This window comes from Schistocerca cancellata, chromosome 4 (genome assembly GCF_023864275.1).
Source record: "Schistocerca cancellata isolate TAMUIC-IGC-003103 chromosome 4, iqSchCanc2.1, whole genome shotgun sequence".
Classification (NCBI taxonomy): Eukaryota; Metazoa; Arthropoda; class Insecta; order Orthoptera; family Acrididae; genus Schistocerca; species Schistocerca cancellata.
The window spans coordinates 733639737-733770286 of record NC_064629.1 but is presented as its reverse complement, the minus strand read 5'-3'; the positions used below and the strand labels follow the sequence as shown (position 1 = coordinate 733770286).

At 40.4% G+C, this 130550-nt stretch overlaps 1 protein-coding gene across 1 annotated transcript; it reads right to left on the bottom strand.

Annotated features, from left to right (window-relative positions):
* Positions 1-9722: 9722 nt before the first annotated feature.
* Positions 9723-91355, bottom strand: LOC126183834 (serine/threonine-protein phosphatase 6 catalytic subunit). The gene is made up of 7 exons (XM_049926093.1): positions 90789-91355; positions 90613-90708; positions 72452-72659; positions 50580-50659; positions 29396-29501; positions 24904-25065; positions 9723-13183 (listed from the first exon to the last, which is right to left on the bottom strand). The coding sequence occupies exons 1-7, from the start codon at positions 90855-90857 to the stop codon at positions 12993-12995; spliced, it is 912 nt and encodes a 303-aa protein (XP_049782050.1). The 5' UTR covers positions 90858-91355; the 3' UTR covers positions 9723-12992.
* Between the last annotated feature and the right edge of the window lie 39195 nt (positions 91356-130550).

Genomic DNA, 130550 nt, shown 5'->3' with positions numbered 1-130550 from the left:
GATTAGATGGGTAGATCAACATAACTAAAGAGGAGGTATTGAATAGAATTGGAGAGAAGAGAAATTTGTGTCACAACTTGGCTAGAAGAAGGATCGGTTGGTAGGGCATATTCTAAGGCATCAAGGGATCACCAATTTAGTACTGGAGGGCAGCCTGGAGGGTAAAAATCGCAGAGGGAGACCAAGAGATGAATACACTAAACAGATTCAGAAGGATGTAGGTTGCAGTAGGTACTGGGAGATAAAGAACCCTGCACAGGATAGAGAAGCATGGAGAGCTGCATCAAACCAGTCTCTGGACAGAAGACCACAACAACAACAACAACAACAACAACAACAACATCATAGAGGCAGCATGACTCTTAATGCCAATTTCTCAAAATATTTTAAAACCTGTGCCAAAACCATCCAACAGCCACTTAAAATAGAGAGCATACTTGTTCCAACCATTTCATGCCATCTTATTAGTATACAAACACCACTCGATTAAAATATGGTACACTTATGATGTGTTGCTTTCTGGAGGCTCACTATGCCAAAAGAAAAAGGCGTGGTTTAAATTAGCACCCTGTTGGTTGGTTTAAAAGGGGGGGGGGGGGGGGAGAGGAGGGACCAAACTGCTATGTCATCGGTTCCTTGTTCCAAATAAAACAATGCCACTATGGTGAGAATAAAACAAGCGAAACTGGCAACACAAAACAGAGAGAAAGGAAAAATCACAAGAACAATGGAAGGGCAACAAACACTTAAATAGACAAAATAGGAGAAGAAAACCGCACAAACAGGTAGAAGAGATTAAAATGACAAAATAGATCACCATGGCTGGCTGACCATAAGAATAAATAGGAGAAGCCAGCCACTCTGCAACACATTAAAACCTCCACCCTAAAAGCACTAGGGTGGAGGACACAGAGGGACAAAGGACGTGAACTTAAACTTAGATCAAATGATAAAACCCAACCTCATGAATAAAACTTAAAACTATATCAGCCGATGAGGCATTGTCAGATAAAATTAGCAGCAACGAGTCCGGTAACTGAAGATTTCGTCGCAGGGCAATCAAAGTGGGACAGTGCACCAGAATATGGGCCACTGTCTACTGAGCACCGCATCGACACTGAGGCGGGTCTTCACGGTGCAGGAGGTAGCCATAGGTCGCACAAGTGTGGCCAATGCGGAGCTGGCAGAGAACCACAGAGTCTCTGCAAGAGGCCTGCATTGAGGATTACCACACATTCGTAGTCTCCTTAATGGCACATAGTTTGTTGTGTGTACTGAGACTATGCCATTCCGTCTCCCCTAGTCAAAAAACCTGGCAGCATAAAAACAAATGCAGGTAGTTATTGGAATGCTGATCTCCATAAGCGGTTTCCGTGTAGCCTGTTTGGCATGCCTGTCAGCAAGTTTGTTGCTTGGGATTCCCACATGACCTAGGGCCCAAACAAACACCACTGAATGACTGGACCCTTCCAGGACATAGATGGACTCCTGGACGATCACTACCAAAGGATGACGAGGGTAGCACTGGTCAATAGCTTGTGGCTGCTCAAGGAATCAGTACACAGAAGAGACAACTCCCCAGGGCATGAACGAATGTGCTCAAGAGCATGAGATATGGCTGCCAGCTCTGCAGTGAATACACAGCAGCCATGGAGGACACATTGAATGAGACCATCCTAACCAACAGTACTCAAGTAGCTAATGTATTTAACTACAATTTCTTAAGTGTAGGAGAAAAAATTGGTGAGAATAATTCAAAAGAAAAAATCCAGGCTGTACATGGAAGAGTCAGCTTTGAAAAATTTTAGTCAGATTAAGTTTCACCTAACAACCTCTTGTGAAATAAGTAAAATTACTAAATCTTTGAAAAATAAATGTTCTCTTGGAGTAGAAGACATCTCTAATAAGATATTAAAACAATGTGGAGCAATTACAGCTGATGATCTGAGACACACATGTAATGCATCACTAACTCAAGGTATTTTCCCAGACAGGTTAAAATATGCCATTGTCAGGTCTCTCTGCAAAAAGGGGGATACCACAGATGTCAATTATTATTGGCCAGTATCCTTGCTTACAGCATTTACAAAAACCTTCAAGAAAGTAACGTACTCAAGAGCGATTAGCCATCTCAACAGTAATGGGATACTTCGTAAATCAGAGTTCGGATTTAAAAAATGCTGTTCCACTGATACAGCAATACACAACTTAACTGTCCACATAATATAGTCTTTAAATAGTAAAAAGTCACCAATAGGAATTTTCTGTGACTTGTCCAAAGTATTTGATTGTGTGAACCATTACATTATCTTACAGAAATTACAATTCTATGGTATAAATGGAATAGTATATGAGTGGTTTAAGTCATACCTACAGAACAGGAAACAAAAAGTTTCTTTATATGGGTCAAGTGATAAGTTTGCCACTTCATCTAACTGGGATGTAATTACGTTAGGTGTTCCACAGGGTTCAATCACGGGTCCCCAGTTCCTTCAATAAACATAAGACGTCAACCGAAGTCAGTAGACAGGGTACAGCATACTAAGTTTTTGGGTGTACAGATAGATGAGAATCTTAATTGGAAAATTCATATTTTGGATCTTCTAAAGCGACTAGGTTCAGCAACATTTGCAATCAGAATAATTGCCATTTTTGAGGATATAGAAATTATTAAGCTAACATACTTTCACTCTCTGATGTCATATGGAATAATATTTTGGGGTAACTCAACACTTAGACAAAAAGTATTCACTGCTCAGAAGAAAGTGGTTAGAATAATGTATGGGTTTCATAGTCGCACATCTTGTAGGCATCTTTTTAACCCTTTAACTGCTCTGGACGTGTTAACGCACGCACCTTTGTACCTGTCCTGTGTGCTCTGAATGTGTGTTTACACACGCCACCAGTCCTTCCACCTGGTACTTTGAAAGTGTCTACGTGTAGACATGTTCAGAGTACCAGGTAGAAGGACTGGTGGCATGTGTAAACACGTTCAGGGCACACAGGGACAGGTACAAAGGCAAGGTGCGCGTGTTAACACGTCCAGAGCAGTTAAAGGGTTAAAAGATCGGGAATTCTTACAACAGCCCCACACTACATTTACTCACTAATGAAATGTGTTCTCAACAACATGGACCAGTTTAAAAACAACTGACATTCATGATTATAATACCAGAAAAAAGGAAGACTTACACTATCCTTTACACAACCTATCTTTGGTGCAGAAAGGGGTAAAATATGCTGCTATAAAAATTTTTGACAAATTACCAGAGGAAATAAAATGTCTGACAGACAGCAGTAATAGCTTCAAAAATAAATTGAAATCATATCTCCTTGACAACTCCTTCTATACCATAGATGAATTCACGAATAGGAATAAATAAATCTAAAAATATAGTATATGTATGTTGTGGCATTTAAAGGAATGGGGTACATTTCTTGTGCACTTGACACGTTCCACATCATAACGGCTACCGTACCATGCAATTGATCAATGGAACATCCATCCAACCAACCAACCAACCACCTCGGCACATGTCAAGAATCGTGATGAAGTGACAGCGAATAGCTGCGATGTGAACTGAGTCCTTTGGGCCATGTGAAAGGTACAGGCGAAGCCGCGGCATGGGTGTACACCTATAGGTGTGCAGACCACCTAACTCCAGGACTCAACCTAACCGCTGACACACCATGCATTCCAGCAGCTTACAAAGAACGTTGGTGAGGCTGATGGGCCGATAGCTATCCACATTTGCCGTGTTTGAGTACTGGTATGATGGTGGTCTCCCATCAGTGCAATGGAAAGACACGATAGCACCAGATCCGGTTAAAGATCACGAGGAGATGTTTCATCAGCTGACTGTGGATCCGATCTGGCACAGGAGCTGTGTCAGGGCAATCTGCAAGGACACTGAGGAGCTCCCACTCTGTAAATGGGGCGCTATAGGGTTCATTGTGGCATGTAGTGTATGAGAGGACTTTCCCTCCCATCCACCGTTGGAGAGTGAAAAGTGCTGGGGGTAATCTTCCGATGCAGAGGCGTGAGCATAGTGCTTGGCAGTAGAATTTGCATCGGTAGATAATACGCCATTGATGTTAATGCCAGTAACACCTGTCGGGGTCTGATACCTACAAACACGGCTGATCTTCATCCAGTCTTGGAAAGGTGACGTATGGCACCCAATGGTCAAGATGTACCTCGACCAACACTCCTATTTCCGTTGTTTTATAAGCTGGCAAACGTGGGGACAGAGCCGTTTAAAAGATATTAGGTGCTCTATGGAAGGATGCCGCTTATGTCGCTGTAAAGCTCGCCAACTCTCTTTAATGGCATCAACGATTTCCGGCGACTACCGAGGTACTGACTTTCGCGAGGGGCACCCTGAAGAACAAGGGATCGTGTTTTCCGTCGCAGAAACAATTGTTCTAGCAACATGCTCAACTACCATATTGTTGGTACCTTGTGGGGGAGATTCAGCGCTTACAGCAGAGGTGAAAGCTTCCCAGTCTACCTTGTTTAAAGCCCATCTTGGTAGATGTCCAGGAAATGGCATTGAGGGAGTGACAGGAAGATGGGAAAGTGGTCACCACCACACAAGTCATCATAGGCTCTCCAGTGGTCAGATGGAAGAAGTGTTGGGCTGCAGAAGGATAAATCAATGGCTGAGTAAGTGCCATGAGCCACACTGAAATGTGTGGAGCCCCAGTATTCAAGAGGCAGAGGTCCAGTTGAAACCAGAAAGTTTCGACATCTCTACCTCAGCCAGTAAGCACGGTGCCACCCCACAAGGGGTTATGGGTGTTAAAATCTCCCAAAAGTAGGAAGGGTTTAGGGAGTTGATGAATCAGTGCAGCCAATGTGTTCAGGGGTACTGCACCATCTGGAGGAAGATATACATTGCAGACATTTATTTCTTATGTCGTCCTTATCCTGACAGCCACAGCTTCAAGGTGTGTTTGAAGGGGGCACAGGTTCACTGCATACAGAGTTCACGACATAGACACCAACTCCATCTGATACACTATTATAGTTGCTACGGTTCTTGTTGTATCCCCTATAGCCGCGGATGGCAGGGGTCCGCATTGCCAGGAACCACGTTTCCTGGAGGGCAATGCAGAAAGCATTGTCCCCTCTGTTTGGGGGGGGGGGGGGGCTTGTTCCCGAAGTAGGTACTTTGGGAGCAATGGAAGGAGATTTTCCCCGTACCACCAAGGAGGCGGATGTATTCAGGAGGCCCAGAGGGCCCACTGTTCGTTGCACATATTGTGGTACAACTGATACTTGTGATGGTGATGGTAATGTAGTTGCAGCGTATGTGGATGTCAACCGAACAGGATGTAATAAGCAGCTATACAGTTAGAATTTCTAAAATAAAATGGAGAACACGATGCTACATACAAATAAAATTAGTTAATCATCTGTCATCTTCCCCCAATGCTGTCATAGGACAAAACTTCCATGTCAATAGAGTAAAAAGTGGGACTTAAAAAACACTGAATGTCACCAGAATCATAAAACATGTAAGATTCAGTAAAGATGAGAGCAAAAAACACAGTGTGTAAAAGTGCTTACATAGATTCCATAAAAGCTTGTCTCCCATGCCACCTGCATGGGAAAACACTGAGAAGACAGAACCACCACAACATTAGGAGGTAAGATAACCTGTTCAACTAAAAACAAAGAAAAATATTAAGTCACATATACACCTCAATTTGCCTGAATAATGTCATAGTTACCGAAAATATTTGTGTGTACAGGTCAGTGCATTCATTAATGGCATCAAGATTTCAATTTGTTCCAGGACACTGAGGATTGTAACTTACTCTGCTGTGTGTAACACAGTAATGTTATCATTACCCTGCTGAAGTTGAAGCTGGTTGTCAGTCAAATGCTTTGTCAAAGCTGTCTTGGAATTGGCCAGGTCTAAAATACTAGTGAAGGGTGTATACATATTGGAGAGGATGGGAAAGAAACTTGTCAGCCAACATAGTTCCAGCATTTTTTCGTACTAGAAGATTTGTACAGTAGGTTAAAGAATGATATAGTTTTCAGAAAGGATACTTTCACCTATCCTTGCATGTATTGTATTGAGTAAGCCAGATGTGAAAGAGCAAATATATTGACCAGACAGGTAGCAATTTTGATACTAGATTCAAACACCAAGATCTCCCCAATTCCATGACAGCTTTCACAAAGCATTTTATTAGCAATCAATATCACCTTTAGCAGGTTAGTGACAACTTAACTGTCTTACACGCTGCAGAGACATGTTGGATACTTAGTGTCCTGGAAGAAATTGAAATCTTAAGGAAGTATGTATTCCTATCCTCTCAGTACTATTAATGAACACACTGACCTGCATGAAACCAATATTTTAAGTGTTTACTAATCACATATCTGATTCATACTGTGCCTGTGTTATGTGTCGCATGCCTCTCAATACTCAGGCTAGCAAGTACCTACTATTACATAGTTTTTGTGGTGGTGTTCCCAGTTGGGCAGCACACGGAACAGTTTTCATGGAATTTATGTGAGCAATTCCACACAATTTGAGTTTTTCCATCTAGTCTTCATGTTTCCATCTAGTCATCATGTTTTATAATTATGGTGAGTTCTGGTGTGCACTTGTGATGTCTTTATTATTATTATTATTATTATTATTATTATTGACTTTTTTTCTCAGACTTAAGTCTGGTTAAAAATGGAACGTGACACGGACCTCAGTCAAGCGTGACTTCCTTGTAACTGTATGGTATATGTTATATTGCATTTAGGAACTTCTGGGTAATTGAACATGTATCAATAATTACAGATTTTTGTAGTTGTATATATATGTTTGGATATAGCTGTATTGCATTGATGTACTGGTGAATATTGTGAGGTATGACTCCTGTAGTTGATAGTATAATTGGGATAATGTCGACTTTATCCTGATGCCACATGTCCTTGACTTCCTCAGCCAGTTGGATGTATTTTTCAATTTTTTCTCCTGTTTTCTTCTTTGTATTTGTTGTGTTGGGTATGGATATTTCAATTAGTTGTGTTAATTTCTTCTTTTTATTGGTGAGTATGATGTCAGGTTTGTTATGTGGTGTTGTTTTATCTGTTATAATTGTTCTGTTCCAGTATAATTTGTATTCATCATTCTCCAGTACATTTTGTGGTGCATACTTTTATGTGGGAACGTGTTGTTTTATTAGTTTATGTTTTATGGCAAGTTGTTGATGTATTATTTTTGCTACATTGTCATGTCTTCTGGGGTATTCTGTATTTGCTAGTATTGTACATCCGCTTGTGATGTGATCTACTGTTTCTATTTGTTGTTTGCAAAGTCTGCATTTATCTGTTGTGGTATTGGGATCTTTAATAATATGCTTGCTGTAATATCTGGTGTTTATTGTTTGATCCTGTATTGCGATCATGAATCCTTCCGTCTCACTGTATATATTGCCGTTTCTTAGCCATGTGTTGGATGCGTCTTGATCTATGTGTGGCTGTGTTAGATGATACGGGTGCTTGCCGTGTAGTGTTTTCTTTTTCCAATTTACTTTCTTTGTATCTGTTGATGTTATGTGATCTAAAGGGTTGTAGAAGTGGTTATGAAATTGCAATGGTGTAGCTGATGTATTTATATGAGTGATTGCTTTGTGTATTTTGCTAGTTTCTGCTCGTTCTAGAAAGAATTTTCTTAAATTGTCTACCTGTCCATAATGTAGGTTTTTTATATCTATAAATCCCCTTCCACCTTCCTTTCTGCTTAATGTGAATCTTTCTGTTGCTGAATGTATGTGATGTATTCTATATTTGTGGCATTGTGATCGTGTAAGTGTATTGAGTGCTTCTAGGTCTGTGTCACTCCATTTCACTACTCCAAATGAGTAGGTCAATACTGGTATAGCATAAGTATTTATAGCTTTTGTCTTGTTTCTTGCTGTCAATTCTGTTTTCAGTATTTTTGTTAGTCTTTGTCTATATTTTTCTTTTAGTTCTTCTTTAATATTTGTATTATCTATTCCTATTGTTTGTCTGTATCCTAGGTATTTATAGGCATCTGTTTTTTCCATCGCTTCTATGCAGTCGCTGTGGTTATCCAATATGTAATCTTCTTGTTTAGTGTGTTTGCCCTTGACTATGCTATTTTTCTTACATTTGTCTGTTCCAAAAGACATATTTATATCATTGCTGAATACTTCTGTTATCTTTAGTAATTGGTTGAGTTGTTGATTTGTTGCTGCCAGTAGTTTTAGATTATCCATGTATAGCAAATGTGTGATTTTGTGTGGGTATGTTCCAGTAATATTGTATCCATAATTTGTATAATTTAGCATGTTGGATAGTGGGATTATTATTATTATTATTATTATTATTATTATTATTATTATTATTATTATTTTATGTCCCCTTCTTACTCTCCTGATACAGAACTTTTGTTCCATGACAACATTGGGAGGAGGATGACCTCAGATTGTCAGATTGTTAAGTGATTTTATTTGTAAATAATGTCCTGTTCTCTCTTATTTTATTTTAGTAATTCTAAGTGCATAGTTCCTCATCTGACATTTTTATGAAAACACTTGAGAAGCCCCTCCCTTTGTCTTTTAACCCAAAATTTCTATTATTATTACAGTTCACACCAGGTGATGGAACTTTTAGTGTCCTGAAATTAGTTGTGTATGCAATAAAAGATTTATTCAACTGTTATGCAGTTTCTTGATGTTACAAAATTATATGCTTTAGATTGAGAGAATGAAGTGATTTAAAAAGGTTCCAGGCATAGGGATTCAAGTGAGACTGTTATGAATGTCTTTCCTGAAACTTACTATTAGATGCGGAACTGAATTTTGACGACAAAGTCCTATTACTGTTTTGGAGAATGAATCTGTTCACTGTACACCCTGTTTGACCTTGAGGCACAGAATTCTGTAAATAAATGGACTCCGCAATTGATATTGTCTTCCTTGACTTCTGGAAGGGATTTGATACTATCAGCTAGAATAAAAATTAGCTTATAAAATACTGGCTCAGCTTTGTGACTGGATTCCAGCAAAATGCGTGATATTCCCAACAGACAAAAAAAGTAATTTTGGGCCCATCCCACAAAAGTGTTATAGTGCCATTACTATTCAAAACATACATACCTGAACTGGTGGACACCTCTAGCATTCTGAGGCTGTATGTGGCTGTCACTATATACAGGAAAGTTGGAATGCTAGAAACCTGTAGTGAATGCAGGAAGACCTTTGTGAGGGACTGACAGACAGGAGGAAGGATGATCAGAGGGGGACTACAGACACAGGTATCTGTAACAGGAAGGGTGGAGGGTGAGGCTAGGTGTGAGTGCGCTTATCAGGAAGGCCAGTGCATGTGCATGTTTGGCAGGTAAAGAGTGAATATGGACATACCCCACAATGAAAAAGACATTCCAAGGGATGAAGAGGCTTCAAAACAATGCTTGCACTTGGCAGAGGGTAGAAGGTCTGAGAGAAGACCTTTCATTTAAATGACTTTAAAGAAAGTAGTCACATAGGCTCTAGACCCACATTACAAGTAAACTGTGTGGTTTTCTCAGTTTCAGTTTTGGGCGCCATAAAAAATACGTATGAAAAACATGCAGATGCATACAAGCAGATGTGTCATCTGACTCTTGTTTTACAAAAATTAATAAACAATGAAATAAATTACACACTGGTATAAAGAGTTATATGCAGGGGCAGAAACAAAGTTTAAGAACAAAAATTGACAAACACTTTTATTTTAATATAAAACATGAAATTTTTCAACATAAGAAATCTTCAACAAACTTTAAATATCATATACAAATTAATGTCTGTCACATATCTGACAGCTGCTACCTGCCAGATTCATACTTTACTATTCTCTCAATTGAGCAGCACACAAATAGATCTGCAACTTTTTTCCCCAAAATCAAAGTATTTACCTGTTTGCTAGTTATTCTACAAACATAGTAGTTCATAGTAAGGAAGCAATATGACATTACTATCGATGTTTAGTATTCATTCTGAACTGTCAAAAGTAGTAAATGATATGACATTGTCTTCATCAAGGCAACAACAAATTTCTTCCCCTATCACAGCTCACAAAAATTGATCTGAACTGATTACTAATACTGTCATTCAGAACAACATTATTTCTGCCTACACACTACAGATCATAATAGTTATTTTCATTTCTGTTTTCAAATTAGCAGCAGGTCTTCAAAGTACCTGACAATCTCCTTATTGCTCATCTGGATTTGCTATGCTTCAACTTTTGAGATGTTTGTTCATATCTAAAAATTTAACCTTGTCTTTTTTTTACAAACTTTCCTTGTACTATCTCTTAGACTAAATTCATGTGTGTTTAATGGTAACAACTGACGTTGCCACAACTACTGACAGACACTAAATGTGGTGGATGTTTCTAAATATGCAGACTCCAAGGATGTAGCAAAATGAAAGACATAAATATGGCAATCAGTCAATCACTGGAGGAAACAAAACATCTTTTATGAACTTCTCTGTAATAGCTGCTTGTAATGATGTACAAATAAAATAGCTAAAATGAAGAAAGAATGTGCATTGTGATGTTTTAGACTTAGAATGATTGCTCAAGTTGTCTGAGCTGCAAAACTTCAAAACTTCACTGTTGACTTTATTATGCAGGCATACTACGGAACTGCACTACATGGTGAGTGAACAATCATAGGTTTTTGACAAACTGAAGACTACCTGAGACTTGGAGTTTACAGCCAAGAATACTGACTACATTGATTGGTTTAAATCCTGTTACCCACGGGATTGCACATCTTATGAAGGAATCTGCATTGACAGCAATACAGAGTATAATTCCTACATGCTGTGACATCAGGCAACAGACCAACAAATACAGAATCAATCACAAGATGATACAGTCATCAAGTTATTGTCCAACAATACATCTTTCCACACCATGGCAAATTTTATCTCCAGAACATTTGGACTGCAAGCCACTTCTAAACAACTTTTACACCCATAAAAAGGAAATAGGCACTAATCACTGCCCAGACTAATAACTATTGTTCTTTCCCCCCCTCCTTTTGTTATAATTACTGTGGCCATCTATTTCTACCTGTATTTGGTGGTTGAATTTTTATGTAACCTCAGGAGCTTGACTCTCCACATTCCTCAATGAATGGAAACCAATGAAGAGGTTAGTCAAACTCAAAGAAAAATCCAAACATGTTTCTATGTACAGTATGTCCACTAGAATTAAAAAATTAAAATTCTTTAGGAGATTGCACAAGAGTCTCAACAAATGTGTACTCAGCCACATTATTTTGAATAAGCTGGAAGAAAAACAGACTTTAATTGCCCACCAATGGTTCAAATGGCTCTGAGCACTATGGGACTTAACATCTATGGTCATCAGTCCCCTAGAACTTAGAACTACTTAAACCTAACTAACCTAAGGACAGCACACAACACCCAGCCATCACGAGGCAGAGAAAATCCCTGACCCCGCCGGGAATCGAACCCGGGCGTGGGAAGCGAGAACGCTACCGCACGACCACGAGATGTGGGCTGCCCACCAATGACAATGTCATTACAGACAGAGCAAAAGCTCAGACTCGAAAAGGAAATAGAGTGGGTTCTTTCAAACAAACCATTCTGGCATTCACTTTAAACAACTAATGGAAATAACTGGAAACCTAAATGTGGATGCCCACACAGGGACCTGAAATGCCACCCTCTCTAATACCAGTTCAGTGTCTTTACCACTGTGAAATGTCACTCAATCATAAGCTGCAATCACATCATCACAGAAACTGACATGGGACCTTATATGCGAAATTTTCAGTCCAGCTTGGAATATATTCTTTAATACTTGAGGTATCCAAATTTTACTTGGGCATTACATATGGATTTTTATTCATAAATTTTATCTGGGCACTCATATTTGCTTTATCACTTCTCAACAATATTGTCCAATGAAACCATCCACAGCTCACTAACATGAATGGAGGCACTGATCCATTATTTAATTTTCTGTGTGAACAATGATGCAAACAGAATTATACTGAATTAAACAGCTCCAAAAAAAGTTACATTTTCTACTTTTTTCAACAGTACAATTATACCGACAACTCAGTTAGCCTTACAGTTAAATACCTGTTTTAAAACCACATCTGAATTTAGAAACTTTCATTACCCATTTTTAAGCTCATTCACTAAATAAATTAACTATTTTCATCTCAAAAGACCTCAGATAGCACTCCATTAGATCAATTCTACCATGAAAACAACAGAAGAAACACTCCCTGCACCATGTCTCAGCTGTATACAAATCGTTGTTTGCAGCTACTGAAGAAATGTTACTGTTCCCATCAGCTATACTTCCAACAGAGTCTGAAGTTTTTGTACTTTCCACATGTGTTATTGTTTTTCCAAATCCTTTTCCACTTTGTCAGTCCTTTGCACTTTACTCCAAAACAGTTACATTTTCTACACTTTTTCTTAATCTTACAATTTTATGGGCAGCTCACTGCACGTATTTGTTATATTGTTTTTGGGTAACAATTGGATTTCATGACTATTATTAACTGGTTGTATGACTAAACACACCTTAAAAATGCCAAAATTTGCTCTCACCAGTGATCTTTCCTGATACACATCCAAATTAACTTCAAACAATACCACTGAAATTATTGAAACATGAATTAACAATATAAGAATTTAAAAGCTTCAATTAAAACATTTTGGAGATTTCTTTTCCTCACAGGTTAGCCAGACAGCCCTTCAGGCATAGCTTGGCTTCTGCATGCCCTTTTCCCTGCCCACAAGCAAACAAACATGCACACATACACACTTTACATGTATATGATAACAAATTTTGAAATATCTGCACCATACAAAAATACATTTTCAGAGATAGTACTACTGTCTTTGGAAGTGGAAAGTGACTGAGTATTCTCTCAGATTTGGTGTTCACACAATTTCAGGTGTCACATGAACCATCACAAAAAATATGGTGTCGTCGTCCGAGGTGGTATAACTCGCTCAGAATCTGGAACAGCTTGGAAGAGTTTTGGTTCTTTGTTATCAATTGTGGTGAATTCAAGGATTGAAGCAATATTACCACATCGATAACAGTAATTTGGTGCTGACCAGACTGTGACCAACTTATCATCAAACATGTACTTGTAACCTGGAAGAACAACAAAAATCAAAATTAAGATTCATACAATATTAAGTTATAGCACTTAGCACTATTTCTAGCAGTTTATTCTCACAAAGTCAATATAATGATAACCACCTAGAAAATTTGTCCTACATAAATCTGGAAAGCAATTGTTTTGATTCAACCTGAATAAAAGATTTCACAACTTTCCTCCATCATGTGATGCCCTAATTCCATTCTAACTTTGAATTTCATTTCCTTACAATTCTGTATCAATTGCCATAGCCTGTATGTCCACCTTTATTTTCATTTTTACAGATCTTAAAAGAAAAATTTACAATGTCTGTTGAGGAAACTGAAAGTAGTATGAAAAGTTAATCCTTCTTAACATTTTTCACTCTTTTAGAAATGCTCTATATAGAAGAACTAATAACTTTGCTAAGATGCTTCCAATTACCTTAGAGATACTTTAAAAGATAAAAAGTAGACACTACCAAAACACTGTAAAAGTTGTTGCCACAGTTCCACTTCCTGCACACAAAATACAACTTCTGCAAAAAGTTGGAACACACCACCACCTTAAAGCTAAACCATACTTCAGTGAGACATTTTTTTTCTAACTATACAGAGATTTAGCAGACAGAAAAACTTCCTAATGACTGAAAATGTGCCCTTGTTTGCCAACCACACAAAATCGTGACAAAAAGGATTTAAATGGCTTTCAAGGAATCGCCCTTCTTCAAGTTATATACAAAATTTGATCAAAATGCCTCCTCCAAAACATCCAGGAACAAATCTTATAACAAAACTGGTGAATACCAAGCCAGCTTCTGCATTGGTCAAAATTGCATAGATCAAACATTCAAGTTAAAAACAATGCCTTCCGGAAAAAACCAATCATATGCTTCTGTGCGACTTCAAGAATACATATCATTCAATCAACTGCTAATCCCTCTTTATTATCCCCTAGGAACAAGGACTTGATCTGAATCTAAATCTCATCACACACATACACTTACCAGAATAACCTCTTAAGTAAAATTCATAGGTGAGGTGCAACTACAATTTATGATGAAAACTGGTATTCAGTAGGGTCATCTTCCTCCTAGCCTCTTTAATCTTGTTATGAATAAAGACATCAGAGATGGGAAAAAATTACTGGAAACCCATCTAACATGGAAGACCTAAAACAAGCATCAATAATTTTTGCCTATCTTTTGCAGATGATCTGGCAATACTAATTGAGGAGAAGACAGCAATCAAAAGATAAAAACTCCCAACAAATGTGCTGAAAGAGCTGGTCTCCAAATATCCTCCCAAAAAATCTAGTACACCTGCTGTGATGTTACCTTCTCGTCTACTTTCCAACAATCACTAGTGTATAGGACAGCCTTCACATTTGTATTAAAACTTCAAATTTCTGTTTCGCCATAAGGGATTCAATTGGTTCTTTATATAATCTCCAGCTACACCACCTTATGTCATCACACCACCCCCAGATACCACATGAATGGACAGTCTTGACTTTCTTCTTCACCATAAACAAAGGCATTTCCACATTCTCATAATTTACTCGAATTTACTTTGCTTGGTTGGTTTCCATTAATCCGGAGGTAGTGACGTCCATCGAAAATATGATCAGATAAGGAAGCCCACCTGCATCCAACTCCCGCCAACCTAATTAAGGGCAAAGACAGCTTAATAGTAAAGAATACCTTCTAGTTGAGAGATCTAAAGTAGTAAACGGGAAAAGGCTACAAATGTAATCAACAGTAGTTGGACTGTCAATAATAAAACAAGGTGAGAGAAATAGTTCGGGTAGCAGTTGGGTCTCCCTATGGCTCTGGAAGCGGATGGAGCAGACCGTTCCACAGCCATAGCCATCCTAGCCCTGACCCATCAGAGGAAAAGTGTTGAAAGGGGGGGGGGGAATGCACCTATGATTCAAAAGAGAGCTACTCCTAAAACATAAAATGGAGCACGGCAGAAAAAAAGAGGCAAACTGCATCTAAAAGCAACAAGAAAAGATGAAACGAAGGATGACAGAGGCAGCAACCAAAGGAGACAGGATTAAGAGTCACCCCGACCCAGTAAGTGGCGCGAGATACCCCCAACCAAATGCAATTTCACAAAGAGGGGTGAAAGGTAACAGCAGAGGCATACAGCTGCCAGTTGGCTCTTTGTGGTGAAAAGTCCATCAAGCAGCACTATTACAGGAAAATGGTTAGTGTCACAAACATCATCATGTAATGACCAGCATAGTGAAGCCATGAGACTGGAGGAAGAGATCATATGGTCGAGAGCTAAAAAGGTGTTATAGGTGTCACTGAATTGGGTAACAGTACCATCACCTGGGGGAGAGAGAGAGAGTGGGGGGGAGGGAGAGAGAGAGTGGGGGGAGGGAGAGAGAGAGGGGGGGAGGGGGAGAGAGAGGGGGGGGAGGGGGAGAGAGAGGGGGGAGGGGGAGAGAGAGGGGGGAGGGGGAGAGAGAGGGGGAGGGGGAGAGAGAGGGGGGAGGGGGAGAGAGAGGGGGGAGGGGGAGAGAGAGGGGGGAGGGGGAGAGAGAGGGGGGAGGGGGAGAGAGAGGGGGGGAGGGAGAGAGAGGGGGGAGGGAGAGAGAGGGGGAGGGAGAGAGAGGGGGAGGGAGAGAGAGGGGGAGGGAGAGAGAGGGGGGAGGGAGTGAGAGGGGTGAGGGAGAGAGGGGGGAGGGAGAGAGGGAGGGGGGAGGGAGAGTGAGAGGGGTGAGGGAGAGAGGGGGGGAGGGAGAGAGGGAGGGGGGAGGGAGAGAGGGAGGGGGGAGGGAGAGAGGGAGGGGGGAGGGAGAGAGGGAGGGGGGAGGGAGAGAGGGAGGGGGGAGGGAGAGAGGGAGGGGGGAGGGAGAGAGGGAGGGGGGAGGGAGAGAGGGAGGGGGGGAGGGAGAGAGGGAGGGGGGGAGGGAGAGAGGGAGAGAGGGAGGGGGGGAGGGAGAGAGGGAGGGAGGGAGGGGGGAGGGAGAGCGGGAGGGAGAGAGGGAGAGGGGGAGGGAGGGAGGGAGGGAGGGAGGGGAGAGAGAGGGGGTGGAGGAGGGAGAGAGAGGGGGAGAGAGGGGGAGAGGGGGGGAGAGGGGGGGGAGGGGGGAGAGGGGGGGGAGGGGGGGGAGAGGGGGGGAGAGGGGGGGAGAGGGGGGGAGAGGGGGGGAGAGGGGGGGAGAGGGGGGGAGAGGGGGGGAGAGGGGGGGAGAGGGGGGGAGAGGGGGGAGAGGGGGGGAGAGGGGGGAGAGGGGGGAGAGGGGGGAGAGGGGGGAGAGGGGGGAGAGGGGGGGAGAGGGGGGGAGAGGGGGGAGAGGGGGGAGAGGGGGGAGAGGGGGGAGAGGGGGGGAGAGGGGGGGAGAGGGGGGGAGAGGGGGGGAGAGGGGGAGAGGGGGGGAGAGGGGGGGAGAGGGGGGGAGAGAGGGGGGGAGAGGGGGGGAGAGAGGGGGGGAGAGGGGGGGAGAGGGGGGGAGAGAGGGGGAGAGAGAGGGGGAGAGAGAGGGGGAGAGAGGGAAAGGGAGGGAGGGAGAGAGGGGGAGAGGGATATCATGGTAAGAAAACTGTAGTGGGAGCCACAAGGGGAGGGTAGTGTGAATTTGGTTTGCAAAAAAATGAGGTGGGGGAAAGATGGGGGGCATTGGCTGTGACAGTCACGTAATTTGTAATCATATTAACAGGATATTGGCATTCTTATTTCTTCTGCATCTCATTTATATTCTTGTATCTTCTTTTCTTTCTCAAAGTCTAGGTACACTGGTGAATGTGGAGGATGATGATCCACACAACTTACACATTAAGACAGTTGTTCGCAAGAACTACTTTTGTGGATTCATGTGTCTGAAGAGTTTTAGACTCTGCAGCAGAGACAGCTTTAATCAGTAGCTATCCAGTGTTCATTTTTCTCAATGATTCAGCTTCTCCAAATTTATCTTCAATGAGTATCACAAAAAAATAATGATTTCATTGCAGTAAAAGTATCTTCACCTGTCCAAGAACGTACCAGGTGTTGGATATATTGTTTCATTCCCAATTGGCTTGTCTCTTTTCCCATAAGGTAGGCAGGGTAGGAAAAGCAGTAATGTTATAATTTCCTACATTGAAATTTCTACTCTTGTCTGATCAGATGGCATGCTAAGAGTGGCCATTGTTATGGTTTCATTTGACACGTTTCGTGTGTAATGTCTTCCCTGATGCTACCCACTCTGATCAAGGACTCTTTTCACAGGCGCCACCAGCCGTACCAAGGTCACCTGGTATGACGGTCATTGCCAGGAGACCTGATGTCCCAGGACGGTGGGCATCTACTCCTTAGCACACATGGGCACTTAGCAGCTCAGACATAAGCAATGTGATTCCTGTGTTGTCACGAGGATCTACCAAAAGAGTATGTAACGACCGAACCACAGCAGATTAGTTACTGTGTTGGCTTTTAAGCAGATATACGACTCTATGCAGTTATTGTGCAAAGAGTTTTAACACTGTATGCAGGAGGTACTATTTCTGGTGGTGTTCTCCAGTTGGTCTATACTACACAAAAATTTTTGAGAATTAGGGTCAAACAGAAAACAGGGCAAAAAATTACTTCAGCCGAAAGGTGATGTAAAGTGAAGGAATGACAACAGTGAGCAAGGAAAGCAGACCCTAGGGGATAGCTGGCTCATCATCAAAAGTTGCCAACAAGAGAAAGTAAGAAAGGGAAGCAGGATAGTCTGAGGTAAGATTGCAGCACAAGTAGTAGTAGTAGATGCTGCCCCATACTCACCGCGCATGTACTTGTGAAAGAGTTGTGAGGCCCTTGAGGGATCTCATTTCCTTTGTTTTATCTGTATTTACCTTGGGGTCAACAATCTCTGTTAGTTTAATTTAGCTCTCATAGCTGTCAGCCTTCGAGCTAATAAGACTATTAGATTTACCTCCTCAAGCCTGCTATGCCTCTTGTCATAAATGAGTCAAGGACAAGTAAAAAAGTGTCTGTGACACCTGCCAGACTCTGGTTATTATCTCTATTTGCTCTGTGAAATTTCCCTTGTGGAGCACACATTTGTAGCCATCATACAAACCTTTAATGATGTTTAGAATCTTTTACAGTATAACATACTTCTGCAACACCTACCACAGCATTTGGCATCCAAGGGCTTTTCACAATCAATGAATGCCAGGTACGTGGTCACCAGGAGTTCTTTATTCTGTTCAAAGATGATCCATTGTGTATTAATAAGATAAACACAATTATGCTGTTTCTGAAAACTGGCCTGTTCTTACGTAGTCAACTATCAAGTTAATCTTTAATCCTATCTAAAATAATTCTGGTGATGACATTAATGGGCACTAACAGCAATGTAATACCACACCAGTTGTTACAACTCAACAAATTTCCCTTTTTTAGGACCTTTACAACCATTCATTTTCCACTCCTTTGGAGATTTCTCTTCAAACCAAATATGTCTTAACAAGTGATAGTACATTTTAATAGTAATTCTGATATCACTTTTTAAGAGCTCTGGTGCTATGTTGTCTAGGCCTGGAGCCTTTGTATTGTTTAGGTTATCACACAATCCTAATTTTGTCCATTGTGGGGCACTGCACATTTATATCTTTATCTGTTTCAGCGTCCTCTGAAACATCTCTTACACGTTCCTCATCATTATCTTCATGATTTAACAGCTACATGAAATGCTGCTCCCATCCTTATGGCTGTGCCTCCTGGGTCTTAACAACCCCATCCTTGCTCGTAACTGGCCCTTCATGTCTACAGTTCTTCATTGACAGCCATTTGGTAATATTTTACAGCTCCTGTCTTGCTGCCTCTTCTGCTAAGTGTGATTGCTCATCTATGCATTTTCTTTTATTTCTCCTCGTCCATATCTTCACTCTTCAGTTTGCCTCTGTATATTCTTTATGCACTTCAATCTTCTGCACTTTTGTTTTATAAAGATTTAATTTTTGTTTTAGTTCTGTCCTGCAGCTAATTTCATTCCATGTGTCACTGGAGATCCAGTCATTCCTTTGATGTGTCTTACATCCTAAGACATTCTCTCCAACATCTAGGTAACTGTGCCTAAGTTTTTGTCAATCTGTTTGAATTACTTCAGGAATAAAGTTTTATTCAGAGAGGTTGAAAAATATGGAATTTGTTGTGGGACACTGTGGAATATTCCCACTTCAGCCTCTATGGTTTTATGAAGTTCCAATAGGTGGCAGCACTATATGTAGCCTTCAAAATGGCATCTGTAATGGAGGTGCATTCCAAGCAGAGAGCTGTCATCGTGTTTCTTTTGGCACAGCATCACAGATATTCATAAGCACTTGCAGAATGTCTATGGAGACCTAACAGTGAAGAAACACACAGTGAGTCATTAGGCGGGGTGTTTGTAGTCATCGCAACGAGGTCAAGCAAACCTGTCCAATCTCCAGCGTGCTGGCCGGCTGCACTCAGCTGTGACTCCTTCAGTGCTGGAATGTGCAGACACACCCATCTGAGGTGGGTGATCAATGGACTGCAATCAAATGCAACACTGCTCAACTGGACATCTCTGTTGGTAATTTTGACACCCTAGTCCACCAGTTGGTGTACACAAAGGTGTGTGCCCACTGGGTTCCTCTCCACTGCCCAACAGAAGACCATAAATACCAACAAACCATAAATACCAACAAAGAATCGTCTGCACAGAATTGCTTGTGGGTTACAAGGCTGATTGTGACAATTTTTTTGTCGAATGTTGTCAAAGGTGATGAAATATGGCTTTATCACAGAGGTGAAAACAAAATGGCAATCCAAGGAGAGGCACCACACCACCTGTCCCCTGAACAAAATGTTCAACGCTGCACCCTCAGCTGCTTCTGGGACTTTGAAGGGGTTACTCTGATGTCCTCCCTCATGGTGCAGCAATCAACTCTGTAGTGTATTATGCTAGTCTCAGGAAATTGAAGAAATGACTTTAGCATGTTCATTGCCGCAAAACTGTGAAGGGGCTTCTCCTTCTCCATGACAATGCAAGGCCTCACAAGTCTGCGCACCTGAGAGGATCTCAAAAAACTTCACTGGACTGTTCTTCCTCATCCACCCTACAGCCTGGATCTTGCACCTTCCGATTTCGAGCTGTTTGGCCCAATTCAGGATGCACTCCGCAGGATGCAGTATGTAGATGATGGGGATTGATGCAACACAATGACAGCTCTCACATTGACCTGTAGAGTGGTACCTGATAAGGTGTCATAAAACCGTCACATTGAACTGTTTTGTTTTGTAGCCACAAGATTGGGAAATAATATGCTGTTTTAGAGTCCTGAGTAAAACCAACCTGATTGTACATGGCTGTCTTCATCAAGCCAACTACATACTTCCTGCTCTATCACAGGTCACAAAAATGGCTCTGAACTGATTCAGAACATAATTTTTGCCTGCACATTGCAGATCATAGGAGTCCTTTTCATTGCTATCTTTATACTGGGTCTTCTAAATACCTGAAATCTTTTTATTGATCATCTAGATTCACTATTCTAAACATAAAATATGAGCAAATTGTGAGAATTCCATGCTTTTTAGGAATTTTAGCGAAATCCTGGAAAAAAAAAAATGATGCCGAAAATTATCAGGTAAAACCTTAGAATAGCTTACAGTAAAACATATACCATCATCTACAAAAAGTTTATGTCCATACACATGAAAATCAGGCACTTTAACACAGTTATAAAGGCGTGAAGCCTCGTACACTAGCGAAACGCTTACACTCTACAGAAGTGGTGATCTGGAAGATAGCCTAGAAGAAGAACACAAAATTCTAAGAAAAGTACTTGGCCCCAAAAGAACAGAAGATAGACACAAAGTACAGTCCCGAAAAACAGCTGAGGTAGTACCTTATCTTGCAGTAGCCATCAGAGAAAGAAGATTGAAATTTTATGGGCATATCTACTGACTCCCAGCAACAAGACTGACTCACAAAACTGAGATGCACATAGAACAACTCGAGATAATACCCTGGATCCAGAAGGTTAAAAATGATTTTTAAAGGCTCATTTAAGTCCATTAGACATTTTCAACACAAACTTGGAAACAAAAAATTAGCCAGAGAATAACATCACCACTGGACCAGTACACAGTGGACTGAAGACTAGACTCCAAAGATAACCAATGAAAGCTTTGTGGGATACAGCTGAACCTATTAATAATATGTGCATCTGATGATCATATGTTTTAGACTGCCAACACTAATGTCTATGTAAAAATTACATATGTACATAAGGAGTTGTGTGTCCTAGACATCCTCTCTCACAGTAAGCAAGCTAGGCATTGTGTGAAAAGAAGGCGTAATTGACTCCTTTGGAAACAATGCGCTGATGACCAATTCAGCATCCATTGTTTTTGGTGGCTAAAGTAGCTTACAATTTGATGTAAAATTATTTTTTACAAGAGTCGCATGAAATAGTTCTTTGGCATGAAACAAGGGAACATTGTGCACCAAACTGTGTTCATATACACACACAATTTTTGGCAGAATACAACAAAGTTAATATATCTTTATCTGCATACGTACTTTGTTCAAATGGTTCCAATGGCTCTGAGCACTATGGGACTTAACATCTATGGTCATCAGTCCCCTAGAACTTAGAACTACTTAAACCTAACTAACCTAAGGACATCACACACATCCATGCCCGAGGCAGGATTCGAACCTGCGACCGTAGCAGTCACGCGGCTCCGGACTGAGCGCCTAGAACTGCTAGACCACCGCGGCCGGCTACATACTCTGTAACCCACCATACAGTGCATGATGGAGGGAACCTGTCGCACTGTTAGTCATTCCCTTTCCTTTTCCACTTGCAGACTGAGCAAAGGAACAGTGATTGCCTATATACTTCTGCACTAAATCTGATTTATCTTAATTTCATGGTCCTTACAAGAGGTGTAAATTGGTGCAGTGAGATCATTTGGCAATGTATAATGAATGCTAGTTCTCTAAACTTCCTAAAGAGTGTTTTGCAGAAAGATAATCATCTTCCCTCCAAAGATTCCCCATTTGACTTCAAGGAGCATTTTTGTAATAGTGTCACAATGTGCATACCTTCAGAGTAACAGTGACTGGCAATGGTTTATACAAGATGGCTGTAACTTGTGAACATATACTCTTATTTTTGAAATATGGCAGACTTCGATACATCAGACAGAGTGCAAATCATCACAACCTGGAAGAGTGTCTCGCCTTTGGCCACCACCGTGCTCATGCACGTGCACACACTACATGCGGCCTTATTTAAATGAATATGCAGGCTGGTACAGCCAGATCATCTTGCTTTGCTATGTTATGCTGTTGCATATGCCATCGACAGAGTTACGACCACACTCTGAACTCTGGACTAGCATTTTGGTATATTCTACCATTAAATGTCTATGCTTTGTAAACTAACTGGACACTCTTTATCGGAATGGACTTTGGCTTGTGAATTGAACTTGTATTTTTGTGGTGTGTGTGTAAAATAAACATGTATCAATACTGAGTGTGTTCTTTCAGTCATAACAGTTAAAACCATTCTATATCTTTATTCTTCATGTCAACATATTTATTTCTCAACATAGTCACCACGCCGACAAATCCATTTATCCCAACAAGAGATCAGTTTGTTGTAATTGTCACGGTAGAATTTTGGACTTTGTTGACTGAGCCACAACCTCATCTCTGCTTGCACTCCTTAATCACTATCAACATGATGTTCTCTAAGGTGTTCTTTACGTTTTGGAAACAGACAAAATCAGGTGGGGCCAAGCCAGGAGTGCATGGAGGATGATCGAACCCAAGGCATCCGATCGTTGATGATTTTGCAGTACTCGTGTATGGTCTGGCATTGTCAAGCTGAAGGAGATGGTGCTCCATGTGTGGACGAACTCTTTGAATGTAAAACTATTACAGCACACTTTCTCATGCACTAACATAGTTACATTATACTCCATGTTATACACTACAATTAGGAGCCCTTCAGCAGATAAGGGCTGCAAGTATGTGGACATGAAGAATAAAGATTTAGAATGTTAGTAACATTTGTTTTATTTAAAAAGCTTTAAGAGTTTTCACATAAAAAATCTGGAGTCATTACTTTTCAGTGTGCCTTCACATTTTATTTTTAGATGCACTGAGCAGCAAGAAATGTAGGTTTTATGAAGAATAGATGTGCTCTGAGAGGCATGTTTTACAAAATCAGCATCATGAAGCAGTTGTACGAACATTTGTTGTAACAACTATAGGCACACAGAAGAAATGCTGCCGAGCCTGCTCTCACTACAAATACATGGTGGTGGATGTGCATATTCCAAATTGTAACTCCTCCAATCCTTAACCAATGCAGTCATGGCAGTGTATATATGAGACTGTAGTTTGAATTTATTTGATGAAAGAATGGTGTGAAGTATAGCTGAATCCTCTCTTTATAAATTAATAGCAGCACTATGAGAATGGTCTCTCTAATGTAATAAATGACATCCAATTACCATGTCACTTGCTTTTAAACTGCACTAAGCACCTATACTGCAATACCGTTCACACTAATGACTATCTCAAATTCAATCACCACCAATACATAACAAGTATTGTTCATTATCTGTCAAGGTGAAACCTTTCACTAGTTCAAAACAATTCTTCCACTCTTCTCTAAACATCTGATTTTTAACATTTCTTCAAAATTAATCACCACAAATGTTTCCAGTTTGTTGTTCATATGTAATACCTATATATCAGTGTGTTCTCAACTTACCACCTGAGAAGCACTGCTCAAATCTATGGTGAATATCACCATTAAAATACTTTTTCAAAGATTTTTCTTTTTCTTTTATAGGACTGGTTTGTGTCTTTTGATTAATTCAAGTCATATTTTAAACTATAAGAAATATTTTAATCAAAGTGATTTTAAGAACATAGGTTACTAACTTTTAGACTTATTTCCTTCTACAGTGCTGATTCCACTTCCAAACCATTTTATACTTTGTAGCGCTTTCTCAGCCTGTGAATCGTATATAGCATATTCAACACAAACTGTGGTTGTAAATGACTATTTTTATTGTTTTCAACCAAATGGAACTATTTTAAATGAAGTTTACTTACTCTGTAACAAATTGGTTTAGCACTCTCAGATTTAAATACTCATGTAAAATATGGCAACATTTTCTTGGTCACAGAACGATAACTTGACTGTACACTTAAAAACCTAAATCTGATATCTTATATCATCATTTTTTCTAGCGTGAAACTTCAGTATTTTCAGCCTTAAAAGTAGCTTTGGCTCAAATGGTCTCATGGAATAATATGAATTGAACTAAAATTATTCACACCCAGCCACTGCATACTTCATTTGCATGCCTGAAGTATGAAATTTCTCCGTATTATTTCCTCATTTATCCAAGCCTCACTTTCACACACAGCTTGTATTCCCATATATTTGTTGATTTCATCTTTAACCTGCCTTGATTTGTGTCTGTGGAATCCCATGAGAGCTGCTTTTTGACTCCCTGAACAACCCCCCCCCCCCCCCCCCCCTCCTTTTGCAACATCTCCCCTTCCCCTCTGACATTTTCTGTTAGATTAAAGACACATCTAGTAGTGGAATTTAATGTGGTTATTATGTTTTCTACACCTGACTACGTAAGATTTCACTAGCTTTTATCACCGAAATATATGAACTAACATAGCAATGAGTAAAACATTGTTTAAAACAATCATTAGTTATGACGATAAGGTATTTCATTATTTTTACCTTCATGAACAAGCTGATGTGCCCTGCATATCAATTTGAGGCTGTTTATAGACATGAACTCGTGTGTCACTTTTGCTCCAAATAACCATCCCGCTCCTCTTGGACTAGCAGCCCATGTCTCCACATCATCAGGATCAGACCACACCAAATCACAAAAGGCACCTAGAGAAAACACACAGCCTGTATTTAAAGCTTTGCACTACAGACTTATTAACTAAACAATATTAAAATGAATAGTTTTGCAATACTTGCTTTTTAATGTACAATAAAGAAGAGCCATTTCGCTGAATAAATTACTTCTTCAGACACACTGTGGACTTTTTTCTGCCAATTTTCAGTATCCAACATAATGCAATGAAATTTTGAGTACAAAATTCTGGTGGAATATATTAGCATTGTGATTTCCAGATGGTTATATTGATTTCACCAATACTGCATATTTAATGGGCAGCAAATACTGAAATATTTTCACCTGGGTGGTGCAATGGTTCACTAGGGAAGCCAAAAGTAATGAAACATTAGGTTGTACGTGACAACAACACTTTATGAGTCAAGCAATATGTCTTTAAAGAATTTTTTGTGCATGCTACACTTTAAGATACATCACACAAATGTGCCAGTAAAATTTTTAACAGGCATCGGCATGCTTGCACAGCCACGATGACACAGGAATCCTGTACGTTTGTACATGTAAAACATTATAAGATCTTACATTATGTCATAAAAGAAACAAGACATTAGAGGATACTCCAAGAGCATGGGAATTTTGTGAACCATACTAAAATGCATAATTTGGCTTAAAGAGCACATTCGTATGTCCAGATGCAGATGTAAATTTTCTTGGAGGACCAGTACTGTATTATCTCATGTTTGGTTCTTTATTATGGTATAATGCCATACGTACTAGAAGATGAAAACGTGAACTTGAAATGCAGCTAATAGTTGAAACTAGCCAATAGTCTGTAATTAAACACTAAGTTTCAAATAAATTGACTGCCTCAACAGAAAAGATTAATAAGAGTCAAATTTCTTTAACAAATCAACAAAAATAACTTCACTGTTCTGCAAGCCGATTACCGCTTGCAGTCAGAAAGCTGGAAACAAAATAAAATCTGAAACTGATAACATATTTTAGCCTTCTGTAATTATGTGAATGTATTTTAATTCACTCGATAGCACCTGGCCACAGAAATCCATTTTGTTTTCATTTGACGTGAGAGCAATAAACGAAGAGGAAACAGCAAAATCACTTCACGTAAACACGGGTCACTTGGAGACTACCACCTCTCCACTATAACTCAGACTGCTCTGTGCATCAGGTCCAGATCTACAATATTTCCGAACTGGGGCAATATTAGATAGTGGCGCTCCACCTCTCTCGAGTGTTTGAGGTAGGACACCAAATATTTAAAAAAGTTGACTTTTCAAAAACATCATCTATTTTGTAGTGCACATCTTTCTGAAGAATCGGATATATAAAATATATATGTTTGATAGAACGTCAGACACGTTATTTGGTCTTAAGTGTGCCAAAGTGCAGTGCTAGGCCTCTTCACACAGCAATCTTCCATCGCATGTCTCTGTATTTCGCTCTGTGGAATTAAAAGGTGCAATATTTTGTAATGGGTGCCATCAAACTATATTCAGGACAATAGAAATTAAAATGTCCTGTGGTGCCTCTCCTGCTCCCAGTAGGCCAGTTTGACATCCTTCCAAAAAAAAAAAAAAAAAAAAAAAAAAAAAAAAAAAAAAAAAAAAAAAAAACCACCCACACTCACAATTAATACTGGATGGGATTACTTGTAATCGGCAGAACAAGAACTCTTCAGAAAATTTGCAGTCTTTACTGCCTATTAGCTAATAACTTGATGTTTTGTGTGACATAAAATTAAATATGGGATACATAAAACGAGTAAAGACAAGAGACAAGCAAGACAGTACACATTTCTTCAATCCTTAAGTCCTAGGTTTTTTTCCCCCTCTAATCTTGCCACAGCTTTATATGGCATACTTTCCTTTTTGGGAAAGGATCAATTGCCTCATCAAAGTTCATCAACATTTTGCTACATGAAAAAATGAAATGTCGTTGTCTAATACTAGAAAGCTGTTAATGCAAATAGCACCCAGGACTGGTGTGGTTTCTCGATCTGATTACGTGTATTTTGTCACTGTCTGGTAGATAAAACTAAACAGGCCTGCCTAATATTGCAGCAATTGTTACACACACCAAATAAACGAGACTATTTTGGCACAAATGGTCATTTTTATAACACAACAGAGTATAATTCACGCAGTACCAATACCAAATCCCTATTAGGCCTACTAAAAACAAAAAGTTTTATGTTATGAAATGGTTTCACATTTCATTCATACACTCTAGCTTCTGAAGCACGAGATCGAAAAGTGGAATCATCATAGTCTTCCGTAATTTGGGCGAGTCCCTGTTTCTTCTTCCTCGTTTACACAAACAACACTGTCATCACTAATTCTGTAACTATTCCTGCCAGTGTCAATACTTATTCTCCGGTTAACTTCACTAACCCTGCCACAATCACCGGCTAAGTTATCCTGCATTTATTCTCTGGTTAGGCGTTATTACGTGTTCTTACAACGCATTTTCCGCACTTCTCCCAGATTAGAACTTTACAGGCTGCTAGCCGGGGACTGCATAACTAGCCCTCAGTAGTGTAGAGGTCTGGCCAAAAATTTTCTGTCAAAATTTCATTTTCTTGGATACATGGAGAAGACAATACATAATCTTTGTTGCCTGTTATTCCTGTTCATCATTTATTTCCAATCTGGTAGTCTGAATCTGTGTAATTTGCTAGTAATTATAACAAAGCTGGTCATTTGCAAACCCAGTCAACCACAAACAGCAATTGGCATTCCTCTGTTCGGCTTTATTCCGCGCAAGTCGCATAGACCCATCCACTTTTGTCTGCAGGAAAGTTTATTTCTATATGTGACGAGGATTCCCCTGGCGGAGACATAATGTACACTATGCATGTATTCAAAAATCAACTTATGATTCATTCAGAAATCAACTTAGAATTTGTTCAAAAACCAACAGGGATAAAGTCATCATCATATGAGTAATTGATACACCAATGTGCGCTGGATGCTATGCACAAGGTATTTTTCCTCAATAATACGAATCTGATGTCCCTGCCAACATCCCCCCGCCCCTTTCAGAAACTGCCGCCAGGGGCAGATACCCCAGTTTTCCCGCAACCCCTAGTTCCGGCCCTGTTGCGCATACGTGAATCTGGCAGCTTAGGCACACCAGTAAAATTTTTGTGGATAGCATCTGGCAGCTTGTTGCTATTGCTTACACAGCTAACTGCCACACTTCTGTAGCCAGAAGCAGGAGAAGTTACTACTTATACGCGACTCAACTGCACATGCGCATAAGCATGCTCGCAACCGCTCAAACGAATCTAATGTAAACAGTTGGGACATCACGCTCATCGGAGGTAATTTGTTGTTATGAAACATTGCATCGTCTTTCTAAAGCCTTTGACTCATTTTGCTGTTGGCAGACACTTGTTAGAGCACTGTGTTTCGTTGTTTTATTTGGTGCATTTCCTCTGCAACATAAGTTTTATTTTCGTTTCTTTTCCTCTCGTTCATTTTTTATTTTCTCAAAACACATGAGCGACTGATTATGTAGGGAATTAATTCTGTATAGTCGCTTTAAATTCACCCAAGGGGCATAAGACGACATTTCCGAACTCACGATCTCCATATGTTCAGAGACTTGCCTTGCCAGTCTCTGGCATTACTCATTTCAGTGAGAACTTTTTTGCTTGATTCTGTTGTCAGGTACATGTGGACTGTACCAATGTAAAAAAAAAAGAGCAAATACACAAGTTCGCAGGTATAACCAAGGACTCACTGGATTTCCATTACATACACAACTTTTGGGCATGATGACTATTATCTACCAATACAATGATTGATCAGTTTGTGAGCTGAATACTGATGCAAAATTTATTAAAGCTTTTTACAGGCACCACTTTTCCTTTAATGTAGCATATTTGCAACTGTATACACTGAAACACCCAATTTTTTCCTTTCATACTCCAAAGACTCACAAAAAATACTTTCATCAAAAGCCATCATATCCCTAGAGACGGTGCTACAGAGCTACACTACAACAGGAACATTGTGCACCCAACTTCTGTGCTACATCATGGCTTTACACCCCTGCAAGCTTTATTAATGGGGAACCACTGACCAAGTAGGAAACCACTGTAGCGCTATCATTCTCAGACTTTGTCGCAAAACTTCAGTGGGACTGGGGGAAGCCAGTATAACACTCGCATAACAATGTCATGCTGACTTCTATGTATGCAACCCTCAGCATTGGACTCGTATTCACTCAATTTCTGATCTCTAGTACAAATTCAGTAACAGTGTCAACGTAAAAAGATGTTACAACTTAAGAACACTTTTTTTTTTTTTAAATTGCACGTACAAAAATCATATGTACCTTTATGAGGGATTTCTTGATTTCGTTCTATACTTCGAATCTGGTCCAATGTTACAATGTCAGGAGAGAGTCCACCATGAACACACAGAACCTGCTCATCTATGAGCTGCAGGAGAAAACAATAAAATTAAAATTACAGTACTTTTAAATGTGCAAACACATACACACAATTAGTATTAAGTTACATGATTGTTTTACGCAATATCTCCCAGGAAGTTAGGTCAATATTCTGGGAGGTGATAATCATCTGAAGCATGAAGGTTCATGTAGTTAGTGAGTCGGACACGAAAATATTTATCATACTTAAGAAATAGATTTATTTTTATATGTCCATTCTTTCTTTGTTAGACTATAAATGTAAAGCAGCTTGTAGTACATTTTCAAACACAGACAAGATTTCTGCAGAAGTGTGAGGAACATTTGGATATGTAAATAATAGTTGCGTGCTACACAAAACACGACGTGCTACAGGCTCTTAGTGAGTTCCACACCAACATCACAGCAGTCACTATTTACAACTTCAATTATTAACAGTGTGTCTGCAAACATTACATCAGTGATACTTGCAGTACCATACAATACCGAAGTTAAGCACTATTTCATAACAAACTCTTTCAAATGTTACTTCTTATTATGTTACCACATCTTTGTTACAGCGCTGCCCTATCAGACAAGTGTTCAATCATCATAGTGTGCGAACAACCACCAGTAAGGAACTGTTGCAGGGGAACATTTTTCTGGTACCGTGGATGTTTGGACTGAATTAAGAGTAGCATTCCACCACTACATTCATTCACAACGGGTAAATTTTTGAATACATATTCTATGTATGTGTTTCATCATTCAATTTTAAGTTACAAGCAAATTACCTGTGTGAAAGGTCAGTATGAAGCCATAAACCCACTGAAGTGTTCTCTCTTTAATAAAAAAAGGACATCCACATTTTAGTGAGATATTGAAAACATGAACCATTGAACATTATGATAAATAACTTGTTTTATTTTTATTAATGGAAATGCACACAACATGTAAATGCAAAACTGAGTCACATTACTCTAGTTTTAATTCTATTATTTACATTTGTCTTTTCTGCAAAAACAAAAGACTAACTTGTGGGACTGGTTTACTGTCCATTCTCAATGCAGTGAGTGTATGGAAACAGTCACATTCCCTACATGAAGTCAGAAGAAACTTCAAATGTTTTTAAACAAATCCTTCTCTTAACTCCATGAAGCCTCAGGCAATTATCTACAATAATTGGAGTTTCAAGCACTTTGAAATTATGTCTTAAAATTACAATTTGGCATCAGTGTATATTTTAGCCTAGTGTACTGAGTTACTGAATTTGGAATTCATCTAGTCCTCATTTATTTGATAACGTTTATTACGTATCTCCACTGTGATATCATAGCCAATGTCTTACATGAAAATAATACAGGATAAATTTGTAATGTTATAAATCAGATACTGAATTAATTCCATTCTCTACATTTCATTTCACAAATGCTGGAAACTTTTCATACTTTTATTTTCCATTTTATGTAACAATTTAAAAAATTAGAATGGCTTCAAGATTTCTTCTTACTGATCTCTATGGCCTTAAATTTCCAGTTTCAGCTTTAATCATTATTACACTGCTTCTTGGTGGAGCTTCCTTCTGAAGTTCTTGAATATTCTTTAAGGTAAAATTTGGAGAGTGCCGATATGATGCTGTTTATGACTCTGTAGCTTCAAAAATGTTGAGCACAGTTATTTTTTCTTTCGAGTATCTCTAAATGCAAATAAATTCTATTATTTTTAACATTAATTCCAGGAGATGACATCAGGATTTCTCCTCTTTAAATATTTTAATAACTTTTCCTGACATGCTATCGTATTCATTACAGTGATATCAATGGTACACCTCTACTTGTCCTAACCACACAGTAAATTTCCCTTTCATTCCAACATATAATTTCAGAACTGTGTTGTGCGAGTGCCACATGTAATTGTTTCCTTCAGGAAAAGTGAGCTAAGTGAAAAACATGTATCACATTTTTGGTGCACATCACTTGCTGCTACCTTCTTTTTTACTTTCTAGTGTTTCCAGTTGTGAAATTGTTAACTGCTTTTAGTTTTTAAACTGATATTTCATTTGACGAACTGAGATATTAACATTATTATTTGATCAACTTGACCACAGAATTTAAACATTTGTTAAACTCGTTTAAAATGTTTTATTTTTCTGCTCAAACTCAGTACAGATGTGCCAAAAAAATAACAAGTAGTAATACTGTTTCGGTATACAAATACCTTTTATTCTCTTCAAGATATTTTATTCGGAAAATACATACCAAAATTGCCAGAAATTAAGTGGTGAACTGGGCAAATTTCAGTTATTTTAATTATAAGAAAATTAACCAATTTGGATCTGTAGTACTACATTGTATCACTCCAAAGTTGTTATAGACAAAAAATGAGCAGTTTTGTTTAACTTTGATCCTGTAATTATTTTCCACATTAATTTGGTATAGCACAAAGCATCTATTAAAGTAACAACAAATGTCACTTGCAGATATTCTGAAGGTTACTGTCACCAAATAATGCATGAATTGTTTTAAGTCTTTTTGACTAAAAAGACTTTTTAACAATTAAGTCTCTGTATAGAGCTAGCCAACCATAAAGCATAATTACACAGAATTGGTACACAGTGAATGTAAATATCTCAAAGTTCTGTCGTTAAGGTGTAAGTCCATGTTTCAAGGGACCTATGGCCTCTAGTACCTTGCTGGAGATTATGAATTAGGCTGATGAACCCACAAAGAACATGATTACCAATTATCGCTGTCTCTATTTAGAAGCAGTTCAAAACTTCAGTAAATTGCACAAATGAGTATCACGAACTCTTTACGATCCTCTTCGGTGTCTACGTGACGGTTTGACAACATCTGCAGCTAATATGATCTTAGCAAGCAAACTAATGGTAATGTCATAAATGAAACTCTTATTCCCCTAAACTTGTCAAAAGTGATTAAGTTGGACCTCTTAGGCAAACAAAGTGACCAGCCATCCTTGACCAAACTATATGTAAGTCCAGTCTCTAACTGTACCTAAAAATTATGTCACTGTTACTGGTAGCCCATGCAGAACATGTACGAGGGCATGTTCTAGGAATATTTTACAAGTAATTACTTCCCATTTATACATATGGTCAACTGACAGTAGCTATGATTAAGCCATACATTTTAAGACTATTTCAGCTAGAAATCTAGGTGTAGAAATGTGAACTGGATCACTGTACCACTGTACTAGATGTCAGGCTAGCTGGCACCTGAAGTTACTGATTTACCTTCTAATCCACTTAATAGATTGCTATTGCACATATAGCAAATAGTTGCAAATGTGCATATCTACCTCACTTTGATGACTGGAAGCACTTAGCCTTGTTGTACATGAAATACGACACTAATGATTTGGGACTTTTGCCATATTGGAGAGTTACATCAAAACATGACAAGACTCTGTAAATACTTAAAAGCAGTAAACAGAGCTGAATATACTCTCCCTGGCAACTTTCTAGATTGTGTACAATACAGAAGCTGAAATAGTTACTTCTCCACTTGCCAAACACATTTGCTAATTGCATCCAATATGGAAACTTCCACAGCAGTAACATTCGAACCTCCTACTGATGATACAGTTGTAAACTGTGATTGTGTAGACAGAAAAACAGACTAGTAGTTGGCTTACATTTGCATGTATGGCTATTTGCAGGATTGTCAAAACTCAGACAGTAGCAATCTCTCTTCTACATGACAATTCTACAGCTGCATTATGCACAGACATAAGCAGTACAGTCATTTTTATGGCTATAGTTCTGTATAATGTTATCTAACAGCTTACACATGAATTGATAAAAAGAAGAAAAATTATCACTAAAATATCATCAAAATACTCAAGCATTACCCTTGGCTAATTCTTCAAAAAATTTTAGCACATTTTTATATCTGCCTCAATTTTCAGAACATTTCGATATCTGCCTGTACAGTAGTACAACTAACTGTTTGCCATAACTACATCGTCTCTAATCAGCTTGCTAACAGTTAAGTGAAACAGTCTCAATCCTGAGAACCTATGGATCCATTAGGGTTAAAAGTCAAAAGAAACTGAAGAACTAGTTTACAGCCATCTAAGGAAAATAACGTTATCCTGTGTCCCAGTCTGAAGCATATGCTACAAGCCAGATACAAAGGGCAATCCCTACCTGAACTATTCATATTACTTAGAAAACTACAGATACAGTGAAGTAAACTTAAGGGGAGTACGCATGGCGGAATTGGTCAAAAAGTGACAGTTTCAGATTATTATCTCTTATTAATATTTGATCTCTCCTGAATAATTTGATGCATTATTTGTCGAAAAATTCCAACTGGAAGTGTAGTTTTTATCATTTCAAAGTTAGTAGTGCGTGTGTAAAATTATACGATCGTTCTGCACTGACTTTCCTAAGTATCTCTATCTCTTTAACTATTCAATCTAGAAGGCTGTGGTTTTCAGCTATTTATTCCTTGAAATCATGTTAATGTTCGTGTTAAGAGGTTGGATGCACTGTGTAAACAAAAATGGCGGTATACTACATGCATTTTGTTTATTTACTTTGTGGTTGTCGCGTTTCATAAGTTTTGAACTGAAAACATAGTGGTTTGGTGTGTTGTTCTACGCTCTTATACCTCTTTTCAACATGACAAAAAGAATGGGTTGTTTTAAGAAGCGACGTTTCCGTGGAAATCAGCATATCACAAAATCTGAATCCAGTGTTGATCCTGAAATAGATTTTTCACAGACCTGTGATAAGGACACGCCTACTAGTGCTTCAAAGAGGGAACTTTGAGACCATGAGGATTTTTATTGGCAAAGATCAAAATAGTTTAGGTTACGTTCTTTTAGATTTGAGTGTGTTAGGATAAGTTTTGCAAGATGCTGTGTCATGTAAGGTTTGTGGTGGGCAGATTAGCATCTCTGACGACTCGTCTGCAAGGACTGGACTGGCTAACAAACTTGATATTCAGTGCGAAGTTTGCAGGCAATCGACATCATTTTGGACTTCTGAAAAGTGCAAAAATGACTTCTTTGAGAGCAATGTTAGATTCCTGTATGGAATGAGGTGCATTAGGATAGGGTTGACTGCAGCTGAAGTATTATGTGCAATGCTGAACTTGCCAAACCCACCAACCAGATCAAGTAAGTACACAGAAGTAATTGGTGAATGTGTCAAATCTGTTGCTGTTGGTTCTATGAAAGCTGCTGCTAAAGAAGCAGTAGAATTAAACAACACAACAGACTGAACTGTGGCAATTGATGGCACATGGCAGAAGAGAGGTCACACATCAAAAAATGCAGTTGCAACTGTCACTAGTGTTGACACAGGTAAAGTTTTAAACATTGAAGCGCTAACTAAATACTGTCATCAGTGTAAATCAGTTGATGAAACAAGTGAAAGCCATAAAACAAATTGTGCTAAGAATTATGAGGGAACTAGTTGGGGTATGGAGGCTACTGCAGTTGTTTCTATGTTCAGACGTTCACAACAGGAGAGGGGCGAGTGTTACACTGAGTACTTGGGGGATGGTGATTCAAAAGCTTACAGATCAGTAGTGGAAAGCCAACATTATTGTAATAAGCAGATTGTTAAGATTGAATGTGGGCCACATTCAAAAACGGATGGGAACACGTCTTCGAAAATTGAAGCAGACAAAAGGAAAAGAGAAGTTATCAGATGGAAAGACTCTAAATCGTAAAGGAAGACTTGCAGACAAAAACATTGATGAACTCCAGCATTATTATGGAATGGCAATAAGAAACAATACACATGACCTACAAGGGATGAAACAAGCAGTGTGGGCTACATTCTTCCACTGATGATACACCTATACATGGTCTTCGTCCAGCTGGTCCTGATTCATGGTGCAAGTATCACAAAGCTCAGGCAGCGGGTAGCGAGGAACAATTTAGGCACAAAAATAGCATACCATCTGCAGTGATGGAAGCTATTAAACCAATATACAGAGAATTAGCTCATCCTGACCTCCTTTCCAAATGTCTCCATGGTCGAACACAAAACCCGAATGAGTCTTTCAATAATGTAATTTGGACCTGCATATCAAAAAATGTCTTTGTAGGAAGAAAAACTATGCTTGGGTGTTTGTGATGCTGTGGTAATGTTTAATGATGGTATAAAGGGAAGAATTGGGGTACTAGAGGAACTTGGTATCACTCCAGGTGCCAACACACTGCAAACCTTTCAGCAAATGGATCGACTTAGGATCATGAAAGCCCAGCGTGCAGAAGAGGAAATGACTAAAGAAGCAACAGGCAGGAAAAGAAGGAAGCTTCTAGGTTTACAGGATAGTCAAGAACAGGATCCAGATAATGCTGATTATGGGCCAGGCTGTTTCTAGAAGCTGGCACACCTCCATGTGTAAGTTAATATCAAATAAAATGTTTGAACTTGATTTACCGGAAATGACATTTTTAAAATTATTTGACCCATTATCTCAGGAACTATTACAGATACATATATCTAATTTGACACTATGTTACCACTTAGTATACTGCAGCTACTGAACCTCTCAAAAAATCTCTACCTCTAACGGTTTTTTACTTATGGAAGAAAAAGTGGACTTTCAAAAGAAAATATTGAACAACATTTTTTAAAAAAATTATAACTAGCTAATTATTTCTCTGTACATTCTCATTCTGGTTCAGTAATCAGGAAAGGAGTGATACTATATGTTCCAAAAATTTCAGATCTCTATCTGTCACAAGTTCTGAGATAATGGGCCATCAATATTGCAAATTTAACACTGTGGGTATAGGACGTATGTACTCCCTTAACCAAGTTAAAAAAAAATTCCAAGTCCTTGGTAATACGACCTGAAAGGACAGCGAAAAAGAAAGTAGCATGTTAAATTATGGTCGAATGATTTTACACAAGAATGTAAACAAAATTTCATTCAGTCATATGAATTTTTCCACACCCTACTGAAATCTTCATAGAACACTTTCTATTTGTGGAAGTATCTAAACTTCTGAACAGGCAGAAAAATTTAGTTTTGTCTGAACATGAACACACACAAAACTTATGCAAATTAAAAGTAAAATCGGAGAAACTAACATCAAAATAACTATCAAAGCAGGTGCAAACTATACAAAAATTTCTTCTTTATTGACTAACAAAAACAGCAATAAGTTAGCAGAATGGCATTTTATGATTCAGCACCCTGTCGACACAGAAGTCATTAGAGATGATGCACAACTTCAAACTGGGCAAGGAATTTGGCCATCTTCATTTCAGAAGAAAGATTCATCTTCATTTCAGAAGAAAGATTCATCTTCATTTCAGAAGAAAGATTCATCTTCATTTCAGAAGAAAGATTCATCTTCATTTCAGAAGAAAGATTCATCTTCATTTCAGAAGAAAGATTCCAGCATTTGTCTCAAACAATTTTGAGAAACCATCCAAACTTACATATGAATAGTCAGGCAGGAATTTTAACACTTTGAAGATCAAAGCTTAGGCAGTGTTTTTCTCAATGGGTGAGCCATCTAGTGCTTGAAAACTGGACTCATTTTGTACAAGAACAATGTAAGGACATCTCGCTACCTGTCCCTTGACTGATCAATTTATAGGGCTGAAAGAAACATTAGCAAATGTAATGTCATGAATAGCTGAACAAATATGACCACACTGATATAATTCTGTGCATGTACTCACTGGGTTTCGCAGTTTGCTGAAATTCTGCTGCAAATAAATCACATTTGTTGTGATAGCATGAAATTTTGGATGCTCAAGACAAAGAAATTGCTCAATAACTCATCTCCTACTTTTTTCTTGGGGAGGGCGGGGGGAGAGATAATTACATTTATTTATTTTAGCATTTGTAATCTATTATAGAACTAAAGTGAATACGAAAAATAAATCACAGCACTAGGTCCTTTCTTAGTATGTGTTACTCTAAGAAACATCAACTACATATATGCCAATACTGTTTTAAATAACAGCATAAATGTTCAGTCTCCTATGCTCGACATTCTTCTAAGTGATTGCTCTCCAAACTGTTAACCACCATCCTCCCAAATGTGAAACCTGTGTCTTAAGCAATGTGCCCCTTGTCCAGCAGCTACTAGTTTAAGTACATTTACTTCTGTCCCTTTAGAAAACAGTCAGGGTGATGTGAAAGCTCCACTCCACTGAATTTCAGATCGAATCTCACACTGGTATCAGTAACTTGCATTAAGCTCTCCTGCAAATCTTCCACTGGTACTTCATTTGTTGACAGTGATTATGAGTCAAAAGTGTTACACAAAGTGGCATTTCAACACCAACCCTGACAAATCTCAAAGCGAAAGAAATGGATAACATTAAATAAAAACACTAAAACAGAAACAAACACATGTTCTCCCCACTCTCAATCTATTGACTGAAACTAAGGAACCTTAAAATATAGTACAAAACTAAAACTTTAGTGATAATGTCACCCAAATTTCAAAGAAACTTTTTAGGTATCTTATTTCACACATCATTGCAAAACTAACTGAATGGACAGTTAACTGTACTTTTATGTTCACATTTTACACAGTGTGAACTTACATGTGTTTTCCTTCATAATATTCACACAACAAGAACTTTTTTAATTGTTCAATAAAGAATGTAGAGTTAATCATAGTGAAACGTTTTGAGATACCACTCAAGTTACTTTTGGTTTGTTAAGATGCATTAATCTTAAGTAGTGATTGAGAAGTTTCACAAGCTTAGTTAGCAAAAATATTCTAAAAGTGGTTGTGTAATCTGCATGTTTCACCACTTGGCTTCCTAAATTTAATCAGCTATGTGATTATTAGATTGAATTAGTATTATAAAGACTATTTTGATCCCTACTGTTACTCTAATTTGTGTGCAGCTTCTTGTCAATTTGCTGACCTTTGTATCTGACTGCATGTCAATCTGGAAACTGTCATAGGTCAGTACAAACTTGGGTAGGTCACAGTCCTCTCCTAGAACAACAACTTTTGTAGTAGGAAAGATAATAGGATTTTACAGTGCAGTGTGAATGAATAAACTAAGCACAAATATTTGAATTTAAATGCGTATTTCATAGCATCTGTGATTTCATATCAACGGATCACCTGAAGATAACATTCAAAAGAAATGACTACAATAATTGGCATAAACACAATGCACTATCGAGCAGACAGAACCTCCGTAAACCACTTCATGAGGAAGAGAATCCAAGAGCAACAATATCTCTCAGAATGGAAAGAGAGGGCGAAACAGAAGCCCCTGAAGATGAGAACCCAGGTATAATCTCTTAAGAAAACGAGTGTAGCAAAGCACTTGTGAGCTGAAGTCTCACATGTAAAACTATTTCTTTGCAATCTGTTAACAATGGGTGGCACTACTTTGTCAGCATAATGTAGAGATATCCACACTGATGCACCTTTAAGCTTTATGTCAGAAAGTATGGGAAAGAGAAGAAATACTCATTACATATCTCAGTCTGAGTGATACTCTCAGAGTGAAATGATCCAACTGTGTAATCTGCAAAATCTTTAAGTCTGAGTACTGATTCTCAGTTAACAAGTGAAACTTTTAGTATACATGACAGTGGGTGTGTCCTAGACATAGACACTGGTGGTAACAAAGACCTGAGTAGTTGGAACAAAGCCCTAAAAAAAGTGAAGACGACATGACAGACAGTGATGAGGGCAAACATGTTGGGGCAGTGAAATGGCTGCGAAATGAAGTAGACTGGCAATGGGAAAAAGGAGATAGCTGGTACATGCCTTCAGAAACACGTATTTCTTGTAGCAGATGTGTGTAAGCCTTTTTTTTTTGCGGGGGGGTGGGGGGGTGGGGGTGGGGGGGGGGGGTGGTTACACCCCAGAAGCAATTATGAGTAAAAAGTAAAATAACTTGTGTTACAAATTTTAATTACGTGAGGATTGATATAAAAGCACATTCCTGCCTTCATAATTAGAGGAATGTTTCTACAGATGAGTTGTGTGTCTTTTGCACTGCAGATATTGACAGGAATATTTCGCAGTCAGGCCATAAAATCCTATTTCAGCAAAAATTTACTTTTGAACAGACAGATTATGTATCAAGACAGATTGAAATGGCTTTGCAGGCTTCTTCATTTTGGAAACCATGACAAAATAATGCATTTCAGGAGAATAACAGATAGTTTAAACTGGGATCAGACATTCAACACCTTTAATATCTTTAAAAATTCAACCAACCCTTGAAAAAATACTTCTGTGGATGAATCACTTACCGTATTTACTCGAATCTAAGCCACACTTTTTTTCCGGTTTTTGTAATCCAAAAAACCGCCTGCGGCTTAGAATCGAGTACAAAGTACACGGAAGTTCTGAAAAATGTTCGTAGGTGCCGCTACAACTAACTTCTGCCATCGAATATATGTAGCGCTACAACAGGCATGTTTTGCAGGCACAAAGATAAATACTGGCGCCAAAACCTCTTCGTCAGTAAATAAATTTTTAAAAAAGGTGGAAAACGAGCTTTTTTCTCCGCCCCGAGTTTCGACGACTGCACTTTCATATATTATCCAACGAAGTAAATAGAAATTTCGTATTGTTCATCTTCTAGCAGCATTTCAATGTACTACGAAAATCCGACTGGCAAGACTGTTTGGGATGTTTGTCAATACGGGAAACTCTACGTCCTGAATTTTTTCCTACCTGTGAGAAGAGGTGGTTGCTACTAGGAACTTTTATGAATCGTGAATCACATGCAGTATTCTCTTCACAATAAGAATAATACGAATATAAACATTTTGCCATGTATTCTTTCATGTTTGCTGCTGTCTCATTTAAATCCTGTCTGCCTAATAAACTACGAAACTACAGCGAGACAACAGCAAACGCGGAAGAATACACATATCATGTCATGTTCGTCATATTCGTATTATTCTTATGCCTAATAGTGATACATTCAGAAATGAAGCACGGCAATTGACTAGATTTTTAAATCTAAGATGATTCTAATTTCTGTGCAGAATATTATGTACTAAAGAGGCGTCTGCAAAGATTTTCAAATGGTGAAAAATGTTCGCTAAACTCTCATTCAGAACATCTTCCATCATATGCAGTCTATTATTTGGTTCTTGTTGATCATTATCAAATAAAGCAGCAGTGTAAGTAACCTCGCACAAGAGCAAGCCACGCCGCGAGCGGCGACAGGCCGTAAACACTCATTATCAGAATGCGACAAACAATGCAAGACACAGTACAGTAATGCATTTTCAGCTTAGAGTGACGTAAACACATAACGGCACTTATCAGATCAAAGAAAAATAAGCAATCAGTTCAAACCAGACGAAGCACGTGAAAAAGGAAGGGTACCCGTATAAATACGGACGGAGCGCCTGATGCATAGCAATGACTACCTGGTAAAGCATAACTGCTAAGCTTACGACTCGAACCAAACTACTGTAGCTGTATCGTCATTCATTCGACCTAAATTGTGTCTCGTATTATAATGGACCAACATTGTTTCGATTTGGAGGTGCGGCCTAAAACTTTTATCTCCCCTTGAATTTCGAGTCTCAAATTTCGGGTGCGGCTTACATTCGGGAAATTTTTTTTTCCTTTATTTCGAGTCTCATTTTTAAGGTGCGGCTTAGATTCGAGTAAATACGGTACATTATGAAAAGAATGGCTGGCAACAAAAACCTACCTACCTACCTCTAGCAACAGTTAAATTTGGAATAAAGTCCTACAACATATGTGAATCACCCACAAGATAATGTGACACTGTGTGATTTATAAAGGAAGTTCCACAAGATAGAAACAAATTTATTTCTGCTTATACTCTGAAAACCAGCTTGACTGTTGTAATGCTTGTTGAGCCTCTTTTCAATTTAGATCACATCCTCTGGATGGACAATTATAAAAGTGTACATTTGTCTCACTTTTTGAAGAAAAAAATTCTATGAATGCACCTAGGACACTTTGAACACAAACAAAAAATGTACCTGATGTCTTCAAAAATGCTACAGTGAAGAGAAGTGAACTTTTATCCTATTACACTGTGTTACAGTGCTAAAATGGATAGACAAGAGTGCCCTTACTATAAACATTCCATAATGATGCTGTTGCTACAGCAATCAAAAGAGGGCAACAAAATAAGAAAGCCTCAATGTATTAAGACATACAGTTCTATTATGGGCAGTATAAATCTTCAACGATCAGAAACTAAAACTTACTTTCATGCAAACGAGGAAAGTGTTAAGTGGACCATCAGATTTTCAGAAAGACAAATATTTCAGTGTACAATGCATTTATTGTTTATCATGCTAGTGAGAAGGAAAAAGTACATGTAAATTCAGGCCACTTCTCTTAAAAGGACTGCTGGAAACATGGTAAGATGGTATCTTCACCTCAATGAGAATGACCTTAAAAAAAATAGCAACACTAACTGCTTACAGCAATGTACGTCATTGAGAAGGTACCACGTGCAAAGAAGAAGAGTACACTTACAAAGAGATGCTCCATATCCTGCAACACAATGGGGAAATGAAAAAGAGACATTGCTCTTACAGAAACTGTGTGTAGGATTCTGTTTTGAACGTTTCTTTAAGGTACACCACATTGAAAGATCATTTTAATTGGTCATTCATGTTTTAAATGTAATTAAGATCTACTGTTTACAATTTCTGAAAATTTTATTTGGAAATGATTCCTACACTAGTGTAATTTAAACAAGACACAGCATTGTTTTACCAGCTGGCTGTCTGAATAACCCCCAGTGGATTAGACAAGAACAAATAAACCAACTTAAAAGTTTTACTGTTAATTATTTCAGTTTATCAACAGTACTGCTTGGAAGTCTTGAGGAGTCTTTCATTGACACCAGTAGACCCAGGAGGAGGCCGCTGCAACCATGGCCGAAACATTGGTTTTTTTCCTGCAGCAGTAGTTTTATAAATTATGACGCAGTACCACACCCAGAAAACTTTTACGTCAAGACTTTCATCATTGCTGACAGACTGCTTGTGACTCACCATTTGAATACATTGCAATCATCATCTACAGGGTTAAAATCAAGAGACCTCACTGATCAGACCATGCAACTGGACACTAACAGCTGTTATGCCTGTCTCATATGGAGTCAGATTTTCTTACATGCCAGCTCATGCGATGGCTCCCTTGAGGACTCTGTCATCTGCTACCTGACTGCCCTGCCGGGTGCTGTGGGTGTTTTCCGTAATAGGTCTGGTGCTATTTTACTTATGTGCCCTAGTTGGATCCCTGCGTGCTACCGGCACAGGCCAATCACGAGCCCCGTTTGGTGGCTGACATCACAGCCTACAGGGGTGGGAACTCTTGAGACAACACCAGTTAACTCTCGAGACCAAACAGAATGTCACACGCTGTCAGCCGACCTGAAATCTTCCTCAAATGATTGTAAAAAAACTATCTGGTAACAAAATTTGATTCATGCACATCTTATAACTTCATCAGCTTCATGATGAACTGCTTACGTTCTCATTAATGGTCATATTTATTATGATACTTTACGATTAAGTAAACTGCGGCAAGAATTACAGAAAGTTTGCAGTGAAAACAGAAGTTGCTATGGATTAACATTTGGTGCATGTTAGGTCAATATTTTGCTGCATATGAAATGTAGTTAACACATTGAATTTTTCTCTAAACTTTGAAGGATATTGCTACCTGTTATCAATTTTTAAAAAAATGGTTCATATATAAAGCGCTTTGCCCCGAACTCGCATGCCAGCAAAAAAGTCAGAATGAAATATTCACTAAACTTTGTATCTCTTAGACAGTGTATTTTACCATATGATTAAGATCAATATGTGAAACTTCCGTATCAACTGCGATATTCTACCAACTACAGATTTTTTTCAGTGAAATGATATAATATCTAAGTAGCGTCGATAGCTGGTGAAACAAGAATTATTGTGGGTTTGAAACAATACATGTGAAGAAATAACATGTTTATTTGTATACTGAGACTGGGCATTTTCATGAACTATTGATATGGCTTTACATCAATTGCTATTTTATGCTTCTTTCACAATTTCAAACGCATTAGAATGTTAGTGAGATGAATATTTATAGGCTCAGCTGTATTTTGGTGATATAAACTAATTAATATGGCAACAAGGAGTCTTACATATTGCTCAAAACTCACCACTGACAATGTTTCTCTGAAGAAAAATGAAGGTGATGATAACTCAGGGGAAAATAATCACCACTTCTGTTGAAATTTCAGCAAAATCCCATACCACAGTTTATTTTTAACAATGAATGATATGGACTGAAACCAGGGAATGGATCTTATTTCTACATCTCAATAATTTAAGATATAGGTAAACAATTAACAGCACATATGATCCCAGCTTTTCTTTCTGATCCATATACACAGTGAGGGATATTACTTTTTCACCACAAACATATTTGTCAGTCAAAGATATCGGTAACCTGTTTACACTTTGATAGTGTAGCTGACTGGATTTTTGCAAATTTAAACGTTTTCATAATTCTCAGCTTTCTACTTCGGTTTTCAGAAAGCTCTTAGTAGCAAGAATAATCTGAGTGCTACAAATATCCTAGAGCACAGTAGATTTGGTAGTTTTGTTAAGGATTCTACAATAATTTACTGATAAAATTTTGACAGTTGAAGTGTCTTTACTCTTAAAACAGCCCAATTTCGCTATCTGCATGTCAACTGGTGAGTGTTCATCAGTGTACCTCAAACTACTGCCTAGCCTAGAAAACCCTACGTGTACATCACAAGCAGCCTGCTACCTGAGTAGCTGCTTCCTTTGTGTAGCGCACCCACAACCTAGGAAGTGGAGTCCTACAATTCCCCACCCCACAACGCAGGTCCAGAAATCTGTAAGTGAATTTTATCCATAGTGGATGCTGTTGAACTGTTCCTTTATAGGGTGTAGAAAAATTTCCACTACCAGTCACAATAAAATATTATTTATTCGTCACATGACTGGTTTCAGTTTGTGCCCATCCTCAGGTGTTTATAATTCAAGTAGATGTTTATATTGCTAGAGATCACTGTATAGATACAAAGAACATTATTTGCTGGTGACTAAACAGATACAAGTGGAACAGTTTTAAGTGGCAAGGCAGCATTTGTCGAACATATATCTGTACTTTCATAAAGATGAAAGCATCATTCTTATAATTACACTGTGCTGACAGTTCTTGCACTTAGTTGAACATTTGTTATCATTTTCACATCCATGTTTCAGTTTTAGAAAATTTAGCTGCATATTTCACTATTGTGATGTGCACTCGTGACATACCCTGCTTTTACAGAAAAACATGTAGACTATGGACAAAGAACTTAGACATAGGCAGTGAAAAGATGTTGCTCATACAGAAACATGTAGGTTATGGTCAAAGAACTTAGCCATAGGAAGTGCAGGGATGTTACACACAGATACTTAAAAAGCTATTATAAATTTCGAAGTTTCTTGATCCACATTTTTGCCAGAGAACTTAGATATAGGATGTACAATGATGTTATACACATGAATTTTTTAAAGCTATTACAAATTACAAAAATGACAGTTAAAGTTTGTGTTTAGAATATGACTTTTACAAATTACGATAATGATACTTTAGCTATTGTATGATTACTACATCAGATTTCCGTATCATGTAACTTTGTTATTATACACACATCAAAAAATGTTTTTCATCACCTCAGTTCCGAAACCTGTACAGAAAATTGGAATAGAGATCAACATAAACATCATTTCTGCTGTTTTTATTGCTCATGAAAACCACACATTTCATGTTGTACCACCACACAGCGAGACCTTCAGAGGTGGTGGTCCAGATTGCTGTACGCTACAGTACCTCTAATACCCAGTAGCATGTCCTCTTGCATTGATGCATACCTGTATCCGTTGTGGTATACTATCCACAATTTCATCAAGGCACTGTTGGTCCAGATTGACCTACTCCTCAACAGCAATTCGGCGTATATACTCAGAGTGGTTGGTGGGTCACTTCGTCCATAAGCAGCCCTTTTCAATCTATCCCAGGCATTTTCCTGTCTGGAGAACATGCTGGCCATTTTAGTTGAGTGATGTCATTATCCTGAAGGAGTCATTCAAAAGATGTGCACGATGGGGGCATGAATTGTCATCCATGAAAATGGATGCCTTGCCAATTTGCTGCTCATATGGTTGCACTATCGGTCGGAGGATGGCATTCGCATATCGTACAGGCGTTACGGGGCCTTCCATGACCACCAGTGGCATATGTCAGCCCCACATAATGCAACCCCAAAACAGGGAACCTCCATCTTGCTGTACTCACTGGACGGTGTGTGTATGGCATTCGCCCTGACCGGGTTGCCTCCAAACAAGTCTCCAACGATTGTCTGGTTGAAGGCATATGCGATACTCATTGGTGAAGAGAACGTGATGCAATATTGAGTGGTCCATTTGGCAAGTTTTTGGGCTCATCTGTAATGCGCTGCATGGTGTCATGGTTGAGAAGATGGACCTCGCCAAGGATGTCGGGAGTGAAGTTGGGTATGAAGCAGCCTACTGTGCACAGTTTGAGTCTTAACATGATGTCCTGTGGCCGCAAGAAAAGCATTATTCAACATGGTGGCATTGCTGTCATGGTTCTTCAGAGCCGTAATCTGTATGTAGCGGTCATCCACTGCAGTAGTAGCCGTTGGGCGGCCTGAGCAAGGCATGTCATCGACAGTTCCTGTCTCTCTGTATCATCGCTTTGGTTCACTCCAAGACACCTGGACACTTCCCGTGTTGAGAGCCCTTCTTGGCACAAAGTAACAATGCGGACACAATCAAACAGCGGTATTAACCATCTAGGCATGGTTGAACTATAGACAACACAAGCCGTGTACCTCCTTCCTGGTGGAATGACTGGAACTGATCGGCTGTCAGACCCCCTCCGTCTGATAGGCGCTGCTCATGCACGGTTGTTTACATCTTTGGTTGGGCTTAGTGAAATTTCCGAACAGTCAAAGGGATGTCTGTGATACAATATTCACAGTCAATGTCTATCTTCAGGAGTTCTAGGAACTGGAGTGACGCAAAACTTTTTTTGATGTGTGTATCAGAGGATAATGAGCTATTGTTTTCGAATATTTTATGAAATATGTGGAGACTAGATTTGTTTGCAAGCTCCACTTGTTCATTGAGAATAAGGTGTGGCGAGTTAGAGCTGTGGATGTAAATTTCTAGCTCTTCGAGCAGATTCATTTTCTTTCCTTTGTCGACAGTGTGTAGTATTTGTAGGTTATCTGTAATGGCTGTGGCTGAGTGACCGTGGTCTTTTAAATGCATTGCAAAGGAGAATTTATCAAAGTTATTTAGCCGGAAGGCATCCATATGCTCACAGTACCTTGTAGCGAAACTCCTTCCAGTTTGGCCTATGTAGAACTGTGGGCAATTGTCACATAAGAGTTTGTAAGTACCTGATTTGTGGTGGCATTGGTTAGTTGTCTTACTGGATGATGTGCTGTTGTAGCTTGTTGTTAGTGCTGAAAGAAATTTGAAAACCAGTTTTCTGAAAGAGGTTGGCAATTTGGTATGAAATTTTAAATTTTACCTACAAAAGGGTATGCCAGCAAACAAATCTTATCTCCACATATTTCTTGAAATATTCAAAAAGAAAAGCTCATTATCCTCTGATATAATAACAAAGTTATATGATATGGAAATCTCATACAACAGTTCAAGTGTCATCATCATAATTTGTAGAAGTCATATTGTAAACACAAGCTTTAACTGACATTTTTTAAGTTCTCTGATGAAAATGCGGATAAAAAGCTTTGCAATTTATAACAACTTTTTAAGTTTCTGTGTGCAACATCCTTGCACTTCCTATGGCTAAGTTCTTTGTCCATAACCTATATGTTTCTGTATGAGCAACATCTTCACACCTCCTACATCTAAGTTCTTTGAGCATGTTTGTATGTAAACACAGTGTATATTGCGAGTGCATGATGCAACAGTGAAATATGCAGCTAATGTTTGTAAAATTGAAACATGGACGAGAAAATGGTAACAAATGTGCAACTAAGTGGAAGAACTGTCACTACAGCATAATTATAATAATTATGCTTCATCTTTATTTAAGTACAGACATATTTTCAACAAATGCTGCATTGCAACTTACAACTGTTCCACTTGTATCCATTTAGTCACCAACAAATAATTTTCTTTGTATTTATACAGTGATCTCCAGCAATATGAACATGTACATGAATGAATGAACACCTGAGGATGGGCACAAGCCCAAAACTGGTAGTGTGGCGAATAAATAATATTTTATTGTGACTGATAGTGGAAATTTTTCTACAACCCAGAAATCTGCAACCAAAACTGTCACAGTGTTTGGCTGAGACTCTCCACTTGGCTGCAAACCCAAGGATCCCAATCAATTTTGCAATGACGCTGAAATTGCTCTCTGCTTGCACCCTGCTTGTGCCACCAGCAGTCTTCACCACTTCTGCCAGCCACCTGTATGAAGTAAAGATAGCATCACAACCCATGTGACAGGAGTCACTGGTGAGCCACAACTTGCAGACAACTGCACCCTGTATGCTCGACAGTTGCAAGTTGACTGTGACATACCATCATAAAGTGACTCATTTGAACTGTCACCCGGGCCTGTACATTTTCCTGATCTGGAGAATCAGTCGCATCAAAATGACCCTCTTTGAGTAGAAAAAAATCATTTTTTCTGAGTATTTAGCTTCAATTCAATAAAGTTCTGTGTTGTCTCCACTTCTTTCAGCACTCTACTACCACAAGTCAACAATATATCACAAATATTACAGTTTTTTCCACTTGACATTGCACTTCAAATGCCAACATCACACATTATATTCATAAATGGAAAATTCAATATGTAACTTCAAGAACAATTCTAACATTTCAAATGAAAAAATAAAAATTGACAAATGAACTTTTAATAGTCAGAGTATCAAAATAAAAACACTTTGCAGTAGTGCAGCAATCTAATTTTTCCCCATAATACACACTGGAATTTTCTTTGTGCCCCATGCCGGGGAAAAAAAAAAAAAAAAAAAAAAAGGTCACGTTGCTATTGTTACTGTGTTTTGTTCACTCTTTTTACCACAGATACTTTGTATGGGAACTCAAACAGTGACAACTAATAATGTGCTTGCCAAAGTGAGAGCAGCAACATCTACATCTACATTCCACAAGCAACTGTATAGCGTACGGTACCTTGTACTACTGTTAGTCATTCCTTTTACTGTTGCACTCTCAAATAGAGTGAGGAGGGTGGAAGTGACTCTGTATGAGCCCTAATCTCTCTTGGAAATGACTGTCTATATGCCTCTGTATGAGCCCTAATCTCTCTTATCTTCATGGTCCTCACGTGAAATGCACATTGGCAGCAGTAGAATCATTCTGCAGTCAGCTTCAAATGCTGGTTACCTAAATGTTCTCAACAGTGTTCCTCGAAAATAACATTGTCTTCCCTCCATGGACGCCCATTTGAGTTCACGAAGGATCTCCACAATAGTCGCACATTGATCAAACCTATCATTAACGAATCTAATAGCCTACCTCTGAATTGCTTCAACATCTTCCATTAAACTGACCTAGTGGGGTTAATTATTCTATAGCACAACACTTCAAACGCTTTGTTGTTGTTCTTGTTTTACGAAATTATTCATTCCCATACAAATGCTGTACTCTAAACCAAAATTGGAGCTTATGTTTGATACTTTTAGACTTCTTTCAGCCAGGAATGCCCTCCAACTGTGCTACTCAGCTTTTCACGTCATCCTTGCTTTGTCTGTCATGTGTTTCTTGCTTACAAGGCAGAAGAATTCCATCACTTTGCTTACTTCATGGTTTCCAATTTTGATGTCAACATAACTGCTACTCCTCATTACTTTCATCTTTCTTACATTTATATTAAGTATTTGGTGTGTACTTATTAGACTGCTTATTTAGTTCAACAGGTCCTGCAATCCTGCCTCACTTTCAATGAGGATAGCAATATCATCAAGAAAATCTTATCACTGATACCATTTCACCCTAAAAATAAATTGGTTGGTTGGGTGTTAATCTTGAATTAATGACATTAGCAAGAAATTTGATTGAATTATGAAAGCATGTAGGCATTTAATATCTAAGCATTGGAACCAACACTTATTATTTATTAAGAGGAGGCAGTAGTTTACCCATTGTTCTGTCTCTGAGGGAGGATAGGTCTTATTTGCAGCTGCAAATCTGCACCTTGGACGGTCAATGCTGATGTGCAAGTAGTCACTTTTCTAGCCAAATGGTCACCTTGTTCATTCCCTCTGATACCTACATGACTTAGGGACCAAAGACATCTGCTTCACACTTACTTGGCTGTGGTGATCAGTTATATAGTCTTATCGCCAGTTTCCTTTTCGACACTGACATTTTTGAACCAGTACTGAACAAACAAAACTTTTACAAATTTGAGAAATGCTCCTAGCAAATGTCTAGTTTGGCAAGTATTTGCTGCAAGATGCACGCAACTGTTTCCACTAACTTGCATAAGGTGTTAAAGAAGATTTGCTGGGGGTGCTTGTATGGAAAGAACTTGGAGAAGTAGCTTCTGCAAGTGCCTTGCCAAAGTCTGCTTCCTAGTGGTCACACGCCTTGTGGCCAAACTGACTGTCATCTAACAGATCTTCAATTTTCTTTTCTTAAGTGTATGACCTGTTCAAGCTAGTGGTGTGATAGTTCTGCAGATATAGCAGGGGAAAAGCTCAAGTATAAGACAACACTTCCTCCAGATAATATCCAGTCCCATAGTGTTATCAGTTTGTGCAAATAGCTAGACTTAAAATTATGAGGGTGGAGAAGTTTACTATTTCCTTAAGTAAACAGCTATGACTTAGTCAATATGGAGGACAGGTGGCAGCCAGGTGTTATGTCAAAGACTACTCATGGTCAGATTCAACAATTAATCTCTAACAAATAAAATGTTAGCAAATTCACACATTCGTTTACGAATTACCAAAACATACAATCCCATTGTAACACAAAACTAGGAACTTTAATAAAAGCAGAGTATTATTGAAGATAAACTGCCAGGTGATTTAAAAAAGATATTATTTACTAAAATATTGACATACCGCTGCAACTGTAAGAAGATCAAACACCCGACAGCAGTAACGCCATGCATTTGGATTTCCATATTTGTTCTGGCACTCATCTGAAAAGTTAAAACAGACATGTATCTGTGTTTTATAACACTAATTGCTTAACACAAACTGATGCACTGAACTGTTGCATCTGATGTACTGAAACTACATTACCAAGATTACTATGATGCAAGACTCATTTTGGAAATCTGGATCATTAGTTTCTTAACATAGTCATGTTAAAAGTAATCCTCACCATTACTACTACAACTACTACTTTCTGAAAGCAACATCCCTAATATGTTACCATGTTTCCTTCAATGTAACATTAATTTCGAAATTAATATGCAACAGTTGAGAACTGTTGCATCTGTATACAACTGAACTAAACCTAATTGAGTCAACACCCAAAAATTACATTAATGTAATTTCAATTACAGGCAAATGGAAGTGGAAGTTTAACACCACCAACAATAACAATCTGAATACATTTGTTTGTAGTCCCTTACAACATGGAACATCTGATATAGCCAGTATTAATTTTACAAGACCTTTACTTATTGGCATTCAAATGTTCCCGAGACTGTAAACGAAGTTTCAAGCTATGTTTACCAGTTTTATTTTTGGCCATCCTGTGTAATTGCAAAATGATCCTTGGGCAAATAAATTACTATACTGTTACAGAGCAAGGTATCCACAATATCAATTTTCAATGAAAACAAGAGTTTATCATTGGTATGGCAAATGTACCTCAAAAGTACAGGGAAGTGTACAAAATGAGAAACTCTTCAATTGTGCAACAGTTCTTTGTGATTATAGAATGGAGACTTACACGGCCATTACTTGTGTTACATCTACATGTAGAAGTAACACAAATAATGTCCATGAAAGCCTGAATTCTATAATTACAAAGACATTGTTGATATTTGTTTTGTGGGCATTAGGCCATGGTCCAAGGCATAGCACACCGCCTAATCTTTTGTCTTCTAATGCTGGAGACACCATCAGAGGTTTTAATGACTCAGAAAGCAGTTGCAGTCTGAAACTTAGTAACTGTTTCTGTGTATCCATGCAACGGTCAGTTCATCACGGAGTTGTGCCGATGTATGTTATGGATCTAGTGGTGGAAAAGTTTTGTTTTATTTAGCACTAAGGCCCGCAACTTATCTAATTTCACACTGCATTAAAACCTGAGCTTTCTGGGGTCAAGGCATGTGACATCATGCAAGAGATACCTAGTGCTGCTACAAGGTGTCACACTCAGTGCGTTGTCTCGGTAAGAGTGGCCAGCACCATCACTGTACGGTAGCGTAAATGCAGTGGCACATAAAAATTGACAAAAGCAGAGCGCGAACTCTGGCACTGAGGCAAAACATAAGCAGAAATGGCAGAAAATATCTTAGTAAGCATGTTTTTAACTATTGTATGAATACGAGACCAAAAATAGATCACTCTAGCATTAAATATGCTAACAATATATGGAGCTTAATACAGTGAAAGCAAAAGATACTTATGCAGTTACATATTTCTGCTTTGAAGCTTGTTCGGGAAACAAATAACTGAACTACCAAGAATACAGACAACAAATTTAGGTGTTTTAATACTTGTTTTCCATGACAAGTGGAAGTAGTTAAACATGAAACACACATTACTCCAGATAAGATAAAACCATACAACATATATTAATGCCTTCATATAGACAGTAAATCCCTGTGTGTACTATTTATGGGACTACAAACTTTACAGATTTAAAGTGTTGTCAATCCTATGAGTTCACCAAAATATCTTCAGGTGGACGTTCATTTACAGTAAACAGTGCTACAGCCACCAACTACAAAGGCAGAAAAAAGACATCTAGTAGATTCAAGCATCTGGATATTCAAAAGACTGGACTGTATCTACAGAATTGGCTGGTCAACTGCAAATGCATTTTCTCTGGGTGTTTTGTATCTCCTCCATTTATTGCTAATGCCCACTAATTTATTCTTTCTTTGTTCTGCAGAGAAACGAGTATACAAAATGCATCAGTATCATTGGTGTAAGTCATTTCACATGTCTGTATCAAATTTTAATTTGTTTCATGTGACCTTAACTGAAAATAAAATCATGTTATCTTCATTAGAAAATTATGATTCTATACCTGTTTGTTATTGTTTCTACTTGCCAAAAAATACAGAATTTAAATAAAAATAAAACAAAATTATTGTATAGAGGTTCGAACCTGAAATGTGTTTTTGGTAAACACTGCGACGCTATTTATCTAGCTGTTGTAATGCACTACATTGCTTTCTACTTAAAAGCAGTTGGAAATTGTTTCATTTTTAGAGGTAACTCTTGACGTCTTCTTTTGTAAACTGTGTTGCAGTGTATTAGCAAACCGATACCTGGATACGGACTTCCATATCCCATAAATATAGATAAAAAATATCTGAAAGGGTCAGTCTATATGGTCCCCTTCCCAGACAAAAGTTCATGCACTGAAGTGCCAAAGAAACTGCTATAGGAATTTGTATTCAAATACAAAATTATGTAAACAGGCATATGCCTATATAAAACAAGTGCCTGGCACAGTTGTTAGATAGGTTACTGCTGCTACAATGGTAGGTTATCAAGATGTAAATGAGTTTGAATGTGGTGTTATAGTCGGCACATGAGCAATGGGACACAGCATCTCTGAGGTAGCGATGAAGTGGAGATTTTCCCATACAAACATTTCACGAGTGTACCGTGAATATCAGGAATCCGGTAAAACATCAAATGACCAACATTGCTGTGTCCGGAAAAAGATCCTGTAAGAAGGAAACCAAAAATGACTGAAGAAAATCGCTCAGCGTGAAGGACGGTGCAACCCTTCTGCAAATTCCTGCAGATTTCAGAGTTGGGCCATCAACATATGTCAGCGTATAAAAACATTCAATGAATCATCATCGATATGGGCTTTTGGAGCAGAAAGGCCACTCATATACCTTTGATGACTGCATGACACACTGCTTTACGCCTTGCCTGGGCCCATGAATACCGACATTTTACTGTTCATGACTGGAAAAATGTTGCCTGCTCAGACGAGTCACATTTCAAATTGTATCGAGCAGATGGACATGTTCGGGTATGGAGACAACCTCATGAATCCATGGACCCTGCATGTCAGCAGGGGACTGTTTAAGTTGGTGGAAGCTCTGTAATGGTTGGTTGATTTAAAAGGGGGGAAAGGGACCAAACTGCTTGGTCATCCGGCCCTTGTTCCTGTTAAAACAATCATACAGCGGAAAGAAGAAAACAAATGAGATGTAAAGCACAATACTGAAAGGAAGAAAATTCAACAAGAACAACAAGAATGACAAAGGCAACAAACACTACAAAGAATAAAAGAGGACAATAAAATCACAGAGATGTAAGAAAGAGGTAGAAGAGATTAAAACAAGAAAGCAGATTACCATGGCTGGCTGACCATGAGAATAAAAAGGAGAAGCCAGCCACTCTGCAACACATTAAAAACTCCACCCTAACAGCACTAGGGTGGAGTACACAGAGAGGCAAAGAACATTCGCTAACACTTAGATCAAATGATAAAACTCACCATCACGAATAAAATGTAAAACTAAAGCTGCTGTTGAGGCATTGTCGCCCAACACCAAAGGTAGGGTCCTGGGAAAGTTAAAAGCCCGCCGCAGAGCGGCTAAAAGGGGGCAGTCCTGCAAGAGGTGGACAACAGTCATTTGTGAGCCACAGCGACACTAAGGTGGGTCCTTGCAATGGAGGAGGTAACCATGAGTTAACCATGTATGGCCAATGCGAAGCTGACAAAGGACAACTGATTCCCTGCGAGAAGCCCGCAGGGAAGACTTCCACACATTTGCAGTCTCCTTAATGACACACAGTTCGTTGTGTGTACTGTTATGCCATTCCGTCTCCCAAAGCCAATAAATCTTGCAGCATAAAACAGAACTCAATTCAGTTTCAGAGATGCCCATATCCAGAAGCAGTTTCCATATAGCCTGTTTGGCCAACCTGTCAGCAAGTTCCTTGCATGGGATTCTGACGTGTCCTGGGGACCACACAAACACCACTGAATGACTGGTCTGTTCCAGGGCAGAGATGGACTCCTGGATGGTTGCTACCAAAGGATGGCGAGGGTAGTACTGGTCGATAGCTTGTAAGCTGCTTAGGGAGTCAGAACAGAGAAGAAATAATGCACCAGAATAGGAATGGATGTACTGAAGTGCAAGAGATATGACCACAAGCTCTGCAGCGAATACACTGCAGCCAGCAGGCAAGGAATGCTGTTCAATATGGCCTCTGTGGACATAGGCGAAGCCAACATTACCATCAGCCATCGAGCCGTCTGTGTGAACTACTCAAGAGCCCTGGAACACGTCAAGAAGCGAGAGGAAATGGCAGTGGAGAGAAGCGGGGTTAACAGAGTCCTTAGGGCCTTGCAAAAGGTCCAGATGAAGCTTTGGCTAAAGTGTACACCATGGAGGTGTACATGAATGGACAGCAAGTAGAGGTAATACAGAGAAGGGCTCCCATTCGGACAGAAGGGATCGCACGCGAACCACAATCGTTAGCCCTGACCTGGGCTACTGATGCGGGAGATGAAGTGCCGCGGGTGGGAAAAGGAGACGGTAATTCGGATCCTCAGGAGAACTATGAATATGTGCAACATAACTGGTGAGCAGTTTTGCACATCACTAACTGCAACAACTGGCGGGGCATTACCCTATTGTCAGTACTGAGCAAGGTACTTTCGAGGATCATTTTAAACTGTATTACGGATTCTGTGGAAGCACAACTGAGAAGAGAGCAGGCAGGTTTTAGAAAACATAGAAGCAGCATGGACCTTATCAATACTCTCAGAATTATTCTGAAATGAAGCGCGGAGTGCCAACACTCCCTGTACCTTACCTTCATTCACTTTGAAAAGGCTTTAGACTCTCAATCTAAGAGACATGTCGGACACACTTGCAAAACATGGCATTCCAACAACGATTATCATCATCATCAAGGAAATGTATGAAGACCATGAATGCGAAGTACTACACAATGGAGAACTAACAGAGCCTTTCGAAGTTAATTGAGGAGTACAACAAGGGTGTATTCTTTCGTCAACACTATTTCTTTTGGTGTTGGACCAAGTGATAAAGAGAGTGATTGGGGGGGGGGGGGGGAAAGAGAGGTGTACAATGGGGGATGTGGGATAGGCTCTAAGATTTAGACTTCACAGATGACATTTGCTTAATGGCACAATGATATCGAGACATCGAAGAGAGAGGTGGAAATTGCAGGCCTCAAGATAAATGTTCGCAAAACTAAAGAAATGTGGATTAATTCGACCAACACAAATAGGCTGGCCATTAATGAAGAGGATGTAGAACAGGTCCAATCTTTGCTTTATCTCCGAAGTATAGTCACAACTACAGGAGGCGCTGAGGAGGATATCCGTAGTCGCATCCACAAAGCAAATGGTGCATTTCTACAACTGTACCCTGTCTGGAGAAATAGGAACATCTCAAAGAAGACCAAACTCCAACTTTTCAATAGCAATGTGAAGGCCGTTCTGTTGTATGGTTGCGAAACTTGGAAGGTGACTAACCACATCGAAAACCAGCTCCAAGTTTTTATTAACTGTTGTCTCCGGCGTATTTTAAATGTGAGATGGCCAAATATAATGACAAATGAAGATTTTTGGAGGGAGACAAATCAACAGCCAATCAATACACAAATCAAAGAAAGAAAATGGAACTGGATTGGGCACACGGCACACATTGAGGACACCTGATGGAGCTATTGAAAGGATGGCTTTGGATTGGAACTCTCAAGGAGTTAGAAAATGTGGTTGTCTCAAACAGACGTGGAAAAGGACGATCAAGTGAGAAGCTGCGAAGGATGGGAAAACCTGGAGTGAAGTGAAGAAATCATACCAGGTGGAGGAATTTCGTCACGGCCCTATGTTCCAGAGGGAACGACAGGAACTAAGCAAGTAAGCAGTTTTGTACATCGGATCTGCAATGGAGAGACTCCAGCCTCCACCAAGACACTGGTCACCAGGCTCATTCTAACAGCTGCCGTCGCTGGGCAAATGCCACAAAGGTGCACTGGGTCAACTAAACACAATGCTGAGGGTGCTGCTGAACCATAAACCAGACTCCCATAGTCAAGGCGGTATTGAACAAGGGCTCTGTAGTGCTGCAACAGCGTAGAGCGATCTGCACCCCAGTTATGTTGCTCAGGTAGCGGAGGGCATTGAGGTGCTGTCAGCACTTCCGCTTAAGCTGACGAAGGTGAGGTAGCCAAGTCAATCGGGCATTGAAAACCAGTCCTAAGAATCGATATGTCTCCACTACAGTGAGTGGATCGTCATTAAGGTAAAGTTCTGGTTCTGGATGAGCGGTGCGACACCGACAGAAGTACACGACTTCGCGACTGAAAACTGGAAGCCGTGGGCTAGAGCCCATGACTGCGCCTTGTGAATGGCTCCATGTAGGTGCCGCTCAGCAAGAAAAGGAATTAGACGAGCAGTACAAAATGCAGAAGTCATCCGCATACAGAGAAGGTGAGACCGATGGCCCTACAGCTGCTGCTAGATCATTAATAGCCACTAAAAAGAGAGAGGCACTCAATACAGAGACCTGCAGAACATCACTCTCCTGAATATGGGGGGAACTATGGGAGGCACTAACTTGTACATGGAAAGTACAGAGCAACAGGAAGTTTTTGATAAAAATTGGGAGCAGGCACTGGAGACCCCACACATACAATGTGGCAAGGATATGATGTCGCCAGGTCGTGTCGTATGCTTTACGTAAGTCAAAAACGACGGCAACCAGGTGTTGGCACATGGAAAAGCCTGTTTCGATGGCACACTTGGGGGAGACAAGATTATCAGAGGTAGAGCGACCCTGGTGAAAGCCGCCCTGACATGGAAATCACAAGGCCACGTGACTCCAGGACCCAACCCAGCCGCCGACACAACATACGTTCCAGCAGCTTACAAAGAATGTTGGCGAGGCCGATAGCTATCCACATCAAGCAGATTTTTACTGGGTTTGAGCACGGGAATGATGGTGCTCTCCTACCATTGCAATGTAAATATGCCATCGCACCAGATCCGGTTGAAGATGACAGAGACATCGCTTGTAGTCAAGATAAGAGATGTTTAATCATCTGACTGTGGAACCAATCTGGCCCAAGAGCTTTGTCGGGGCAATATGCAAGGGCACTGAGGAGCTCCCACTCTGTGAATGGGGCGCTACAGGGTCCATTGTGGCATGTAGTGAACGAGAAGACTTTCCTTTCCATGCGCCGTTTGAGGGTGCAGATGGCTGGGGGTAGTTCTCCGGCGCAGATGCTCAAGCATAGTGCTCAGCAAAGCGCTTGGCAATCGCATTTGCGTCGGTAGATAACATGCTATTGATGTTGTCACGGACACCAGTTGGGGTCTGGTACCCAAAAAGACATCTGACATTCACCCATACTTGGGAAGGTGATGTATGGAACCCACTGGTCGACACACATCTCCCAACACTCCTGCTTCCATCATTTTATAAGCTGGTGAATGCGGGCACAGAGACGCTTAAAGGCTATTAGGTGCTCTAGGTAAGGGTACCATTTATGTTGCTGGAAAGCTCGCTGACGCCCTTTAATTGCCTCAGCAACTTCAGGCGACCACCAAGGGATTCTTTTGCCAGGGGCACCCTGAAGAATGAGGGATTGTGTTTTCCACCACAGAAACTATTGTCGTAGTGACGTGCTCCATAACAACATTAATGGAACCATGTGGGGGAGATTCAACGGTGACAGCAGAGGTGAAGGCTACCCAGTCTGCCCTGTTTAAACCCCATCTGGGTAGGCGTCCATGGGCATGACGCTGGGGGAGTGACAGGAAGATGTGGAAGCGGTCACTACCACACAGGTCGTCATGAGCTCTCCAGTGGATAGAGAGGAGAAGGCCAGGACTGCAGACAGAGAGATCAATGGTCAAATATGTGCCTTGTGCCACACTGAAATGTGTGGGGGCACCTGTATTTACGAGGCAGAGGTCAAACAGAGACAGTAAAGTTTCAACATCGCTGCCTTGGCCAGTAAGCACAGTGCATCCCACAATGGGTTATGAGCGTTAAAATCTCCCAAAAGTAGGAAAGGTTTAGGGAGTTGATCAATCAGTGCAGCCAATGCCTTCAGGGGTACTGCACCATCTGGAGGAAGATATACATTGCAGGCAGTTATTTCCTGTGTCGTCCTTATCCTGACAGCCACAGCTTCAAGAGGTGTTTGAAGGGGCACAGGTTCACTGCATACCGAGTTCAGGACATAGACACCAACTCCATCTGACACACTATTATAGTTGCTACGGTTCTTGTTGTATCCCCTATAGCCGCGGAGGGCAGGGGTCCGCATCGCCGGGAACCACGTTTCCTGGAGGGCAATGCAGAAAGCAGGTGTAAAGCTTAACAGTTGCTGTAGCTCAGCCAGGTGGTGGAAAAAACCGCAACAATTCCACTGGAGGATGACATTATCATGAGGCTGGGAAGACATGAAGAGTGCAAGGAGGCAGGTTATGCCTCGGTCACCTACTGCCACCGATTTAGTATTTGTATCCATTCCCATGGTGGATAAGGCATCCATGAAATCCAGGTCCTCAGGGGGTGCAGGAATCTCCACCTCACCTGGAGGTGCAGAATTGGTAAGGAGTGGTGGTGTTGGGGCCGCCAGAGGGTCCTGTTTCTTAGCAGACTATTACTTTGTTTGCTTGCTCTCTCGCTTTTCTTTAGAGGCTTGCTGGGAAGACTTCTCCGAAGCAGCTTCAGGCACGGAGGAAGACCGCGAGGCTCTTAGGCCAGCAGCTTTGGGCTTCTTTAGCCACTAGCGAGTGTCTGCTATGGCATTAGTGGAGACATTGGAAGGGAGGATCCCCTTCCGCATGAGAGGGGCCGGAGGAGGCTGTTGCTTCTTCGGCAGGAGGGAGGGGTCTGATATACACTGCATTTGGGGGGGCCTAGTTCCTTAAGTAGGTGCTTTGGGAGTTATGGAGGAAGATTTGCCCCCTACCACCAAGTAGGCGGATGTATTCTGGCAGCCCAGAGGGCCCACCGTTCATGGCACCGAGTGAGGAACCATTGGCGCTTGGGACGGCGATGGTGAAGTAGCTGCAGCATATGTCGATGTCAACCGAATGGGGTCTAATGTTTCAAATTTATGTTTAGTCTCTTGGTAAGTCAACCAGTCCAGAGTCTTGCACTCCATGATTTTCCACTCCTTTTGGAGTACTGGGCAGTCTGGTGAGTAGTGGGAGAGGTGATCTCCATAGGTGATGAAAGTGGGAGGAGGCACACATGGAGTACCTGGGTGCAGTGGATGTACTCAGCCTCGACATGTGGTGCTGGAAGTGCAGCGGGAAGACATGTGCCCTAATTTCCAGCATTTGAAGCACCATATACGGGGAGGGACATATGGTTTAACATCACAGCAGTAAACCATCACCTTGATTTTTTTAGGGAATGAATCATCCACAAAGGCCAAGATGAAGGCAATGGTAGCAACCCTGTTTCCTTTGGGTCCCCCATGAACGTGCTGGATGAAATGAACACCCTGTTCTACATTGGTGCAGAGCTCGTCAACAGACTGCAAGAGGAGGTCGCAATGGAAAATAATCCCCTGGACCATGTTGAGGCTTTTATGGGGAGTGATGGAAACAGGAATATCCCCCAGTTTGGCACAATCAATTAACGCCCAGGATTGGGCTGGGGATGCTGTCTGAATCAAGACTGTGCCGTTTTGCATCTTGGACAGAGCTGTCACTTCTCCAAAGTTATCCTCAAGATGTTCAATGAAAAATTAAGGCTTCGTAAGTAGAAAGGAGTCCCCATCAGTTCTGCTACAGTCTAAAAACTGAGGTGAATATGGCTCTCTTTGTTCTTCAGCCCTACATTCCCCCCATGGTGTAGCGAGGGAGGGAAACGATTTAGGGTCATAACTGTCAGCATTGTATTCTATCTTTCCCTTCTTAGAGACGCCTGGCATTGTACAGTCACCAGTAAGTGATGACGTAGTCCACTTCATTGTGGGTCATCTGCCCTGAAGCCACCCACTCCGATCAAGGGCTCTCCCCACGAGTGCCACCCAGCCACAGCAAAGGCAACGTGGCATGATGGCTGTTGCCAGGAGTCCTGATGCCCCAAAGAAGACAGGCATCAACTCCTTGGCATACATGGTGAGTTTACAGCTCAGGCATCAGCAGTGTGATCCCTGTGTTGTCAGGGGGCTCCCACCAAATGGGTACACGACAGCCCCACCACAATGAACTGGCTACCATGCTAGATATTTGGCGCAGAGAAACCCAATATTGTCATTGGGGCAAAAGAGGACAGGAGACAATTGAAGAAAATGGCACCCTGAAAGTGTCCTCGCCCAAATAGTTGAATCGCAGGTGGAGATGCAAAGCCATGACAAGAGATTCCTGAGATTGAATCTAAGGGCACTATGGATAGCTTGTGCACCACGTAAGGCAGCCTTCCCCATGTGGCCCGCACTTCTGTAGAATTTAGAAAGTGCCAGGTCAAATCATAGAATAGGACCTGAACTCATAGAGCCGAAAAGTGAGATACTCCTTTTAGTCGCCTCTTACAACAGCCAGGAATACCTCGGGTCAATTCTAACCCCTAGACCCGCAGGGGGGGGGGGGGGGGGGGGCTGTGTAATGGTGTGGGGCCTGTGCAGTTGGAGTGATATGGCATTCCATGATACATCTAGATATGACTGACAGGTGACATGTACATAAGCATCCTGCCTGATCACCTGCAGCCATTCATGTCCACTGTGCATTCCAATGGACTTCAGCAATTTCAGCAGAACTATGCGACACCCCGTATGTCCAGAACTGCTACAGACTGGCTTCAGGAACACTGAGTTTAAACACTTCCTCTAGCCACCAAAATCTCTAGAAATGAACATTAATAAGCATATCTGGGATGCCTCGCAACATGCTGTTCAGAAGAGATCTCCACCCCCTCGTTATCTTACGGATTTATAGGCAGCCCTGCAGGATTAATGGTGTCGATTCCATCGAGCACTACTTCAGACATTAGTCTGAGTCCATGCCACGACCTGTTGTGGCACTTCTGTGCACTTGTGGGGGGTCCTACACAATATATGGCAAGTGTACCAGTTTCTTCGGCTCCTCACAGTGTATATACCCTTACAGGCACAACATCTAAACAAGCTTTTGTCTAACCAGAATGCAAATACAAACAGAGTGTGTAACAAACCCAACAATAACACAAATACAGTGCAATCATTATCAGAAGTTAGGAAAAGAACATCTCGCTGAGCATGACATTTGCTGGCAGCTCTAGTTGCTAGGTGAAGTGACGTCTCGAGCCACGACCTCAGAAAGATCAGCATTTAACTTCAAGTAATTTCAGTCCTTTTCTTTTGAAATTGTTTTGTGCTTTTTTTTATTTTTATGGCCTCTGTACATCCTTATGACCGCATCTTGCTGAAACCACAGTGCCAGAGAAACTGAATTTTTGTGTTTTACTGGTTCCAGTGCATTATCTGCTACTGCTGATTTACCGTCTTGCCCAGGTGACAACAGCTCTGATGTTCCTTAAGGTGCATGTTTGTGCTTCTTTCTGTTGTTCCTATATACAGCTGACCCTAACTGCAAGGGATTTTATATACTTCTGCTGTAGCAAGTGGCAGTTATAGGTCCTTTGTAGTTTTCTAATATTCACGCATCTTTCCTGTTAGTTTAACACTATATCAATACCATGTTCCCTGAGTACTCTGCTGATGCCACCTGTGGAAGGAAGACTTTCCATTTGGTTGGCACTTTTCTTTAGAAGTTCTAGACCTTTTAGGGTGTAGTGCCCTATGTATTTCCACCAGAGTAGCTGTTTCTGCTGAAAGCAGTTCTTAAATGATCAAGCTTGTTCTCCATGTTCTGTCATCCACAGATTCTTTTAGAACAGTCCACCAATGTTTTGATAACTCACCACATCTGTGTGGGATGTCGATTGGAATTTTCGTACAGGTATCTATCCTATGCCCACCACTTACCAGATCAGGAGTATGTAAAATGCCTTGTTTGTGGTCAAGTGTTCATTGGAACTACAAAAAGAAACATTAACATATGCCTTAAAGAACACAAGAACAATTGTCATCTGGGCAAGACTGGTAAATCACCAAATTCTTTTCTCTGACATTGCGGTTTTAGCAAAATCTAGTGATTACAGGTGTACTGGATGTACAGACGCCATAAAAATACAAAAGCACAAGAACAATTTCAACAGAAAAGGAGGAGGACTGAAATTAGACAACTTGTGGGCCTTAGTGCTAAATATAACAAACAGCACCAATCGTTCTCCACTACAAGTTCCTTAACATATATTGGTATGACTCCGTGATCTTAGGCAACTGTCTGATGACATCACAAACTGACTGCTGCATGGATACATATGAGGCTAACTCCAAAAGAAATGCACACTATTTTTGTAAAAATACAGTTTTCATTCTGCATGTGAGAAAGTTTTACAGTGTGTAGATACATCCTTCCCACTTGTTTTCAAACTTAGTTCAACCTGTTCCCGTAAGTGGTGCCGTCACAGCAGGTCTTCAAGATGGCTGCTACACTTTATGTTCGTCAGAAGCAACATGCTGTCATAGAATTCCTGTGCTGTGAAAACGAGACACTGGGAAACATCCACAAGAAGTTGAAAAAGGTGTATGGAGATGCTGCTGTCAATCGCAGTACAGTTAGTCGGTGGGCAAGCAGGTTACGTGATGAAAGTGGGAAAGTGGGAAAGTGGGCACGGCAATATTGAGGATTGTCCTCGCAGTGGCAGGCCTCATACTGTACACACTCCAGACAATGTGCAGAGAGTTAACGAATTGGTGACTGCTGACAGACACATCACAGTGAACGAATTGTCACGCTACGTTGGGATAGGGGAAGGAAGAGTTTGCAGAATACTGAAAGTGTTGGCATTGAAAAACATTTGTGCTAGGTGGGTTCCCAGGATGTTGACAGTGGCTCACAAAGAAACAAGAAAAACGGTATGCAGCGAACTTTCGGAACAGTACAAGAATGGTGGAGATGAATTTCTTTGAAGAATTATGACACGTGATGAACCATGGCTCCATCACTTTTCACCAGAGATGAAGAGGCAATCAATGGAGTGGCATCATGCAAATTCACCCAAGGAACAAAAAAATCAAAACCACACCTTCTGCTGGAAAAGTTATGGCTACAGTGTTTTTCGATTAGGAAGGACTCTTGCTTGTGGACATCATGCCAAGTGGAACCACCATAAATTCTGATGCATATGTGATGACACTGAAGAAACCTCAAGCTCGACTGAGTGGTGCTCAACCACACTGACAAAAGCAGGATGTTTTGCTGTTCCATGGCAATGCACGGCCACATGTCAGTCAAAAAACCATGGAAGTGACCACAGAACTCAGATGGACAACATTGAAACACCCGCCTTACAGTCTTGACGTGGCTCCATGTGACTATCTTCTCTCTGGGAAACTGAAAGACACTCTTCGTGCTGGTTCCAGGATGGCATAAGGCAGTTGAGAGAGATGGAAATTATGTGGAGAAATGAAAATATTGTTCCAAAAGTATGTATCTACACACTGTAAAACTTTCAGACATGTAGAATAAAAGGTGGATTTTTAAAAAAAATTGTGTGCATTTCTTTTGGAGTGACCCTCGTATAAACAGTCCAGCTTACTGAGCTTGTTTGAGACTGTAACTGGTTTCTGAGTTGTTAAAGCCTTTGGTAATGTGTGTAGCATTGGAAGATTAAATGTTAGAGAATTATGCCTTGGACCATGGCCTAAAACGAACAAAACAAATATCAGCAATTATTTGTGAGATTTTAACTGATGTCCTACAGACCTGCTTGCTTTTTATTATTTACACCCTACTCCAGGTAGTGGTGAGGGCGAAACTTCATGAAGTATCGCTGTACAAAATCATTAACTGGGTAATGAAGAAGCAGTTGTGTATTAAGAGTAAAGACCACATTTTAAGGAACTCATTTCTAGTTTGCAGTTTGTTAATAGTGATCTTAAAATATGGATACATCATATCAGAGAGAGAGAGAGAGAGAGAGAGAGAGAGAGAGAGAGAGAGAGAGAGAGAGAGAGAGAGAGGGGGGGGGGGCAGATAGTGAGCGATTATACACCCAATAACTGTAAAATTCCTGCAATAAGTACATGTGAGATAGATGTTTATTCTGATAACCAAGGGTGAAGAATGGTCTTTTAATTGTGAAATACATGTATACATGATTAACAGAAATGTAAAACCAGGAGCAAATTTCAAGGCTGTAGCTGCAGTCATTCATGAAAAAAATTTCAGGGTTAAGTTGTAATGCTTTTTGTGTACCACATTGTGACAACTGAATTAACTTATTCTGTGTAAGTAAAGTAAGCAGAAAAGACAATGTGCAAAATGCACGTATTTAATTTTAAAATGCAATGCACATTGACATAATCACACTACGGATATGATTTCTTCTTCAACCAAAGGGAGAAGAGGTCTGTTAGCTACAGGATTCTATATATAGTATGTATGAAATCAAATGTCCAGTATCATATTAAGCAAGTCATTTCTCTGACAGACAAAAGTGACATGTCCTCAGAATTAAGCACGCAACACAATGAAGCAGTAGAGATTTCTCACAAGGCAAAGTAAACATTCCACCTGTTTCAACTCAGATAGTTTGTAATTCCGATATGCCACACACGAATGTGTGCTCACAGGAGAATGAAACTAGAGATAAATACTCTGTTTTGCTGGAAGTCAGTATCTGTTGTATAAGAAACAAACTGTTAGAGTATGTTTGTAGAATTAAGGATGTAGATGTGATATGTGGCAGAACACTAGCTAACAGAAAACTGAGCAGACAGTTTTGTTCCTCAATGACAAGTTGCAGGCATAATGTGTAGGAAACAGAGCAGTAATGGTGGTGCTGAAATTTACATAAAGCATGATTTGATATTTCAAAAAGTGGATATGACACAACACTGTTCAGAAATAAATGTATAGTTTGGTCATGTAAGATTAGTTGAAGAAAATATATCCGAGGGGATTTTAACGTTAAAATGGCAGATTAAGAGAAACAAATTTCCAAAACTTTTTTTAAACACTTTAAAATCCTTTATTTTGCATCGCATGGACAAGTTTCCTGCACTTAATGCTGCAAGTCTACACAATACTGTTGTAAATTTACACAGAGATAAAAATGGTGGATATTTTGCAGGCCACGATTAATTGCTTTCAACATATCATAAACAATGAACTTACGCCAATGAATTCAGTGTGGTATACGTAAGAGGTCAGAGAGACAAGCTTATTATGTAATTTATATACAAGTTAAATGTGTCAGGGGGAAAGCTGGAGCTGATGATTTTGACAACTTGAACAAAAAAGAGAGGGAGATTTGTGGTATTCTTGTTCTCCATTAATAAAAGTAGTCCTCAGATAAACACAAAAATAAAAAAGTTAATTGATATACAAGAAAACTGATACAAATTATAGAATACATGCTGAGTAGCATCCAGAGAATTTGAGACAAAATTAAAACCATAGACACATCTGCATGTGATCTGCTAGGCTTCCTGCTGTCTGAAGGGTCTGTCTTTCATTGGGATGTTACAACATCCAATGAAGTCTGTAGAACAGTAAATACTCTGACTGTAGAAGTATGGACAGCTACTGCGTAATTGTATTACTAAAGAAATAGTTCACTTGATACATAGGTCACTAAGTATTATTTTTAATAAATGTTTGGAGTGTGGAGATTTTCCAGATTCATTCAAAATATCAAAAGTTATCCCTGAATTCAAAAAGGATGATAAACAACTGCTCCAGAACTACTGACCAGTTTATGTTGTGCCATTAATCTAAAAAACACCAGCATGTTCTCATATACATTCAGTTAAGTAATTATCATGAAAAAGGCAAACTCCTTTGCAACAATAAATATGTGCTTCTTCCAGGTAAAGATACAAATACAAACACCTTATTCACTTTTGAGCATATTCACACACAATTGGTATCATCAAATGCAATACCACTGCAATTGTTTTGGAAATTTCTGACAAATTAACAAATTTTGAAAATCCAGTTGTTCAGGAGCACCCTCAGATGAGGCCACACTAGAATCCCATGTTTAGGACAGCCCAGGTTCAGCCTGAGATCATTTTAATGTGATCATTGCATAGTGAATTGATCGGTCTATCTGTTTCATTTACAGTGTTTATGTTTCATTGGTGGAACTCTTTATGGTGTGAGCCAGACTTGGACTGGAATGCTTGCACTGGTACAAGGACCATTTGGTCATCTCTTTTCGTCTTGCATGTAGGTTGTCTTTACGAAAGGGATGATGACTCGGGACCTGAGATACTTGCAGATAAGACTTCGAACCTTTTCTGGTTAGATGAGTGAGAGTGCGAGTTTTCAACCACAGAGATACTACTAACACAAACCATACAGTGTTATCAGAGCTAATGACAGCTGTTTAATAAGTAGTTCGAGTATTAAGTGATTGCAATAGGATCATCTTCCATGCCAGCCATTTTTATGGCTTTTCCACCATTTAAGGTATTTTTCTTGTTGCTGGAACACTTTTTTTTTGAATGAATACATATTATAGCAGCTAGGTTAGAATATTTGCAGCAAAAAAGGGCCCCATCAATCTTATTCAGATTGCACCACTGACCTACAGAGATCAAGTAGAAATTTCAATTTTAATATCTGTGTGCACAAATGTGCTGATTCTCTGATCAGGGACATTTTAATGCATCAGTTCTGAAGTGAGGAACCACATAATGAGGAAGTCTGATCCTTCTCTGTCAGAAGTAAAGCGAATAGCTCCAGCCTATGGGAATGTCCATGCAGCCCCGAGTTTATGAAGGAGGAAGACATGCTAAATCTGTCAAACTTTTAGAAATTATACTGATGCCTGATTTATTTGGGAGGAACATATTAACATTATTTGCGAAAAGGTATCGTGAGGTTCCAACCTCCTGTGGAAACAGATGTGGTTACTAGTAATTGTCTCCATATCAGCTGAGAAACCTGGCACTGCTCAGGTATGTATTTATTCCAATCATGTACACACTCATCTCCCCCTCCCACCTGAATCTGACCACCTCCCCACTCCCTCTATCCATTGCCCCTGTCTCTGTCCTTCCCCCACCCCTCCCCACTCTCTCTCTCTCTCTCTCTCTCTCTCTCTCTCTCTCTCTCTCTCTCTCTCTCTCTAGCACCACCCCCACACAAATGGGAAGTTGATGGCTTTTACTCCACAGTATTCCTAGCCAGACAGGAAGTAATATGTGTGCCAAGTTTGGTTGAAATTGGTCCAGGCGCTTACAGGGAGATGTTGAACATATGAGACTGCCTGTTTTACACCACATGACATTACACAAGATGTTAAATTTATAGGTCGTATTCAGCCTTGTTGTTTGATCTTAGGTCCCAAAACAAGATGACAAATTTTTTTTAACATGGTTGACACACTGCACAGTACAAATAAGAGAAATTGTTCTTCATAATTTTAACACTGTTCCAAGTCAACTAAATACATAAAATAAATACTAACAGATAGTTTTGAACTTTTTTTTTACATCACCCACTCTCAACCTCATCCCTAATGACAGGGTGCATATATTTTTATACCAACAATAAGTGGGGGACAGGATAATTTTGCAAAAAATGATAATGGGAAACTGGCACTTTTAACAGAATAACACAAAATTGGCCATTTTTTATGAAATATCATGAACTTTGTCATTTTCCCATACAGAAAAAAAGTTATAAATCCACAGGCAACAGATTACCAATATTCGCAACTGATTGTTTTTTTCATGCTGAAATTACATTTGGCCTTCTTTTTCCACAAGAAATCTTCATGTGATAGTTTATTTCCAATGTGGCAAACTATGATGTGATGTAAGAAAACAACACCTACATAAAAAACTGCCAAAATTTATGAAAAATAATATGCCACAATTGGCCATAAAATATAACAATTTTTTTCTGTCCCTAATAAGTCATCTAACTAACAAATTTGTCTGCCATTCTCCAGGCGTTTCTGAGTTATGCTTCACTATGACACACTCTTCATCCCCACCTCTATGATATGTAAGTGGTTCTTAAATCCACAGTGATTCTTTCTCGATAGAAAGTAACCTTTATACCCTCGATTCTTGGAACTGAGCTCTTCTGTACGAAACAGCTTCTAACTTCTTATTTCTTTATAAATGAGTTAATGTGTTAAATATCTGGCACTAAGCATGTAAGTGAGAAAAAGTTTAGAACAGATTTGAAATTATGTTCCAAGTTCTTTGGAAGTTCCTATGTGCTCTCATTATCAAATACTATATGAGTAGTATCTGGGTAACTCTCACTCCGTTTTAAGAAAATCTAGTTTTTCACACATCTCAATTTTTATGATGTCAAATCTCCTGAACTGTGTCATACACTGATATAATTTTTCAGGTGCATTAAATGGTACATATACTGCCTGCCATGCCTGACAGCAGTTTCAATGCATTAAGAGCGAAAATGTAGTAAATAATAAACTTTTTTTCTTTTTATCACTTTGTGGGAAGTGTCAGCAAGGAAAAGTTTTGTAAAGGTTTGAAATTATGTGTGAAGTTTACTGCAAGTCACTAAGTGCACTCATTCTCTAATACTGGGTGAATATAGTCTGGGTGTGTGCAGTGCATTATGCTTCCTCTATAAAAACCCAGACCTTTGATAGGTAGGTAGTTCTTACTCTCCCACAGTGCTTCTTACCAGATAGAAACTGAGGTGTGTACCAATGGTATTGATTCAGTAGTTTAGGGCAATCTGTTCTTCATTATCAATTAGTGAAAACATTCTAGATCATATAGCTTAATAAATGAGACATTCTATGATCTTGACTGTTTTTACTAATTAATAGTTATGAATCTATAAATGTATGTTTCTGCACTTTGTCTAATAAAAGGAATATGGCACACATCGAAATTCCTACACACAGGCTAGCAAGAACACGAAACTACCTCAAAGTGAATGCCTAAAAATTCTAATAGTCTCTCTTTCTGCTCAATTCACACCATTTAAAAATAAAATTAGTTGACAGGAAACTCTTATTATAAATAAAAAGAGTTCTTCTTTATGTAAAACACTGATTTTGATATTTAAGACTGTGGGTGCATGCACTACAGTCATGTACATATGATGAAGCCTATTTCATGTAAAATGAGCAAATGTGAATATGCAAAGTGGCAGTGTCTCCAAATGCAACAGTACAGAAACTGAGCAAAGAGGTCCATCCTTCAGAACAGTTCACTGCAGTTTATCAAGAACATAATAAGTCATATACAGCCAGAACGGCTCACTGTTTGGCTAAGAAAAATAGCTAAGCAAACCACAAATTCCACCATCATACCTAAGCAAAAATCTTGCTGAGAACCCAAGAAAATTCTGGTCCTATGGAAAAATCAATAAGTGTGTTGGAGGCTTATATCATGAAACTCATGTGGCAATAGAAGACAGCATAAAGAAAGATGAAGTTGTAAATTTCATCTACAAAAAAAATCATTAATGTAGGACAATCATTCAGACATATTGTTATTTGACTGCCACAGAGAGAGCCACATTGAGGACATAGAAGCAGACATCCCTGAATCGCAAAACAGCTGAAAAACACAAAAACAAGTAAGTTGCCATGTCTTGATGGTATCCCAATGTGGATTGACAGAGTGTACACCTCAGCATTGACCCTTTAATTAGTTTGCATTTATCGCAAATATATTGCCCAGCTGTAAAAAAAAAAGTTACTGCATATAACAGCCATTTATAAGAAGGCTAAAAGAATCGACCCCCAAAATTACACTGATATTGTCTGCTGAAGAATTCCTGAGTATATTCCAAGTTTGAATACAATAAACTTCCTAGATTTCCACAAAGCGTTTGACACATTGCCCCTCGACAGACTTAATTAAGATCAGAAAATGCAGAATAGGTTTAAGATATGTGAGTGGCTCAAAGACATTTTAAGTAATAGAATCGTTGCACTTGACAGTGTGTGTTCATCAAAGACAAAGGTGTCGTCAAGGAGTTCCCTGGGGAAGTGTGATGGAACTGCTCTGGGCTCACTGTATACATAAACAATCTGACATGTAGGGTGAGCAGCAATCAGTGATGATGCTGTGTTATTGCACACTCAAATGGGAATCCCCAGAGAGAAGAAGCTGTTCTTTTTGTGAAACAATGTTGAGGAAATTTAGAGAACTGCCATTTGAGACAAACTGCACAAACGAGTCAACTGTCACCAATATACAAGTTGCATGACAATGAGGAGGAGACAATATGGGCTCGTACAGAACCATATAGACAGTCATTTTTCCGCTTTGCTGAATTTGTAAGTGACACAGGAAAGGGAATGAGTAGCAGAAGCTGCAGATACCATCTGCCACACATTGTATGGCAACTGCAGTATTCATTTGAGATCTCTCACTATGATGTGCATATGCCACTTGGTTTCAGAATATAATACATTTTATCAGTGGTTAAATTCAAGCCATTCACATGATTGTGCTCTGTCTCTTAATATTGTCAACTCACAAATGAAAAAAAGATTTTACTGATTCATACTTTGCCCTCTACTGTGTTTCTGAAATGTGTATAAATCCAGTATACCATATCTGTTCTGATTGATTAAAATTTGAGTTATAACATGAATATACTTACACCTACACTCTGAAAGCCACTTCCACCTCACGGTGTGTGGGGAAGAGTAATTGATTACCACTGCCAATTCCATACACATGTTCCAGCAAAAGGTGTGCCGCTAGAATGATTGCCAATAGGAATTCATCTGAGTTCAAATCCATTAATTTTACTTTTGTGGTCTTTTCCACAATATATACGTAGCAGGAAGAAAAATATTGCTTGATTCTTGCATGGAAGTATGCGCACATAATTTTTGACAGTAAACAACACTGTGATGCACAATGCTTTCCTTTTTTAAGTCTACCACTCAAGTTGGACGAGTATCTCTGGGACAATTTTGCACATATTACACAAGCCTTCCCTATTTCTTCTGCATTTGTTACTGTAAAATAAAAGATGAAAACACTGACACATTCCTTATCCTAGCAGCTCTACTGGTGTTGGTATCAATGTGACTCTTAATCAAATAAGTAAATAATCAAAATGACAGACTTTTTAGAGTTGGTCTGGCTTATACAGGAAAACGGCTCAGTATAAAATGCATCAACTTCCTCATAATTAATACCAAACAGCGTCTATTACCACGTCATAAAATGTTCATGTCTGATCTATAATGCTTCACGTAGTTTCATGGACGGACAAACCTCTCTTGTTCAGCCAAAACTGGCACCGGGCCTGTTACATCCTGACTTCACTCTTAATGTTTAGTGCTGTCTTCAGCGAATTTTATTAAGCGCTGAAATGGCTGTAATCGAAACTTTCTAGTTCTCAGTAAGTGCTTTACTCACCCTCTCGATTTTCCAGGTTTGACATACAATGTAAACAAAATCTGCTGAAATCCTAACTATTAAATATTTTACTGTTACTGCAATCTTGCTGGCAAGGTAATATTAGTACAATATTCACAATAGTATCCACAAAGAGAAGACATTCAAGATTTTTCTAATATACTGCATTTCAATGTATCCTAAATTAAAGGTATCTTAAAAAATTAGATGAAAAGTAAAATATTTAGATAAAAGCTCTTCTTTTCCAATGTGTTAGTTAATTTAAGTGTTAAGAAGCCAACTGGCATATTCAATAAAATTATATTCCTTGTAGAATTTAGAGAGAGATCACATACCATAAAAACCATATACTTGGGTGATTTGCCTCGACTCGTGATTACCTCTCAGCAAAGTAATACGGTCTGGCCATTTTGCTTTTAAAGTGAGAAGTCTGGTGAAAGTTTCTAAACTGTAGTAGCCTCGATCCACGAAGTCTCCCATGAAAATATAATTAGTCTCTGGAACAGGTCCTCCATTTCGGAAAAGTTCTTCTAAGTCATAGAACTGAAATAGAAAAAAAATGGGTAACAACAGTTCCAAGACAGTGGTCTACAGAAAGTCAGACATAATTACCAATGACTCAGCAGCAGCAAGCATAAGACACTAATTGATGAATTTAACAATAGGTCTTCTGTTGTAACCAAGCAAAATATTGATAGCTAAAATAACAGCTCATAATATATTATCTCTACCTCTCATAAAATTTAGTATATAATTTTTTTTTCCTTTTTGAACTAAGAAAGTACAGATATTCCATGAACTGGATGTATAATATATCAAGGTAACAACTAAAGCATGTCAAAGGAAAAATTATCATTTGTTTGTACGTTCAAAGTACAGGAAAGAACTGCACTTAATAGATTTCACAATAGAGACACAATGCTACATAAATTACAGATTTGTGTAAACTATGAAGGTTTAAAACAAAGTAAACTTGGTTTTTGTGAAAGCAATTTATTTAAAAATGTAACAGCTCACTTTTGCACTCTAGGAAATACAGAGATTAACTCTGATACATCAGAGAGAGAGAGAGAGAGAGAGAGAGAGAGAGAGAGAGAGAGAGAGAGAGAGAGAGAGCTTCTGGGCTACAAGTCATTAACTTGACACACTTTGCACATTTTTGTTCTATGTTCTGAGGTGCAACATTCCAGATTTTTCTTGTACAGTTCAAGAAACATTATTTAATAAAAATTAGAATTCTTTGAGCACTTCAAATTTATATGGCCATACAATACAATTCACTTTTTGATAAAATGTGTTAACAGCCCAAGTTTGAAGTGATAGAGAGAAATATAATACTGGAAGGAAAGTTGTCACTTACAAGGGAACCTCCCCATCACATCCCCCTCAGATTTAGTTATAAGTTGTCACAGTGGATAGGCCTTGAAAAACTGAACTCAGATCAATCAAGAAAATAGGAAGAAGTTGTGTGGAACTATGAAAAAAATTAGTAAAATATACAAACTGAGTAGTCCATGCGAAGATAGGCAACTTCAAGGACAATGGGAGTCAAGGAGTGCGGTGGTCCCATGGTTAGCGAGAGCAGCTATGGAGCGAGAGGCCCTAGGTTCAAGTCTTCCCTTGAGTGAAGAGTTTAATTTTTTATTTTCAGTTTATGTGACAAACTCTTATGTTTTCATCACTTTTTTGGGAGTGATTATCACATCCACAAGAAAACCTAAATTGGGCAAGGTAGAAGAATCTTTTCACCCATTCGCTAAGTGTACAAGTTAGGTGGGTCGACAACATATTCCTGTCATGTGACGCACATGCCGTCACCAGTGTCGTATAAATATATCAGACGTGTTTTCCTGTGGAGGAATCGGTTGACCTATGACCTTGCGATCAAATGTTTTCGGTTCCCACTGGAGCGGCACGTCCTTTCGTCTACTAATCGCACAGTTTTGCCGAGCGGTCGCAAAACACAGACAGTAAACTTATTGCAGTGAACAGAGACGTCAATGAACGAACGGACAGATCATAACTTTGCGAAAATAAACAAAGTAAAATTTTCAGTCAAGGGAAGACTTGAATCAAGGACCTCTCGTTCTGCAGCTACTCACGCTAACCACGGGACCACGGAGCTCCTGATCTCTTATTTTCCCTGTTGTTGCCTATCTTGCGCATGGACTACTCAGTTTGTATATCTTACTAATTTTTTTCATAGTTCCACACAAGTTCTTCCTGTTTTCTCAATTGATCTGTGTTCAGTTTTTCAAGGCCTGTCCACTGTGACAACTTATAACTAAATCTGAGGGGGGTGCGATGGGGAGGTTCCCTTGTTAGTATTGTTCCAGTACACCCCATATTCTTTAAAGAATCTAACTCCCACATAAACACCTTCAAACTTCCGATTACTTCACAAATAAGTTAATGTGTTAAATGTTTGACATTACGCATGTAAGTGGGGGGGGGGGGGGGGGAAGAAGGTTTGATGATATGTGTGAATGTTGTTGGAAGCCAACAAGTGTGCTCTTCATTTCACATACTGGATGTATATACACTCCTGGAAATTGAAATAAGAACACCGTGAATTCATTGTCCCAGGAAGGGGAAACTTTATTGACTCATTCCTGGGGTCAGATACATCACATGATCACACTGACAGAACCACAGGCACATAGACACAGGCAACAGAGCATGCACAATGTCGGCACTAGTACAGTGTATATCCACCTTTCGCAGCAATGCAGGCTGCTATTCTCCCATGCAGCCGATCGTAGAGATGCTGGATTTAGTCCTGTGGAACGGCTTGCCATGCCATTTCCACCTGGCGCCTCAGTTGGACCAGCGTTCGTGCTGGACGTGCAGACCGCTTGAGACGACGCTTCATCCAGTCCCAAACATGCTCAATGGGGGACAGATCCGGAGATCTTGCTGGCCAGGGTAGTTTACTTACACCTTCTAGAGCACGTTGGGTGGCACGGGATACATGCGGACGTGGATTGTCCTGTTGGAACAGCAAGTTCCCTTGCCGGTCTAGGAATGGTAGAACGATGGGTTCGATGACGGTTTGGATGTACCGTGCACTATTCAGTGTCCCCTCGACGATCACCAGTGGTGTACGGCCAGTGTAGGAGATCGCTCCCCACACTATGATGCCGGGTGTTGGCCCTGTGTGCCTCGGTCGTATGCAGTCCTGATTGTGGCGCTCACCTGCACGGCGCCAAACACGCATACGACCATCATTGGCACCAAGGCAGAAGCGACTCTCATCGCTGAAGACGACACGTCTCCATTCGTCCCTCCATTCACGCCTGTCGCGACACCACTGGAGGCGGGCTGCACGATGTTGGGGCGTGAGCGGAAGACGGCCCAACGGTGTGCGGGACCGTAGCCCAGCTTCATGGAGACGGTTGCGAATGGTCCTCGTCGATACCCCAGGAGCAACAGTGTCCCTAATTTGCTGGGAAGTGGCGGTGCGGTCCCCTACGGCGGTGCGTAGGATCCTACGGTCTTGGCGTGCATCCGTGCGTCGCTGCGGTCCGGTCCCAGGTCGACGGGCACGTGCACCTTCCGCCGACCACTGGCGACAACATCGATGTACTGTGGAGACCTCACGCCCCACGTGTTGAGCAATTCGGCGGTACGTCCACCCGGCCTGCCGCATGCCCACTATACGCCCTCGCTCAAAGTCCGTCAACTGCACATACGGTTCACGTCCACGCTGTCGCGGCATGCTACCAGTGTTAAAGACTGCGATGGAGCTCCGTATGCCACGGCAAACTGGCTGACACTGACGGCGGCGGTGCACAAATGCTGCGCAACTAGCGCCATTCGACGGCCAACACCGCGGTTCCTGGTGTGTCCGCTGTGCCATGCGTGTGATCATTGCTTGTACAGCCCTCTCGCAGTGTCCGGAGCAAGTATGGTGGGTGTGACACACCGGTGTCAATGTGTTCTTTTTTCCATTTCCAGGAGTGTAGTTTGGTTATTTGCACATGGTGATTTACGTTGTCTCAAGACATATGCACAGTTTTTAACAGTAATACTATCATTACTGTCTTTAACCATTCATATAACATTATACCTCTTAATGAGTAGATAATGTCAGGATGTTATGTTTTTGAATCTATCAATTTTTATATTAAATGTAGAAACACAAATTTTTGTTGCCCCTGGAATCCATTAGATAGGCAACATGCAACTGGGTCTTGGTTTTGTGCCCCAGAATAGTCACTTAGTAATACAGTTACTGTGTAGTGTCACCGGTATTTTTCAGTATGGCTGAATAAAATCCACAGCCGCAGCTCATGCAAGAGACTGTAGAAGCTAGTAAGAGCAGATCTGCCTCCAAACACAATTACAGCAGTGGCTACCTGCTGATATGGCAAGTACTGGGTCCAAGGCACTGGGACGATTACCCTATGTTGCAGCCAAGCAGAGGCACCTCAGGCGTAATAGCATTGACGCAGAAGAAAGGCAGAGCCATTGCTGCATGGGCAACCTAGTTGCTTCAAGCGTAACAGATTGTTTTTTTGTAGCTTGTTAGGACATTAACCAATGGTGTAGCAGAACAAGGACAGACCAAGTCCATATAAATATGGATCATTTTTAGTCACAGGGATCGCAGTCTGGCAGCCACCAGTCTACTGTAAGTATGGAGCCGTGCAACCATTCGGCCAGAACTGCTTCCCGCCTGGGCTCATGTGAGCAGACACTGAAGCTGCTATGAGCCATCTTGTCCATGCCAGATCCATGGTGTGATTAGGTTGGTTGTTTCGGGGAAGGAGACCAGACAGCAAGGTCATCGGTCTCATCGGATTAGGGAAGGACGGGGAAGGAAGTCGGCCGTGCCCTTTGAAAGGAACCATCCCGGCATTTGCCTGGAGCGATTTAGGAAAATCACGGAAAACCTAAATCAAGATGGCCGGACGCGGGATTGAACCGTCGTCCTCCCGAATGCGAGTCCAGTGTCTAACCACTACGCCACCTCGCTCGGTATATGGTGTGATTAGATGCACCTCAATGTGCCTTGTCCGATGCACCCAGACAACCATTAGTCTGCAATGTGGGCAAAATCCTTGTCGCTTAGTGTTGGGGTTAGCGTCCTTTCAGGACTGCTGCTGTCATTACCTGCCGCTACATGCTATCAGGCCACTAGCTGATGGCTGTGGCTACCCACAGGCCATGCACATCTGACACCCTGAAGACGACTTCTCAGAGCACCATAATGACTGATATAGTTTATTGAGTAATAAATGAATGTTCTAACAATGATGTTTCCATGCTGATACACTGGACAACTTCTAGGCACCCACGCACCACTGTGCTTCTACCCCACGCAGGGTGGTGACTACTGGTTTCCTTACACTTACAATTTAGTTCCACCAACCACCGTAGTGACCATCCACCCCGGCCATTACAACTCAATCTAAATTTATCTTAAAAAGTGAAACAACTCAATCCATATAAAGGGAAGTGAATTGAAAATGTCAGTGCAAGTATGTTAACAAGTACATGAAAGGTTTCTTTCTACAATTTCTTCCATATCATATGAAATTCTTAAAGAAAAATAAGTAATCTAATGTCTAAAGGTAGGTATGCAGCAGTCTATAACTTTCAGAAATGTTGCCAATTGTAGAAGTTCTCTATTTACACTACCATCTACATGAAGTGCATAAATTTTATACTGTGTTGCAACGTAACATGTAATACAGAAATTTGGGTTTTAGACTTATGTCAAAATCATAACAGTGTATTTATATGAAATTATCAGAAAGATATATTGCATACTTTCAGTTTCCCACAACATCAAAGATTTAGGTGTGCTAAAACTATACAATCACAGGTCTGTAAGGCAGGAGACACTGACAATAGTAACGAAGAATATTTAACACTGACAACATTTGTCAACAACCCACAAATAAATATAGCTTAACTTAAATGATAAGACACAAAAAATAAGGAGTTAAGATGTCTGCAGGATGTAACACATTGCCGAAATTATAATTGGAGTGAACAGAATTGAACAAAGTAATATATGGACAACTTAACGTTCAGCCGTGTTACAGTTTTCATTTTTCGACACTAACACTTCCAGAGGACAATAACAGTGGGGAGTGGAGGGGGGGTGGGGGGGGTGAAAAATGAAGTCAGTACTGCCACCCAGAAAGTTTTATATTAATAAAAATCCTAAGAAATCACACGAAAAACCCACAAATTATTAAAAATATAAAAGATTTCTACAAGAAAGTTCTAGATCTGAAATTTTAAATTACTGTGGAAAATCATTAAAAAAAGTGATGTTGCAGACTACTTTCTGAAGAATTACTAAATACTGAACCTCTGAGCTACATGGATTTCTGTCTCACTTACTCAATAAATGCATTTTTCTTAAAAGTTAATTTCAACAGAGAGTGAATCTTTTCTGCAGTGTCAGAGGAGGGTCATTTGTGTGCTAAAAAATTTCGTTGTGTTTGAAATGAGTGGCTTCTCAATGCCACAATAAAGTCAAACTAACTGAAATATGCAAAGTAAACCAGTTAATTTAGGTAACTGCATTTCACGTGTACTATGCTTCCAATACAGCAGTTCTATTAACTCAAGATGGTTGGGGTCCAAGACTGAAGAGCAATGCTCAAGATTGGTTTAAATGACTGTTTTGTAAGCAACTTCTTTCATGGATGAGTTGCATTTCATTTAGGTTCTCCTTGTGAATCTGTCTGGCACCGACTTTTCCTATTATTTATTTTATGTGGTCATTCCACTGAGGGTCGCTCTTGATGGTTACTCCTCTATATTTTACAGTAGTTACTGTTTTGAGCAATTCATTATTAATAGCATAATTGTACAGTAGTAGATTTCTTCTCCTATGTATGTGCAATACATTACATTTATTTATGTCCAGGGTCAACTGCCCTTGCACCGTTTATCAACCCTCTGTAGGTCTTCCTGAAAACTGCTAGTGTCTACTGGACCTGCTACCTTCTTATAGAAAATTGCATCCTCTGTAAGGTCTTATAGTGCTTCTGATGTTACCTACTCCTTCCCAGGGGACACTGCCTTATCGAAGGTACCTACAGTGCCAGGTGGGAGGGTGTGTGTGCTTCGGTGAAGTCAAGAGCTGTGTCGGCGGTAGTGTAGCTACTGGCAAGGTCACCCAAGCCGAAGTGGTCTTGACAAAGGAGCCAGAAAAAGTGTGTCCCACAGTGTAGGGCAGGGAGGGCTCCACAGGCATAGTGAAGCCAGATTCCCTAAAGGAGTAAACCTCATACAAATCCTGGTCCTCCAAGTTGGGGGTTGGGAAGGCAGCTAACAACGCCTTCCTGTAAAAAAATTCTTGTTCAGAAATCTCAGAGTAAGTCAGATGGATTTATGGACGATGACATGGCACTGTTAAAGGCAAACGAAAATGAAAAAATGATGTGTTTATTGGAAACTGGAACGTACAATCGCTGTACAGGATGGGGGCCCTGAGGTCACTGCTAGATCAACTCGATAAAACCAAGGCAGGTGTAATTGCCCTACAGGAAATATGATGGACTGGACATGGAGTGCTCGATATGGGAAGCTGGATAATTTTCTACCACGGTTCAGAGAGCCACCATGAATTTGGTGCAGGGTTTGTGGTAAGACAAAAATTTAAACACCTAGTGAGTGGATTCACTGGAATAACATCTAGGATCTCACATATATGAGACTGAAGGCCCGATTCTCAAACTACTCATTGATCAATGTATATGCACCTACAGACATATCAGATGACCAGCATAAAGACACCTTCTTTGAGAACCTAGAGAGAACTTGTGATAGATGCCCTGTGTATGACACTAAAATAATTATTGGAGACCTCAATGCACAGACTGGTAAAGAACAACATTACCTCCCAGCAACAGAAAAGCACAGCTTCCATGAGTGCACAAATGACAATGGCCACAGAGTCATTTAGTTTGCACTGTCACGTAACATGGCTGTAAGTAGCACTATGTTCCCACACAAAAGGGATCATAAAGCAATATGGTTTAGCCCTGATCAGCGTACCTTCAACCAAACTGATCATGTAATTATTGATGGCAGGCACTCCTCAAATTTACTAGATGTAAAAACTTACAGAGAAGTTAAAGTAGATTCAGACCACTACCTTGTAATTACAAAACTAAGAGCTTGAATATCCAATGCAGGAAAGTCAAAGGAACACCTCAAAGTATGTATATGGTATCAAAGTTAAAAAATGAAGACATCTCTAAAGCATACACTGAGAAGGTTGCTGAGAATCTTGCACTATACACCCCTAGTGTAAGTGATAACCTGGATCAGGAATGGAATGCTTGCAGGGATACAGTCATTAAGGCAGCAGAAGTAGTGCTAGGGAAAGAAGGAAAACAACTGAGGAATTCCTGGTTTGATGAAGAATATAAGAATATAGCAAGATAAAAGGAAAGAAGAGAAGAAACTGCATCAGAGAAAGAAAAGGGAATGGGAAAGAAAACAGATTGAAGAACTGGAGACAAGTGGAAAAACAAAAGATGTTAGAAAATTTTATCAGAAAATTTATAGTGAAAGAAAAGAATTTAAGCCGTGCATCAACCTATGTAAAAAGTAAAAATGGGACACTAGTAACTGATGATCAAGGGGTATTTGAGCATTGGGTAGAGTATTTCAGTGAACTACTGGATGCTTCAGAGTCCCCTATTTAAGATATCTCAGTCACTCCAGATGATGATGCCATAGTACCTCCCCCTTCCCAAGGAGAAGTGAACAAAGGAATTGCCTGATTGAAGAACAATAAAGCACCAGGGACTGACAATATAACATCTGAAATATCGAAAGCTGGAGAAATTTAGCTAAATTGTAGGATCTGCAAGATTGAGTGCCTCATCTGAGGAAAGGAAGAGTTACCAGCCAGAAGACTGGAATGTAGGGATAGTGTGTCTAGTGCATAAGAAAGGAGATCTATTTGAATGCAGCAACTACAGAGGCATAACACTTTTAAATATTATACATAAAGTACTATCAAATATCCTGTTTAGTAGACTTTCACCTATAGCAGAAGATATTATTGGAAGCTATCAATGTGGGTTCAGACCAGGAAAGTCAACTGTAAACCAGGTATTTACTCTGACAAATAGCAGAAAGATCAATGAATTCAATGTTGGTGTGCACCATCTTTTCATTAACTTTAAATCTGCATATGACACAATAAACTGAAGCAAACTTCATGAGGTAATGCGGGAATTTCGAGTGCCTGGAAAATTGGTGCATTTAATAGAGTTGCCCTAAAGCATCCCCAGTGTACCGTGCGAATTCAGTGAAGGCTATCACTTTGGTTTCCCACTGGAACTGGGCTAAGACAAGGAGATGGGCTTTCCTGCCTACTTTTCAACCTGGTACTTGAAAAAGTGGTATGCGAATCGGGTATTTAGACAAGAGAAACTATCTACTATAAGTCTGCACAATTGCTGGGATACACAGATGACTTGGATTTAATAAACAGAACACTTAGGGATCTACAAAGTGCATTTTCAGCTCTAAAACTGAGTGCACAGAAGATGGGCCTGAGAATTAATGACGGAAAGATGACTTACATGTATAGTGGTACTAACCAACCCTTAAAACGCACAATAACCTTTGATGGAATGGCATTTGAGCGAGTGGAATGTTTCACCTACCTGGGCTCATAGATAGAAGCAAAGGGCACCACCTTTACTGAAATTATGGCTCACGTAAGTGCTTCTAACTGATGCTGCTTTGGAATGTCGCAACATTTTAAATCCAAGCTTATTTCATGATGGACTAAGTGCCGACTTTACAAAATGCTGATACACCCAGTACTTACTTATGGCTCAGAAACATGGACAATTACGAAGCAGGATGAAAACAAACTGAGATCACATGAAAAAAGTATACTGAGGAGGATTTTTGGACCTGTATATGAAAATGGGACCTAGAGAAGATGCAGAAATGACGAACTTTATGAGTGCTATAAGGAGGATGATGTGGTAAAGTTCATAAATCTGTGTAGACTGAGATGGGCTGGACATATAATGCGACTTGATGAGACAGAACCCGCAAGGAAAGCCTGCTGCTGTGAACTTGGAGGAAGAAAAGCAAGAGGATGACCTACGTTGAGATGGAGCGACGAGGTTGTAGAGGATGCTACCCGAACGGTTGCCGTAACTGGAGGTCCATGGTGAAGTCCAGAGAGGAATGGCACAAAATTATTGAGGTGGTCAAGTCTCATCCCGGGATGTAGTGCCAATGGTGGTGGTGGCAGTAGTAGTAGTAGTAGTAGTAGTAGTAGTAGTAGAAGAAGAAGAAGTTACCTACTAGATCATTTAAAAATGGAATACATTAAATGTATTCTCATTTGTGAATGTGAACAACCATCAGCTGTAAAATGGAAAGACAATGAAAAATTTATGCCGGACTGGCACTCGAACCTGGATTTCTCATTTACCATGAGTGGTCATCTTAGCATTACCATATCCCAGCATGACTCATGGCCAGACAAACTTCAATGTCATCAGCCACATGTCTACAGGAACATACATAATGATTGTACGACTGATGGGTGCAGACACATGGTTGACAATATGAAAGTTTGGGCCTGGCTATGAGTCATGCTCAGATAGTGTAATGGTAAGGCAACAACTTGCAATAAGCAGGAAATCTGGGTTCGAGTCCCAGCCTGGCACAAATTTTTACTGTTGTCAATCTATTATACAGCTGACAGTCGTTAATACTCACAAATGTGAATACATTTCATGTATTTCATAACAGCTGTAATCAACACAGTGACTATTCCCTTGGGCAGGCGCACATGTCTGAAGGCACATTGCATTGTACTACTGACTAACATAGACAATGCAATATCATATTTATAAATGCTGTGAATGATAATGGTCCCATCACACTTCCTTGGGGTACCCCTGCAATGACCTTTAAGTCTCCCAGTTTTGTTCCATTAAGAACAACTTGTCAAGTTCTATCTCTCCAAACCAAACTTCAAATAACAGACCCCCCCCCTCCCCTCTAACATGAAAGGCAGCAAGGATCATTACTCTTTCAGAACAAATGCTACATGATGGTGTTATGGGCATGTGACATTCTAAGGGAGGTATATAAGCAAAGCAGAGACGAATGGGAATCACTATAGTTGAGCACTTGGAAACTAGCATTTTGAAAATGGCAAAGCTGGTCAACTGTTTGCACAAGACAATTGTGATCACTGATGGGAAGAGGTTTAAGAACACTTGAAACCATGAATAGGCAACAAGGGGTGGGACATTCACACCTCATCACACAACATGGAGGTCAGAGGCTTGCCTGTTCTGTAAAGGAGAATAAGCAATGATCCTTAGGAGATCTGATAAAGTACAATGCTGATGTGGGCACATGTATTTCATTGTTCAGCACTCATTGCTGACCATTGGGCTCCACAGCAAATATCCTCCTTTTCCCATGTCGACCCAAGGAGATCATCAATTAAAATTGCAGCGGCCATGAGGATCATCAAGACTGAACCATAAATGACTGGAAACATGTTGCTTGGCCGTATGACTGACATTTTTGTTACACAAAGTCATAGGTCATGTCCAGATATGCTGGCTTCCAGCTGAATGGCTGCTTGAAATGTGCACCATGTCACAGGGGCAAGCCAGTGGGACAGTACAAGGCTAGAATCACACCACAATGGTTTGAGGAGCATGATAGTGCACTGACATTGATGTATTGGTCACCACATTTGCTTTATCTGAACTTGATGGAACAGATCTGGGATGCTAGCTCCCCACCCAATAAATGCCATACCATAATGTACGAGAACTGCGTGGTCTGTGCATAGACAACTGGTGCCACATACCTCCTGGAACCTATGAAGGAGTTGTCGAATCCATGGCAAACACAGTTGCTGCTCCACTGCATTGCCACGGCAAACCAACACACTATTAGGAAAGTGATAAGATAATGGCTCATCAGTGTGTGTGTGTGTGTGTGTGTGTGTGTGTGTGTGTGTGTGTGTGTGTGTGTGTGTGTGTGTGAGAGAGAGAGAGAGAGAGAGAGAGAGAGAGAGAGAGAGAGAGAGAGAGAGATATGGAAGATCTGCTGTTCTGCAAAGCTAGCAAGCTTATGTTAGCCAGAGTCCAGACAATAAGGATATGACCATGAGTCTGATGCAGATAAATGGTGCCATTTTCCCCTTTTGTCAACAATGGACAAAAATGTAACATTATTTTCCTGAATATGCACAGAAACCATCAAAAACATAAATCAAGTAAACTGGTGTGGGGATTTGTACCTTGATTCTAACAAATACAATAATTTTCCTGTGTTACTAATATTAGATTTCAATAAATTTGCACCCAATAATTTCCTTTTTTTGAAGCTCTCACATCTGATGTACTGATCACTGGCATCTCATCACTGTTTTTTATATTTGTTTTTTATCTGAACTTCAGCTGTCAGTACACTAACTTCCAATTCCTCTACTGTGCCTCTTGTGTTTGCCAAGCCTGAATGTGGAATGACTTCCCTCTTCCCAATACCTGTGACACTTCCCCTTTGTTTCTTTCTTATTTACTATCCATTATTTTGCTGACGAAGGAACTGTAACACTGGCACAATACCAATAGTGTCCATTTAACCTGATTGGCTAGCTCTAGTCATTCCAGTTTCAGCAACTGGTAAGAATTTGTTTCTCTTTTCTCTCTGTGTACGCATCAACAACAAAAGCAAAACAAGAAAATTTAACTAAATTAAATGATGTACAGGGAATTAAATTAGGAAATGAGAAACCAAAAGTAGTCAATGAGTTCTGGTAGCAAAATAACTGATTATGGCTGAAGTACATGGAAATAAATGTAGGCTGACAACAGCAAGAAATGCATTTCTGAGAAAGAAAATTTTTTAACACTGATAATAAGTCCTTTCTGGTGGTATTTATGAAGAGTGTAACCAGGTACAAAAGTGTAACTTGGAAGACAGACAGTTTGGATGCGAGAATAACAGATTTTGAGATGTGGCAGTACAGAAGAAAAGTGATAATTATATGTATAGATTGTGTAACTAATGAGGAGCTACTAAATCATAATTTGAGGAAACACCAAATTTACGGAGCAATTTCACTAAAAGAAGAATTCAGTTGACAGGGTACAGACTGAAGCATTTGAAATTGTCAATTTGGTAATGAACTCAAGTGCAGAGGGTAAATATTGTAGAGGGAGACCAAGGCTTCAATACATAAGCAAGTTCAAATGGCTCTTGTTTGCCGTAGTTATGCAGAAATGGATACACTTACATAGACCAGACCAGTGTAGACAGCACCTCAAATTGGTCTTTGGGCTGAAGAAAACACCACACACAGCCACACTGTTAAATATACCACCACCTTGCCATGCAGAGAAGCAATGTCAGAGGTGTAGACTGCACATAGAGGTATCCCTCTCCTGTCCATCAAAGTAGCCCAAACAGATGTAGACTTATCTGTCTCACCACAGCACCCAAGTGAAGCTGGACTTCCGTTTGTAAAGAATGAAATGATCATATTGGATTACTGACTGGGAGACCCTGCCTGGGGCTGTGTGAGTGCCAGGTGCAAGTGTTCACTTGACACCATTTCAGTGACTTGCACACTGATGGAGACGATAAGAGATGAAACATTTCGGACAACACAAACATCTAGTCCTCAAGCAAAGAAAATCTGCAGGAATTGCACCTGGAAGTTCTCTGCCTAGAGCCAGTAGTACTAACAATTAGAACATGAACTGCAAACTACTACTATTTAAACAACCTCCATCACTGTCACTGATATTTATTTCCCGTCATAAACTGCAGGTAGAAAATCAGTATTAATGGGAAAACATTTTTGATAACAAAATCTTTAATGATCACTTCCTGTAAACAACTGACAATTTAGACCAATACTGTATTGATACAGGCAAATGGGCAAATATGCAGTACTTTTTCAAGCTGATGTTCAATGACAATTATTACACATGGAGCTGAAGGAGAAAGGCAAAGATGAATCAATTATTAAATGGCTGAAGAAAAACTTCTAGGGCTTAAAATAGATAAGCCTTCTCAGAAGTAACACATTCAGGATCTTGTACAGCAACTTAGTGGGGCTATATTCACTAAAAAATCTCCATCACTAATAGACTGAAATGAAGACAGTTTGTTTCCTTCATCATCTTTCTCTATTCTATCCTGTGGTGTATTCTGGAACCACTCAGTGAACAGTATTCTTCACCCAGAAAAAGACATTCAGAATAATTTGTGATGCCAGTTCCAGATCTCATGCTGACATTTTTCCTAGCATTTCAGAACTCTGATTCTGCCAACCACAAACATATACATACTCAACACTTTTGAGGATTAATACCATGGATTTATTCAGAACAGATGAAAGCATTCACTCTGTTAATACTAGATGGAGAAACAATCTGCTCATACTCACAAATATGGCAATATCAGGAAAAGACACAGAATAAATGAATTTAATAGAAAATAAATAACCGAAACTGTTGAGATTGTTGTTTACTGTTCAGAAATATTTTCAAGAATAATGACAACAGCCTATTCTTATCTACGTAATGTGTACTCATTCTTGTATTATGGTTTCACCTTTCCATTGTTATACTGTGATGTCACCACTATACTGTGTATAATATTACATGTATGAACTCACTCTCTTCAATTGTTATTCACTTTTAATTGCTTTCTGTAACTACACCTCTTATAGCTTATTTTAAGAGCCACCCCACAAATTCTGATTCTGGAAGGCCACAGCTGATAAATACTCAAGAAACCTTTTTATTTCTCTGAAGCATCATTTATGTCATCAAATTAATATTCTAATGACCATCTGTGTATTCTTTTCAAATGTTTCCCACAGTGTTTTCATACTACACTTTCCTATGACTGAGTTTGACAAGTTGTGTCAACGTGAAACACACATTTACTCAATACACTATACCTTCAAGACTACTATTTTGCTAGTAGTTTTCTTTGACAGATAAAATTAAGTTGCAGTGCTATCTTTTACAATGTTCCCATGCCTTCTTTATGTCAGAATTAGAACTGTCTACTTGATGTGTTCAATAGCCTCTGCTTTGAGAAACTAAAATGCATATCTGCTATTTAAGCTGCCTACACTATGTTCTTCCAAGTATCTGCAATTTTTAGAAAGAAGGCGAAGATTAAGGTTTAAAATCCCATCAATGTGGCCTTTGCAGATGGAGAACTAATTCTGATATGATAAAGACAGGAAAGGAAATCAGTTATATGTCTTTCACTGTGACTAGCACAGTATTTGTCTTAATTTAGGGAAACCATGAAAAACTTAAAACTTAATGGCTGGCTGAAAAACTAGAAATAATGAACCTATTGATCTCACCTGTCTGCTTTGACCCATGAGCTGATTACAGTGGCAGACAAAAACTACACACCAAAATCAAATTTCTGTAAAACATGTGCCTTACCAAAGAATAACAGCTATTTTCATGACATCACATTCATTGGATTTGCCAATCACAAACTGTCACCTTGCAACCAAACCTAGACCTTATGTTACACTACAGATCAGTCTGTCACACCAGCCTGCTTTCCAAAAAATAATATATGAACAAAATGAATACTGTCTGTGCTCTATCTCTGTTTGCATACACATGCCACACCTTCACTAGTTCATGTGTCTAAGACAATATTCGGTACTGGGTTTTTCAAATAACATGGAGATTTTAATGTTCAGCTTTCCTGAATGTTACTTCAGTGCCTTAACCACTGTACCACATTGATCAGTACAATCTTAGAAGAATGCCACAAGTGAGTAAGTAATTACTTTTATTTGCACATGGACATGGCCTCCTTTCAGTTTTAATATCAGCCAGTACTAAGACCTGGTACTTGTGGCCTGCAGAAGTCAATTAATGCTACGTTTTGAAGCATGTTGTAAATGGTGAGGTGCTTATGAGACTAATATTTACCTGAAAACTGCTACTTACTGAATTCTGCTGGAAAGCTCGCAATTTTATAGCATCTCAAATTGTGATGTATGCGCAGGGGAGGGGGAGCATGGATGAAAGAATCAATCTCCTTTCCCCCTTCTGCATTATCTTAAGAAACTTATATTGACATCCACAAACAGTACTAAAGTTAACCTCATCTAACAAAATGAGACTGATATGCTTTCACATATTCTGTGATAACATCTGCAGAAATGGTAGGGAACTGTTGCTCACTATTGTTATATTTAATTATTAAGCACTTTCAAACATTGATTCATTGAATGAATGTTTTACTCTGCAGCTAAGTGCAATGATATAAAACTTCCTGGCAGATTAAAAGTGTGCCAGACCAGGACTCCAAGCTGGAGCTTTTGCCATTCACAGACAAGTGCTCCACCAACCAAGCTACCCAAACACAATTCACAACTCTGCCAGGAAGTTTTATATCAATGCACATTCCACTGAACAGTGAAAAATTCATTCTGGAAACATCCCCCAGGCTGTGGCTAACCCATGTTTCCACAATATTTTTTGTTACAGCAGTACTAGCGCAAGGATTTCAGTTTAAGACTTGGCAGTGAAAGGCAGAGGACCTGGTTCCCAGTCCCCAGTCTGGCACACAGTTTTAATCTGCCAGGAAGTTTCATCGATTTACTGTTTCAGCACGTCGCTTTTCAATTAAAAATGGTTGGAAATAAGATGGAGATTATGTTCTTCTACACATTTGTACTAAACAACAAATACTGCTTTCCAAAGAGCCATTTCCAATACTTGAGTAACTTAACAATCAAGAGATCATGAATCTGGCCAACATCCGAACTCCCATAACGCTGAAAATTTCTTGGTAACACACATTGTAAAAGATGATGTAATGTTTGCAGCTAATTACATTTTCCATTGTGCATGTTCAAAATACATTTTTATAAATTATCCGCTGGGATGCATATTTAAATGTTACTAATGTTTAATATACCTTACACCTACAAAATCATTAGTCAACAATTACACCTAATACAGGAGAGTTGATACTGCAACTTGTTGGCCATTTACTAACATGCAAATGACTACTTATTTCGACTAAAGAACTCATTTACATTGAAAAAAAGAGGTTCAAGGAGATACTACTTTAATGAGATTTTCAAAATACTGCTGCTGTCATCAAGATCTTGAATAGATTAAAGTGTTTACTTCACTGTTGCCAAGATGCACTTTGTAGAGGACAGGTAACACCATCATTATATACGTTCCAAAATCGAACAGGTTTAACAATTACCTGAAGAAATAAATGTTCTGAGAACAATTTGTTAGCATTTCTATTAACTGCTTAAATAGACTCCTCCACCAGGTTTAACAGGAATAGATCCCACACATCATTCTACAGCATTTACTTTTTCACATGAGTACTTTTTTCTGAAATGGTTAGCCATAACAAAAGACATCAGAGTCCATAAATACAATATAGGAACTACTGCAACACTTTCAGTGTCACTAACTGTGAAACCATAATTGTACATTATGACAGTTACCTTACAAGAGTGATGAAAATGTCAAACTTTCTACCCACTTTATTAATTTTAGTCAGTGTACTTCTAACAGATATAAAGGGATTCAGTATTAGCTGCACTAAGTGAAAAACTCCAAATAATATTAACCCAACAGTTGTGTTACAGTCAGTGCAGTACAATATTAATACCACAAAAACAACAAAATTACCCTAGTATTACCTACTGATACATTAGTCTCCCCTGAGCATGGAAGCTTAATGAAGTCATGTCAAATGCTCCCAATACTAAGAGTCTTCTACAACATTATGTATATTAATATAACAGCAGGTTATAGAGAAAAGCAAACTGATGCCCTATAAAGTAAGAAGAGTAATTATTCTGGCAGATGAACTCACTGAATCAACACGCACATTAGTAATTATCACTATAGTAATGCGCTATGCTTCTGCTGTACCAAAACACATCACACTGGAGCTGTCAATAATAAGGCACGAAGGAAGGAAGGGATTTGAATTTAATGTAAACAAACCCAAATTTCGGCTAAAATGTGCTATTGGACTCTGAACCCCTCCCTGAAATCTAAGTAGTGGTGACAAACTAATCTGTAGCGTAACTGCCTAGCTCAGACTGGAAGATGATAATTTGGTACAGAGTTGGCAAAACCAACAAATGTGTGTACGTCAAATAATTTGTGGTGAGGCCTCTGGCGTGGCCTAATGTTTACGTTAGTGCCACATACACACTCACTTTCCTATATTTAACCCATTTTTCATCACCATAACTAAAACTGCGCGAAAAATTCAGAAAAAACCTAATGTACCAGGCTTGGATGAGTATTTTCATGCGTATTATTTAAGTATATCGAACATCAACTATGAGAAATGTAATCTGGTGTCCACTAAGTAACTTAAATTTCAATACAGGCGCAAAACAAGTCAAACTATTATGTGCAGAAAGCTATACGACACATATTGTACCATTCGAATTTGTACTGTCATTAGAACTTACCTGCCCATGTATATCCCCGCATACCGTAACTGGCGTTGATACTGGTTGAATATTTGACTCTTCTAACAGAATATCGCAGACCATATCACATAGTTTCTGCAGAAAACATGAAATTAATTTTACAGTAACTGCTACTTGCATAGCTTCATCAGAATCTGTTTAACAAGAACTGCTACCTTCAGATCATTCTCGGGAAGATACTTGCACTCCTTGGCGATTTCAATCCACATATCTACATCAGTCATATTGCTAAGAGAGAATCACAATCACTAAATGCAAATATCTGTTTTATGTGGTCAATAAGTAACTAAATCCCCGTTATCTCTGTAACGCTGCAACTGTTTTAAGATGTTTTAAACCCCAGGATGTTCACGGACTGTATTGTTTACTCCGTGTTACGATAAGGCCGTGATCTACTAGAGTCTAACTTTGTAATAAACATTAAGAAATCTGGGCGGCATGGCATATCATATCAACTTATTCTTGAATTTCATACGTCATACACACACACACACGTATAGTAAATAGTAACACAAGACTGGTTATTTACGACTGTGGAAATGTTCGAGCTGCAGAACTCTCAGTTTGCTTAAGTCACGAAAATTACGTCTATCAATTTCCATATTTAGGGAAGAGATATTTTTTCCATTAATCTAACACGACCGTGAAATATCAATCTCACATAACCACAGCAAACGTCGTTCCTAAAACCTCGACTAGTAGACGTCTCACGCAACAGCGATATGAAGGTACAATCGACGTAAACTTTACGCGAATGCCAGCAGACGCAAATATTAATTTAATTGTCAACAATAAAAACACAGTAAATGTTTATTTCAATATTACTGGAACTTATACAAATCATTTCTTTGGGTGAGATATTAATAATTTTGTAACAATTAAGTTCTGTTGTCACAAAGAACTTATTTATTTATTCAAGGAGCATTTCACAATGACATAGGATTTCCCGTCTTAATACAATGATAACAGATATCTCGAAATATACATGTACAGATTATAGAAGTAAGTTTTTACGAATATAAGACAGGTGCTCGGTTGTGGCCTTGCTGAACGAACCATCCCGACATTTGCTTGAAGTAATTTAGGAAAGCCACGGAAAACGTGAACCACGATGGCAAGACAGAGCAAACTGCTTCCTCCATGGTATGAGATCATTGTCGCAACTACACTGTCACATTCGGTCGGTAGGGCCGGTCCCAGTTTGCACCAGTAAACTTATAAAACATAGTTTATCACTCCACGCACTATGGACGCTGCTGACTCCTGGACCACGAGCTGCTCTGCCCCTTGCCCTCCCTTTAGTCTCTTAGTAAAACTTACTTCAGGCCCATAAACACACAATATGACCAATGTTCTCGCCTTCAGTTCGTCTTAAAAAACTGTCAGCAGCTCCCCATAATGAATGAGTTGGTAAGTTCAGGAGAATGACAAGACATTGCTATAATGCACTATATGTACGGGTACGTAATTTTCTTTAAAAGTGTTACATTGTGATAATGTATTGTAATGTGAATGGAAGATGCAGTTGTTCGCTTTCATGGTTATCCACAACTCCGAATCTTCTAAGTAATCTTTAATTGTATAGCATGTATTAAGGCTAATTCACAATCGCCTTCATGCCACGTCACGACACGTCAAAACATTCCAAAATTGCATTTCAAATGGCGGCATTCACACAGACCATCAACGGACAGTCATCCTAACAACAAGGTTTCTCGGGAAGGAAGTTTTGCCAGTGTCGTCGTCTGCCAATAGAGGAAGTTAATCTATTTTCGCCGCGCTCACTCATGAAAGCGAAAAATTATTTGGGTTTTACAATAACAGAACAGAGCTGACGCCCACGTTGTATATAAATAAGAACATAAATTGATGAAGCAGTTGTCATTGAAGAACATTTCAACTGTAAATTACATCTCTAACGAAGGAGAAAAAATGAAGTTACGTATGACATATTAGTATCAGGTGCGCAAGGAGAAAAACCAAATGGATAAGCTAAACAGGCTCTATTTATTCCCATATACACATTGCTTGTTGCGTTTGTATGTATAGAACTTCCCTAATAAATGATTGTCGATGTTTTGAAACGTTGTTTCACTTCGCAGTAGTTTACGACATAAAACTAATAAACAACATATGGTACATTGTGTAGTTTTCTTCGGCCATTAGGCTCTGACTTTTTGTATCACTGATGTTATAGCCTACATTCACTGTTCAGTACTTTGCTAAGTTACAGTGTGAAATGGTAAAACCATTAGTAAATACTTAGAAATATTTTCCCTGTATGCACAACAGACTGATACATGTACTCACCTGCTGCAGTATGGGTACCCAGCTTTTTAAACAGTTCTTTATAATGACCCCCACTACTACTTCTAGTTATTACTCTTATGGGTCTTTACTGTAGTTCGAAAACTGTGTTCATGCTTTGTACTATTGATCCACAGAAAAGTCAAAGTATAAGTGAAAGAAATAATTTTTCTAGATGAAGGTGTTTATTCTTCATTAGTTTACCACTAGTGTAATGTAACAACAAATGATAGATTTGAAAACATCTGTGGACTTGATTATAGTATGCTTTTCTTATAGTTGATTGCTCTAATATCAGAACCTTCAATTTATTCTGAATGTATTATCCATTTCACAATGTTTGATACTTAGCTTCGAGCTCCTCTTTTTGCTACATTGCATAATGATCATCGGTGTGTAGCACCTTGCCAAAACCGTTGAAATGTCTACTTCTATTTCATATGTGAACTTTATTTTTGGTTGAAAAGGAGCCGACATAGGCGGAAATATTTACGAGAAAGCATACGTTTTCAAACACATGAAACAGTCGTGTGTAGATCCCAAAAATCTACCTTTCAAGAGGCAGTAAAACTGTAAATTGAATACAAATAGTCGATAATTTACAGGATGGTCAAAATAAAAGTCCACAGCTCGTGGTCGTGAGGTAGCGTTCTCGCTTCCCGCGCCCGGGTTCCCGGGTTCGATTCCCGGCGGGGTCAGGGATTTTCTCTGCCTCGTGATGACTGGGTTAGGTTAGTTAGGTTTAAATAGTTCTAAGTTCTAGGGTACTGATGGCCATAGATGTTAAGTCCCATAGTGCTCAGAGCCATTTGGACCATTTGAATTTGAACCATCAAAATAAAACTGGCTCGCAAAATATTTATGATAAGACTGATGTGGATGTGACCCTTGTTAATGAACATCACAGAAAATGCTGAAAATGGACACCGTTGACGTCGACGCTGCGATGTGCTTGCTTTACCTAACTGTGAGACATGTGTCTGCTCTGCCTGAGGGATAGCAGCAATAGCGATGTCACTGTTTTGCTGTAGCTTTTCCACTGTGTGAGGGTTGTTTGAGTACACACGAAGCTTCAGCTCCCCCCACAGGGAAAAATAGCAGGGAGAGGGGTCAGACGATCGACGTGGCTGGGAGATGACATTACCCCTGCTGTCTGTGCTCTCCTCACCAGACACCTGATATATTCATGGCAAGGTTGTCAAGGTGGTGTGTTCTGTTGCTCCGTTTTGCTGAAAATAACTGTACAGTAGTTTATCTTCGGTGAATTGGTCCACATTATATTTATTAAATAGTGTCTGGACATATCGGTTTACAGTCTGATGAAGGAAACATGTTACAATGTGGACACCAGACATTGCACACCAAATATATATCTCGCAGCTATGCAACGACTCTTCAAAGTACTGCTGAGAATTTTCTGATGCATAATGGCGCATGTTCTGTGAGTTCACGTACTCTGACAGTCTGAAGCAGTCTTCGTGTGGTTAAATGAAAAAGTGGTTATTCAAAAGTCCTGATTCCTCTTCAGTTAGAAACAATCGACAGAACTCAAGAGGCGAAAGTTCGTCTGGACGCTTTAGCTCATGTGCAACAGTATATTTGTAAAGGCACAGATGCAGGTCGATAGAATTATAATGTGCAACAATGAGCAATAATAAATTTGGATGACATGATGAATTTTTTAAAAAAATGCACCTTAATCGCTTTCATTTTTGGCTGAAGTCTGGATGCTATCGCAGTCGTTTGTTTGAAGAAACAATGGTTCATTGACATATGTCGACAGTGTGCTCTTTGTGCATGTCTTTTATTGTCATGTATGGGCAATGAGCTCTTTGTGCATACCTATCTTTGAGTTAGTACACATGAGTCACTTAATTCTTCGACAGTTTGGAGAATGCTTAGCTGAGTGGAGTGTCAGTACTACAGGGCACCATTTCTCTTGAAAATCTCGTTGTCTCTCAATCTCATGTCCTTGATAAGGACCAAAATAAGTTCAGTGACGTTGAATTCACCCACGTAACCACAGAAATGTAATTTATTTGTCCAATGTGTACAATACAGTCTCCAAAAGCGATTTTTATAATCTAAAGTGCAGTTATGGGAGTTTCAGTAGGGCTGCTGTGGTAAATTCCTCATAAGACAATGCTATTGTTTGCACATTCTAAAATAACACAATCCTTCCTCCATTTCATTGACAGGTTTCATGATACTGGATGTATCATTGTGCGATAGTGAGTTTGATCTATCACAATTGCCAGTCTGTTGGGATACTTTTAGAGAATGCTTCTCAACCATGGTTCATTGTGTCTGGCATTCATCTCAGAATGTCACTGCACCACCCTTTTCCACAGTAAAATCTTTCCAACACAATTGCTAAAGCTGTAGACTGTTTTCCACAGTTAAAAAGTAGTGGATTTTCCTTTTTATGAACTCCTGTCCAGACAAGGCCAAAATAAATTTCTGGTGCATGCTAGAACTTTTTTTTCTTTTTTGGTGATACAAACATCGAAGTTTTCTGATATTTCTTGAAATTAGTTTCATCATTATTCACTAATACAAAGAGATTCAGCAGTTCTCTCTACTATCTTGGATAACCTCTTTACATAGCATTTATGGTACATCCACCTTTTATTTTTTTTGTAACTCATAGAATAAACTAAACCATCTGCATCTGGCTGTGGTATAATCCTTACACCATGTACTTTTTGTGTCTTACATTTTTCCGTTTCAGCATGTTTCCAGTAGATGGCACCATCTGCTTGAAGAAATCTGTTTGGAGCAATGTCAGTATGTCTTTAAGAAATAAATGTAATTTCTGTTTGTCTTTAGTAGTAATTCTGGACTAGAATGTATTTAGAATATGCTAATAAGCTAATAACCTTGCACTATTGAATAATTGATTGTTTATTTCATCACAACAGTAAAGCAACATATTTTTGCTAAGTAACACTGGATCTATATTTGGCAATGACCTATATTTCCACATTCTAGTGTTATAATTTTTAGATGTTTGTTTTTGAGTTTTCTGAGTGCTGTATATATTTCTGTTGATTTCTATAAAAAATAGTGATCACATTGAACATGTCCTAAAAATTTTGATGAATCACATCAGTTTTCTTGTAAATTTAGTATTTTAGTCTTTTTTGCCTCAGAGCAATGCACTGGTCACCGATATAAACTTTTCATTCATAAAATCTAAGCTCAGAACTGTGCCATTTTCTTTTTGGGACTCAGCATAAACACACGGACTAATTACCATAAACTCCTCACAATTCCATACAGAATGTGTTGTCTGACACAAGAACAAGGCAAGAAACTGTATCACAGAAGCTATCTCACATGGGTACACAACAACAGATGACAGCAAGTTTATTACTTTGCTGACAACAAATCCGACATAAGGAAGGCGACTATCAGAGGCGAAATACAGCAGAGATATCTGGCAACATAGTGTCAACGAGCATACAGCACTTTATGAAACAAAAACAAATAAGTTAAACATCTGATAATAGTACATTATGCAGCTCTATGTGTAGTATGTACACAGGAGATTATTCACAAAACTACAGTCCAGGCATAGCAGCTTTTGAAATTTGCCAGTTCACAAAAAAACCAAAACAACAGGCTTTCACGTAGATATTTCCATGTATATCGTCCTTATTTCAACCAAATTATAATGTTCACATATCAAATGACAGAAGACACTTACACGATTGTGGAAAGCTGGAACATGCCATTGCTTGTCATGCTGTAAACACACAAGTGTAACATTGATCAGTGGGTGAGTCATTATGAAATTGATAGCAGTTACAAGTAGTGAATAAAAGGGGTTTCTGGTGGAATCTGCATTGTTGCCAGTTTCCCTTCCCCCCTCCTCTATGACATCTTCAGGATTTGGAAATTTCTCCACTCTTCCCATACCGCTCTGATGTCATAAACAGCTCACTTGTGCTAAATTTAAAATGTTGAAAAATTCAAGATAGCAGCCTTGTGCTACATTTAAAATGGCGGAAAATGTAAAGTAGCCCATTTGTGCTAAGTTTAAAATGCCGAGAAATTCAAAATAAACCTTTTACGTTTGTGTCATTAAACACTATGTTCGAAAAATTGCCACCATTGTCGCCACAATTTGTGGTACAATGGAGGTTTGGTGATGGAGCTAGAACATTAAATGTTGTGATTCTGGAACAGGGACATTTTATTTCTACATCTGGGGCTGTATGCAGCTGGTGCACTAAGTGTTGCACCTTCTAAGATGCTCAGAGCAAATCGCTGCAGTGGCTCCCTGGGCTGAGCAGTGTGCTGAAGTGAGAGGTACCACACTAGTAGCAGATCTCACCATGCTATCTTAGGCGTCTGCCAACCTCAGTGGTCACTTTCTATCTAAAGCTGTTGGGCTGCTACCACAGAACCCCCTGTTCAACACTGCCACCCATCCCGACATGAGACTGAGTGATATCGAGTGATGTGAGCAGCCAGTGGCTGCCGTGTCGCAACGAATACTAACTGGCGGTCCCATACCTTGCTGTCACATGCATGCAGTAATTGTGCTGCAATGAGGCTGTTTCTAGCACTACACGTGTCAAGAAACTCAGTGACCTATTTCTGGAATCTCCACTGGTTGTTCTGATATCTCACATGGATATGAGGCTCTTTCTAGCATTATACATATGAAGGCATTCAGCAAGCTATTTCTGACGAGGCATAAACAACTTCTTGTCTGTTTCTGGCCATTTTGAGGTTAATCAGTATGTTAGTTCCAAAGGTTTATGGTACTGAAAAAATTCTAGATAATGAGAAAAAACGTATGGTTTGAGAGTATATAGAGAGTGCATACTATCTCAAAGCCTGTTATTTTCTAACAACATGTCAGCTAAACACGAAGTATTTGTAACAAGAAGACCATTCGAGAGAAATTACGATTGCTAAGGTTACAACATCTGGAAAGAGACCAGACTCTCAGAGAAAATTTTCAGCTGGTTACTAAAATTCTTGAACAACTCTCAAGCGCAAATATATACAAACAACAAGAAGAAGAAGATACTATTGGTGATTTCATTAACTATCTCAGTGGTACTAAGACAGATAGAATACATGGAGTCAGCAGCAAAAAACTGTAGATATGTGGTAGGTATACAACCTACAACTTTGACCAAACATGAAATGGAGGGTGGGGATAGAGAAATTGAAAGAACGCCAGGTTTACTGAATCTGATTTTCTTAAAAACTTCAATCCACGACAGACATTTATGAAAAGAAGTGGAAATTTATGCTGAACTATACTAAGTATGACTGATATATACAAGAAAGTCAGTGGGGCAACAAAACCCGAAACAATATGGAAAACAGGAGCATTATTAACCAGGTGTTAGAGGGTAGACATGGTGGTACCATTATTGATATTCAGTTAGAAAATAAAGAGTTGATCTTTTCAATGCGAACATTTTGTTGATCCCAATGAAATAGTAGAATTATTAAGATTGTTCACAGCATCAGCCACTGCAGTTAAAACAGCTAATATATGCATTATTGAATAATGGGGACAAAGCAGCACTCAAAACGTTACCATGTGGGAGTGTCATAATTTGAGGCTTGGATGACTTATGGAAGGCTGATCTTGTAGATATGAGGTAATACTCATGGGAGAGTAAAGATTTCAAACACATTTTAATGGTCATTGATACACATTCCAAATTTACTGGAGAATTACCTGAGATAACAAACACGGGGAATGCAGTTGCACAGGTGCTGTATTTGTATTTGTATTTCTTTATTGGTCCTGTAAATCGTGTTTAGGTACATATTTTGCACAAACGATGTAGGACAAGTCAGGTTGGTGCAGTATATATAACATCATACACATTGTTATCTTGAAAAGATAAATAATTAAAAATTATTCAATACATGTTGAATACTGATGACAAAATTAATATATTGAAATAAAATGATAGATTGGTTAAGAATATTTGAGCAGTTACACTATACTTTTCTGGTACTCTAAAAACTTGGAAACAGAATAGAAGCAGTGGTCAAGCAAGTACTCTTTCAGTTTCACTTTAAACTTTTGTAAATTTTGCATCTGTTTCAAATGTGATTGTACAGAATTATGCCAGTATGGTACACTCCTCTCTTACAAATGTTTGAAATTACTGTATTGACATGCAAGTAATGCTTCTGCCTAGTATCATGAGGGTGGAAATCACATTTATACTTGAAGATATTTCCATCTTTTAAAATACTTTCTTTTGTGAAGTTCAATATTTCATACATATATAAGCAAGGAAGAGGCAGTATATTGAGATTTTTAAATATTGGTCTACAGGAGTCTCTGTACTTAGCATGGTTTCTTATTCTAAAAATCTTTTTCTGTAGCCTAAATGTTTTGTTTGTACCTGCGGAGTTCCCACAAAAGACAATGCCATATATCAGCAGTGATTGAATACTGCCATGGTACATTGTGATCACTGACACACAGTATGTATTTTGTGAGAGGATTCTTGCTGCATACCTAAGTGTGTTTAACTTTTTATTTACATGATTAAGATGTGTGTCCCATTTTAGGTTTTGCTGAATATGTATACCTAAAAATTTTGTGTCACTCAAAGATGAGACAGTTTTTCCATCAATTTTAAAAATCGGTCTTGCAGGATGTAGTTTGTGTGAACTGTGGAAATTAACTGTCATTGTTTTTCATTATTTATTATTAGCTTGTTTGTTCTGAATCATTGTGTTAAATTTTGTATTATACCTGTAGCTTTTTTTTGCAGACTTTCCTCATCACATGCTTTGATTCAGATATTTGTGTCATCTGCAAAAAGTAATGTTGTCCCTTTAGTTATTTTTTCTGACAAATCATTAATATAAAGAATGAAAAGAATTGGCCCAAGGACTGACCATTGAGGAACTCTATATGTAATGTTTTGTGCATTACTAAAAAAATTAAAAATTTGTTTTTATGTCTTTGTTTTTTATTTGAGTGATCTGTTGACGGTCATGAAGGGAGGAATGTATCCACTTATTTGGCAGGCTTCATGTTCCATAATTACCTAGCTTCTGCAACAGAGTATTATGACCAGTTACATCGAAGGCTTTACTAAGGCCAAGAAATATGCCAGACACATGTTTCTTGGTCCATCATATTTCGGGCTTGCAGCCGGATCACGTTGACATCTTGGCACGATATTTCGGCTAACAAACATGCAGCCATCTTCAGGTGAATACGAAACTGAAGATTACTGGTGCGCGTCGTTCTATATATACCGAAAATTGGCGCTGCGGCGCTTGCGCAGTGGAAAAGGCTAATATCGCGCCCCCTATCTAATTTGGCGCGCTCTGCAGCAGAAGCGGGCCGCGCATGCGTAGTGGTGTACCTACATTTGCGCTATCTGTCGTAAAGCGCCTTCGCGCAGCTGAGGCGCGGTAGTCGAAAGTATAAAATCAATTTTCGTCAGCCGTCGCACTAGATGCAGACCAATGTCTCTGTGAAGCGATTAAAGAAATTACAGGATCCCATGCTTTATCCATCTGAAAGCCGCCGTCTCGATTGATAAGATCTTCTGCCAATCGTATCTCCACGGACTCCTTGATAATGGATTCCCAAAAAGATCTAGTTGTCGCTAAAATTATTTTTCCACAATAATCCATGGAGTGTCCCATCGAAATACAGTGTTCTGCTATGGCTGATTTGTTGGGCTGTAGTAGACGTGTGTGGCGCTCATGCTCCACGCATCTTTCCCGTTGAGGACAGCTGTAAACATCAGTCCAGATTTCTCTTCTCAATAGAGAACAGAAGTAATCTATGTTTTCATTGTTAAACTTACTGACAATAGCTCTAGTTTTCTGGGCTTTCGTGTTTTCTGGAATAGCGATTGTTAGTATTTGGGCATTGTGATCACTAAAACCAGTTTTTGCAGTCTGTGTGTTGCAGGTATATTTATCTGTATTTACAAACACCTGACCTATGGTTGTTGCAGAAGTAGTTGGTATATGAGTTGGGTTAGTTGTAGTTGGTTTTAGGTTAAAGGACTGTAGTAAATCTTTGATTTCATCTTTAAATTTACTGGGTTTGGAGAAATCAACATTGAAATTTCCACGTATGATTTTTTTTTTTTTTTTTGAGGGTGTTGAAATCCTCTAACAGTTCTTCCATATGATTATAAAAACATATGATTATAAAAACCATCTGGTAACCTATATACACAGATGATTACAGAATTTGTAGTTGGCAGTTCTTCTATTGAGAGTTCTATGTCTCTTTCTTTAGATAAGTTGTCAAATTTGGTTATGTTAGTGAAGTCTATATCGTCTTGAACATACATGCAGCTACCACCATGCCTGAGTACTTCTCTACATAATGTGCCAGCTAATTTAAACTGAGGTAGGTTTGCCAATTCTATCATGTCTTTATTCAGCCAGTGCTCAGTAAAGCATAAAACAGAAATATCAGTCATATCATTTAACAAGATTTGTATTTCATTCAGCTTATTGGAAAGAGAAGATGAATAATTTGCTGCAGATAGAGACGAGCTACAGCCCAACACAACTTCCAACTGACAATGATGGTGAGTTTTATAATGGATATATCGTGGTGGCACAGGAGCACTATAGTATACACCACTATTCGACATTCTCCCAGATGAAAGCCTGTATTGTGGACGTTTGAACAGAATGCTAAATACACACATGTGGATATATTTTAATCTTCGCGGATGATACAAATGCACTGATATTCTCCCACAAATAATTGAACAGTATAGCAGTAATGCACATTGAACAATAGAGATGAAATCAACTAGCATTCATGGTCGCCTGTGAATACTGTCTACAAGCGTATTAAAAGGTTGAATCCATGCAGGCAAAAATTTAATGTACTTGATTTAATGTATATTTCAAAATATAAGACTGCACTGAAGAAATCATACCTACCAATGTGGTCAACAGAGATATTTATAATATGCAATATTCGGCAGATGAATCAAAGAACATTTATTATAAAGCACAGGTGAGCAACCAGTGGCCCATGGCCTGGATCTGGCCTGCAGCTGGTTTCACTTCAGCCCACAGAAGAAATTCGTGGGTGAGAAAGCGAGGCGCTGCAGAATCTTACAACGGATGCAGTTAAGACATCTATTGTAAAATGTCGTAAGTAAAGAAACGATGTTCATATTGCACAAATAAATGAAAACATCTGAAGATGGTGTGAACATGAAATGAATGTACTCTCAGAAACATGAGTTTTGAGGCATAATTTGCTGGCGTGATGTGTCGGGAAAGGATTGCCTTTCATGTAGAAGTGTTATGCCATAAACACTGACATCACGGTCTCTATAGTTTTGACTTCATGCACTAAGAGCGGTATTGTGATGTCACTTCATGAAGTGGTCTGCGGGCTTGAGTAAATATATGAATCAGACCCATGGGTCACCAAAGGTTTCCCATGCCTGTTATAAAGGAGAGCAGAGCTAATGAAATAGCTGGACGTCTTTACACTGAAGAATTACATAGAAACATTGAACTGGACATGTCCCTCAGGAGTAGGTCGTAAGACATCAAGGGAACAAGGCCATAGTTCAATAGCTTGGCTTTCCTTTGTTGCACAGCAACTGGATGGATTTCAGAGACTTGATATATTGCGGATGTTATATTAATGTTTATGTACATGGTGTAAGCTGCTTTTTGACGGTAGTTTATTTTATCAGACTAGTTTCAGGTGTCCATCCATTATCAGCGGTATATGTATTACAGGAGACAAACATTTCCTATAATATGTATTTTAGTCTATAGTGTTTTATGACTATGCATTTTTCTATATTACTGTAATGCGATGTGCATCATGTGTACTGCTTTTTAGCATATGCCAAAGATGATGGTTTAAAATTATCGTAAAGTTATTTTTATGTGAATATGTACTTGTCAGTGACAATTACTGAATGGGCAAAGATTATTATTTATTGCAAACCATGGGCAACAGATAACGTTTCTTATAATTTGTATTATCTCTGTTAACAGAACAAGGAAATGTGTCAAAGGATACTAGCGAAATTTTCGACAAATGTTTTGTTTTTTAAAATTGCCTCTTCATTTAAAATATGTCAGGGTGTTTCATTATACATGTGAAAATTTCTATTTGTTCAAAATATTTAGTAAGCTGCCTGTTTCAGTAATATGTATGGCTGATAGACATTCTATCATATCACTGACCATGCGGTTTTATTCTTTTAAGGTTGAAATAAATGAAGATATGTTCATACCAGCCAGATTCAGCTCGTCTTTAAAACTTGTTTTAAAAGTCATCGTTTTTTCCTATGTAAATTTGCTCATGGTTATAGGACTTTAACTTATAAACAGGTGAACAGGCAAACTTATATGGCTGTTCTACGTTACAACTAATTTTCGACTGCCAGCTGTTGTGTGTTCTGAAGCTCATTTTTAGATTTCGTTTGTTGAAGCCAGATTTTATCCAATAATTTCCCCGAATATGGAATAACGCTCAAATGTGAGGGAATTCCTAAGGGACCAAACTGCTAAGGTCATCGGTCCCTAGATTTACACACTACTTAAACTAACTAAAATTAACTAATGCTAAGAACAACACACACACACACACACACATGCCTGAGGGAGGACTCGAACCTCCGGCGGGAGAGGCTGGTCAATCCGTGACATGGCGCCTCAAACCACGCGGCCACTAAGCACGGTTGTGGGATAATAGTGAATTGTGTAGATTGTGTATTTTTGCTATAATTTATCTGTCATAGGGCAATTCTGTCTTTTATTTTATTTCTATTTGCATGTAATTTGCTGGTATAAACTTTGTCGGCTAAGGTGGGATTGTAACCATTATGTTTTGCTACTTTTCTTAGTGGCTCTAATTCAAATATTGTTTTCTTTAGCCAACACTCCTGGCTATAAGAAGGGTAAAAGAACGGACCCACAAATTTACAGACTAATACCCTTAACATTAGTTTGCAGCAAAATTCTTGAACGTATTCTCAGTTCGAATATTATAAATTTCCTAGAGACCGAGAAGCTTATGGACATCAGTCAACACTGTTTCAGAAAATATCGCACATGCGAAGTTCAGTTTGCCCTTTTCTCACACGATATACGGTGAACTATGGATGAAGGACAACAGGCAGATTCCATATTTCTAGATTTTTCCGAAAAGCATTTGACGTGATGCCCCACTGCCGACGTTAACGAAGGTACAAGTATACATGGTGGTCAACTGATACTGACCGGGCAAAATATCTCACGAAATAAGCATCAAACGAGAAAACTACAAAGAACGAAACTAGTCTTGCTTGAAGGGGGAAACCAGATGGCGCTATGGTTGGCCCGCTAGATGGCGCTGCCATAGGTCAACGGATATCAACTGCGTATTTTTAAAAATGGGAACCCCCATTTTTTATTACATATTCGTGTAGTACGTAAAGAAATCTGAATGTTTTAGTTGGACCAGTTTTTTCGCTTTGTGATAGATGGCGCTGTAATAGTCACAAACGTGTAAGTACGTGGTATCACGTAACATTCCGTCAGTGCGGACGGTATTTGCTTCGTGATACATTACCCGTGTTAAAATGGACCGTTTACCAATTGCGGAAAAGGTCGATATCGTGTTGATGTATGGCTATTGTGATCAAAATGCCGAATGGCCGTGTGCTGTGTATGCTGCTCGGTATCCTGGACGACATCATCCAAGTGTCCTGACCGTTCGCCGGATAGTTGCGTTATTTAAGGAAACAGGAAGTGTTCAGCCACATGTGAAACGTCAACCACGACCTGCAACAAATGATGATGCCCAAGTTGGTGATTTAGCTGCTGTCGCGGCTAATCCGCACATCAGTAGTAGACAAATTGCGCGAGAATCGGGAATCTCAAAAACGTCGGTGTTGAAAATGCTACATCAACATCGATTGCACCCGTACCATATTTCTATGCACCAGGAATTGCATGGCGACTTCTTTGAACGTCGTGTTCAGTTCTGCCACTGGGCACAAGAGAAATTACGGGACGATGACAGATTTTTTGCGCGCGTTCTATTTAGCGACAAAGCATCAGTCGGCTCTCAGCCGTGGCAGCGTACGGACGGCCCCGCGCGCCGGCGAGTGCTCCGCTGCAGGCGTTGTTTACTTCCGCGTCGTAGCTTCAAGGCTTTTGTCCGTCCACCATGAACAACATGTCGAGCGCTTACCGCCGTGCGACCCTTAAAGTTTCCTTCCCAGCTGAACATGCGCGACCTCGTGCACATGAAGTTGAAACGTTCATACGTGAAGAAGTTCGTTTAGATCCTAACCACGTTATCGGAATCCATTTTTCGATCATGAGTAGTGTCGTTTATATTAAAATGACAAACACCGAGGTGTGTGAAGATGTTATTCGCCGTCATACCAATGGACTTAAGTTCAAATACTCTGATGGTCACGTCGGAGCTGTAACACTTGAACTCGCAGAGTACGGTCAACGCACGATTAGGGTGTTTGAACTCCCTGTTGAAGTGCCGAAGGATGAAGTTGTCTCTGCGTTACAACCATACGGTAACGTCATCGGTTACGTAGAGGAAAAATGGCAAACCTTCACGACCTACCGCGTCCTTAATGGTGTTCGTCAGGTCAAAATTGAACTGAAGAAACATATACCATCATATCTGACAATAGGCGGGGTGCGAGCCATTGTCATGTACGACGGCCAACCCCGAACATGTGCGGGTTGTGGACAAGAAGGCCACGTCAGATCCGCCTGCATGCGACGCTGCCTGATCCAGACACCGGTCGGAGAGGAAGCGTCCCCAGCAGTGATCACTCAGATCCCTGTCACATATGCCAAGGTTGCCAAGGAAGGTAGCACCTCTCCACAGGGTCTTCCTGCATCGTTGCCGTCGTCTGATCAGGTAGATGCAATCGCTACTGAGAATCCTTCTGAGGTGCCACAGACGCCAGATCCTGACCTGCCGAATCTTCGCAGCAATGTGACTGAAAATGCTACTGATATGGACGTTGATCCGGGAGTGGTACCTACTTCTGCTTTCCTTCAGACTGGTCCGGAGTCAGACGAAAGCCACCCGCAATCAGACTCTGAACGACATGTTCGAAAACAAGGGACGACACGAAAGAGAAAGAAACGTAGCCGTACACCCCCTGATGAATCCATTCTACGGATGGATACCAGGGATGCAGACCCGAAGATGGACGGCAAACCGCTCTTTGATGACCAAAAGTCTGATGCGAACGACCCGCCACAGGCGAACACTGGCAACGACCACCCCCCCCTTACTGTCGCCGTCGCCCCCACAGGTCGACGTTGAAGAGAGCCTATCTGCTGAGCCGAAAACTACGTCTCCTCTCCACGTGGATGATGTGTACAGCCGATGCCCTACCGCAGAATCAGTCTCTTGGGCAGACGACGTGGAGATCGACGGGACTGGGGTGGACGGTGCTGATGATGGGGCGCCCCCATCGGTTGCGCCCGCGCCCGCAAACTCTCCACAATAGCAGCCTCTTCAGCGGACCGGCAAGATCGGCGACCTCTCGCTCGTGCAGAAGAAGCCCCACCTGTGCCTGTGGGACTCCAACACTAGCATTATCGTGTCGCAACGATTAACCTCGCGACCATTCGTGCGCCCCACAAACTAGCGCTGCTCCGCGATATGATTTATGATGCGGACATAGATATTGCGCTTTTTCAGGAAGTGCATGTCGCCGATTTTTCACCACCACATGGCTTCACGGCGCATCTTTCTCCCGCTTCGGACACCGGTAGTGGTGTTGCCATCATCTTACGCGAAGGTCTTCCTGCCGAAGATGTCCTATACCTCCCCAACGGCAGAGGTATGGCCCTTACTCTCTTTGGTGTACGCATCGTCAACATTTATGCGCCGTCGGGCTCCAGCTACCGTCGTGAACGCAATGCCTTCTTCGCGAATGAAGTTACACCCCTTTTTATGGGACCACACGATGACTGGGTCATGGGTGGAGACTTCAATTGCACCCAGCGACCTCAGGATCAATTGCCGCGTCACTCACCATGCGCAGCTCTGGAAACAGTCGTCACGCGGCTACAATTTGTTGACACGTGGAGACATGTTCACGGTGATCTTTTGGGCTTTACGTACTACACTGCGCATTCCTCTAGCCGACTGGATCGCATCTACATCTCGCGATCCCTAATTCAACACACTCGACAGGCTGAAATCTGACCTGTTGCTTTCTCAGATCATGAGGTTTACTTCTGTGATGTTGTTCTCACAAGACAGGCAGTATGGCACGGACGTGGTTTATGGAAACTGAACACGGCCCTTCTTAATTCACCTGACTGAAGTAGAAGACACTTGGATCACAAGTCATAGACGCCGACCCACGTATCCGTCTACCATATCCTGGTGGATCCAGTGTGCAAAACCTGCTCTTCGAAAAACTTTGATCCGGTATGGCAAAGATGTTGTCACCTGGAGGAAAAGCACTATGGACTTTTATTACAGGATCCTACGAGAATGCTCCACGATGCCAGACTCCCCTGGGCGCCATACAAGGATGAACCATGCTAAGGCCCAAATCTCCAATCTCATGCGAAGGCATTTGGAAGGAGCGATAGTACGATCTCGTACTGCTGATCGCATGCCTCATGAATATCCGTCGATGTACCATATCATCCAAGAACGCCAAAATCGACGCTGAAAATTGATTCACGTCCTAACAGATCAAGAAGGGCGTCGCTACGTAACTCAATTTGCAATAGGGAATGTGCTTCACGCCCACTACCGGCAGCTATACGCCGCAATTCCTCATTCCCCACAGTTGATCGAGGAAGTCACACAGCTCAACTTCGGTGGTATCCCAGGCGATGCGGCGATTGACTTGATGTCAGAGGTGACTGATGAGGAAGTCCGCGATGCGATCCAGGCAGGAACCATCAATCGCTCCCCAGGACCCGACGGTCTTCCCCTCGAATTTTATCGCACCTTCTGTGATTTGTTAGAGTCCACCTTCACCTCCATCTGTCGGGAACTGATGTCTCCGGAAGTATCTGTGCCGGACGCTTTCATGGAAGGAATTATTATTCCTGTACATAAACCGCATGGTGGCAACAATATCAGTGATTATCGGCCCCTCACCCTCCTTAACAGTGATATGAAAATCTTCACTCGCCTTTTGGCAGCACGACTTAAAAACGTTGCCCGATATGTTGTGTCGCCAGACCAAGCGTCTTTGGGAGGGGATAATAATATCCGCACGGCTTTATGCCGCTACAGAGATATGATCGCCGTTACCCAGGCGCAACGCCTCTCTGGGGCACTTGCGTCTTTGGACTTCAGTCAAGCTTTTGATAGGGTTGACCATTCGTTCCTTACGGCCGTTCTCCACCATATGGGTTTCCCAGTAGCCGTTATCACGGTAGTGATGCGCCTTCTGCGGGGTGCCTCGTCCAGGATTATGTACAATGGCAGACTCATTCCACCGATAAAAATAGGTCGATCCGTACGTCAAGGTTGCCCTCTATCAGCGATTTTGTACGCCTTTTCCTTGGAATCCTTGCTATGTGGACTAAGACAACGTTTGGTAGGGTTGTCCATAGATCGCTACCGATTGTGTTGCACGGCCTATGCTGACGATGTAGTCATCTGTTTACGTAATGCCGACGAGGTTCGAGCTGTTTTGACGTGGGTAGCGACTTATGGTGAGGCCTCGGGTAGCTCTTTAAACGTACGTAAGTCACAAGTTATGTTCATTGGCACGGGACTCCCCGTGGAGTGCGTTACACCTCTCACCACCGTTGATACCATTCGCTGTTTGGGAATAGATTTTTCATCTGATCTCCGGCGTTCAGCCAGCATCAACTGCCGACGCCTCCTTTTAATGATCAGAGCAGGTCTTATGGACCATCGCCTTCGATCCCTAGATATTCTCCAACGAGCTCGATATGTCAATCTATATATCGCATCCCGAGTTCCCCATGTAGCACAAGTTCTACCTTTCCCGCTTACTGTGGCACGTCGCATGTTGGCAGCGATGGCATCTTTCGTCAGCTCTGGGCTGTTGTTCAAAGTTAACTATGCAACCCTTACTCTTCCCCGTGAACGAGGTGGGATAGGTCTGTTTCACGTGCCGGATATAGCTCGCGCCCTATTTGTCAGCCCCAGTGATGATCTCGGATGTTCCGGCCCAGTTCCATTATATATGGTACATCTTCCTTGAACTCAGTTATCTACGCCTCACCTTACCAAGACCGCTTTTACTCAAGACAAAGGAAGTATACAATGTCCTCCAATTAGGTCGTCCACCTAACCCGATTGAACAAAAGTTCCCCCAGGTTGACTGGCGTCATGTATGGCGCGCGGTGTTCGCCTGTTACCTTGACACGAATGTTCAGTCTGTCTGGTACCTAACTGTCAATAGTAAGCAAATCAACCAATTTCGCCTTCATCGTATCCACCTCGCCCAATCAACTCTATGTTCCACGTGTGGAGTGCCAGACAATGATGAACATCGGTTTGTCTGCGGACCGGCGGCGGAGGTTTGGCACTTGGTTCGACGTATTGTGGCTTTTCTAACGCGGGACATTCCGGATCGGATTACTCCCCTTTCATTATTATTTCCGGAATGTGACTATTTTTCTCGGACAAAGACCAATGCTGTGAATTGGATTCGCGGACATGCCATTCACTACCTATTTGGACAAACTGTAGACTCTGTACTCGATTTTTGGACATACCTCAATGACCGTCATTATGTCGTTGTTCGTCACCCAAAATACAGACAATTTTTCTCGAACTTCCTTGTGAGTGCTTTCCACGACCCGCCTCGCAGCTGGAATGAGTTAAGCCAAGAGAGAAGAAGGTTTCCTGTTTGAACCAATGAACATTTCTGAACAATTCAACGGAACACATCAATTTCGAGAAGACGTGACTCAACATATTACCAGCGGGGCGCAGAAGGCCTCTGATCAAATACTCAACAAAACTACACAAAACAAAATAAAAATAAATAAAAATAAAATAAAAAAAGGAAGATTTTGTTGTTTGTAAGGATAGCCCTAACCTTGATTTCCCATATTTCCCCTGGTATATAGGCAGCTCTCTGGAGTAGGTTTAGCCAGGAGCCAACGCCTGAAGTGGACCAGATTTTTTTGTTATAGGATGAAAAGTGGCGGTGGCACTTAGGTTTTTTTTGTTTTTTTAGTTCCATTACATTAAGGGGCTTTCCAAAAAAGTTGGTAGAAAAAAAAGTTAATAAAAAAAGCGAGAGGTCCTTGGTTCAAGTCTTCCCTCCAGTGAAAAGTTTAATTTCATTATTTTTGCAAAAAAAAGAAAAAAAGATGGTAAAAAAAGCGTCATTCAGCAACAGCGGTAACGTAAGCCGGCGTAATATACACTATTGGGCCACGGAAAATCCACGATGGCTGCGACAATTGGAACATCAGCGACCTTGGCGTGTTAATTTATGGTGCGGCATTATGGGAGGAAGGATAATTGACCCCCATTTTATCGATGGCAATCTAAATGGTGTAACGTATGCTGATTTCCTACGTAATGTTCTACCGATGTTACTACAAGATGTTTCACTGCATGACAGAATGGCGATGTACTTCCAACATGATGAATGTCCGGCACATAGCTCACGTCCGTTTGAAGCGGTATTGAATAGCATATTTCATGGTGGATTGGTCGTCGAAGCATCATACCATGGCCCGCACGTTCACCGGATCTGACGTCCCCGGGTTTCTTTCTGTGCGTCAGCGCATTGTCAGTGCATGTGCGAACATTACGGAATGCGAACTACTCGCTGTTGAGAGGAATTCCGTTACACGTATTGCCAAATGCATTGAGGTTGACGGACATCATTCTGAGCATTAATTGCATTAATGTGGCATTTACAGGTAGTCACGCTGTAACAGCATGAGCTCTCAGAAATGATAAGTTCACAAAGGTACATGTATCACATTGGAACAACCGAAATAAAATGTTCAAACGTACCTTCGTTCTGTATTTTAATTTAAAAAACCTACTTGTTACGAACTGTTCGTCTAAAATTGTGAGCAATATGTTCGTGAATATTACAGCGCCATCTATCACAAAGCGAAAAAAGTGGCCCAACTAAAACATTCATATTTCTTTACGTACTACACGAAAGTGTAGTAAAACAATTGGGGTTCCTAATTTAAAAAAACGGAGTTGATATCCGTTTGACCTACGAAACGAAATTTAGCGGGCCAATCATAGCGCCATCTGGTTTCCACCTTCAAGCTAGACAAGTTTCTTTCTTTGTAGTTTTTTCGTTTGACGCTTATTTCGTGAGATATTTGGCCCGGTCACGATCAATGGACCACCCTGTATAGAATAGGCTCTCAGATACATGAGTGGCTCAAAGACCAAGTTTAATGTCACACAAATCCATGCAGAGATCTGAAAACTGTATCTAAAGGAATGAATTAAATCCTGTGACATTCAATTTAACGTCCCGTATTCAACACAAATTACTCTTGCTCCTAACTACTTTTAATACTGCATCTGACTTACATGAGTTGAATTTGGTCCTTCTCAATAAAGCATCTGACTCAAATGTGTTTAAATTTAGTATTTTTTTTTAAATCTGCAATCATAACACACAAATTTCAAGGATGAATGTTGCTACTACTTTAAACAAACATATACATTTACTAAGATGATATCTGTTCTTTCGGACATGTCCCTGCAGTCGCGCTATTCTCTGTGTCCTCGGTGGCTCAGACTGCCGGCACAGTAGCTCAGCGTGTTCGGTCAGAGAGTTACGTGCCCTCTGTAATAAAAAAAAAACTGAGTTAATCGATCAACAACGAACTTCAGTGGATGTCTTACGACGACCGCCCCGAGCAGTTGCAACGAAGAAAAGCGAACAAAATAAGATTAAAAAAAAAAAAAAAGGGTAGAGCGTCTGCCGTGTAAGCAGGAGATCCCAGGTTCAAGTCCCGGTCGGGGCACACATTTTCATCTGTCCCCGTTGACGTGTGTCAACGCCTGTAAGCAGCTAAGGGTGTTCATTTCATTGTAATTACAAACATATACGTTCAATGAATAGAATAGCATTTATTTTCACTACATAAAAAATGGACATTGAAAATGATTTCAACAGCTGTTGATCACATTAAATATCAACCATAACCTCCAACAGAAGAACAACAAAGAGTTTAATTGAATTAGTTGATGTGTGTTTGGATACGGAAAAATGGAAATAGAAACCAACACATTTCTACTTCTCATTTAAAAGACAAATTGTCCTTCCCGAATAACAATGAATGTGCATTGCACATGTTAACGAAAATCTGTGCGTGCATTAAAGAGGAAAGCAAAATCTTGAACCGAAAGAAGCTGAGTTTTGCCACCTGACTTCTCTAGCATGCCGTGGCTGAGCGGTATAGAGAGTGACTGTGCTGTGGCGTCTGGTCGTAACAACTGGTGCTGGTTGGCGCGCGTTCTGCACGTTGGGTCTGTTCTTACAGGCTCATCTTGCCTGATTGAATCACGATTAAATCTGCCCTATGCTGAAAGAATTTTCCGAAAAATCATATCTAAATTTAATTTAAGAAGGATGACGGTATGCATCCAAAGGAACAGAAAAACCTATCTTTAGACTTGGGCAAAATTCAAAACAAAGCGAAGAAAAAAATTCTAATGGAAGGGTTAATCATATGACCCTGAGTGAAGCTCCTGAATAAACCCGCACTTAGAGCGTAAACTGCCCTAACATGGATCAGCAAACGATCGTTTCCACTTTGCGTAACCATATCCAGAAGTCTGTCAGATCTTGCAGTTATGAACATAGTTTAGTCTGTTACAAGTGATGGCTAAATGGGAAACTGTCTACTTGGCTGTGTGCTAAGGCAGATGGCCGGTCTGCACTTGGTCCACTTCTGGCCATTAAAATTGCTACACCACGAAGATGACGTGCTGCAGACGCGAAATTTAACCGGCAGGTAGAAGATACTGTGATATGCAAATGATTAGCTTTTCAGAGCATTCACACAAGGTTGGCGCCGGTCGCGACATGAGGAAAGTTTCCAACCGATTTCTCATACACAAACAGCAGTTGACCGGCGTTGCCTGGTGAAACGTTGTTGTGATGCCTCGTGTAAGGAGGAGAAATGCGTACTATCACGTTTCCCACTTTGATAAAGGTGGGATTGTAGCCTATCGCGATTGCGGTTTATCGTATCGCGAAATTGCTGCTCGCGTTGCTCAAGATCCAATGACTGTTAGCAGAATATGGAATTGGTGGGTTCAGGAGGGTAATACGGAACGTCGAGATGACAGCATCTTATCCGCATAGCTGTAACGGATCGTGCAGCCACGTCTCGATCCCTGAGTCAACAGATGGGGACGTCATTTTTTCGGACGAATCCAGGTTCTGTTTACAGCATCATGATGATTGCATCTGTGTTTGGCAACATCGCGGTGAACGCACATTGGGAGCTTGTATTCGTCATCGCCATACTGGCGTATCACCCGGCATGATGGTATGGGGTGCCATTGGTTACACGTCTCGGTCGCCTCTTGTTCCCATAGACGGCACTTTTAACAGTGGACCTTACATTTCAGATGTGTTACGACCCGTGGCTCTACCCTTCATTCGATCCCTGCGAAACCCTACATTTCAGCAGGATAATGCACGACCGCATGTTGCAGGTCCTGTGCGGGCCTTTCTGGATACAGAAAATGTTGGACTGCTGCCCTGGCCAGCACATTCTCCAGATTTCTCAACAACTGAAAACGCCTGGTCAATGGTGGCCGAGCAACTGGCTCGTCACAATACGCCAGTCACTACTCTTGATGAACTTTGGTATCGTGTTGAAGCTGCATGGGCAGCTGTACCTGTACACGCCATCCTAGCTCTGTTTGACTCAATGCCCAGGCGTATGAAGACCGTTATTACGGCCAGAGGTGGTTGTTCTGGGTACTAATTGCTCAGGACCTATGCACCCAAATTGAGTGAAAATGTAATCACATGTCAGTTCTAGTATAATATATTTGTCCAATGAATACCCGTTTATCATCTGCATTTCTTCTTGGTGTAGCAATTTTAATGGCCAATAGTGTAATTACCAAGCAGGAGTACCTCCTGTCCGTTGCCATGGCAGCCAGACACAGAGATGCCTGTTAATCTTGTAAACCGGTGAGCCTGACTCAGAAAATAGAAGTGATGTCAGACTTTCAGGTTGGACCTTATGAAGCTCCACGTTCCACTCTTAATGTCATTTTTTGAATTCCTCGGCTAATCACACGCCAGACCACAATGCAGAGAGTATTACAGATTAAAAAAAAAAACTGTTCAGTCGCTCATGTTGTTACATTTTACGCTTGTCAGAGAAGCGTCTCCTATGGCCCCTCTGATGTCATGGCATTTAAGTCAATCAGCAATTTTCTTTTTACACATTGCTGAAGTCACAGCATTCTCACACACGGTCCAGAGTTCCTCTAGAAAGAACAAAACTAATCGGTAGTGGTCGGGGGAGGAATTCCACTGTCCCTCGGACTAAATTCTCAGATTTTGACTTCCAAGAGAGTCGCCTCCCCAGTGTGTGGTGAGGAACGATCTTTCCAACTTAGGTGTAGGATAATGGCGACGAGAAACTTGTTTCGAGTTTTCGCTGGGCCTGAAGCCTGTTGTCTACTTCAGAGGCAAAAACGACTTTATATGTCCCGCCGTACATGGACGATGGCTCTCTGTGAAGCCATAGTGTCTGCCTCTGCCGCCTTTCCTGCCATCTCTTCTCGTCAGCCATTGTCAAGATACACTACTGGCCATTAAAACTGCTACACCACGAAGAGACGTGCTACAGACGCGAAATTTAACCGACAGGAAGAAGATGCTGTGCCATGTAAATGATTAGTTTTTCAGAGCATTCACACAAGGTTGACGCCGGTCGCGACACCTTGAACGTGCTGACATGAGGAAAGCTTCCAACCGATTTCTTATACACAAACGGCAGTTGACCGGCGTTGCCTGGTGAAACGTTGTTGTGTTGCCTCGTGTAAGGAGGAGAAATGCGTTCCATCTCGTTTCCGACTTTGATAAAGGTCGGATTGTAGCCTATCGCGATTGCGGTTTATCGTATCGCGATACTGCTGCTCGCGTTGGTCGAGATCCAATGACTGTTAGCAGAATATGGAATCAGTGGGTTCAGGAGGGTAATACTGAGCGCCGCGCTGGATCCCAACGGCCTAGTATCACTAGCAGTCGAGATGACAGGCATCTTATCTGCGTGGCTGTAACGGATCGTGCAGCCACGTCTCGATCCCTGAGTCAACAGATGGGGATGTTTGCAAGACAACAACCATCTGCACCAACAGTTCGACGTTTGCAGCAGCATGGACTATCAGCTCGGAGACCATGGCTACTGTTACCCTTGACGCTGTATCACAGACAGGAGCGCCTGCGATGGTGTACTCAAAGACGAACCTGGGTTCTGTTTACAGCATCGTGACAGCCAGAGCGAGAGCACCAGCAGCAGCGAGTACTGTTTGTATAAAGCGTTTATTTTGCATTTTGTTTACGACCTTCCACTAAGGAAGGGATTCTATTTGTGTTTATCTGCTCTGCATAGTAACTAACAGTTCTTGATAAAACTTTACGTAGTTTTCGTGTTAGATTTCTTAGTGTTTTCTTGATCGTTTAGAACAGAAAGCGCTCTAAAACCGTCTTTGTTTGTTTCGCGGCCGTTAGCCACTAGTCACTTGAATCAGCAGTTGTCTTGTGACAGCCAGAGCGAGAGCACCAGCAGCAGCGAGTAGTGTTTGTATAAAGCGTTTTTGTACTTATTTGCTGCGCTTAGCTTTTAAATAGTTTTTCTGGGAAAACCTAGCGTAGTTTTCGCGTCTCGTATTTCAGTGAGTGTTTCTTGATTATCAGAGTAGCTCATCAGAAGATTATCTTGGGAATTTGTCACCGTATAGGGTAGGGTAAACATAGTCATGTGTAGGGACTGTGGTTGTTGTGAGCGGACGCAAGGAGAATTGGCCACTCTTCGGGGGCAGGTGGAGGCTTTGTCTGTTAGGCTCATCGAGCTCGAGGCGCAGGCGTCGGCTCGTAGTGGCGTTGGGGCAACTGTGGTGAGACCTATGCCTACTTCGGTGGCCTTGGAATCACATGGAGCCCCTGATGTCGCTGCGTCTTCCGGCAGTGAGCATCTTACCGGTCAGCCATCACTCCAGGGTGAATGGCGGACAGTGGTGGGCTCGCGCGTGCCTGGCCGAAAGGCGAAGGTGGGATCTGGCCGCGTGGCAGCTGCCTTACCCCTTTCCAACAGGTACGGGGTGCTTCCTAGTGGTGATGACATCGTTTCCGAGCCACCACAGGATGCCTCGCCTGTTGGGCCAGTGGCCGATTCTCCGGCAAGGTCCCGACAGTCACAGAGGGCGGGCCTATTAGTTATAGGGAGCTCCAACGTTAGGCGGGTTATGGAGCCCCTCAGGAAAATAGCGGGTAGGTCGGGGAAGAATGCCAGTGTGCACTCGGTGTGCTTGCCGGGGGGTCTCGTCCGTAATGTGGAGGAGGCCCTTCCGGCAGCTATTGAACGCACTGGGTGTGACCGGCTGCAGATAGTAGCACATGTCGGAACGAATGACGCCTGCCGCTTGGGTTCTGAGGCCATCCTTGGTTCCTTCCGGCGGCTGGCTGATTTGGTGAAGACAACCAGCATCGCACGCGGAGTGCAAGCTGAGCTTAATATCTGCAGCATAGTGCCCAGAGTCGATCGCGGTCCTCTGGTTTGGAGCCGTGTGGAGGGTCTAAACCAGAGGCTCAGACGACTCTGCGACTATAATGGTTGCAAATTCATCGACCTCCGTTATTGGGTGGAGAACTGTAGGGCCCCCCTAGACAGGTCAGGCGTGCACTACACACCGGAAGCAGCTACTAGGGTAGCAGAGTACGTGTGGCGTGCACACGGGGGTTTTTTAGGTTAGAGGGACCCCCCCCTTGGGCGAAACGATAAAATACCTGACGGCTTACCAGAGAGGACATTATCATCGTTGATAAAGAACGTCCGTCCTCAGAGACCAAAAACAGGAAAAGTTAACGTAATATTGGTAAACTGCAGGAGTATCCAGGGCAAGGTTCCTGAATTAGTATCTCTTATTGAAGGAAATAGTGCGCATATAGTATTAGGAACGGAAAGTTGGTTAAAACCGGAAGTGAACAGTAACGAAATCCTAGACACAGAATGGAATATATACCGCAAGGATAGGATAAACGCCAATGGTGGAGGAGTATTTATAGCAGTAAAGAATTCAATAATATCCAGTGAAGTTATTAGCGAATGCGAATGTGAAATAATCTGGGTTAAGCTAAGTATCAAAGGTGGGTCAGATATAATAGTCGGATGCTTCTATAGACCACCTGCATCAGCAACCGTAGTAGTTGAGCGCCTCAGAGAGAACCTGCAGAACGTCGTGAAGAAGTTTCGTGATCATACTATTGTAATAGGGGGAGACTTCAATCTACCAGGTATAGAATGGGATAGTCACACAATCAGAACTGGAGCCAGGGACAGAGACTCTTGTGACATTATCCTGACTGCCTTGTCCGAGAATTACTTCGAGCAGATAGTTAGAGAACCAACTCGTGAAGCTAACGTTTTAGACCTCATAGCAACAAATAGACCGGAACTTTTCGACTCCGTGAATGTAGGAGAGGGTATCAGTGATCATAAGTCAGTGGTTGCATCAATGACTACAAGTGTAATAAGAAATGCCAAGAAAGGAAGGAAAATATATTTGCTTAACAAGAGTGATAGGGCACAAATCGCAGAATATCTGAGTGACCACCATCAAACGTTCATTTCTGAGGAAGAGGATGTGGAACAAAAATGGAAAAAATTCAGAAACATTGTCCAGTACGCCATAGATAAGTTCGTACCGACTAAGGTCCAAAGCGAGGGGAAAGATCCACCGTGGTATAACAATCATGTACGAAAGGTACTACGGAAACAAAGAAAGCTTCATCATAGGTTTAAGAGTAGTCGAATCATAGCTGATAAGGAAAAGCTGAACGAAGCGAAAAAGAGCGTAAAGAGAGCAATGAGAGAAGCATTCAACGAATTCGAACATAAAACATTGGCAAACAATCTAAACAAGAACCCTAAAAAGTTTTGGTCATATGTAAAATCGGTAAGCGGATCTAAATCCCCTATTCAGTCACTCGTTGACCACGATGGCACCGAAACAGAGGACGACCGAAGAAAGGCAGAAATACTGAATTCAGTGTTCCGAAACTGTTTCACTGCGGAAAATCGTAACACGGTCCCTGACTTCAGCCGTCGCACGGACGCCAAAATGGAAAATATTGAAATAAACGATATCGGAATTGAAAAACAACTGCTATCACTTAGTAGCGGAAAAGCATCCGGACCAGACGAGATACCCTTAAGATTCTACAGTGATTATGCTAAAGAACTTGCCCCCTTTCTATCAGCAATTTATCGTAGATCGCTGGAAGAACGTAAAGTACCTAGCGACTGGAAGAAAGCGCAGGTCGTTCCCATTTTCAAGAAGGGTCATAAATCAGATGCGAATAATTATAGGCCTATTTCGCTTACGTCAATCTGTTGTAGAATAATGGAACATGTTTTGTGTTCTCGTATTATGACGTTCTTAGATAATACAAATCTCCTTCATCATAACCAACATGGATTCCGCAAACAGAGATCATGTGAAACTCAGCTCGCCCTATTTGCCCAAGAAATTCACAGTGCCGTAGACACTGGCGAGCAGATTGATGCCGTATTCCTGGACTTCAGGAAGGCATTTGATACGGTTCCGCACTTAAGTTTAGTGAAAAAAATACGAGCTTACGGAGTATCGGACCAGGTTTGTGATTGGATTCAGGATTTCCTAGAAGAAAGAACACAACATGTCATTCTTAACGGTTCAAAATCTGCAGATGTAGAGGTAATTTCGGGAGTACCGCAAGGAAGCGTGATAGGACCTTTATTGTTTACAATATACATAAATGACTTAGTTGACAACATCGGTAGCTCCGTGAGGCTATTTGCAGATGACACGGTTGTCTACAAGAAAGTAGCAACATCAGAAGACTCGTACGTACTCCAGGAAGACCTGCAGAGGATTAATGCATGGTGCGACAGCTGGCAGCTTTCCCTAAACGTAGATAAATGTAATATAATGCGCATACATAGGGGCAGAAATCCATTCCAGTACGATTATGCCATAGGTGGTAAATCATTGGAAGCGGTAACGACCGTAAAATACTTAGGAGTTACTATCCGGAGCGATCTGAAGTGGAATGATCACATAAAACAAATAGTGGGAAAAGCAGGCGCCAGGTTGAGATTCATAGGAAGAATTCTAAGAAAATGTGACTCATCGACGAAAGAAGTAGCTTACAAAACGCTTGTTCGTCCGATTCTTGAGTATTGCTCATCAGTATGGGACCCTTACCAGGTTGGATTAATAGAAGAGATAGACATGATCCAGCGAAAAGCAGCGCGATTCGTCATGGGGACATTTAGTCAGCGCGAGAGTGTTACGGAGATGCTGAACAAGCTCCAGTGGCGGACACTTCAAGAAAGGCGTTACGCAATACGGAGAGGTTTATTATCGAAATTACGAGAGAGCACATTCCGGGAAGAGATGGGCAACATATTACTACCGCCCACATATATCTCGCGTAATGATCACAACGAAAAGATCCGAGAAATTAGAGCAAATACGGAGACTTACAAGCAGTCGTTCTTCCCACGCACAATTCGTGAATGGAACAGGGAAGGGGGGATCAGATAGTGGTACAATAAGTACCCTCCGCCACACACCGTAAGGTGGCTCGCGGAGTATAGATGTAGATGTAGATGTAGATGGTCGCATCCGTGTTTGGCGACATCGCGGTGAACGCACATTGGAAGCGTGTATTCGTCAGTGCCATACTGGCGTATCACCCGGTGTGATGGTATGGGGTGCCACTGGTTACACGTCTCGGTCACCTCTTGTTCGCATTGACGGCACTTTGAACAGTGGACGTTACATTTCAGATGTGTTACGACCCGTGGCTCTACCCTTCATTCGATCCCTGCGAAACCCTACATTTCAGTAGGATAATGCACAACCGCATGTTGCAGGGCCTGTACGGGCCGTCCTGGATACATTAAATGTTGGACTGCTGCCCTGGCCACCACATTCTCCAGATCTCTCACCAATTGAAAATGCCTGGTCAATGGTGGCCGAGCAACTGGCTCGTCACAATACGCCAGTCACTACTCTTGATGAAGAGTGGTATCGTGTTGAAGCTGCATGGGCAGCTGTACCTGTACACGCCATCCAAGCTCTGTTTGACTCCATCCCCAGTTGTATCAAGGCCGTTATTACGGCCAGAGGTGGTTGTTCTGGATACTGATTTCTCAGGATCTATGCACCCAAATTGCGTTAAAATGTAATTTCGTCAGTTCGTATAATATAAATGTCCAATGAATATCCGTTTATCATCTGCATTTCTTCTTGGTGCAGCAATTTTAATGGCCAGTAGTGTATTTATTTGGAAGCCGAGGGCTTGCCGCTAGTGGCCACTCCATGTGAAACCCACCTGTTACTCAACTCTGACATAGCCTGCTCTGCTGCGAGGAAAAGTCATTGCAGCTAAAAGCTGAACTACAATTGTCATAAGAAGTGGCAAGAAGGTTATCGAATTAAAGAATGAAGAGAATAGGAAGGAGAAAACTGCATGCACAGTCACTGACTACTCATACTAGTAACACAGCGAAATTTGCATATTTCTCGAGTTAATGTTCTATTAGGCATTTAAAAAGGAAGTTTTACATGTATACATGTATAAAAACTATGAAAAACGGTGCTACATCAGGGATATTTTTCAGAACTAGACAAAATTTCTAGTTGGAGTGATGAATGGCAGGTAGCTCTAAATGCAGAAAAATGTAAGTTAGTGCAGATGAGTGGGAAAAACAATCCCGAAATATCTGAATACATTATTAGCAATGTGCTACTTGACGCCGTTAAGACGTAACTTTACAATGTGATATGAAATGGAATTAGCATGTAAGGATTGTGGTGGGGAATGCGAGTGGTCGACTTCGATTTATTGGGAGAATTATGGGAATGTGGGGTTCATCTGTAAAGGGTAAAGCGTATAGCACACTAGTGTGACTTATTCTACAGTACGGCTCGAGAGTGTAGGATCCCGACCAGGTTGGACTGAAGGAAGGCATCGAAGGATTTCAGAGGTGGCCTGCTAGATTTATTACCGGTGGGTTCGAACAATACGCAGCTATTGCAGAGATGCTGTAGGAATTCAAATGGGAATCCATGGACGGAAGGTAATGTTCTTTTCGAGGAACACTACTGAGAAAATTTAGGATACCGGCTTCTGAAAATGACTACAGAACGATTCTACTGCCGCCAACCTACATTTCGCGCGAGTACAAGGAAGATAAGATCCTAGAAATTAGGGCACATATGGAGGCATATAGTAGTCGATTTTCTCTCGCTATATTTGCGAGTGGGACTGGGAAGGAAATTACTGGTGTGGTACAAGGTACCCTCCTCCATGTGCCGTATGGTGGCTCGTGGAGTGTGGACGTAGATGTAAAAACAGAAGAGCTATTGCGGATTATGCAATCTGTGGCTGTCTGGTTTTGATAGACGTTAAACTTGAGTATTGGTGCATGTTTTGTGATTTCAAGATCTAGGAAGTTTACTATTGTTCTTTTCGTGTTCTGTTGTGAATGGAATATATTTACATAAACTATTTCACTGTAAACTGAAGATGTCTGTTTCGTTTTCTGTTCCTTCAAGCAAAATTAGTGTGTCATCTACAGACCTGTGATAGTGCTGAAATTTATTAGTCGATTCTGGATGGTTTAAAAATTGTGCTTGATATGATGAAGAAATATATTAGCTAGTGTATCACAAGGCAATTTCTCTTTGGCAAAGCGTGGTCCTGTACATATAGTTGGCTGTTCGCCCTGAAATACTTACGGGAGAGTGCCAGTTTTAGTAAAGTGTAAAGTAATGATTTGTTCCATTGCAATTGCGCACATTTTACCACGTGTTTTTAAATTAGGCTCAATTTCAATAGTTTCACAAACTGGTACGTTGGTTTACACATTGTTTACATCTAAGGCAATAAATTTTGGATAGGTTGCAATGTGATCCTCTTTAATCCGCTGTATCAGGTTCTTTACTGCATACCCATTATCATATATGTAGCTTTGAGTCAAAATATAAGCGTTTTTTTTTAGCTTTGAGTCAAAATATAAGTTTCTTTCTTTTCTTTTACTAAGTCAGCATGCTGGACTGGTCATGTAGTTAACTATTTGTCCGACAGGGGTTTGTGGAGCAAATAATTTGAAAAATTCTAAATGTAGAAGCCCAAGGTGGATTACCTCTACAGTGACAGGGTTGAGTTGAAGCAGTGGGTTGTTGTCACGGTGATGACTGATTGAAGGAAACTTCATTATTAGTCACACATTTTATTGGAGAACAAACAACAACACTCATAGTGACACCGTACAGTGCAAACTCTCCCCTGGGAATGTGATGAAGACAGTGAGTGTGGAGGCACTGAGGCAAGCAGATGGCCAGCGTCCTGCTGTGCTTCCAGTACCTGGACAGGAATGATGAAGTGTATAGTCTGCAACAACACATGTACCACCTGGGCACGGCTCTGGAGCTTAAGCTGGAATGTGCTGGAAGGCCTGGGGCCCTGCCCTAATTTTTGAAGAGGAAGGCAGTCCTCAGCAGTGGTGACCACACTTGCAAGCAGAGGCATACAGCATCACTATACTTACCCAGGCATAAATTGTTGAGTGGCTGCACTGCCCCAATCTCGAATGGCTGCTCCACAGCGCAGAAGGCTGGCCACAGTTGAAGTGAGCCCAGAAATGGGAGGCTCTAAGTCCTCAGTGGTGGAGTCAGAGCCAGTGATAGGCCTTCTGTGCATGGAGACCAAATCTCACGGTGGCTCCTTGGAGAACTATGTCACTCGTCGACTGATGCAGCTCTTCCCTCACATATGATGTTGCCAGACTGCAATCTCTTAGGCTAAAAATGATGGATTTTACACTAGTAGAGTGACTACTTATTTTTCCAATGCACTGCTTCCAGCCACATATGCTAAAACAAGTGAGTAGCTAGGATGTGTAGGAACTGGTCAGCTGATGTCTTAGTTGCCCTACCTTTCTGCTGTGTCGCCACTATTGTAGTGCTGGCCACTGGCTCATACCTCAAGGTGGAAACCTGCTGATGGGGTTTCTGTAGCTGACATAACGGTGTTTTGGTCAAACCTGTGCTCATCTGCTCCGATCACATTTTGGAACAGCCATGGCAGCATCACTATTTTCGTAAGTACTGCCGAAAAATAGTGGGGCCCTACAGACGATTTTATTTATGTGGTCTAGTCTTCTTTCTTCTTTCGTTTCACCCTCTTTGGGGTACACTGGATCAATCATTTCTTTGCGCGTTGTTCTTTTCTTAGGGCCCAGTATTTCTTCATTCTTTCTGATCTTCTTTTCCTCTCTTCTTCCGAGATGCAGGGTTTGGACTTTTGTGTAGATTTGTCTTGGAACCTTATGTTTTCATCTTTAGTAATTAATTTAGTTGTTCGATCAATAAGTGAATCTTCTGAAATCTTTAATTCTACTAGGTCTTTCTCAGTTTCTTTAAACCAGTTGGGTTTCGTTTTGCGGTTACGGAAAAAGTCTAAGATTTGTTTAGTAATCTGTTGGAATTCATTCTGAGAAGGCCATAAAAATGTATCCTCCTTTTTCGCATAGTATCTGAAAGCTTTTCAGTTTTGTTGTAGAGAGTTTCGTTTTTGATGTATATAATCTTATTGTCCTGAAATTTTTGTCCTATTATTTTTCTTAAAATTTTTCTTTCCTTTAGCTCAGGTTTCTCAATTTGGCCTTTGAAATTCATGTTTAACGTTTCTGCTGCATACAGTGCTTCTGGCTTAATCGCTGTCTTGTAATGTGTAATTTTGGACCCCCATGAAAGGGATTTTTTGTTGTATGTATTTTTTGTTATTTGGAAGGCCAATTCAAGTTTATTTTTGCTGGATTCTATTGCTTTGCTTTCCCCAGCATTCCAACTAATACATTCTCCGAGATATTTGAATTCTTTTACTACTTCAATCTTTTGTTCTTGAACTTTGAAGTATTTACATGAGTGCTTGATGTTTGTCAATATCTTAGTTTTTTCAAAGGAGATGTGAAGACCTATTTTAGCTGCTTGTTTCTTTAGTTCAACTATTTACTCCCGTGCTTCTTCCATTGTTTCAGCAAACAGGGCCATATCATCTGCAAAAGCAATGCAATTTACTTTAAGGTTCTTCTTTTTGCAACCCTGTCTTATACCACTCTTAATATTTGTGTTCCATTCTCTGGCTACTTTCTTATACCACTCTTAATATTTGTGTTCCATTCTCTGGCTACTTTCTCAAGCGCACAATTGAACAGCAACGGTATGAGCCCATCCCCCTGTCGTACTCCCGTTTTTATTTCAAAGGGTACCGATAATTCACCCATAAATTTAACTTTCGAAAATGTATTTGTAAGGGTCGCTTTTGTAATATTAGTTGTTTTTTTATCAAAACCCATTTCTTCCAGGACTAATAATAGAGATTCTCTAACAATCGAATCATGTGCTTTTTTGAAATCAATGAAGGAGATTACGTGTGTCTTTGTCCTTGATTTTTGGTATGCCATGATGTTTTTGAGGTATAGTATTTGTTCCGAACATGATCTACCCTTTCTAATATCTTTCTAGTATTCCCCGATTTGTGGGTCCAATTGCGGCTCTGCCCTGTTCAAAATGGCTTTAGAAAGTATCTTGTATGTTATATCCAGCAGTGATATTCCTCTGTAATTGTTGGGGTCTGTCTTCGAACCTTTTTTGTGGGTAGTGTGGATGAGAGCTGTTCTCATTTCTGTGGGGATCTCTTTTTCTTTCCAGATTTTATCGAAAACACACTGAAGGGATGTAATTGCATTTTTGTCAGCCTTTTCCCATAGTTCGGCCACTTGGTTTTCTCCGGACGCTTTGTTGTTCTCAAGCGGTCTTCTGTAGTTCTTTAGTCGTCGGTGGTTCTGAATCCGGCTTCTCACTGTTTTTTGGGACGGATTCAAGTTTTTTAAGGATGGGTTCACAATTCAAGAGTTTCTCAAAGTAGCGTGCTAGTATTTTGCAATTTTCCGTGTTAGTGTGAGCGATGGTCCCATTTACATCTCGAAATCGGGGGGTGGGTGCATTGTATCTTGATAACCTTTGTTTGAAAGTTCTGTAAAAGCTTCTTGTGTTGTTTTTAACAAATTCTTCATCAATTTGGAGGAGAGTTTCGTTTTCATGTGACTTCTTAATCCTTTTTATATTTTTATCTACCAGTTTTATAGCTGTAATAAAATTCAATCTGCTTTCTTCTGTTTTCTGTGATTGCCAGTTTTGCCATGCCTGTTTTCTTGTTTCAATGAGGGCATCACGTTCCAGCGACCACCAGGCATGTTTTTTACTTTTTATGTTAGGTGCTATCCGTTCGGCTATAGTAATGAGGTTTTCTTTGATATCCTCCCAGCTTTGTGTCTGAATGATTTCTGTTGCTTTTGTGAATTCATGTGATTTTAATATCTTTTCCGTGCTGTACTTCCGACCCTTAATTTGTTTCATGCTGCGTTTCCTGTTTGGGATGACTTTGAACTTAATTTTAGAAAGGTAGTGGAATGAATCCAAGTTTGCACTCCCGAGTACCCTAGTCTGTTTGTTACATAATTACTATTGTATTCCCCTTGTCGGCTTTGAGTACTATGCTGTTGTTTGTGTCTATTTTTCACAAACTGTACAAATAATTTCGGTTTCTGTTTTTTGTGGATTTTATTATATTTACTGTATTGACTAATCTTTTGGAGATATTATCAGTAATGAAGATTTTCTTTACAATAGAAAGCTTGACTGTATCAGCTGCTATTTTTACATGATCAGTAATGTTTTCCATATTAGTATAAGTGTTTTATTTGGTAAACTAGAAACAGGGCATTCACATTTGCATATCAGTTTCATTGAAAGCAAGATTCTGTCTTTAATTAGAGGACGTTATCAGACTAGGTTCGTAGGAATATCTTTATTTAAATGTAAAGAATCACAGTGACAGTGCCGAGCGAGGTAGCCCAGTGGTTAGCGTACTGAACTAACATTTGGGGGGGGGGGGGGGGGGGACGGTTCAGACCCGTGCCCGGCCACCCTGATTTAGGTTTTCCGTGATTTCCCCAAATCGTTTAAGGCAAATGCCGGGATGGCCGATTTCCTTTTCCGTCCTTCCCTAATCCGAGCTTGAGCACCATCTCTAATGACCTCGTTATCAATGGGATGTTAAACACTTATCTCCTCCTCCTCCTCCTCCAGAGTGACTGTAGAATCTGAGCTCTATGTAGCCTCGTGTAGCCTCGTTTCCTTTCATTTAACGTGGTTTTCACTTGATTTTTCATGATTTTGTGTGCATGGGAAGGTACAACACGTTGGGTTAGAGACAGGGTAGATAACGAATATAACGAAATTACGGGTATTTGGCGCGAGAGTAGGCCCATGCCTCAGGTTTTTCGCATTTTGTGTTTGACTAACAAGCTTTACGATTGATTGTCTGATGGACTTTAGCTTCAGCAGGGCACACTTTCTCACCCAGTCTAGTAACACTGCTCATAACTTAAAGCCACTAATTAGAATTTCTAGAATGTGTGTTTGTAATCCATTCCACATTTTCTTATGATTTATGGTTATGATTCATGTTTTTAATGAATAATTTAACGTGTTTAACTGAAACATTGATTCTGTTAGACACCTTCCCTTCAAATTAAATATTTTATGTGTAAATCCCCTCCTTAGAATCTGTAGCTAGGGCTAATAGAATCATTCTTATCCAATTAAGTTGTTTACATTAAATTCATAGCGTAGGTCTCAAAGGTAAAAAATAATAAATGTCGTGTGGCTAGGGCCTCCCGTCGGGTAGACCGTTCGCCTGGTGCAAGTGTTTCGATTTGACGCCACTTCGGCGACTTGCGCGTCGATGAGGATGAAATGATAATGATTAGGACAACACAACACCCAGTCCCTGAGTGGAGAAAATCTCCGACTGAGCCGGGAATCGAACCCGGGCCCTTGGGATTGACCACTCAGCTACCGAGGGCAGACGGTCTTAAATGTGTGGCCCGCTCAAATATAGTTTTCTGCGTTGAGGTAACTTTCCGTGGGTGAGGGTTTCGCATCAATTGGTAACCTGTGCTTAGGATCCGAGTCCTTTTTGAATATCCTGGAGCGCAATCAGAGTCATTAATGTTAGTTTTTTGTGTTCATTCATTTCGCTTTGTTGGTGTGACTGGGCAAGAGGCAAAATACCGTACCACCGAAGTTCCTAGTACTGAGTGGTGCGATTTAATAATTCATGTATTTTATCAAAGATTTGTTGATTCTGCTCCACGTCTGATGGTATATCTTGTTGAATACTAGTATTCTAGCGTTGCAAAACGTCTGGATGCGAATGTGTTATGTTGCGGGAAGCTATGATACGATATGATGAGTAAAAATATCAGTGGTACTATAGGTATGTCAATTTTTCTATCACATATAAGTATATAGCCAAATGTGAATGTTAACGCGAAGCAAAGCATGACACATGTTAAGTCAGGATAGTTAGGAAACATAACATGACGGATCGAGATAAAAGTACAGATTTTTGCAAGTCAGGAGATGATCTTGTGACTTATCTCACGGAACAGTCAAGCCAGTACGTGGTGATCATGAGAATAATGTAACGGAGAACATCCAGTTATAGAATGTAAACAGTACAGCGAACGGTAGTACTTGCGAGGAAACAGAAGAGGTCAGACCACAACTTGTGGAAGTGGTGGTGGTGATTTGTAAGGTGGAGGAAGATGAAGGCAGGAAATCGAAGCAGGAAGTGATCGATATTACTCTGGCAGGATCACAAGCAGCTTCACCAGACAGAACTAGCGAAACGGGAGATGATGAGTTCACTGTCCTAAATTTTTTGAAACTTACGAGGAAAAAAATAAAGAATGGGAGAAAAAATACAAAAAAGTCAAGCAAGAGAATAAAGACACGGGAAACACGAAAAGACAAGAAAATAAGGACATGGGAGCAAAAGACGTGAAAGAAAAAAGGAAATGGGAGAGAGGAAGCAGAAAGAAATTCGGGGGGTTGGGTGACGGGAGAAACAAAAAAATTACTACATTGACAGAGGAAAACGAAGAAAACAGCAGAGGGGCAGGGGGCGAAGCACAAGAAGCGAAAGAGCTAATGAAGCGAAAGAAGGAGTCAGAAAACAGATAAGAAAACTCCGGAGGCAATCTTAAAAATTGGAGGAAGAGTTGAAAATGTGGAGTCGTGACAAGAATGTTTGAGAGGAGTGGCAAAGCATTTTGAGAACAAGAATCGAGAGGAAACAGAGAAAAAAATTAAAAACTTGGTACAGCATCTGTTCTAACAAGCCCAGTACTGCTTGCGGAAATTCAAGAAGTACAGATGCTAATCACTTTCAAAAGTCAGCAAGAAATTATCAGTTTGTGAATGAAGAAGGAGATGAAGGAGGAGTTAAAGAAGAACGTGAAACAGTAACGAAAGGACAAGTCAGTGTCGTGTGAGAACGGTGGATTGAGCAAATCACACAACTGTGTACCAGTGCGGTCGAGTCACGATCATGGTACAGCGAATTCAACTTCTCAATTATCAATAGTGGGAGCTCACAAGGTACAGAGGCAGGAACATGAAAGACCGGTCGAAACCAATGTCATGGTGAACGTGGCAAGCGAGGTACCTGATGACTACAGGCACTTCCTGCAGGTCAAGAGATTCCAGGAACTTGGATTTCGCAGTTCAGTTCATCGTTACCTCCGTATTCGCCACTACAGTGCGAACTTGAATTTATTTGCAGACAACTGGAAAGAACGATGGCGGAGAAAATGAGAGGTATAGCACCTATATGTCGCTTGTATGAAGAATTTAGAGACAGGTTTCTGCAGAACTGCTGGTTGAAGGCAACTGAGGAGAGAACAGAGTACGAGAGAATTATTGCAAAAGACTACATGAGGTCTTGATACAAAAGCTGGGTGAAATTTCTAGAAGTAATGATTAAGGTAAACAAGTTCTAGACTACCATGCATGCCAGGAGAAGTCATTAGACAGTGCTACAGGAAGCTACCGTCACACTACCAGCAAGTGTTAGCAGGAAGATGAAAAATGGGTAAAAAACACAGTCGAGGGGGAAAGCACGATAACGAGGGCTCTTTGGAAGACCGTCGCATCACCAGAACCAAAATAACAATCACCAGAGCAGTGGTTCCCAACTTTGTTAAGGTAATTACCCCTGAACGAGATCATATAGAAATCGATATGTCCGACAGAGTTTAGTGTCTAACTTAAAGTTGAGAGTGGAAAAAAGTACAGGACGCATTTATTCACGAACGAGCAGGAGAAAATGGCATTCCAAAGACATAAAAACTGCAAAAAACACGTTTGGTACAAAAACAATCCAGCCACAGCACAGGACAATCCAGATTCAGCAAGGATGACATGGTTTACTAATCTAGACCTGTGGACGATTCGATTTCCATTGGCATCCACAGGACTTACCTAGTGTAAATTGCAGAAAAAATAAAAGAAAAAGCCCACTATTGATGAAGCAATTGTGATGCATGCTTGCAAAAAAATCGGACCCATCCTTAATTTATTATTACTGGGGAAAAAAGGGTTTGAACGTTCCTAGCCGGCCGATGTGGCCGAGCGGTTCTAGGCGCTTCAGTTTGGAACCGCGCGACCGTTATGGTCGCAGGTTCGAATCCTGCCTCGGGCATGATTGTGTGTGATGTCTTTAGGTTGGTTAGGTTTAAGTAGTTCTAAGTTCTAGGGGACTGATGACTTCAGATGCTAAGTCCCATAGTGCTCAGAGCCATTTGAACCATTCTGAACGTTCCTGTTTTTAAAATTACAGGAAGATAAACAACATTTTATTAACGTCCAACAAATAGAACTCACATGTTTTGAAAGCGTTGTATTAAACTAAGAAGTAATGAAAGTCAATGAGATGGTTGGTACTGCTTATTTTTAACAATCTTTTTTATATTAGATCTGGTCTCGGCTAGTGCACATAGTAGATCGTGTTCCAAATTTAGATGATTCCTTGCTTTTGATGGTTCAGATGGGTCTGAGCACTATGGGACTTAACTGCTGAGGTCATCAGTCCCCTAGAACTTAGAACTACTTAAACCTAACTAACCTAAGGACATCACAAACATCCATGCTCGAGGCAGGATTCGAACCTGCGACTGTAGTAGCGGTCGCGCGGTTCCAGACTGTAGCGCCGAGAACCATTCGGCCACTCCGGCCGGCCCTTGCTTTTGTTTTCATTGCCACCATAGTTGTAAATCCACTTTCACACCTGCAAGTTGTAGCGAATGGATTCAACACTGTTAATGCTTTTTCTGGTAATAGTGGATACTCGTCACCCAGCTTTCTGCAAAATGATGCCAGTTCTGTTTTGAAGACATCTGTTTTCAGCGTGTTGTCTTCACGTAGCCCAAGAAATTCTGCTTTGGCTTGAATTTCACTATCTGAAAAT

Coding starts and splice junctions, on each gene's coding strand:
- LOC126183834 (XM_049926093.1), bottom strand. CDS start 90,857: ATGACTGATGTAGATATGTGGATTGAAATCGCCAAGGAGTGCAAGTAT. Junction 72,660..90,612: donor GCGGGGATATACATGGGCAG/GTAAGTTCTAAT, acceptor TTTCTATTTCAG/TTCTATGACTTAGAAGAACT. Junction 25,066..29,395: donor TCAAGAAATCCCTCATAAAG/GTACATATGATT, acceptor TGTTTTCTCTAG/GTGCCTTTTGTGATTTGGTG.